Raw genomic sequence first — 144,179 nt, forward strand, 5'->3', positions numbered from 1 at the left:
TGCAACAATGTCAACAATTCTGTGTTTTTCTGTCAGTATGGGGAGCTATGTGTACATTCATGAGGAAGAAGAATGAACTTTAAATGATTTTAGCAAATGGCTGCAATATAACAAAGAGTGAAAAATTTAAGGGGGTCTGAATACTTTCCGTACCCACTGTGTATATATATATATATATATATATATATATATATATATATATATATATATATATATTTTTTTTTTTTTTTAGCAGAGATCCTAGAGAATAAAATGGAGATTGTTGCAATATTTTTTATCACACCGTATTTGCGCAGCTGTGTTCCAAACGCAATTGTTTTGGGAAAAAAATCACTTTTTTGAATTAAAAAATAAAAAAACAGTAAAGTTTGCCCAATTTTTTTCCATAATGTGAAAGATAATGTTACGTCGAGTAAATTGATACCCAACATGTCATGCTTCAAAATTGCGCACGCTCACGGAATGGCGACAAACATTGGTACTTAAAAATCCCATAGGCGACACTTTAAAAATTTCTACAGGTTACCAGCTTAGAGTTACAGAGGAGGTCTAGGGCTCAAATTATTACTCTTGGGGTCCTTTCACACGGGGCGGACCATATTTTCCTCCGCTCAGACACTTTCTTTTTTTACACGGACACGGATGACACTCTGGAGTGTCCGTTCCGTATGTCCGTTTATCATCCCATCCGTTTGCGGATGATAAATGGAGATAATGCATGTCAATGGGATTGCGGATGTCAGCGGATGACACCGCTGAAATCCGTTTTTGCGTCTGTTCCGGTTTTTTAAACAGAACAAAAATAGGGTTCTGTTCCGTTCCAAAAAACGGAATTGATCGGAAAGGACGCAAATCGGATGTCAGCGGATGGTCATCCTCTGACATCCGCAATCCCATTGACATGCATTATGTCTTTTTTTCATCCGAAATCAGATGGGATAAAAAACGGACATACGGACCGCCCGTGTGAAAGGACCCTTGCTCCAACGATCGCGGCGATACCTCACATGTGTGGTTTTAACACCGTTTACATATGTGGGCGGGACTTCCGTATGCGTTCGCTTCTGCGCACGAGCTAACAGGGACAGGGCGCTTTCAATTTTTTTTTTGTCCTATTTATTTTATTTTTTATTTTTTTATTTTTACACTGTTCTAAAAAAAAAAAAAAAATTCTAATTTTTATTCCTATTACAAGGAATGTAAACATCCCTTGTAATAGAAATAGGCATGACAGGTCCTCTTTATTGTGAGATCGGGGGCCAAAAAGACCTCACACCTCACAACTACACTAAAAAAGGCAAAAAAAAAACGCTGAAAAAAAAATCGGCCCTTTAAATCGGTTGCTAGGCAACGACGTTTGCCGTCACTCCGGTCCTCCAAGACCATTGAGTCGAGTGAGGGCCACCTTGCACTCACTCGACTTCCTGTCTCAGAGGATCCGGGACTGGACCGTTTTCCCCGCGGGTCCTTAAAAAGGATTGTATCTTTACATTTAGAGGATTATTATAATTTTTTTTGCATGCATCATTGGCAGCGCCACTTTTTACCTCCCCCTTTTTTACTTTTATTCCTGATCTCCCACTTGTGTGGGATTTCTGAGGTAGGCAGCAGCCCTTCCCCAATTACCATAGCGCGAAATCCCCAATCAACCAAAGCGTGACATGTTAGTTATCTACACCCTGTTCCAATTTATTACGCAAATTATATTTTTCTCATTTACCTAAATAATTGATGTAAATAACAAATAATCACCATAATTCTCATGTTATCAACTATTAACCACTTTACCACCGGATGATTTTCCTGCTTTACGTCCAGGCCACTTTTTGCAACTTGGCACTGCGCGACTTTAACTGACAATTGCGTGGTCATGCAACGCCGTACCCAAACTAAATTTACGTCTTTTTTTCCCCACAAACAGAGCTTTCTTTTGGTGGTATTTGATCACCTCTGCGCTTTTCATTTTTTGCGATATTAATAAAAAAAGGGCGAAAATTTTGCGAAAAAATTGACATTTTCTACTTTTACAGTTAAAAAATATCCAATATATTCCATTTTTGTCATATATTTCGGCCAAAATGTATTTAGCTACATGTCTTTGACAAAAAAATTCTCAATGAGCGAATTTTTATCCGCTTTAAGACTGGAAGATTTTACCCCATTCCTGACCAGGCTATATTTTGCGATTCAGCACTGCGTTACTTTAACGGACAATTGCACGGTCGTGCGACGCTGTACCCAAATTAAATTTATGTCCTTTTTTTCCCCACAAATAGATCTTTCTTTTGGTGGTATTTGATCACCTGTGTAATTTCTAATTTTTGATAAGAAGAGCGACAATTTTGAAAAAAAAAAACAATATTTTTTACATTCTGATATATAACATTCCCAAAAAAAATTAAAAATCAAATTTTTTTAACATTTTAGGCCAATTTGTTTTCTGCTACATATTTTTGGTAAAAAAAAATCACAATAAGCGTATTTTGATTGGTTTGCGCAGAAGTTATTGTGTTTACTAACTACGGGAAAGATTTATGTCATTTTTATTGTTTATTTTTTTTTTACTAGTAATGGCAGCGATCTGCGATTTTTTTTTTGCAGGACTGTGACATTGTGGCGGACAGATCGGACCCCTAACTGACATTTTTTACACTTTTGGGGGTACCAGTGACATTACTACAGTAATCAGTGCTATAAATATGCACTGTTACTGTAATAATGACACTGGCAGGGAAGGGGTTAACACTGTTGGTGATCAAGGGGTTAAATGTGTGCCTCATGCTTACTGACGTGTGTGGGGGGAGGGGGTTCTGGGGGGGGCAGAGATCGCAGGTTCAGCTATGCTAAATCCTGTGATCTGTCCCTGCCTGTCACAGAGAAGATCCGCCTGCTTTGTTTACACAAGCAGGCGGATTTCCTCACTCGATCCCCGACGATCGGGGAAGAGCGGCGCTGATCACCGCTTCTCCTCCCCCTGGCCCGACTCCCGCTGTGTCTGGATACAGCGGGAGCGAGCCTCCGGGTGGCGCACGCGCGCCGCCGAGAAACGGGAGAGTCTGGTGACGTCGCCAGACGATAATGAGCCACTTTGCCGCAGTACCAGCTCAGTGAGCGGTCGGCAAGTGGTTAAGAGTACAATTCAAATTTTATTGAACAAACCTCCTAATGATAACAGTATTTTTTTTTTAAACATAAAAAAACTTACAATGCGCTGTTGCAAATTATTACACACAGTAAGTTTCAAAACACTTTATAGGTTGTAAAGAACCAAAAACTGTCATTTGTTGTGTTTGCAGCATATTTACTGAAATCAAAAGCTACTTCAAATCAAACTTATAACAACATTTTAACTTTTTAAACATTTTAACAGGTCACGTTACATTGTAACATAGGACACCTTATTTGATAGCAGCTTCATAAGTCTTGCATCCATTGAACTCGTGAGTTTTTGGACAGTTTCTGCTTGAATTTGTTTGCAAGAAGTCAGAATAGCCTCCCAGAGCTGCTGTTTGGATGTAAACTGCCTCCCACCCTCATAGATCTTAAAGAGGAAGTAAACTCTCCTCTGACACTTGTACCTATAGGTGATCCTATGATAAGGCTTACCTATAGGTACTGTAAATATCTCCTAAACATGCACTGTTTAGGAGATATTTACCTTAAATGCAGCCAGTGACGTCACTGGCGCATGCGCTCTGAAGGAACGGCCGCTCGTGCCGTTCCTTCAGAGCCCCGTGCCGTGACCGTCGGCTCCCGCGCGCGTTCGCGGGAGTGACGTCACCGTGGCTCCGGGCAATCAGATGGCCGGATGCCGCGATACCGGAAGACGGGCGACTGGACATGTCGCCCGTCATAGAGGTGAGCGGACGGCACGGCGAGGCTCGTTCTAAGGTAAGTATTTCATAATGAGCTAGTATGCGATGCATACTAGCTCATTATGTGTTTCTCTTGCAGGGTGAAAAAAAAAATGTGGGTTTACAACCTCTTTAAGCTTGAGGATGCTCCAAAGGTTCTCAAAAGGATTGAGGTCCGGGGAGGATGGAGGCCTCACCATGACTTTCTCTCCTTTTATCCCCATAGCAGCCATTGATGCAGAGGCATGAGATGGTGCAATTTCATGCATGAAGATGATTTTATTAGGGAAAGCATAGTTCTTCCTTCTGTACCAGGAAAAGTGGTTAGTCAGAAACTCCACATACTTTGCAGAGGTCATCTTTACACCTTCGGGGTCGCTAAAGGGGCAGACCAGCTCTCTTCCCATGACTCCACCACTGCCTTGCTCACATCGCAGCCTTGTTGGAACAGGGTGGCCGTCCACCAACCATCCACTACTCCATCCATCTGGGCCATCCAGGGTTGCATGGCACTGATCAGTGAACAGGACTGTTTGAAAATGAGTCTCCATGTATTTTTCTGCCCAATGCAGCCTTTTCTGCTTGTGAGCATTGGTTAGTGGTGGCCGAATAGAAGGTTTATGCACAGTTGCAAGACTCTGGAGGACTCTACACCTTGATATTCGTGGGACTCCAGAGGCACCAGCAACTTCAAATATCTGTTTGCTGCTATGTGATGGTATTTTAGCAGCTGCTCTCTTCATCCGATGCATGGATCTGGCAGAAATCTTCCTCAATGTGCCGTTATCTGCACCAACCCGTCTGTGCTCTGAATCAGCCACAAATCTCTTAATAGTGCAATGATTATGCTTAAGTTTTCGTGAAATATCGAATGTTTTCATACCTCGTCAAAGGCATTGAACTATTTCACTCTTTTCGGCAGCAGAGAGATCCTTTTTCTTCCCCATATTGTATGAAAATGGTGCTCTGCTTAATAATGTGGAACACCTTCCTTTAGTAGTTTTTCCTTAAATTGGGCTCACCTGGCAATCTAATTATCACAGGTGTCCGAGATTGTGTTCAGTGATCAAAAGAGCCCTGAGACACAATGCCATCCATGAGACACAATGCCTTCCATGAGACACAATGCCATCCATGAGACACAATGCCGTCCATGAGACACAATGCCATCCATGAGACACAATGCCATCCATAAGACACAATGTCATCCATGAGACACAATGCCGTCCATGAGACACAATGCCATCCATGAGACACAATGCCATCCATAAGACACAATGTCATCCATGAGACACAATGCCGTCCATGAGACACAATGCCATCCATGAGACACAATGCCGTCCATGAGACACAATGCCGTCCATGAGACACAATGCCGTCCATGAGACACAATGCCGTCCATGAGACACAATGCCGTCCATGAGACACAATGCCGTCCATGAGACACAATGCCGTCCATGAGACACAGTGCCGTCCATGAGACACAATGCCATCCATGAGACACAATAACATCCATGAGACACAATCAGGGCAGGCCCTACCATTGGTCCCGCTGGGTCCATTGGACCCAGGCAGCTCTTGGAGAGGGGCAAAAAAATGGACTCCCAGGATTTTTTTTCCCAGCAGTTTTGTGTGTCATCAGTTTGTGGCATTTCCCCATCTCATACTGCCGCTCATAGTGCAAACTGATGAGTATGAGGAGGCTTAGTGTCTCCTCCAGGAAACGTCCCTCATGTGACCGTCGTGTGCGCAATGACATCAGAAATCAGCGCACTCCATCTCACGCAGGACAGGCTGGATCTTCAAGAGTGGTGGGCGAGGCAGATACAGGAGAGACATGAGGACTGAGGACAGAAAGTGGGTGTTTGGTGGACCGGTCCGGTGGTGAGTTATGGAAGAAGATAACAGTATATATAATATTTTCTTCTACATTTTATATTTATATTAAAAAATGAATGTGGGGGCCTTTTGTTGGGTGTGATTTTTTTTTTGGGGGGAGGAGCAGCATTTTATTCTTAGACCCAGGCAGCACGATGTCTTTGGCCAGCCCTGGACACAATGCCATCCATGAGACACAATGCCATGCATGAGACACAATGCCATCCATGAGACACAATGCCATCCATGAGACACAATGCCATGCATGAGACACAATGCCATCCATGAGACACAATGCCATCCATGAGACAATACCATCCATGAGTTAAACTGAAAAACAAAATATTTAATCTTTGTGACACTTAAATAAATGTGCTGGAACTGGAGAGAGTCAATGGAGGATCTCGGCTATGAGGAAAGACTACAAGCACTGAACCTATTCTCTCTGGAGAAGAGACGATTGAGGGGGGATATGATATCAATGTACAAATACTGTACTGGTGACCCTAGCATAAGGAACAAACTATTCAGAGAAAGGGAATACAATAAGACACGTGGCCACTCACTAAAACTAGAGGAAAGGCGGTTTAACCTTAAAAAACGTAGAGGGTTCTTCACTGTAAGAGCGGTAAGGATGTGGAATTCTCTTCCACAAGCAGTCGTATCAGCAGGGAGCATCGATAGTTTCAAAAAACTATTAGATGGGAACCTTAAAGACCACAACATACAGGGGTATACAATGTACAACATACAGGGGTATACAATGTACAACATACAGGGGTATACAATGTACAGCATACAGGGGTATACAATGTACAACATACAGGGGTATACAATGTACAACATACAGGGGTATATAATGTACAACATACAGGGGGTATACAATGTACAACATACAGGGGTATACAATGTATGGTTAACAGCAAACACACACACGTCTTAGGTTGAACTGGATGGACTGATGTCTTTTTTCGACCTCACAAACTATGTAACTATGTAAATATAATAATTTGGTACAGGGTGTATTTAGTATTCTGGATCTTTTCAGTATATCAGAGAAATTACTGGAGTGTACATAATGAACGACCCATGGACACGCTTATTTCATAAAACAGATAAATCACATAAGCAGTATAAAAACACACTCGTTCCAAACCTGATAAATGCAGCAAAGGGGGCAATTCCGAAGAAACGGTTAGAGGCAGGAAGTCCTACCCTGAGAGATTGGTTCAATAGAATCAAATATATACATAATATGGAATATTTAGGTAGTAGAGATGTGGATCATCATATATATATAATGTCTGGGGGTTCTAAGTAATTTTCTAGCAAAAAATACAGATTTTTACCACTTACCCGCAAACCGATGTACCTGTACGTCGGCTTCAAGAAGTGGTTGTAGCGGGATGATATGCAGCTGTAGGCATCACCATTTCTAGAGCCGGCGGTCGGCTTTCTGGTGATAACAACCGATACAGCTCAACAGCAGCTCGGCTGTTATCCCAGCGAGTGGAAAGGGACGCCCCCCTTCCGCGGCCTTCCGCGGCTCTGCCCGGTCTCCTGCCCCATCGGGAGACCCGAGCAACCAGCCGACATGTTTTTTTTTTTAAAAAAATTACAATAATCAAAACAGACAAACTTGGCGTTTTGAATGCTTTTAAGTGCAGAGGAGGGGTTTGCTGAGAGGCAGCAATGAAAGTGATCAAAAAATATGTTAAGGGACAGTGTAAAAATAAAAAAATAAATAGGAAAAAAAAAAACATTTTTTAAAGTGCCGTGTCCCTCCGTGCTCGCACAGAAGCGAGCGCAAACGTAAGTCGCACCCGCACATGTAAACGGTGTGCACATGTGAGGTATTGCTGCGAGTGTTAGAGTGAGAGCAATAATTCTAGCAGGAGATCTCCTCTGTAACTCTAAACTGGTAACCATAAAAATGTTTAAAGCGTCGCCTATGGATATTTTTAAGTACTGTAGTTTGTCGCCATTCCACGAGTGCGTGCAATGTACCTAACATGTTAGGTATCTATTTACTCGGCATAACAGCATCTTTCACAATATACAAAAACAGGGCTCCACAAACCCCGGGTGCCAGGTCGCATTTGCGACTAGAATTAGTGACCTGGTGCCTGGGGTGCCCTGCAGGAGGTGTCCTGTCCCTTTTGCGCCCCCACCTTCTCCCCGAGTGCACGGACTTCCGCGCAGTCCGAAAATTGAGGCCCCGGTTTTTCGGCCTTCTTCTGTGAGATGAGAGAGGCTTGCAATGGGGAACTGGCACCCTCTTGTGGTGGCCAGGAGCAATGACTGTTTCCACTGCCTGTTCTCAATGCATTCCCATCTCCTTCCCAAGAGGAGATGAGAGGGAAGTTTTTGCAGGCTTCATCTCCCTGTCCAGTTACCTTTGCTTAAAGGTAAGTGGACAGGGACTGTGGTTATTATTATTAATTTATTTTTTAAATTTAAAAAAATAAATAATAATATATTTTTTTTAATTATTAAAAAAAAATAAATAAAACATTTTTCTTTTTCAATTATTATTTAAAAAAAATTGATATATATAAATAAAATCTTTTTTTTTTCCTCATCGCCATGCCACAGCCACAGCCGAAGGCCCCTTTCACACGGGCTGTCTGATCAGATCCGCCTGTCAGTTTTTCAGGCAGACCAGGTCGGACCCTTCATTCTCCTCTATGGAGCAGTAATCTGCCGCCATCTGATCCTGTCTGCCAAAAACAGACGGATGGTGGTTCTATTTTCTATCCATCCCGTGGATCGGATCAGATGGCATCGGATGGAAAGAGACAGTCTGTTTCCATCCAATTGCGCTATAGAGGAGAGTGGGGTTCTATTCGTATTTATGTGTAAATTTAGTATCCGTTTTATTAAATAAAGCTTGGCTGTTAGTTTTAAAAAAAAAAAAAAAACCTGGCTCCTAACTTTTTTAGCTGGCTCCTAGATTTCAGGCAAATTTGTCAAGCCCTGTACAAAAAAATTGGGCTAACTTTACTGTTTTGTTTCTTTAAATTCAGTGAAATATATTTTTCCCAAAAAATTGCATTTGAAAGACCGCTACGCAAATACAGTGTGACATAAAATAATGCAATGACTGCCATTTTATTCTCCAGAGTCTCTGCTAAAAAATAAATATATAATGTTGGGGGCTTCAAGTAATTTTCTAGCAAAAAATATTGATTTTAACTTGTATGCAACAAATGTTAACTTGAAGAGAGCAAATTCTCCGAGCATGAGGGCTGCTCTCCAGGACTGGGAGGGAATATTGGCATCGATGAACACAGAACAGAAATGGGAATTCCTTTAAAAGACTTTATGTGAACTCACTGCAAAGTATATTCCCATGGGCTATTAGTTTAAAATGCTAAAAATAAAACCTATGTGGCTCATGGCCAAAGTTTAAAAACCTATAAATTATATGAAAATTGCTTTTAAAAAAATAAAAAAATAAAGGAACACATTTATTGTTTAAATGTTACAAAGACTATAACAGAGTATGTAAAAAGGAAATCAAGGACGCAAAAAATCGAATGACAGATTGCAAAAGATAGCAGAACAAACCCTATAAAAGTCTTCAAACATATTATTACTGTAATAAAAAGGTCAGGTCTGAGCATGTAGGCCCTTTACAAAACAATCTGGAGTGGGTGACTGGGGACAAAAAAAAGGCAAATTTATTAACGACGTCTGGACCGGAAGGATTTGCCCCCTTAATGACCAGGCCATTTTTTTGCGATTCGGCAGTGGGTTACAACGGACAATTGCGCAGTCGTGCGACACTGTATTCAAATAAAATTGATGTCCTTTTTTTCCCACAAATAGAGCGTTCTTTTGGTAGTAGTTGTTCACCTTTGCGGTTTTCTATTTTTCATGATGTAGCACCACCCCCGCAGGAGCTGCTGATTAGATTATTGGGTCTACGTCCTGCCTAACAACCCACAGAATTGGCTCGAACCCTCCCTAGGCACAACTGACCCAGAATAGGACTGGAATACCAAATGGCTACACAGATTGGAATATAACACTTCAATAAATAATAATGACCTGTTACCTCTCTCCAGCTGCAGTCCTTCTGGGTAATACAAGGTGACCACACACAAGCTTGCTTTTAAACAGGAAAGTTATTTACTGTGAATCAAATAAACAGTTTCGATACAGTAAAATATGACTTTGTAAAAGGATATACTAATTAATTAATCAAAGATAAGATAAATACTGTGATATCACTCCTCAAGGGCACATTAATTGTTTCAGGAAATGTCTCAGAGCCTATAGGACCGCCATCTTAATCACTATTATACTTTTGGAGATAAGGCTCAGCATTCAGTTAGACACAGTATCAGAATGTCAGACCTATCTGAGTCCGCTGTTTCTTCTCTATATCTTCGCTAGCAACGTTGGTGCACTCGCAATTTGTAATCCACATTGAGGATGGGTGATCAATAGAGAGAATGGCAGCAAACAGTTAGTAATCACCGCGGGGTGTCTGTGCAGGATTGCCGGTAAAACTTCTGTGAGAGATGTACTGGGCCACCTGGTATATTGCCTTCTACTACTCTAAGGCTAATCCTGACTAAAGTTACTTCTTTGATAGATAGAGTCAGTTTTTGGGCAGGTGCCCTCTCACCAACAGGACTGTCTCCCAGGAAGCCTCCGCTGCTGTCTCAGTCTCCGGCCTCTGTCACCAGCCGCGCTAGGTATTTGGGGTGGATGAGTCTGGTCTCTGTAGAACATCGATGGGACCTCCAGGAGGGATCCTCTACTGGAGATGAAACACTGCAACTTAGTCACTTAAGGCCCAGGAGTTTCGGCCTAGCATACAGCATCAGCCCACAGCACTGGCATCCTGCTTGTCTCACTGTGTCTTTCCCAAGAGAGTGAGCCTGGCTCCTCCCTTCCTTTATAAAGCTTCCCCCAGAAGGCTGTGCGGTGCAGCAGTGCACCCTGGTATTCTCAAAGCACTATGGGCGATGAAGACTGCTCAACTTCCTGAAAGGAAAATAACATCAAAAGACATTCCATAGCCGCTGCAATGTGTCCTTTTGGCCACTAGATGGAGCCGAGTTCCTCTCAAATGTCAAGCAGCAGTCTTTTAGAACTTGTATAATGGAAGACCCCGCTACACACTCCCCCCACTTGAGAAACTTTGGTCCCCAAAGAGGACAACAGCATGTACTCCAGTGCATATGTTGGCAGTACACAAAAAAAAACATTAACATATGCATAACAGGGAATCATCTTCCTTTTCATAAGCAGAGTTCAAACTTAACAACTGCATATTACAACACAGGTTCGACATAGGAACCTCCCACCAATTGTCAGGGGAGGGAAGGTAATTCTGTTCACAGACCCCTGACACTTGAGTGGCTTGTACAGATGTGCCTGGGGGTGAGCTAGGGTTGTCCTCCACCAAATCTGCGGTGGAAGAACTAGGCTGATCAAGAGTTCGTTTGGAAGTAAAGATAGCCTCTTCTGAGCATTCACCCAATTGGTCATAGGTCAGTCTTTTGGGCGGGTGAATGACTCTTCTTTCCCTCTGTTCTATGGGATGCACGATCTCAGAGGTACTAGGACCAGCCACTTCTGGGGATTCTTCAATGTCCTCCTCCTCATGTTCCAACACACAGGAATCTGATGCTTCAAGAGCGGTCAGTTCTCCTTCAGAGGAAGGTGCAACCTCCTCCTCAGGATCTTCATCATCAACTACTTCTTCTGGAAGCATGTGGAAAGGTATGAATTCGGGGGCTTCCGCCCGAAGGGTTCCTCTGTCAGCCAATTCGGATGAAGACAGGGAGGCAGGTGTGGGTTCTGGTAACTGAGACGACCACATCCAGTCAGGTACCTCCTCTTCATCTTCCAGATCTTCAGATGGAGAATTTCCCTCCCTCACATCTGGGAGTGTCGACTGAGATCTGGTGACTGGTCTGGACAGGCGAGAAGTCGAAGGGGTCTCTGGCGAATCTACGACAGGAGGCATGCGAACTGCTTCAGAGAGAGGCAGTAAATGGTTCCTATGCCAAGTCTTCAATGGACCCACACTTCCTTCAGGCCGAATTTGATACACAGGGAGGTTTGGTAGTTGCTTGCAGATAACATAAGGTTGGGACTTCCAGCGGTCTGCCAACTTGTGTTTTCCCGGGACACCCAAGTTCCTCAACAATACCCTGTCCCCTGGTTGCAAATCTTGGATCCGAACTTTTAAGTCGAAATTCCTTTTATTCCTCAGTCCACGTTGATCAGATGTGGCCTGAGCTTTATCATAGGCCGATTTCAGACTCTTCCGCAGTCGGTCCACATATCCCTTGTGCGATGCTGAAGAGGTGTGATCGGGCGAGATGCCAAAGGCCAAATCCACTGGCAATCGAGCCTCTCGTCCAAACATTAGACGATAAGGGGAATATCCAGTAGCATCACTGACAGTACTGTTGTAGGCATGCACAATGGCAGCTACATGTTTGCCCCAATGCTGTTTCTTCTCTGAGCTTAAAGTCCCCAACATGTCCAAAAGAGTCCTGTTAAATCTTTCCGGCTGGGCATCCCCTTGTGGATGGTAGGGAGTAGTTCTAGTCTTTTGGATGCCTAACAGATCTAACAGTCTCTTGATCAGTCTGCTTTCAAAGTCTCTTCCCTGATCTGAATGGAGGCGTTGTGGTAACCCATAGTGTACAAAGAACTTTTCTACAAGAACTTTGGCTACTGTAGAGGCCTTCTGATCCCTTGTTGGGAATGCTTGGGCGTATCTGGTAAAATGGTCTGTTACCACAAGGACATTCCCTTGGCCACTCAGATCAGGCTCTAGGCAAAGGAAATCAATGCACACCAGTTCCATGGGTCCCTGGCTTTGCAGATGGCCCATTGGGGCTGCTTGACGTGGCAGAGTCTTCCTTTGTATACATCGGACACAAGAATGACAGTATCCTTCAACTTCGGCCCTCATACAGGGCCAGTAGAACCTGTCTCTGACAAGCTGAAAAGTTCTTTCAGGTCCCAGATGGCCATGATTATCATGAAGAGCAGCCAGAACTCTCTCCCTGTATTTAGCTGGTAAGAACAGTTGCCACTTCTCCTCCAGATCTTCAGATGGGCCTCTTCGGTAGGCCACCCCTTCTCGGATCTGTAACCGGGTCCACTCTCTATGCAACAGACGGGCCCCCTGAGGAGAGTCGGTGAGAAGCAACTCAGGGCGCTGGATCTCCAAGGCTTCCAAAAGAAGTTTTCCCAGAGGGTCTTCCAGCTGCTCCTTCCTCAAGTCCCTTTTGGACAGCCGGGGTAAATCTTCCCCTTCAACCTGGGTCACCCTGCAATAGTATTTGGGTACTCCGACAGCCGAAACCCCAATCTCTTCGGCTCTTGATCCTCCTCTGGATCGAAGTTCAGTTCCCTGATATAGGGCACGCACCCCTTCTGGAGCCAAATGGGTCCATTCTTCATCAGGTTCGTGTGGTGCATGCAACCTTCTGGATAGGGCATCTGCATCCCTGTTCCCGATTCCTGGCCGATACTTCAGGCTGAAGTTGAAGCTAGAGAGGGCAGCCAACCATCTGTGTCCTGTTGCATCCAGCTTAGCTGTAGTCAACAGATAGGTAAGGGGATTATTATCCGTCTTGACAATGAATTCAGCTCCGTACAGGTAATCTTTCAGTTTGTCGACCACTGCCCACTTTAAGGCCAGGAATTCAAGTTTGTGGGTAGGATAATTCCTTTCAGCAGGTAGTAGACTCCTGCTCACGTAGGCTACGGGTCGCAGGTGGCCCCCATGTTCCTGGTAGAGTACCCCACCCAGCCCATCTCGGCTGGCATCGACATGTAGTTCATATGGTTTCGTGGGGTCTGCGTAGGCCAACACAGGGGCAGTGGTTAGATTCTTTTTCAACTGAATGAAAGCCCCTTCACATTCTGGGGTCCACTGATCCTGGATGGACTCCTTGGCCTTCCGGGGTCCCATGGTGGACTTCATTGGCTTGACCAGTTCAGGAACGTCATCTTCTTCGTTCTTTAGTAACTCATTGAGGGGTCGGGCAATCTTGGCGAACCCCTCTACAAACCTCCTGTAATAGGAGCAAAAACCCAGGAACGACCGAAGTTCGGTCACATTTGTAGGTCTCGGCCAGGAGGCGACAGCATCCAGCTTGTCCGGGTCGGTGGCCACCCCTTCTTCAGACACGATGTGGCCCAGGTAATGGACCGAGGACTGATAGAATTGGCACTTCTCAGGAGAAAGTTTCAGGCCTTCTTCATGTAGCCTCTTCAGGACCTTTTCCAACCTCTCCTCGTGTTCTTCCAAAGTTCTGCCAAACACGATAACATCATCCAAGTATACCAGTACCTCTATCAAATTCATATCTCCAACGGTCCTTTCCATCAGCCTTTGGAAGGTAGCAGGGGCCCCTGACAATCCCTGAGGCATGCGATTGAACTCAAAGAACCCCACAGGGGTGATGAAGGCTGTCTTCTCCCGATCTTCAGGGTGCATGGGGATCTGATAATACCCACTCTTTAAGTCCATCACACTGAACCACTTCGCCCCTGACAGGCTCTGTAGGGCGTCTTCGATTCGAGGAGTGGTATACTGGTCTGGGATGGTTCTTCTGTTCAGTGTTCGGTAGTCGATACAAAGCCTCAGAGATCCGTTTTTCTTCCGGACTACCACTATCGGAGAAGCATATGGGCTCCTGGATTCTCGAATAACCCCAGTCTTCTTGAGTTCCGCCAGCTGCTGACGTAGATCTTCTAAGTCACCTAAGGGAACTCGCCGGACTCTTTCTCGGAAAGGTTTGTCCTCACTCAGGCGGATCTTATGAGTGGCACTCCTGGCGCATCCCACGTCGAACTCAGCCCTAGAAAATATTCCTCGCCATCCAGCAAGTTGTGCCTTGGCCCTCTTCACCCATTCTGGTGGGAGGGCAGCGTTTCCAGAGCAGAGCTCTTCTATAACATCTTCACCCCTTCCCTTCTCTTTAAGATCAGATGGGACAACTGGGGTAGCCGGGTTAACTTGGCCCAACAGCACTCTGGCCGGTACCTTCACCGGTGTAGTAGAGGTGTTTCTGACACTCACTAAAACCCTTCCATGGTTTTTCTGTAACACCTTCAAAGGGATCACTTCAGGGATTACTTCTATCCCTCTCTCCTCTTCCTGTGGACCTGATTCAAAGATGATAAAAGGGCCCGGCTGTTTCCATGTGAGTTTAACGGAAGCTTTCAGACAAGCCACCTCTCCTGGCTGCAAGACCTTTTCCGTTCTGTCCAACTTCCAGAGTCTTCCAACTCCTTCTGCAGGAGTCTCTTGCTCCAATACTAATCGTTGATAGGCCTGCCGTAGCATGGGGTGAATCCTTGGCGCTGGAGCATCCTGTCCCTGGACCAGTTGTGTCAGGAGGCGCCTTACTAGGTCAGTGTTGGTCCCTACGATGAGAGAGCTTTTGTTGGCCCCTGGCGGACGAGGACAGACCACCGCTAGGGTGTCGAAGGTTTCAGCTTCACCAGCCACTGATGGGTCAAAGGTCAACTTGATTGGCAGATACCCGTCATAGGGAAAACTTTGAGTCCCGATACCCCATATCTCCAGATCTTCCAACTTCTGCAGAGGTAGATGGGTAAGGTGTTTATCATAGAAGTCTCTATACAGAAGAGTCACTTGGGCCCCAGTGTCAAGGAGGGCTCTTGTGTAAATTCCTTCTACCTGGACAGAGACTACAGGGGAAGGCCCGACCAAGTTAGTTGGGAATTCTCTTGAAGTGGCCTTGTTGTCTGATTCAGTTCTCTGCACCCAGGCTCTTTTCTTTTTTTTTCTTCTGGACTTCAGTCCCCTCTGGGCCCGGTGTGCATTGATTTTCCTTCTCTCAGTAGCCTGGAGTATAGAACTAGGGGCGTTGTACCTGGATCTGACTCCCTGACTCAGATTCCCTGAATCATTGAGTCTCTTGGATTCCCTTGAAACTGGCGGGCACCCGGTCGACTCCTTCACGGGTGCCCTCTGAAGTTTTTCCGCTGGCTTGCGAGGTTCTGAGGCGACATTTCCTGGGCTGGGACATACTCCTCTAACATGTCCTACTCCCCCACAGTTGAAACAAGTTAGCGATCTCCTAGGTCTCGGTTCCGGGTCTACTCTAAGGTTAGAAGGTTTATCCGGCTTCTCTGACACGTTCCCATCAGGTAGAGTAGATGCCTGACTAGTCAGGATGGACACCATTTCTATCAACTGGGACACCTGGGTCTTTAGGAGTTCAACTTGCGAGTCACTTTCTTTTGCACTTATCACTCTGACACGAGCAGTTGAGTCAAACTGCCGACTCTTCCTTTTGTTGTCTAACATGACCTCTTCTTCTCTGACCATTCGGATCAGGTCAGGGTATTCCAGAATGCCACCATCTTGGCGAGTTCGCAACAGTATGGCAATGGGATCTAAGGGTTGAGCCCCTCTCAGCACCTGCCGTGCACGAGTCTCATCTACCTTCCGGGGGTCTATCCCTTTCTTTATCAAGATCTGGTGGATGATCTTATCTAGGCGTCTAATAAATTCGGACAACTTCTCTTCCTCTTCTTGGTAACAGTGGTCTAACTGGTAAAGAAGTTCAGCCACGTTCTCCGTCCGACCAAATACATCTTGTAGAATGTCTAGATAATCCTGTGCAGTACAGTTCTTTTTGCTTAGCTTGAGATTACGTACGGCCTCTAGTGCAGGTCCCTTTAAACTTTCTGTGATTCTCTGTTTCTTGTGCTGTTCTGGTACCTCCCACTCTTCCAAAGCCTGAGTGGCGGTATCTAACCACTCTTCAAACCCATCTTCTGTCGAAGGCACAGGCTGTTTCCCAGAGAATGTCCTGAGCTTCCTATATTCAGTCATCAGATAGTTTGGGGAGTCCTTACTACATTTTGCTACGATTTCCCCGAGAACAGCACACAGTTCTGAGCTAAAGGTAGACAAAGGTGGTGACTCTGGACTCCCTTCTTGGACACCTTTTTCTTTGCTGGATCCCCCAGGAGTGGTGGATGAGGGACCTTCAGTAAGGACTTCTGGATGTATTAAGAAAAGTTCTGTTTGGTCAGTAGTCTTTACACTGGTTCCCTTAAAGTAATCAGGGACCCCCTTCCTCCACTCACACAATGCATACGTGTGTGGAACGGTGGTGTCTGTCTTTATGTCAGTCACCCAGAATTTCCTGTCTGTGGACAGTGCCCTTAAAACTGGGAGGAGTTTTTCCTCAGTCCAGACCTCTCCCTTGATTTCAACCACCAGGCCATTTTCCACTACGACATTCTCTTCCCTGCACCACTCGGCTGCAGCGGTAGGATCCATTTCTGCGTTGAGGGGGATTCTGTGGCTGAGAGGGTTGTGTTGCAGGACTGTAGATGATCCCGGACGAGCCCCCACGTGTAGCACCACCCCCGCAGGAGCTGCTGATTAGATTATTGGGTCTACGTCCTGCCTAACAACCCACAGAATTGGCTCGAACCCTCCCTAGGCACAACTGACCCAGAATAGGACTGGAATACCAAATGGCTACACAGATTGGAATATAACACTTCAATAAATAATAATGACCTGTTACCTCTCTCCAGCTGCAGTCCTTCTGGGTAATACAAGGTGACCACACACAAGCTTGCTTTTAAACAGGAAAGTTATTTACTGTGAATCAAATAAACAGTTTCGATACAGTAAAATATGACTTTGTAAAAGGATATACTAATTAATTAATCAAAGATAAGATAAATACTGTGATATCACTCCTCAAGGGCACATTAATTGTTTCAGGAAATGTCTCAGAGCCTATAGGACCGCCATCTTAATCACTATTATACTTTTGGAGATAAGGCTCAGCATTCAGTTAGACACAGTATCAGAATGTCAGACCTATCTGAGTCCGCTGTTTCTTCTCTATATCTTCGCTAGCAACGTTGGTGCACTCGCAATTTGTAATCCACATTGAGGATGGGTGATCAATAGAGAGAATGGCAGCAAACAGTTAGTAATCACCGCGGGGTGTCTGTGCAGGATTGCCGGTAAAACTTCTGTGAGAGATGTACTGGGCCACCTGGTATATTGCCTTCTACTACTCTAAGGCTAATCCTGACTAAAGTTACTTCTTTGATAGATAGAGTCAGTTTTTGGGCAGGTGCCCTCTCACCAACAGGACTGTCTCCCAGGAAGCCTCCGCTGCTGTCTCAGTCTCCGGCCTCTGTCACCAGCCGCGCTAGGTATTTGGGGTGGATGAGTCTGGTCTCTGTAGAACATCGATGGGACCTCCAGGAGGGATCCTCTACTGGAGATGAAACACTGCAACTTAGTCACTTAAGGCCCAGGAGTTTCGGCCTAGCATACAGCATCAGCCCACAGCACTGGCATCCTGCTTGTCTCACTGTGTCTTTCCCAAGAGAGTGAGCCTGGCTCCTCCCTTCCTTTATAAAGCTTCCCCCAGAAGGCTGTGCGGTGCAGCAGTGCACCCTGGTATTCTCAAAGCACTATGGGCGATGAAGACTGCTCAACTTCCTGAAAGGAAAATAACATCAAAAGACATTCCATAGCCGCTGCAATGTGTCCTTTTGGCCACTAGATGGAGCCGAGTTCCTCTCAAATGTCAAGCAGCAGTCTTTTAGAACTTGTATAATGGAAGACCCCGCTACAATGATATAAACAAAAAAAGGCAGATGATTTTGAACGTGGTATACTTGGACAGAGGGGTGGCTGTGGACGTGATATACTTGGACAGAGGGGTGGCTGTGGATGTGGTATACTTGGACAGAGGGGTGGCTGTGAACGTGGTATACTTGGACAGAGGGGTGGCTGTGAACGTGGTATACTTGGACAGAGGGGTGGCTGTGGATGTGGTATACTTGGACAGAGAGGTGGCTGTGGACGTGGTATACTTGGACAGAGAGGTGGCTGTGGACGTGATATACTTGGACAGAGGGGTGGCTGTGGATGTGGTATACTAGGACAGAGGGGTGGCTGTGGACGTGGTATACTTGGACAGAGGGGTGGCTGTGGACGTGGTATACTTGGACAGAGGGGTGGCTGTGGATGTGGTATACTAGGACAGAGGGGTGGCTGTAGACGTGGTATACTTGGACAGAGGGGTGGCTGTGGATGTGGTATACTTGGACAGAGGGGTGGCTGTGGACGTGATATACTTGGACAGAGGGGTGGCTGTGGATGTGGTATACTTGGACAGAGGGGTGGCTGTGGATGTGGTATACTTGAACAGAGGGGTGGCTGTGGACGTGGTATACTTGGACAGAGGGGTGGCTGTGGATGTGGTATACTAGGACAGAGGGGTGGCTGTGGACGTGGTATACTTGGACAGAGGGGTGGCTGTGGATGTGGTATACTAGGACAGAGGGGTGGCTGTGGACGTGGTATACTTGGACAGAGGTGTGGCTGTGGATGTGGTATACTTGGACAGAGGGGTGGCTGTGGACGTGATATACTTAGACAGAGGGGTGGCTGTGGACGTGGTATACTTGGACAGAGGTGTGGCTGTGGATGTGGTATACTTGGACAGAGGGGTGGCTGTGGACGTGATATACTTGGACAGAGGGGTGGCTGTGGACGTGGTATACTTGGACAGAGGGGTGGCTGTGGAATGGTATACTTGGACAGAGGGGTGGCTGTGGACGTGATATACTTGGACAGAGGGGTGGCTGTGGACATGGTATACTTTGACAGAGGGGTGACTGTGGACGTGGTATACTTGGACAGAGGGGTGGCTGTGAACGTGGTATACTTGGACAGAGAGGTGGTTGTAGACGTTGTATACTTGGACAAAAGGGTGGCTGTGGATGTGGTATACTAGGACAAAGGGGTGGCTGTGGACGTGGTATTCTTGGACAGAGGGGTGGCTATGGACGTGGTATACTTGGACAGAGGGGTGGCTGTTGACGTGATAAACTTGGACAGAGGGGTGGCTGTGGACGTGGTATACTTGGACAGAGGGGTGGTTGTGGACGTGATATACTTGGATAGAAGGGTGGCTGTGGACGTGGTATACTTGGACAGAGGGGTGGCTGTAGACGTTGTATACTTGGACAAAAGGGTGGCTGTGGATGTGGTATACTAGGACAAAGGGGTGGCTGTGGACGTGGTATTCTTGGACAGAGGGGTGGCTATGGACGTGGTATACTTGGACAGAGGGGTGGCTGTTGACGTGATAAACTTGGACAGAGGGGTGGCTGTGGACGTGGTATACTTGGACAGAGGGGTGGTTGTGGACGTGATATACTTGGATAGAAGGGTGGCTGTGGACGTGGTATACTTGGACAGAGGGGTGGCTGTAGATGTGGTATACTTGGACAGAGGGGTGACTGTGAACGTGATATACTTGGACAGAGGGATGGCTGTGGACGTGGTATACTTGGACAGAGAGGTGGCTGTGGATGTGGTATACTTGGAAAGAGGGGTGGCTGTGGAACGTGGTATACTTGGACAGAGAGGTGGCTGTGGACGTTGTATACTTGGACAGAGGGATGGCTGTGGACGTGGTATACTTGGACAGAGAGGTGGCTGTGGATGTGGTATACTTGGAAAGAGGGGTGACTGTGGACATGGTATACTTGGACAGAGAGGTGGCTGTGGACGTGGTATACTTGGAAAGAGGGAGGGCTGTGGACGTGGTAAACTTGGAAAGAGGGAGGGCTGTGGACGTGGTAAACTTGGACAGAGGGGTGGCTGTGGACATGGTATACTTGGACAGAGGGGTGGCTGTATAAATACATAAGGGGGATATGATCACCATGTATAAATACATAGGGAGGGAAATTATTACTATGTATAAAATACATATAGTGTGCCCCCTCCCCTTTCAATGCAGAGAGACCAGTGTGCCCCCTTTCAATGCAGAGTGACCAGCGTGCCCCCTTTCAATGCACAGTGACCAGCGTGCCCCCTTTCAATGCACAGAGACCAGCGTGCCCCCTTTCAATGCACAGAGACCAGCGTGCCCCCTTTCAATGCACAGTGACCAGCGTACATGCCCTTTTCAATGCAGAGACCAGCGTACATGCCCCCTTCAATGCAGAGACCAGCGTACATGCCCCCTTCAATGCAGTGACCAGCGTACATGCCCCCTTCAATGCAGAGACCAGCGTACATGCCCCCTTCAATGCAGTGACCAGCGTACATGCCCCCATCAATGCAGAGATCAGTGAGCATGCCCCCATTAATGCAGTGACCAGCATACATTCCCCCAATGCAGAGTTTAGCGTGCGTGCCCCCTTCAATGCAGTGACCAGCATACATTCCCCCAATGCAGAGATTAGCGTGCGTTCCCCCATCAATGCAGTGACCAGCATACATTTCCCCAATGCAGAGATTAGCGTGCGTGCCCCCTTCAATGCAGTGACCAGCATACATTCCCCCAATGCAGAGATCAGCGTGCATGCCCCCTTCAATGCAGTGACCAGCATACATTCCCCCAATGCAGAGATCAGCGTGCGTGCCCCCTTACTTACCTGGAGCGGCGGCGGGCGGCTTCGCCTCGGTCCCGGCGGTGCGTCTCCTCCAGTCCTCCCGCTCCCGCCTCCTCCTCGGCCAATGGCATGGGGTTTGCCTTGCGGCCAATCAGGAAGCGCATATCGGACGCACTTCCTGATTGGCCAGGAGGAGGATCGGTATGACAATAGCGAATTTTCATTCGCTATTGTCACACAATGGGTGAGCTTGGGGCGCACTGCTCTACGCCTCGGCTCCACCCTTTGCATCACCCTATTAGAGCCTCTGGCTCTAATCAGGTGATTTAAAAAAAAAAACCATTAAGCTCCATGCGTCGAGCGCTCCTGCATGCAGATTAGGGGTCCGGACGCATGGATGGGGGGGCGGCGCCCCTGCGCCCTCAATACACCGGCCGCCACTGCTCCAACAGCAGTTTCACTTATGCCTGCAAGCCGTCAGTCCACACTAGTGGATGCTCTAGAATTTCCCCCTGATGAAGACACGTGACCCTGTGTCGATATGCCAAGGGCAGGGGCAAGGACAGTGACGGCACCCGGCGGCTAGTTAGAACCAGCTCCCAGGAGTGTGGACCGAAGGCTTGCAGGCATGAATGAAACCGCTATTGGAGGATATTTTGCATGTTTCGTCTGGTGCACTGGAAGCACCAGCAAAATGTGAGTACCCATATTATTGTTTTTAATACAGATATGCTTTTATGGGTATAAGCACTATTGAATTCATTCTTCAAATGAATAGGTAAAGTTGATCCAGGGAATATCCAATTGCCTTTCGGGGGATCAGGAAGGAATTATTTTCCCCCTGTTGGAACAAATTGGATCCTGCTTTGCTGGTTTTTTTTGCCTTCCTCTAGATCAACTGTGAGTATAGGATTGTTACATTTTCTATTTTATTTATTTATTTATTATTGATTGAACTAGATGGACTTGTGTCTTTTTTTCAACCAGACGAACTATGTAACTATATGTAACAGGGAATAGTGTAACTGGGTGTTAGGTCCATTTTAGATCAAGGCTTCCTGTAGTTATCAACACTGCCCTGGAGGACCTGGGAGTAGTATACTGAAGCTAGAGGTGCAGCTGCAGTGACCTTTTCTAAGATAAGTCCTGCGAGCTACCTCCCTGTCTCTGATTTTTATATAGTGCTGTAAACACTTCACTTCTCAGAAAGTGCACAGTGCCAAAATCATATATAATTAGTGTTGCGCAACACTAATTATATATGATTTTAGCTGCAGTGACCTTGTCTCTTGAAGCACAAGTCAGAGTACTAGTGACCATGGAAATGATAGCCTGTGCTTAAAAGGAGAAGATAGCTTAAGGGTGATGTGCTGTGTGCTGCTTTCACATAAAGACTTCTACGGTTCGTCCGCTATATCATGTGATTGACAAAATAATGTCACATGACCCCTGATAGCTATGTGATGTGACTTGTCATGGCCATTTTCTGAAGAAACATCATAAAAGTGATGAAACTTAATTATTTGTTTATCATTCTTTTCTTTTATATACAGTATAAAGGGTAATGGCCAGGGATGTCGTGGAAAGACAAGAAGTTGGGCCCAATATGAATGCAATATAGGACCACAAGCAGGTCAATTGCTGTTCTATCTAAGAAAAAGTTGGGCAGGGACTTGTACGCTTTGGCACCAACACACAGCCAATCACAGTCCCCCTTTACAGACACCCTGAACAGTCTACCCAGCCCCATACACAATAAACTGTGATGCTCTGTGTGTTCTAACACCTTTCTATCAGAACCAGCATGAACTGGATGGACTAATGTCTTTTTTCAGCCTTACCGACTATGTAATTAGGAACATTTTCAGCAATCTGAGCTCCAGTAGTTCTTCTGTTGGATGGGACTACAAAGGCCAACCCCCCCCCCCACCTCCATAAATAAGCCTTACCTCCCCACCTCCAGTAATAACCCTTCCCTCCCCAAACTCCATCAATGAGCCTTCTCCCCGACCCCCATTAATGAGCCTTCCCTCCCCACCTCCATCAATAAACCTTCTCCCCCACCTTCATCAATAAGCCTTCCCTCCCCACCTCCATCAATAAACCTTCTCCCCCACCTTCATCAATAAGCCTTCCCTCCCCACCTCCATCAATGAGCCTTCCCTCCCCACCTCCATCAATAGACCTTCTCCCCCACCTTCATCAATGAGCCTTCACTCCCCACCTCCATCAATGAGCCTGCTCTCCTCACATCCATCAATGTACCTTCCATCCCCACCTCCTTCAATAAACCTTCCCTCCACCACCTCGATCAATGAGCCTTCTCCGCCACCTCGATCAATGAGCCTTCTCCGCCAACTCGATCAATGAGCCTTCTCCGCCACCTCCATCAATGAGCCTTCCCTCCCCACCTCCATCAATTAGCTTTCCCTCCCCACATCCATCAATGAGCCTTCCCTCCCTACTTCCGTCAATGAGCCTTCCCTCCCCCACCTCCGTCAATGAGCCTTCCCTCCCCCACCTCCATCAATGAGCCTTCCCTCCTCACCTCCATCAATGAGCCTTCTCCCCCACCTCCATCAATGAGCCTTCCCTCCCCACATCCATCAATGTGCCTTACTGCCCTACCTCCATCAATGCGCCTTCCCTCCCCCACCTCCATCACTGAGTCTTCCCTCCCCCACATCCGTCAATGAGCCTTCCATCCCCCACATCCGTCAATGAGCCTTCCCTGCCCACCTCCATCAATGAGCCTTCCCTCCCCACATCCATCAATGTGCCTTCCCTCCCCCACCTCCGTCAATGAACCTTCCCTCCCCAACCCCTGTCAATGAGCCTTCCCTTCCCCATCTCTATCTCCATCTGTGTGTTCTGACACCTTTCTATCAGAACCAGCATGAGCTGGATGGACTAATGTCTTTTTTCAACCTTACCAACTATGGAACTATGGATGTTTTCACAGTCTGAGCTCCAGTAGTTCTTCTGTTGGATGTGACTACACAGGCCAAACCCTAACCCCTCACCCCCACCTCCATGAATAAGCCTTCCCTCCCCACCTCCATCAATAACCCTTCCCTCCCCAGCCTCCATCAATGAGCCTTCTCCCCCACCCCCCATCAATGAGCCTTCTCCCCCACCCCCATCAATGAGCCTTCCCTCCCCACCTCTATCAATTAGCCTTCCCTCCCCACCTCCATCAATTAGCCTTCCCCCTCTATTTCCATCAATGAGCCTTCCCTCCCCACCTCCATCAATGAGCCTCCCCTCCCCACCTCCATCAATAACCCTTCCCTCCCCACCTCCATCAATAACCCTTCCCTCCCCAGCCTCCATCAATGAGCCTTCCCTCCCCACCTCCATCAATTAGCCTTCCCCCTCTACTTCCATCAATGAGCCTTCCCTCCCCACCTCCATCAATGAGCCTCCCCTCCCCACCTCCATCAATAACCCTTCCCTCCCCACCTCCATCAATAACCCTTCCCTCCCCAGCCTCCATCAATGAGCCTTCTCCCCCACCCCCATCAATGAGCCTTCTCCCCCACCCCCATCAATGAGCCTTCCCTCCCCACCTCCATCAATGAGTCTTCCCTCCCCACCTCCATCAATGAGCCTTCCCTCCCCACCTCCATCAATGAGCCTTCCCTCCCCAACCTCCATCAATGAGCATTCTCCCCCACCCCCATCAATGAGCCTTCCTTCCCCACCTCCACCAATAAAACATCCTTCCCCACCTCCATCAATGAGCCTTCCCTATCCACATCTATCAATGAGTTTTGGTTGCCCATGACCCTGTCAACAGTTTGCCGATTTTCTTTCCTTGGACCACTTTTGGTCGGTCCTGACCACTGCAGACCAGGAACATCCCACAAGAGCTGCAGTTTTAGAGTTGCTCTGACTCAGTCATCCAGCAATTATAATTCAGCCCTTGTCAAAGTCACCTAAATGCTTACAGTGTCAATTTTTGTCTGTGTTCAACACATCAACTTCAGGGACAACATGTTCACTTGCTGCCTTATACGTCCCACCCACTTCCAGATGTTCAAGATGATCAATGTTATTCACTTTACCTGTCAGTGTTCAGAATATAATGGCTAAGAGGTCTATTTTAAAGTGGTTGTAAACCTCAGACATGAAATCTGAACAAAGCATATCCTATCCTATACCCTCTATAACAGGGGTCTTCAAACTAAGGCCCTCCAGTTGTTCAGGAACTACAATTCCCATCATGCCTAGTCATGTCTGTGAATGTCCGAGTTTTATAAAGCCTCATGGGATGTGTAGTTCGGCAACAGCTGGAGGGCCTTAGTTTGAAGATCCCTGCTCTATAACGTGTACATGTTCAACCAGTTCTGGACCGGAAGGATTTGCCCCCTTAATGACCAGACCATTTTTTTGCGATTCAGCACTGCTTTATTTTAACGGACAATTGTGCGGTCGTGCGACGCTGTACCTAAATAAAATTGATGTCCTTTTTTTCTCACAAATAGAGCTTTCTTTTGGTGGTATTTGATCACCTGTGCGATTTTTATTTTTTGCGCTATAAACAAAAAAAGAGCGGCAATTCTGAAAATAAAAACAATATTTTCACATTCTGCTATAAAACATTCCCCCAAAAAAATAAAAAAATAAAAATCATAATTTTTTTAACAGTTTAGGCCAATTTGTTTTCTGCTACATATTTTTGGTAAAAAAAAAAAAATTGCAATAAGCGCAAGTTTTCACGTCTACAAACTAGGGGAAAGATTTATGTCATTTTTTTTTCAATTCATGCCTCATTCAAAGTCCCACTGCCCCAATTTCTCCTTTAAACACAATTTTAGGGATGGAGGCTTTCTTTTTCTTACCTTGTGACAGATCATCAATTTATTTATGTCATTTTTATTGTTTTTTACTAGTAACTGCGGCAATCTGCACTTTTTAGCGGGACTGCGACATTGCGGCGGACAGATCGGACCCTTAACTGATATTTTTTACACTTTTGGGGGGACCAGTGACATTACTGCAGTAATCAGTGCTAAAAATATGCACTGTTACTGTACTAATGACACTGGCAGGGAAGGGGTTAACCGTATGGGTGATCAAGGGGTTAAATGTAAGCCTAGGGGAGTGTTTCTAACTGTGGGGGTTGGGGCTTGTGAAATGATCATAGAGACCTGTGAACTGTGTGTTTACAACATCTGACCGTTCTTCTCTCTCAGCGGGGAACGATTGTTGGTGTCAGGCGGCAATCGGAGCCGCATGCCCCGTGCATCGGGGTCCCCGCTGCCGAGTGGGGGGCTGAGCGTGCTGTCGGTGTCGCGCTCGCCCCCTAGCTGCAGGCACGCGACCGACGTAGAGCTACGTTGGTTCGTGCAGGAGGGTCAGCCTGCCACAGTAAATCTGCAGCGGGCGGTCCTTAAGTGGTTAAATTAAGAACACTAAGTATCACTTTTTTTTCTGCTGCTTCCTTCCTCTAGTATCAGCATAAATCACTTCTGACATGTTTTCCTGACACCAAGAGAAAAATGGTGACAGGGGAGGGAGCTTCAGCACACAACCTGTGATTGAAAACCTCAGCTATGTTCCTGTGTGTTGTGTGGAGGGGGGGGGGGGGTGTCTATTCTTTCCCATCAGCTCTCAGAGCTCTCCTTGCTGTGCTCTGCAGAATGTAACTTCAGCTCTCCGCCCCCTTTGTTCTGAACTCTCAGACAAGCTGCGAAATTCAGCACTTTGAACAAATGTAGAGAAGAGAAGGCTGAAGATAAACAGGTACAACTTATGTAGGAGGATTTATTTAATCTCTGTGTATCTCCTGAGGCCAGTCACTTTACTGGGTATACAAAAGGGTTTACAACCACATTAAATAAATCTATATTTGCTACTTATTATAGAGATAATAAGAATACATTATTATACAGCAGGGCTTTTTTTCTCAGAGAATAGGGGCAGGAATTCCCTCTTTTGGACTTACCCCTTGTCTCCGCCCCTACCTACCTCCGTGAACCATTCCTTGGTTCCACCCACTACCCACCTCCCAGTACCATCCCTTTTAGAAAATACAGAACAAAGTAACATTTGTGGTACTAAGTAATTTGTATGGAATTTGTTAATGATAACAAAAAAGCAGTAAAATAGATCCCATGCAGCCAACAACAATAGATCCCCCAGCAACAATAGATCCAGCCAGAAACAATGGACCCTCAGCAGCAACAGATCTCCCAGCAGCCAGCATCAATAGACTGCTGCCTAAACAGTAGATCCCTCCCAGCAACAACTGACCCCTCAGCAACATAAGACCCACCCCAGCAACAATAGACCCCCCTGCAAAACGAGATCTCTTCCAGAGACAATAGATCCCCCAGCAGCCACATTAGATATTCCCAGCAGCATTAAATCCTCTTGCAGGAATAGATCCCCTCCAGCAACAATAGGTTCCTCAGCAGCCAGCCAGCATCAATAGACAGTGTAGCACAACTCAGCACTCCTTGCCATTACATACATTCAGGGCTGGAGGTGCCGGAACTACGTTCCCCCGCGTTCCCGCTGAAAAAAAGCCCTGTTATACAGTATATGGGATATAGTGCTACACATGTAACATCAAACGGACACAGTGCTGCTGTCGTGGAATGAGTCATCGTCTTTTGTACCAGAAAGAAGATTCAGCCCCGCCTATTTCCCAGAGCAGGCCCCACCCACCCCCTTTCCTCAGTCTCAGCACAAGCTTGTAGCAGCTGTCAGATAAAGTTTGCAGGGGAAGTTGCAGATTGTTGTATGAGGAACCCGTGATGTCCCTGATAATTAGATGAAGGGATCATAGGGACCGTTATACAGAAAGACTCTGCAATCATTGACTATGGATGGACAATGGCACCTGATTTTGCATGGAGGGGCTCCATTGTGATGGCTAAGGCTGGGCTCTATAGCTGTCATTGACCATTACTGCTTTTACAGACTATGCCTGGACTTTGCTTTTGTCACTGACCATGGCTGGACCTTGCTGCTGCCAGAATCCCGGATCCCCATCCTACTGCTGTAAGCCTGAGCGTTGCCGGGTGCCCATTACCCTCATCTTGCTCATCCTTTACTTCTGTTACCTGCTGCTTGGGGCCACAGTCTTCTGGGCCCTGGAGAGCGAGGCTGAGCATGACCTGACCATCAACTTCCAGCAGGAGAAGTGGGAGCTGCTGAGGAACCACACCTGTATGGACAACAAGACCCTGGAGATGTTCATTTCGGTGAGAGATAACGCACTTTGACTCCATATGTAATAATGATGTGGGCACTTACTGATATCCTGCAACTTGGTTATGCAGATTTTTAAAATATGATTCTTTGATATGATGGCGGGGGGGACGGGACGACTGTATCCAGTCTAGTCAACTGAATGGATAAACTTTGAATTCATCTTGGAACCCCCCTGTATGTGTATCTGTGACCCCTTTCTTACCAATCTGTTTAGCTTAAAGTGAACTTTCTGATACTGCGGACTTGAATTTACTATTGTGGTATTGGGATGATTGTACTCATGTGGTTGGTGCTTTTCCAATGAGTGGCACCAGTCCAAACGGTATTTTAGGGCATGACAGCCCACTTTTACTAAAAAAAACAGAAAGCTCACATAGACATCAGTTGGCCACACAGGGGTTTCCACCATCAACAGACAAAAGCAGAGCCACCTGGCTTCTTTGTTAGCAGCACCTCTGCTCTTCTTGCCAGTCCCGCTGACTGTGTTGCCCAGCCCTCTTGATGCACTTGGCTTTCTTAGCTTTTAGTCGCAATGCCCTGCTGCACAGCCCACTTCTGACCTCTGGATAGGCATTCTCCTGGCACCCCGATAGGAGCCCACCTGACTCCTGGAACGAGAACTCCTGTCTGGCCATCTCTGACCTTCTGTCTTCTGGCTGGGGGCTCCTCTGACCCCTAAATGAAACATTTGTCTCTTGGCTCCTGGTTGGGGCACCTTTGACCCCTAGGTGAGACCTCCTTTCTCTTGCCTCCTGACTTGGACTCCTCTGACACCTGGGTTAGATTTCCTGTCTGTTGGCTCCTGGCTGGGGCACCTCTGACCCCTAGGCGAGACCCCTTGGCTCCTGGCTGGGGCTCCACTGACTGCTGGGTAAAACCTCTTCTCTCTTGACTCCTGGTTGGGGCACCTCTGTCCCCTAGGCAAAAGCCCCTGTCTCATGGCTCCTGGCAGGGGCTCCACTGACTCCTAGGTGAGACCTCCTGTCTCTTGACTCCTGATTGGGGCACCCCTGTCCCCAAGGTGAGACCTCCTTTCTCTTGCCTCCTGGCTTGGACTCCTCTGACACCTGGGTTAGACCTCCTGTCTGTTGGCTCCTGGCTAGGGCACTTCTGACCCCTAGGCGAGACCCCTTGACTCCTGGCTGGGGCTCCACTGACCGCTGGGTAAAACCTCTTATCTCTTGACTCCTGATTGGGGCACCCCTGTCCCCAAGGTGAGACCTCCTTTCTCTTGCCTCCTGGCTTGGACTCCTCTGACACCTGGGTTAGACCTCCTGTCTGTTGGCTCCTGGCTAGGGCACTTCTGACCCCTAGGCGAGACCCCTTGACTCCTGGCTGGGGCTCCACTGACCGCTGGGTAAAACCTCTTATCTCTTGACTCCTGCTGGTTGGGGCACCTCTGCCCTTGGCGAGAGCCCCTGTCTAATGGCTCCTGGCAGGAGCTCCACTGACCCCTAGGTGAGACCTCCTGTCTCTTGGCTCCTGGTTGGAACTCCTTTCACCCCTAGGTTAGACTTCTTGGCTCCTGGCTAGGGCTCCTCTGACCCGTAGGTGAGACCTCCTGGCTGGGTCTCCTCTGATCCCTAGGTGAGACCTTTTAAATCCTGGTTGGGACTCCTCTGATGCCTGGGTGAGACCTTCTGTGTCTCAAACTGGGAGCTCTGAGCTATCCTCTAGGCTTGAATATATAACAGCCCTGCACACCTGTTTACTCACACAGGCTGAAGGCACCTGGTAAAATCCAGACACTGAATTAAGGGTTGCATTCCACCCAATATGTTTTGGAACCTTCAAGCTCCAGGTCCTGATCCAGATGATCAAGCGACTTTTATCTGAAAAGGCAGTTGAACAGAAATTGATTGGTAGATTGACTTTTTTGTTCAACCAAAGTGGCCACACATTGATCGAAATTCAGCCAGTCCCTACTGAACCAGACAAATTTTGATCCATGTATCCAGCTTTACTTGACAGATTCCAGAAAAATTACTTTGCAGTACATAATAAAACCTGGTTTAGGGGTGACTCAGGGGAGAATCAAGTGGTTCAAGGGGGGGGGGGTTTGAGGGGTGGCTTGGAAGAGGCAGGGAGTACCTGCACCTATTTTTTGCAAAACAAAACCCTGGATATTGGATAGGCTGACCTGTAATGACGAGAATTCTCGCAATGCTCGCATGATAAATTCCTGCAGATTTCCTTTACGGAATCTTGGCTCCTCCCCCCTGCCGAGTGCCCCCAGAGCAAACAGCTTGCAATGGGGCGCCCAAGCAGGCTCCCTCCCGAGCTGCGACTTTGCGTGCCCATTCACACACAGATCCTTGGCTTGGATCTGCCTGTTCTGTCTCCTCATTGGCTCACTGGCTGTGATTGACAGAAGCGGGATACAATGGCTCCCGCTGCTGTCTCAGCCAATTTGGAAGGAGAGTTCCCGAAGAGCTGAGGCTCTCATGCACATCGCTGGATCGAGATGGGGCTCTAGGAACTATTAGGGGGCTCAGGGGGCACTGAACAGAGAAGTTTTTTTTACCTTTATGCATAGAATGCATGAAGGTAAAAAACCTTGAACCTTTAGAACCACCTTAAATAATGGCTGAGCAATCATGACGGTAAAAATAGCAATTTTCCATAGCGGTATTTATTTTTAGTGTTTAATCCCTTCATCTTTAGTTGTCTTATCACCAGTGTCAACAAAACGCAGAGTGAATTAATCCAATGTTTGTACTATGAGCCATATTCTATTGTGCTAGAAGACAGAGAAACGGGATAGGTATTGTATAGCGGCTCGCTATACACCCCTATCTATTGACTACTGGACAAACACAACTCACATGAACAAGTTAGTTTAGTATGGAGAAGCAACAAAAGTCTAAGGGCTCTTTCAGACGGCCGCTCCGCTGCTTTTGTCCGCTGCAGGACTTTTTTTTTTTTTTTTTCACAGAGCGGATGACATTTGTGTCATCCGCTCCGTATGCCCGCATATCATCCCATCCGTTTGCGGATGATATGCGGACATAATGTATGTCTATGGCATTGCGGATGTCAGCGGATGACACCGCTTAAAATCCGATTTTCCTTCCTTTCCGTTTTTTACACGGATGAAAAAATAGGGTTCTGTTCCGTTCCAAAAAATGGAACAGAACTGAAAGAAGGAAAATCGGATGTCAGCGGATGGTATTCCGCTAACATCTGCAGTGCCATTGACTTACATTATGTCCGCAAATCATCCGCAAAAAAATAGGATGATTTTGCGGACAAGCGGAGCGGCCGTGTGAAAGAGCCCTAAAAAGTATGGAAAATCAAAGCAGCAGATAAGAAAGGGAACTGAAATTTGGTTGGCTGGTAATTGTGTTTTGCTTATTGGGTAAGCTCATAGGGTCCTCCTCCACTTTCATTCATGGGTACTGTTAGTGGAATCTCTCTCACTCTCCAGGAATGGGGCCTTACAAGGTTTTTCTTATGACCATGAGGTCCTCCTCCTGTTTCATTGTTGGGTACCGTTAGTGGTATCTCTCTCACTCTTTAGGAATGGGGCCTTACAAGGTTTTGCTTATTGGGTAAACTCAATGACCATGAAGCCCTACCCCAATTTTATTCCTGAGTACCATTAGTGGTATCTCTCTCACTATCCAGGAATGGGATCTTACACAGTTTTGCTTATTGGGTAAACTCAATGACCATGAGGCCCTACCCCAGTTTTATTAGTGGTATCCCTCTCACTCTCCAGGAATGGGGCCTTCAAGATTTTGCTTTTGGCCATTAAGTCCTTTTCCCATTTTATTCCAGGCTACCATTAGTGGTATCTCTCTCACTCTCCAGGAATGGGGCCCTCAAGATTTTGCTTTTGGCCATTAAGTCCTCCCCCCATTTTATTCCCAGATACCACTAGTGGTATCTCTCTCACTCATCAGGAATGTGGCCTTACAAGGTTTTTCTTATGACCATGAGGTCCTCCTCCTGTTTCATTGTTGGGTACTGTTAGTGGTATCTCTCTCACTCTTTAGGAATGGGGCCTTACAAGGTTTTGCTTATTGGGTAAGCTCAATGACCATGAGGCCCTACCCCAATTTTATTCCTGAGTACCGTTAGTGGAATCTCTCTCACTCTCCAGGAATGGGGCCTTACAAGATTTTGCTTTTGGCCATTAAGTCCTCCCCCCATTTTATTCCCAGGTACCGCTAGTGGTATCTCTCTCACTCATCAGGAATGGGGCCTTCAAGATTTTGCTTTTGGCCATTAAGTCCTCGCCCCATTTTATTCCCGGGTACCGGTAGTGGTATCTCTCTCACTCTCTAGGAATGAGGCCTTCAAGATTTTGCTTTTGGCCATTAAGTCCTCCCCCCATTTTATTCCCGGGTACCGCTAGGGGTATCTCTCTCACTCTTCAGGAATGGGGCCTTACAAGATTTTGCTTTTGGCCATTAAGTCCTCCCCCCCATTTTATTCCCGGGTACTGCTAGTGGTATCTCTCTCACTCTCCAGGAATGGGGCCTTACAAGGTTTTGCTTATTGGGTAAACTCAATGACCATGAGGCCCTGCCCCAGTTTTATTCTTGAGTACCATTAGTGGTATCTCTCTCACTCTCCAGGAATGGGGCCTTCAAGATTTTGCTTTTGGCCATTAAGTCCTCCCCCCATTTTATTCCCGGGGAACCATTAGTGGTATTTCTCTCACTCTCCAGGAATGGGGCCCTCAAAATTTTGCTTTTGGCCATTAAGTCCTCCCCCCATTTTATTCCCGGGTACCGCTAGTGGTATCTCTCTCACTCTCCAGAAATGGGGCCTTACAAGGTTTTGCTTATTGGGTAAGCTCAATGACCACGAGGCCCTGCCCCGGTTTTATTCCCAAGTACCATTGGTGGTATCTCTCTCACACTCCCTAGGAATGAGGCCTTTAAGATTTTGCTTTTGGCCATTAAGTCCTCCCCTCATTTTATTCCCGGGTACCGCTAGTGGTATCTCTCTCACTCTTCAGAAATGGCGCCTTACAAGGTTTTGCTTATTGGGTAAGCTCAATGGCCATGAGAACCTCCTGCTATAGGAAGTTCAGCATATTTTTGAGAAACCTTCTAAGGCTCCATTCCTAAAGAGTGAGAGATCCATATTAAGTCTGTAGTTGCAGACCAAGAAAACGTTGACATAACGTTTCATTCCTGGGTACCACTAACCGGCCTCTTGCCCTAATTTCTTCGTTCATGTGAGTCCCCACTTCCAGAGCGAGCAAATAAAGTGTGCAGTTCAACACTACATGTACATTACCATGCCACAACACTTCACCCCACATTTTCCCAGCTCACCCAGGTAATTAATATGGGTTGCAATAGCCTTTGCCAAATACAGATGGAGAAACTAAATGTATCTACAATTTTGGAACCTCTATATAACAGGGGTGTAAAACTCAATTTAATTGCGGGATGCATCAGCATTATTGTACCTGTAAGACTAAATGTTCAGAGCACCCCACCCCCTTACATCAGATGTCAAAAGCCCACCCACCATCAGAAGTGAAGAGTCCAGCACCCTCCCTTACATTACAGTACACCCCCCCATACCATGTACTGCTTCGGAAAGAAGCTGGGCCTAACCTGGAAAGAAGAAAGTGCAGTGTCTGGAGGAGGACCAGAGGAGGGCTGAAGTCAACTGCCGAGGTCGCTGAATACTGAGACCAGGAAAGGCAGAGACAGGGGGATTATGTGGCAGCACAGAGTGGTGCATGATCTGTAGGAGAAGTTCTGTCCTCTTCTCTGCTGCCGACTGCTAAGGCGGTAAAAGGGGGGAGGGGCAGAGACAAGCCTCTCCGCAGCTGCATAGAGAAGTGCAGGATCTGGAGAAGGCGTTCTGTCCTCCTCTGCTGCCGACTGCTGAGACAAGGTGGGGATGGAGACAAGGGGGGTTCCACAGCTGTAGGAGAGATGTGAGGGCCACATGAAATGGCCTGTGGGGCCTGATTTAGCCCTCAGGCCTTGTGTTTGACACATGTGCTCTATAACATTGCTATGAAGACAGGATTACCTTGGGGGATGGAGGTTGGAGTTATACTATGGGGCCTCATCATACCCTGTCTGTCAGTGTAACATTGTGAACAAGTCTTTAGGAGAAGAAAGCACAGGGAGGACTTATCTTGCAGAGGTTTCTCACTGCCGCTGTGGAGGTCGGAACGTGGGGTGTGTTCCCCTGTGTATACCTAATCTTGTGGGGTGTTGCAGACTTACAGTGAGGGAAAAAAGTATTTGATCCCCTGCTGGTTTTGTACATTTGCCACTGGCAAAGAAATGATCAGTCTAAATTTTAATGGTCGGTTTATTTTAACAGTGAGAGACAGAATAACAAAAAATCCAGAAAAACGCATTTCAAAAAAGTCATAAACTGATTTGCATTTTATTGAGTGAAATAAGTATTTGACCCCTTCACAGAACATGACTTAGTAGTTGGTGGCAAAACTCTTGTTGGCAATCACAAAAGTCAGACATTTCTTGTAGTTGGCCACCAGGTTTGCACACATCTCAGGAGGGATTTTGTCCCTCTCCTCTTTGCAGATCCTCTCCAAGTCATTACGTTTTCGAGGCTGACGTTTGGTAACTCGAACCTTTAGATCTCTTCATATATTTTCAATGGGATTAAGGTCTGGAAACTGGCTAGGCCACTCCAGGACCTTAATGTGCTTCTTCTTGAGCCACTCCTTTGTTGCCTTGGCCGTGTGTTTTGGGTCATTGTCATGCTGGAATACCCATCCATGATCCATTTTAAATGCCCTGGATGAAGGAAGGAGGTTTTCACCCAAGATTTGACGGTACATGGCCCATCCATTGTCCCTTTGATGCAGTGAAGTTGTCCTGTCCTCTTAGCAGGAAAAAAAGTTTCCACCTCCATGTTTGACAGTGGGGATGGTGTTCTTTGGGTCATAGGCAGCATTAATCCTCCTCCTGCAAACACGGTGAGCTGAGTTGATGCCAAAAATGCCAGTTCTCCTCTGAATCATTAAGAAGTTTATTAGCAAACTTCAGATGAGCCTGTACATGGGCTTTCTTGAGCAGAGAGACCTTGCGTGTGCTGCAGGATTTCAGTCCTTCACGGCGTAGTGTTACCAATTTTTTGGTGACTATGGTCCCAGCTGCCTTGAGATCATTGACAATATTCTGCTATGTAGTTCTAGGCTGATTCCTCACCGTTCTCAACATTATTATTGAGCCCCAGACCGAGGGAGATTGACAGTTATTTTGTGTTTCTTCCTTTTGCAAATAATTGCACCAACTGTTGTCACCTCGCACCAAGCTGCTTGGCGATGGTATTGTAGCCCATTCCAGCCTTGTGTAGGTCTACAATCTTGTCCCTGACATCCTTGGACAGCTCTTTGGTCTTGGCCATGGTGGAGAGTTTGGAATCTGATTGATTGATTCATTTATTGCTTCTGTGGACTTCCCTATGATTGAGCAACATAACTAATTTTTAAACAAACCAGTTCACCTAAAAAGATCCCCGCAAAACACATTGAAATTAAGCATTTTTTGACGTCCCACTCTTTTGAAACATTGAAGTTTTCTGTGTATTCCTACAAGTTTATTTTTTATAAAATTATGTAGGTTTTATGCGGAGGTGTCAGGTGTTACAATTAAACTGTACAAAGTCCAAGCATACAACACTGAAGAAATGACACTTTGCTACAATGTAAAGTAGTGAGTGTACAGCTTGTATAACAGTGTAAATTTGCTGTCCCCTCAAAATAACTCAACACACAGCCATTAATGTCTAAACCGCTGGCAACAAAAGTGAGTACACCCCTAAGTTAAAAAATGTCCAATCTGTGCCCAAAGTTTCAATATTTTGTGTGGCCACCATTATTTTCCAGCACTGCCTGAACCCTCTTGGGCATGGAGTTCACCAGAGCTTCACAGGTTGCCACTGGAGTCCTCTTCCTCTCCTCCATAACGACATCAGAGCCTTGCGATCCTCCTCCTTTCGTTTGAGGATGTCCCACAGATACTCAATAGGGTTCAGGTCTGGAGACATGCTTGGCCAGTCCATCACCTTTACCTTCAACTTCTTTAGCAAGGCAGTGGTCGTCTTGGAGATGTGTTTGGGGTCGTTATCATGTTGGAATATTTCCCTGCGGCCCAGTCTCTGAAGGGAGGGGATCATGCTCTGCTTCAGTATGTCACAGTACATGTTGGCATTCATGGTTCCCTCAATGAACTGTAGCTCCCCAGTGCTGGCAGCACTCATGCAGCCCCAGACCATGACACTCCCACCACCATGCTTGACTGTAGGGAAGACACACTTGTCTTTGTACTCCTCACCTGGTTGCCCCCACACACGCTTGACACCATCTGAACCAAATAAGTTTATCTTGGTCTCATCAGACCACAGGAGATGGTTCCAGTAATCCATGTCCTTAGTCTGCTTGTCTTCAGCAAACTGTTTTTGGCTTTCTTGTGCATCATCTTTAGAAGAGACTTCCTTCTGGCATGGCAGCCATGCAGACCAATTTGATGCAGTGTGCGGCGTATGGTCTGAGCACTGAGAGGCTGACCCCCTACCCCTTCAACCTCTGCAGCAATGCTGGCAGCACTCATACATCTATTTCCCAAAGACAACCTCTGGATATGACGCTAAGTGCACTCAACTTGTTTGGTCAACCATGACGAGGCCTGTTCTGAGTGGAACCTGTCCTGTTAAACCGCTGTATGAAGCTCAGTTTCAGGGTCTTGGCAATCTTCTTATAGCCTAGGCCAGTGATGGGGAACCTTGGCACCCCAGATGTTTTGGAACTACATTTCCCATAATGCTCAACTACACTGCAGAGTGTATGAGCATCATGTGAAATGTAGTTCCAAAACATCTGGGGTGCCAAGGTTTGCCATCACTGGCCTAGGCCATCTTTATGTAAAGCAACAATTATTTTTTTCAGATCCTCAGAGATCTTCGTTGCCATGAGGTGCCATATTGAACTTCTAGTGACCAGTATGAGAGAATGAGAGCGATAACACCAAATTTAACACACCTGCTCCCCATTCACACCTGAGACCTTGTAACACTAAGGAGTCACATGACATGGGAGGGTAAATGGCTAATTGGGCCCAATTCAGACATTTTCACTTAGAGGTGTACTCACTTTTGTTGCCAGTGGTTTAGACATTAATGGCTGTGTGTTGAGTTATTTTGAGGGGACAGTAAATTTACACTGTTATACAAGCTGTACACTCACTACTTTACATTGTAGCAAAGTGTCATTTCTTCAGTGTTGTCACATGAAAAGATAGAATAAAATATTAACTATAATGTGACGGGTGTACTCACTTTTGTGAGATACTGTACTTAATTTTAATCTGAATTTAATTTAATAATTAAACATGTAATATTTTAATATTGGAGTCATTGTGCTCATTCCTGAGGTTACCAGCAGCCTTAAAGTCCTGTACTTTTCTACCTTCTATTTTACAGGGAGGTCCTCATCAGTCTTCTGCTTCACCTTTATTGTTTAGTCCAGGAGTCTCCAAACTTTCTAAACAACGGGGGCCAGTTTACTGTCCTTCGGACTTTAGGGGGGCCGGACTGTGACCATTGGGAGTGGAAATTGTCCTGGTGTCAGTGGGAGTAAACAGTGTCCCATCTTTTGTGTCAGTGGGAGGCATAGCTCCCCATCATTGGTGTCAGTGGAAAGTATAGTGCTCCATCATTGATGTCAGTCAAAAGAATAGTGTCTCATCATTGGTGTCAGTGGGAGGAATAGTGCTCCATCATTGGTGTCAGTGGGAGGAATAGTGCTCCATCATTGGTGTCAGTGGGAGGAATAGTGCTCCATCATTGGTGTCAGTCGGAAGAATAGTATCTCATCAGTGGTGTCAGTGGAAGGAATAGTGTCCCATCATAGGTGTCAGTGGGAGGAATAGGGTCCCATTGTTGGTGTCAGTCAGAGGAATAGTGCCCCATCATTGGTGTCAGTGGGAGTAATAGGGTCCCATTGTTTGTGTCTGTAGAAGGCTTGGTGCCCAATTGTTGGTGTATCAGTGGGAGGAATAGTGCCCCATCATTGGTGTCAGTGGGAGGAATAATGCCCCATCATTGGTGTCAGTGGGAGGAATGGTGTCCCATCATTGGTGTCAGTGGGAGGAATAGTGGCCCATCATTGGTGTCAGTGGGAGGAATAGTGCCCCAGTGTTGGTGTCAGTAGGAGGATTGGTGCCCAATCGTTGGTATCAGTGGGAGGAATAGTGCCCCATTTTTGGTGTCAGTGGGAGGAATAGTGCCCTATCATTGGTATCAGTGGGAGGAATAGTGCCCCATTGTTGGTGTCAGTGGGAGGAATGGTGTCCCATCATTGGTGTCAGTGGGAGGAATAGTGTCCCATCATTGGTATCAGTGGGAGGAATAGTGTCCCATCATTGGTGTCAGTGGGAGGAATAGTGTCCCATCATTGGTGTCAGTGGGAGGAATAGTGTCCCATCATTGGTGTCAGTGGGAGGAATTATACCCCAGTGAAGGGATAGTGCCATGTATCAGTGGGTGGAAAAGGGCCCCAAGGGCCCGATAAAGGCAAGCAAAGGGCTGCAGTTTGGAGACCAGTGCTCTAGTCAGTAGGTTGGTGGAGATGTCCTTTTACTAAACTGTACTGCTTAACTCCATTGAAGGCCAAGGAGGTCTGGTGGGGCCGTCTGGGTCAAAGAACTGACTGAACAGAATTACGTATTTTCGACTTGACTTCGACTTTCGACGTGAGTTCGACTTTAACCACTTGCCGACTGCCTAATGACGATTTACGTTGGCAGTCAGCCCCTCATGACAAAGCTATGTAGAGCTACGTCGCTAGCCTGTGAGGCTCTAGGGAGCGAGCGCGCGTCGCAGGAGGACCCACGTGCGCATATGAGCGGTGGACCCGATGTCCGCCGGTCACTCGCGATCGTCTGTTACACCGGGAGAAAGGCAGGCTGCTAATGTAAACAAAGCCACCTGTCTTTCTCCCCTGTGTAACAGCAGAGATCATATGGTCCTGCTATGTAGGACCGTAGATCTCTGCTGTTACATGAAAAGCCCCATCCAATCACAGTTAGAAGCACGCCCCTAGGGACACACTTAACCCCTCCTTCTCCATTAAAGTTAACCCCTTCCCTGCCAGTGTAATTTTACAGTAACAGTGCATATGTATAGCACTGATTACTGTAGTAATGTCACTGGTAACCCCAAAAGTGTCAAAAATGTCAGTCAAGGGTCCGATCTGTCCACCGCAATGTCGCAGTCCCGCAAAAAAAAATCGCAGATCGCCGCCATTACTCGTTAAAAAAAAACAATAAAAATGCCAAAAATCTTTCCCTTAGTTAGTAAACACAATAACTTTTGCGCAAACCAATCAAAATACGCTTTTTGCGATTTTTTTTTACCAAACATATGTAGCGTAAAACAAATTGGCCTAAAATGTTAAAAAATTTAGATTTTTACATTTTTTTTGGGGGGAATTTCATATAAAAAAATGTGAAAAATATTCTTATTTTTGCAAAATTGTCGCTCTTTTTTTGTTTATAGCGCATGATCAAAAAATCGCACAGGTGATCAAATACCACCAAAAGAAATCTCTGTTTGTGGGGAAATAAGGACGTTAATTTCATTTGGGTATAGCGTTGCACGACCGCGCAATTGTCCGTTAAAGTCACACAGTGCCGAATCGCAAAATGGGCCCTGGTCAGGAAGGGGGTAAAATCTTCCGGGGCTTAAGTGGTTAAACATTTTGAAAGTGAAAAGTTTATCTCAATTACAAGACAAACATTTTTGTTTTCCTTGTCTGTAAATGAACTCGGGGGTAATGAGTGTAAGGTACGTTTCATATCTCTCTATCTTTTGCTTGGAACTATAATTGTGGAACCCAATTACTTTGATATAAAACCATAAAAGATCATTCCTGCACAACAGAATAAACAGATGAAAAGAAATTCGGGTGTAGGAGTTAATATTGGAATCAAGCTCAATTTCCTGCGTAACCTTACAAGATAAGGAACTGATTACACCGCCTAATGCAAAGCCATGGCGTGTTTGTTGAGACGATTTGGGCAGGTGGGGACTGACCGAGGAAGGAGATGAATATATTTATTCTCTGGGTGTAATTCTGTTATTTGAACTAAAGATAATCCTTAACTAAATATTTGTATTCTTAATAGAGATCGGTTGTTTAAAATTCATCTTACAGGTATAGCAGCTTTTCTCAACTTTTTTACCTTAGAAAAACTCTTAAAGCGTAACTCCACTTTTGTTGAGAAAAAAACATTCCCCTCTGGGTGATCTCTGCACATTGCAGGGATTGTAACAAACTTTGTTGCAGATTCCTACCTTTTGTTATTCTGAAGAAATCATTGTTTGTTCCTCTCTGCTGAGTGGGTCTATGGGAGTGAGCAATACCCACCAGCAGTAATAGCCAGCAGTACCCACCAGCAGTACTCACCAGCAGTACCAGCCAGCAGTACCAGCCTGCAGTACCAGCCAGCAGTACCCGTCAGCAGAGTTAGCATTTAAAAATAATATTCACATCGCAGGGACCCCTGCTAAAACAAATTCATCAAAGATCAGAGGGGAAAATTCCCCCTCTTACCGTAGTGGTTACAGCGTCCCCTTCCAGACACTTAAATTACTTAAATACTGGGCACTTTCACCCCCTTCCTGCCCAGGCCAATTTTCAGCTTTCAGCGCTGTCACACTTTGAATGACAATTGCGCGGTCATGCAACCCTGTACCCATATGACATTTTTATCATTTTTTTGAGACAGATAAAACTTTGTTTTGGTGGTATTTAACTTGTTATGGACCGCCCCATGCAGCTATACTGTGGCAAGGCGGCCGTCCTGCACAAAATCACGACGATCATCCTGAGGAGAGGCAGAATGGTGGTCAGCCTATATAAACAAGGCAGATCGCCATTCTGTGGGAGGGGAAGATGGAGATCTTGTGTTTCTGCTAAGCAGGAACATGGATCTCTGTCTTCCCCAGTCAAAGAACCTCCCCACACAGTTATAAAGCACTCCCTAGCAGTGGCGTCACTAGGGGGGGGCAGAGGGGACCATGGCCCCCCAACATTATGTTGTGCCCCCCCAACAGAATCCTGCTCTGTGGTGATGGGTCAGTAAGCCCAGGCTGCGGGATCCAGACCCACCATCACTGAGCATCACTGTAAAGAACAGAGCCGCACTAGAGGAAGCGGAGCCGATGCTTCCTGTATAGTTCCGGCTCTTGTCACAGGCGGAGTGATACCAAATGTACTCCTGCTGTGACAGGAGGTCACAGGAGAGATACAGGAAGCATCAGCTCTGCTCTCTACTGCAGCCGCATGCTTCCTTCAGGGCCGAACTCTGTTAATGTGTCTCAGAGGAATCAGCTGTCCCAACGAGCAGTACCAGCCAGCAGTACCAGCCAGCAGTACTTACCAGCAGTACCCGCCAGCAGTACCCGCCAGCAGTACCCACCAGCAGTACCAGCCAGCAGTACCAGCCAGCAATACCAGCTAGCAGTACCAGCCAGCAGTACCCATCAGTAGTACCCACCAGCAGTACCAGCCAGCAGTACCAGCCTTCAGTACCTGCCAGCAGTACCCACCGGCAGTACCAGCCTGCAGTACCAGCCTGCAGTACCAACCAGCAGTACCAAACAGCAGTACCAGCCCTGGAGGACAGCCAGCAGCAGCCACCAGCCATACCTGCCTGGAGGACAGCAGCAGCCAGCGATACATGCAGGATTCCTGAGGAAGAAGTGAAGATTGAGGTCAGTTGAGGTGCAGGTAAACTGCAGTGCATCTGTGTGAAAGCAGCCTTAGGCCCCTTTTACAAGATCAGTCCAGTCGGGTCCGCCTATCAGTTTTTCAGGTGGACCCAATTGGACCCTCCATTCACCTCTATAGAGTGGCAGATGTAAACTAACTTGTGCCCGTTTACACCCGCCTATTTCCAATCTGATCCACTTAAAAAAACAGAAGGGGATCCATCCCCTTCTGTCTGGGCGGATCGGAGGGCCCAAAAAGTAGAGCGGGCTGTAGCCATGGACCTGTCATCTGCCTACTCCCCTCATTGTGGCCCACGACCTGTTACCAAGCTGCTAAATTGGCCCTTGCTCCTCAAAAGGTTGGGCACCCCTGCTGTAGGGGCATGAGTCCCGGATGGAGAGGCGCGCTGTACTGTATCAGGAGCATCAGGAGACCCGCAGAGAGATCATAAAGATCTCACATGAAGTTGATAAAAGTGTTAAGACCGCCTCCACTGTTGAGGCTAGCCTTAACACTTTCATCACTGTGGTTGGCAGGTCTCACTATTCTTTCCTACATCCTCCGTGCTGAGAGCATGGCATCAATATTAGCCTTTATTACTGTGTAAACTGGCACCAATACTAGGCTTTATTACTGCGTAAACTGGCACCAATACTAGGGGCTATTACTGGAAGAACTGGCACCAATACTAGGGGTTATTACTGCATAAACTGGCACCAATACTAGGGGCTATTACTGCATAAACTACCACTAATACTAGGGGTTATTACTGTGTAAACTGGCACCAATACTAGGGGTTTTTACTGCGTAAACTGGCACCAATACTAGGGGTTATTACTGCGTAAACTGGCACCAATACTAGGGGCTATTACTGCATAAACTACCACTAATACTAGGGGTTATTACTGTGTAAACTGGCACCAATACTAGGGGTTATTACTGCGTAAACTGGCACCAAGACTAGGGGTTATTTATTACTGCGTAAACTGGCACCAATACTAGGCATTATTACTGTGTAAACTGGCTCCAATACTTGGCTTTATTACTGCATAACCTGGCACCAATACTAGGGGTTTTTACTGCGTAAACTGGCACCAATAATAGGGGTTATTACTGCCTAAACTGGCACCAATACTAGGGGTTATTACTGCATAAACTAGCACCAATACTAGGGGTTATTACTGCGTAAACAGGCACCAATACTAGGGGCTATTACTGCATAAACTAGCACCAATACTAGGGGTTATTACTGCGTAAACTGGCACCAATACTAGGGACTATTACTGCATAAACTGGCACCAATACTAGGGGCTATTACTGCATAAACTGGCACCAATACTAGGGGTTATTACTGCATAAACTGGCACCAATACTAGGGGCTATTACTGCATGAACTGGCACCAATACTAGGGGTTATTACTGCATGAACTGGCACCAATACTAGGGGTTATTACTGCATAAACTGGCACCAATACTAGGGGTTATTACTGCATAAACTGGCACCAATACTAGGGGCTATTACTGCATAAAATGGCACCAATACTAGGGGCTATCACTGCATGAACTGGCACCAATACTAGGGGCTATTACTGCATAAACTGGCACCTATACTAGGGGCTATTACTGCATAAACTGGCACCTATACTAGGGGCTATTACTGCATAAACTGGCACCAATACTAGGGGTTATTACTGCTTAAACTGACACCAATATTGCGCAAACTGTTTGCTGGAATTGCTTTAAACTATAAAGAAAAGCTATTGAGGGTTTTCCTCTTTCTCAGGTCTGAAGCAATACCTGAGGAAGAAATTTGAGCCCCCCCCCCCCCCCAGTTTTGACTGTGGTATCCTATGTGCCCCCCCCCCCCCCCATATATTGTTCCTAGGGTAGCTACTGCTCCCTAGCAACACACTTAAACCTTTGATCACCCCTGATGTTAACCCCTTCCCAGCCAGTGTCATTAGTACAGTGACAGTGCATTTGTTTTAGCACTGATCACTGTATTAGTGTCACTGGTCCCCAAAAAGGTGTCACCCCATCTCAGATTTGTCCGCCGCAATGTCGCAGTCCTGATAAAAATCGCTGATTGTTGTCAATACTAGTAAAAAAATAAATAAATAAATAAATATTAAATAAATGTGTCCCATAGTTTGTAGACACTATAACTTTTGCGCCAACCAATCAATGTATGCTTATTGGGATTTTTTTTTTACCAAAGATATGTAGCAGAATACGTATTGGCCTAAACTGATGAAGAAATAAAGTAAAAAAATCTATTTTTTTTTTAAAATTCTGTCTGTATTTTTTTAGTTTATAGCGCAAAAACATAAAAATCGCACAGGTGATCAAATACCACCAAAAAAAGGGGTTTGTGGGAAAAAAAGGACATCAATTTTATTTGGGAACAGCGTCGAACGACTGCGCAATTGTCCATTAAAATAAAGCAGTGCCGAATCACAAAATATGGCATGGTCATGAAGGGTGGCAAACCTTCCTGGGCTGAAGTGGTTAATCACTACTGGGGTGTTTTATTTTTTGCCAAATAAACAAAAAAAATGTAAAAAAATTTTAAAGAAAAAAAAATATTTTCTTAGGTTCTGTTATAAAATTTAGCAAATCGATAATTTTTATTTTTCACTGATGAGTGCTGATTAGCGCCAATGATAGGCTGCACTGATGGGGACTGATAGGCTATACTGATGTGTGCTGATGAAGCGGCACTGATGAAGCTGCACTGATGGGCTGCACCAATTAGGCAACACTGATGAGGCAACACTGATGGGCACTAATAGGCAGCACTGATGGACACTGATAAGCTGCACAGATTGGCGCTGATGAGGCTGCACTGATGAGCGCTGATGAGACTACACCGATGAGGTGAGACTGATGGGCACTGATAGGCAGCACTAATATTCACTGATGAAGCTGCATTGATGGGTACTGATGAGGCGGCACTAATGGGCACTGATAGGTGTCATTAATGGGCAATGATAAGCTGCACCGATTGGCACTGATGGGCGCTGATGAGACTGCACTGATGAGGCGGCACTGATGAGGCGACTCTGATGGGCACTGATAGGCAGCACTAATGGTCACTGATGAAGCTGCACTGATGGGCACTGATGAGGCGGCACTAATGGGCACTGATAGGGGGCATTGATGGGCAATGATAAGCTGCACAGATTGGCACTGATGGGGCTACACTGATTATTAGTGTAAATGTGCACTATCAGACTTGCCGGCTACCTTTTCTCCTTTCCTCACGCTGTGACAGCACGTGAGAAAAGGCCTGCCAATAACCAGCAAGTCTGTTTACATGTGATCAGCTGTGATTGGACACAGCTAATCACATGGTAAAGGGCAGCTGTGATTGGCCCTCTACCCCAATCTGTGATCAGATTTGTGCAAAAGACACAGCGGTCACAGAGCATGCCTGCTGCGTGCCATAGGGGGCGGGGTTCTGGAGGACGTCTATGGTTGCTCCACAAGGATTATACCGCCGTGCTCTAGTCGTCTTTTGGCTACAGCGTGGTACTGAAGTGGTAAAAAGACTGTTGTTGTAATGCCACTGGCTCTGTCAAGTGGCATTGGTCCCCATACTATGTAGGCATCATCAGATGAAAGGTCAATCAGCCACATCTCAAGGAACCCCTAGAAAACTCTGGAGGAATCTAGGATTCCACTGAACCCTGGTTGGGAATGGCTGGTTTATAGACTTGGACCTGTACTTTGTCTTAGTTCATGACACAGCCACTGAAGAACTTCTGCTTTTACACATGGGACATTGATGGATACCTGTGGATCCTACAGCCAGAGTCTTACACCCAGGGGATTGGATACATCTACTGTGCATATGAATTAGAAAAACATTTTAATGTTGTTGACTGAATTTCACACGTGTGCAAATTACAGTATTGAAATGCAAATTTTCAATTAGGATCTACAAAAACACATGGCAGCATCACAATACATAAAATCATGCGCCTACAGGCAAGGAGTTAGGTCTGAACCCATGTTTAGATTGATTTTGCTTGACTCGAGGTTCAATGAACAGCTGCAGTCTATTTTCTCCACAACAGGTGGCGCTCATCCGTAGAAGAGGAGGAAGTCAAGAGGAGTCCCATTCCTCTTTGATCTTGGTGAGAGAGAGGCAGCATCCAATTGGATGCCAGCATCCCATGTGACTTTGGCGGTCATCTTGGGACCGCCTGAGTCTATTTAAGACCCTGGATCCCGGATTTGGAGAGCATTTTGCGTGTGGACAGAGTAGGGACAGGTCACTCATCTGTCAGAGACCGTGATAGCATTAGGGAGCGGTTCCAGATGAGTAGGGAAAGTGCAGGAACATGACATTCTTCTTGGAAGCCACCCCATTTCGGTACGGACTGGCCAGGCCACATTCTGCCCCTTGAGACAAATGCTGTCGGCACACCTGAGACCCACTGCTACCACCCACTGCTGTACATTCTGTGACTACGCCCAGCCAGGTTGACCTCCCACTGGGCTTGTTGTGCATTACTTCTATTTCCAGACAGTTCTGCAGTTTACTGCAACTGGACTCTGAGGACTCTGAGGAAAAAGCACCTCTTCTCTTCAATCTAGGAAAAAGGGAAGAAGAGAAAGGGGAGAGGAAAGAGATAGGAGAAGGGTAAGAAACTAACATTTTAACATTATGATATTTTGAGGAACGCTCAAAGATCTACAGAACTCTGGATATCGGAACAGGTTATTGGGAGATTAAGGCTCTGATGGCGGCCGAGTCACTCTAGGCAGGGCCGTCTTTAACATGGGGCAAAAGGGGCAGCTGCCCAGGACCTAGTCATTGTTTTGGGGCCCAAAGCAGCTGCAATTTGAGCCCCTTGTCATGGGGAGTCCCGGACCGGTGTCGTTAAGAGCAGGAAGAAAGCAAGCAGCGAGGGCGGCTAGGACTGAGGAGCCCAGGAGAGAGAGGTGTGCAGCAGCAGGAGCAGCATCTCTGACATGGCAGTGCCTCCCAGAGCCTAGATTCCTTCAACCTCCTCTCTGCTCCCAGCTCCGACAGTCCCTCTCACTCTCTCGCCCCCTCTTGCTTTCTCTCTCATCCTCCCCTTTCACCCCTCTCTCTTACCTCCCTTTCTATTTTACCTTCTCTCATACCCCCCTCTCTCTCTCTCTCATCCCCACCCCCCCTCTCTCTCATCCCCACCTCCCCTCTCTCTCTCATCCCCCTTTCTCACCCCTCTCTCTCTCTCACCCCCTCTCCCTCTCTCTTTCATCTCCCTCTCTCTTACCTCCCTTTCTATTTTACCTTCTCTCATACCCCCCCTCTCTCTCTCTCATCCCCACCCCCCCCTCTCTCTCATCCCCACCTCCCCTCTCTCTCTCATCCCCCTTTCTCACCCCTCTCTCTCTCTCACCCCCTCTCCCTCTCTCTTTCATCTCCCTCTCTCTTACCTCCCTCTTTCTCTGCCACTGATATCCCCCCCCCCCCAAGCACTGCCACTGATCCCATCCCCCCAAGCACTGCCACTGATCTTATCTCCCCACCAGCACTGCCACGCATCCCATCCCCCCCAGTACAGTTGTCACTCATCCCATTCCCCCCAGTGCTGCCACTGATCCCACCCCCCCCCCCCAGTGCAGCCACTGATCCAACCCCCCCCCCCAAATCCCCCTCAGCACTGGTCATGATACCATTTACCCCCACTGCTACTGATTATCACCCCCCAGCCCCAGCAACCAATGGGTAAGCAGTAATGATGAGCAGTTACCTCTAGCAACCAATCAGCAAGCAGAAATGATGTGCTGTAACCTCTAGTAAGTAATCAGTGAGCCGTAAAATCAATACAATACTTTTGGTAATAAAGTGTATGTAAAAATATCCATATCTATTCTTCTTTAAAGGATCCATGGGTTTTCAATTACTGTAACTTGCAACTTTGTAGTTTTTTTAATGAAATTTGAATTTCTGGCAAGTGCCATAAAAACGGGCAAATAGAATGGAGAACCCTTCTGTGCACTTGTTGCTTCTACAGTCTCCTCAGTGATGGAGGATCCTGCTGGGAAGGTGACCAGACAAGGTCAGGAAGTGTCAGCTTCTCGGAAAACATCCCATCAACAAGAAGGGAATTCCGGCTCACAAGTGATTGTATTTTATTCTCTTTGGTTGTTGCGTCAGTTGTCTGTTATCAGCGATATGGAAATAGATTTAGTAAGAGGCTTCTTCCCTCAGGAAATCGGGGGATTCCGGAACTCCACATCCAGCAACACACAGAACAAGTTACTCCATTTCGGGTGCATTGAACTTTTACAGCTTGGATGTCCACTCACCGGCCACTTCATTAGTCCCGGTTTGGACCCCCTTTTGCCTTCATTCTTCGGGGCATAGTTACGGTTAAGTTAGTTAAGGTGCAACGTTCTTTGGAGATTTTGCTCCATAGTGACTTGATAGCATCACACAGTTGCTGCAGATTTGTCGGCTGCACATCCTTGATGCCAATCTCCCGTTCCACCACATCCCAAAGGTGCTCTATTGGATGAGATGTGGTGAGTGTGGAGGCCATTGGAGGACAGTGACCTCATTGTCATGGTGAAGAAACCAGTGGTGAGATGATTGGAGCTTTGTGACATGGTGAATTATCCTGCTGGAAGGAGCCATCAGAAGATGGGGACACTGTAGTCATAAAGGGATGGAGATGGTCAGCAACATTACTCAGGTAGGGCGTGGGGTTCAAATGATGCTCAATTGGTACTAAGGGGTCCAAAGTGTGCCAAGAAAATATCCGCCACACCATTACACCCCCCCCCCCAGCCTGAACCATTACCCCCCCCCCTCACACACACACACCATTGCACCACCACCACCACCAGCCTGAACCATTACCCCCCCTCCTCCCCCACACCATTACACCCCCACCAGCCTGAACCATTACCCCCCCCCCTCACACACACACACCATTGCACCACCACCACCACCAGCCTGAACCGTTACCCCCCCCCCCCTCCACACACACATCATTACACCACTAGCCTCAACCGTTACCCCCCCCATCCTCCTTCTCCCCCACACCATTACACCACCACCAGCCTGAACCATTACCCCCCCCCCCCCACACCATTACACCACCACCAGCCTGAACCATTACCCCCCCCACACCATTAGACCACCACCACCAGCCTGAACCATTACCCCCCCTCCTCCCCCACACCATTACACCACCACCAGCCTGAACCATTACCCCCCCTCCTCCCCCACACCATTACACCCCCACCACCACCAGCCTGAACCGTTACCCCCCCCCACATCATTACACCACCAGCCTCAACCGTTACCCCCCCTCCTCCTTCTCCCCCACACCATTACACCACCACCAGCCTAAACCATTACCCCCCATTCTCCTCCTCCCCCACACCATTACACCACCACCACCAGCCTGAACCATTACCCCCCCCCCCCACACCATTACACCACCACCAGCCTAAACCATTACCCCCCATTCTCCTCCTCCCCCACACCATTACACCACCACCACCAGCCTGAACCATTACCCCCCCCCCCCACACCATTACACCACCACCAGCCTAAACCATTACCCCCCATTCTCCTCCTCCCCCACACCATTACACCACCACCACCAGCCTGAACCATTACCCCCCCCCCCACACCATTACACCACCACCAGCCTGAACCATTACCCCCCATTCTCCTCCTCCCCCACACCATTACACCACCACCACCAGCCTGAACCATTACCCCCCCCCCACACCATTACACCACCACCAGCCTGAACCACCCCCCCTCCCCCACACCATTACACCACCACCAGCCTGAACCATTACCCCTCCTCCCCACACCATTACACCACCACCAGCCTAAACCATTACCCCCCAGTCTCCTCCTCCCCCACACCATTACACCACCACCACCAGCCTGAACCATTACCCCCCCCCCCCCCCACACCATTACACCACCACCAGCCTGAACCATTACCCCTCCTCCCCCACACCATTACACCACCACCAGCCTGAACCGTTACCCCCCCCCCCCACACACACACACCATTACACCACCACCACCACCAGCCTGAACCATTACCCCCCTCCTCCCCCACACCATTACACCACCAACACCACCAGCCTGAACCATTACCCCTCCTCCCCCACACCATTACACCACCACCAGCCTGAACCGTTAGCCCCCCACACACACATCATTACACCACCAGCCTCAACCGTTACCCCCCATCCTCCTTCTCCCCCACACCATTACACCACCACCAGCCTGAACCATTACCCCTCCTCCTCCCCCACACCATTACACCACCACCAGCCTCAACCGTTACCCCCCATCCTCCTCCTCCCCCACACCATTACACCACCACCAGCCTCAACCGTTACCCCCCATCCTCCTTCTCCCCCACACCATTACACCACCACCAGCCTAAATCATTACCCACCATTCTCCTCCTCCCCCACCACACCATTACACCACCAGCCTGAACCATTACCCCCCCCCCCCACACCATTACACCACCACCAGCCTGAACCATTACCCCCCCCCCACACCATTAGACCACCACCACCAGCCTGAACCATTACCCCCCCCCCACACCATTAGACCACCACCACCAGCCTGAACCATTACCCCCCCCCCCCCCACACCATTAGACCACCACCACCAGCCTGAGCCGGTGACACAAAACAGGATGGATCCATGCGCCAAATTCTGACCCTTCCATCTGAATGTCCCAGCTAAAATCCAGACTCATCAGACCAGGCAACGTTTTTCCAATCTTCTATTGCCCGATTTTGGTGATCCTGTGCCAATTGTAGCCTCAGTTTCCTGTTCTTAGCTGACAGGAGTGGCACCCGGTGTGGTCTTCTGCTGCTGTAGCCCATCTGCTTTAAGGTTAGATGTGTTGTGCATTCAGAGATGGTATTCTGCATATCTTAGGTGTAACGAGTGGTTATTTGAGTTACTGTTGCCTTTCTATCATCTGGAACCAATCTGCCCAATCTCCTCTGACCTCAACAAGGCATTTTCCTCCACACAACTGGATGTAAAAAAAACGGATAAAAAATGGATGAAAAACTGATGAATACTTCGTCCGTTTTGACGTGACTGAACTGATGAAATGAACGGACCTATGGAGCGGTGGGTGCACCGCCGTCCACCGCGCAGGCGCAGCCGGCCAGCCGCCCCGCCGTGACGTCATGCCGCTCACAGCGGGAGCGCAGAGGGGGCCGGGGCCTGCACAGCGTCAGCGGCCGCCGGCCAATCAGCAGCGAGCGGCCTTAATCAATCCTTTAATCCTTAAAGCGGCACTGCGGGCGGCCGCGGCCGGCAATACTTAAAGCGGCACTGCAAGCGGCCGGCAATACTTAAAGCGGCGCTCTGCGGGCGGCCATATTAAAGCGGCCCCAGGGCCGGCGGCCCACCGGAAATTATCCCGGTATCCCGATAGGCCAGTCCGGCCCTGGATGTCAGAGAAGACATCTCTGCTGATATCCGCTGACATCCGATTCAATCCTGTCCGTCAAATCCAGACGGATGGAAACCCTATTTTCCATCCGTCTGGAAGTTGGGAACGAATAGGATTGGATGAAAACAGACAGGCGGCCCGTTCTCATTCGATCAACGATAGAGGAGAGCAGGGATCTGACAGCTCCATCTTTGCAAAGTAAGCAGAGACGGACCTGTCATCCGCCTGCTCAGCGGGGGATCAGGGGATCGATCCCCGCTGAGCCAATCGGAGTCCACCGAGCGCATCGCTCGTGTGCAAGGACCCAAAAGCTTTTTTTTTTTTTTTTCACTGAACTAAAATACAGCCCAATAATTGTAATGTGCCTATACATACAGGCGCATAAATGGGCGCTGTGCATTTTTCAGTAAAAACAATGTAGAAAAATTAGCATTTTTGGTCAGTAATTTGCACCTCATCCGTGCAAATACGCGCGATTGCGCACAGGGCCATAAGCTTCGAGTCACCGCCGGATGTATCTATCTGTAATTGTAAGTGTTTTGCTGCTTTGTTTCTTTAAATGGCCTTATTTTAGTACACTATGAGAGTTTCCCTTCACCCCCCTGTATGGAAACACGGAGATAATTGATCCTTAGGCTGGCCATACACGATAATATTTTCTTACAATTTTCTGAACAATTTTCTTGAAATTTACCTTCAAGTATGTAGTACGAAGGACTGCCTAATTAGATACAAGTGAATGTGTTGTTTAGCTTTGACCTCACATTATGTGGTTTGTGGTAGATCTACCAGAAAATTGTACAACAAAAGTTGAACATGTATGGCCAGCCTTATGGCGCTTGCAATTATCAGGGATATGGCGCACCTTTTTGGAGTCATACGTGCTGAGGACATCTAGTGGTGGAAAACTAGTATGAACAATCTAAGGATTTACTACCACCACGTGCCTATTTCAAGTGTAACTGAGGTGAGCGGCTAGAGAGCACACTGGTGCCAGCTGTCCATACTGGTGAAGGGACACATGACTGTATTTATTAACCACTTAAGCCCCGGAAGATTTTACCCCCTTCCTGACCAGGGCCTATCTTGCGATTCGGCACTGCGTGAATTTAACGGACAATTGCGCGGTCATATGACGCTGTACCCAAACGAAATTTACGTCCTTTTTTTCCCACTAACAGAGCTTTCTTTTGGTGGTATTTGATCACCTGTGCGATTTTTTGATCATGCGCTATAAACAAAGAAAGAGCGTCAATTTTGCAAAAATAGCAATATTTTTCACATTTTTTTATATGAAATTCCCCCCAAAAAAATGTAAAAATCAAAATTTTTTTAACATTTTCGGGCAATTTGTTTTATGCTACCTATGTTTGGTAAAAAAAAATCGCAAAAAACGTATTTTGATTGGTTTGCGCAAAAGTTATCGCGTTTACTAACTAAGGGAAAGATTTTTGTCATTTTTGTTGGTTTTTTTTTAACGCGTAATGGCGGCGATCTGCAATTTTTTTTTGCGGGACTGCGACATTGCGGCGGACAGATTAGACCCTTGACTGACATTTTTGACACTTTTTGGGTTACCAGTGACATTTCTACAGTAATCAGTGCTATAAATATGCTCTGTTACTGTAAAATTACACTGGCAGTGAAGGGGTTAATTTTTTTTTTTAGAGGGAGGGGCTATGTGTGTCCCTAGGGGCGTGATTCTAACTGTGATTGGCTGTGGCTTGAGATGTTTGAACAGTGATCAACGGTTCTACATAGTAGAACCGTATGATCATCATTCATACACAGGGGAGAATGACAGGCGGCTTTGTTTACACTAGCCGCCTGCCGTTCTCCCTCTCCACCGACGATTGTGTGTGACCGGCGGACGGTCGGGTCCGCCGGTCACACGCGCGGAGGGGTCCATGACCGCGCGGGGGCGCGCCTCCGGCGGCGCGCGCTCGCTCCTGAGACCCTCACAGGCTAGTGATGTAGATCTACGTCGCTCTGCCTGTGAGGGGCTGACCGCCGCAGTAAATATACTGTGAGCAGTCGGCAAGATGTTAAGGACTATTTTTTTTCAATGGATTTTTTTGTTTTATTGAAGATTACACACTTTTTTCTTTTTTGCACCTGTGCACTTTTTCTACATAAAGTGACACACCATCAGTTCCAAGGAATAGATATACGTTTGATTTTAATTATTTTGTTTTGCACATCGTATTTCCATTTTTACTTTGCACGATTGCACAATGTACTTTAACTACTTGCCGACCGCCCGCCGCAGATACAGTATACTGCAGCAAGCTGGCTCGGCTGCGCGAATCGCCGTACCTGTATGGCGGTTCGTACGAGCAATCCTGGGGGCGCGCCCGTGCCGCGGGAGGCGCGCTCGCGACCCCCATTACGCAGCGGGGAAGCTGATCCACGGGGCCCCCGCGATCGCCCCCCCCCCCCCCCCCCCCGTGGAGAGAGAACTACGGTCTGCTGTTGTAAACACAGCAGACTGTTCTCTCTGGAATGAACACAGAGCGCCTGTGATCCTCCTATTTAGGATCAGAGGTCTCTGTGTTGATTCCACAAACCCAGTTAGAAAGCACCCCCGAGGGACACATTTAACCTTTTGATCGCCCCTGGTGTTAACCCCTTCCCTGCCAGTGTCATTATTACAGTAACAGAACATATTTTTAGCACTGATTACTGTAGTAATGTCACTGGTCCCCCCCCAAAAGTGTCAAAAATGTCAGTTAGGGGTCCGATCTGTCCGCCGCAATGTGGCAGTCCCGCTAAAAATCGCAGATCGCCGCCATTACTAGTAAAAACAATAAAAAAAATAAAAAGTCCATAAATATCCTATAGTTTGTAAACGCGATAACTTTTGCGCAAACCAATTAATATACGCTTATTGGTATTTTTTTTTTTTTTTAACCAAAAATATGTAGCAGAATACAAATCGGCCTAAAAGGATGAAAAAATTAAATTTTTGTCATTTTTTTTTTATTGACAATGTTATATAGCAGAATGTGAAAAATATTGTTTTTTTTTTTCCAGAATTGTCGCTCTTTTCTTGATTATAGCGCAAAAAATAAAAATCACACAGGTGATCAAATACCACCAAAAGAAAGCTCTATTTGTGGGGAAAAAAGGACATCAATTTTATTTGGGTACAGCGTCGCACGACCGCGTAATTGTCAGGGAAAACAACGCAGTGCCGAATTGCAAAAAATGGTCTGGTCATTAAGGGGGTAAAACCTTCCAGGGCTGAAGTGGTTAATGGTAAGGGGACAGGAGGTGTGGGGCGGCTGGTTGGAATGGCCTCAGTTCTATTCACACCCTCACAAAAGATGGAGTTTTTTATTTTATTTATAATTATTCATTTTTTTTTTTTTAATTAACCACTTTACCACTGGAGGATTTTCCTGCTTTACGTCCAGGCCACTTTTTGCAACTTGGCACTGCGGGAATTTAACTGACAATTGCGCGGTCATGCAACGCCATGCCCAAACGAAATTTACGTCCTTTTTTCCCCACAAACAGAGCTTTCTTTTGGTGGTATTTGATCACCTCTGCGCTTTTCATTTTTTGCGATATTAATAAAAAAAAGCGAAAATTTTGCGAAAAAATTGACATTTTCTACTTTGACAGTTAAAAAATATCCAATATATTCAATTTTTGTCAATTGCGCAATCGTGCAACGCTGTACCCAAATTAAATGTATGTCCTTTTTTTCCCCACAAATAGAGCTTTCTTTGGGGGGTATTTGATCACCTGTGCGATTTTTAATTTTTGTAAAAAAAAACGACAATTTAAAAAAAAAAAAAAAAACAATATTTTTCACATTCTGCTATATGACATTCCCCAAAAAAAATTTAAACATCAAAATTTTTTAACATTTTAGGCCAATTTGTTTTCTGCTACATATATTTGGTAAAAGAAAAAATCACAATAAGCGTATTTTGATTGGTTTGCGCAAAAGTTATCGCGTTTACTAACTACGGGAAAGATTTGTCATTTTTATTGTTTATTTTTTTTTACTAGTAATGGCGGCGATCTGCGATTTTTTGCGGGACTGCGACATTGCGGCGGACAGATCGGACCCCTAACTGACATTTTTGACACTTTTGGGGGTACCAGTGACATTACTACAGTAATCAGTGCTATATATATGCACTGTGACTGTACTAATGACACTGGCAGGGAAGGGGTTAACTTTATTGGTGATCAAGGGGTTAAATGTATGCCTCATGCTTACTGATGTGTGTGGGGGAGGGGGTTGTGTGACACAGACACAGATCACAGGTTGAGCTATGCTGAATCCTGTGATCTGTCCCTGTCTGTCACATAGGAGATCCGCCCGCTTTGTTTACACAAGCGGGCGGATCTCCTCACTAGATCCCCGACGATCGGGGAAGAGCAGCGGTGATCACCGCCTCTCCTCCCCTGGCCCGACTCCCGCTGTGTCTGAATACAGCGGGAGCGCGCCTCTGGCGGCACGTGCACGCCGCCGAGAGGGGGCGGGATCCAGCAACGTAGGTCTACATCGCTGGACGATAACGAGACACTTTGCCGCAGAAGCAGCTCAGTGAGCGGTCGGCAAGTGGTTAAAATACATTTTTTATTATTTTTCATCATCTCCCTGCCATGCCACACAGCTGAAGGCCGCTTTCACATGGCTGTCTGATCAGGTCTGCCTGTCAGTTTTTCAGTTGCCTCTATGGAGCGGCAACCCGCCGCCGCCTGATCCTGTCCGCAAAAAAAAACAGATGGATGGTGGTTCTATTTTGCATCCATCGGATCTGATCGGATCGGATGGAAATGGACAGACGGTCTGTTTCCATCCGATTGCCCTGGAGGAGAGCGGATTCTAGTCGTCTTTATGTGTAAATTTAAGATCGGTTATTTTTGTAATTGAAAATAAAGCTTTATTGTTAGTTTAAAAAAAAAATAAAAATTGACTCCTAACTTTTTTTTAGCTGGCTCCTAGATTCCAAGCAAATTTGTCAAGCCCTCGTCTAAGCTGCCCGGGACTCCCCTCCTCATTGGCTGAGACAGCAGTGCAGCGCACTTGGCTCCCGCTGATGTCAACCAAAGTCAGTCAGCCAATCAGAAGAAAGAGGGGGCGGGACCGGGTCCCTGCTCTGTGTCTGAATGGACACAGGGAGCTGTGACTCGGCTCGGGTGCCCCCATAGCCAGCTGCTTGCTGTGGGGGCACTGAACAGGAGGGAGGGGCCAGGAGCACAGAAGAGGGACCTGAGAAGAGGAGGATCCAGGCGGCTCTGTGCTAAACCAACTGCACAGAGGAGGGAAGTATAACATGTTTGTAAAAAAAAAAAAACCTGAGACTTTACAATCACTTCAAGTCCCAGCTGTCAAATGTGGGCGAAGGGAGTGGAAACAGCAGGAAAGGGGCAGGGAGTGCTACGTACGACCTGTTTTCTTCAGTGAAGTCGTTTTGGGCATTTGTAGCCTCTCCAAAGTTCACAACTACTATTTATCCCCTTACCAGCTCACCTAGAAGGGATGGCAAGCTATATCCATATGCCATCTGATAGCATTGGAGCTGCTGTTAGTACTGTTGTTAGTACAGCTGGGGGATATACGCTTGCTGCAGTGAACTTAAATCCTATGTCTATATCAGTTCACCCCCCTCAATCTATCATTTACAGCAATATAGGGCCAATATACACTGGGGACTTTTATTCGTCTCAATAGGATTGCAGAAACAGCTTGAAGTAGCTTCATGTAGATTAGAAGGGGTGAGTCACAAAAGGTTCAGAATGGGGTCAGAAGGAAATTAGAATGAGGTAAGGAGGGGGTGAGAGGAGGATTAGTGGGGGGGGGGTCAAAGGGGGATCATTAGGGGGTCAGATAGGGAGTGAGAAGGGGACCAGAGGGGGATCAGTAGGTGGTTAGAAGGGAAGATCAATAGGGGGTTATAAATGGATCAGTGGGGGGTGGGGGCGAACAAGGTAATAAAGGGATCAAACAGTAAGAGGACCGAGGAGGAACAGTAGGGGGTCAGGGGAAGATCAATAGGGGGTCAGAAAGGAGTTAAAAGGGGGTCAGATGAAGATCAGTAGGGGGGTCTAAGGATGATCAGTAGGGGTGTCAGAAAGGGAAAAGAAAGGAGTCAGAGGGGGATCAATAAGGGGTCAGAGGAGGCTCTGTAGGGAGTCGGAAGGAAATTAGTGGGGGATCAGAAATGGGTCCAATGAAGATCAGTAGGGGTCAGAAGGTAAATCAGTAGGGGTACAGAAGGAGGTCAGAAGGGGAAAAGAATTGACTCAGAGGGGGATCAGTAAAGGGGTCTGTAATGGAACCGCAACCCACACTGTACTTGTGGATTTCCGTCAATATACGGCTTCCTCCCAGTCATGAACATAGATATCAGATTTTCTCAGCTACCCCCTACAAAGCTAGCCGACAACTTAGCTTGTACTGGAATCTCTGTTTATTTAACAGTCACACAGAATTTATATACAGCATGGATCCCCCCCCCTCCTGATCAGATTACCACACACAGGTCAGGGATTGCCTGATTACATTATCCTATGCAGATGAAATTGTATACAGAAATATAATTAACCTGAACTGATTATCTAGCCATCTGGACAGAAACAATGTGAGGTCATTAACATTTAACAATGGAACAGACAGACTTAACACAATCCACACCACACCTCAATAGGCAGACAATAGGAAAAGACTGCCAATGACAGTCTGTCCATCTCCTACATTGAAGTACATGGAATACACATCTAAAGCATTGCTTTGAATATTTAGGAGTCAGACTTCATGGCAACAGGCTATGAGAGATGTATAGTAACTAAGTAGAACTACTTCACTACTGTACTTAAGTACGGAAAGGCGGTATCTGTACTTTCCTGGAGTAGAATTTTTTTCTCCTACTTCCACTTTTACTTCACTACATTTTTTCGATGATTTCAATACTTCTACTCTGATATTTTTTTTTTTTTGTGCTGCATAGTTACTCGTTACAATTATAGAAATTACCACTGCCAGAACAGTAGATGACAGGTTTCATGAAGCTCAAAACATGTGTATTATCAGCGCATAGGAAAATAAATGTTACTGTATGTATAAATAAAAGCTGCATTTGAAATAATAAAAAACAATATGATGTTCAAACTTTTGACTTCTTTCTTTAATAACTACATAACACAGTACTTGTACTTTTACTTTCAGTACTTGAGTAGCAATATTTTTAAAAAAACTACTTGCAATACTTAAGTACAAAAAATGTTGAATACTTTAGTACTTCTACTCAAGTCACTTTTTGATCGAGCACTTCCACTTCTACTCAAGTCACTTTTTGATCGAGCACTTGTACTTTTACTCAAGTATGGGTTTCGAGTACTTTATACAACTCTGCAGGCTATAGGTCTCACAGTGTAAAGTGGGATTAAATCTTCATATTTCCTGGGAGATATTGTTGATAAATATTACTCTCCCATTTGAAGTTAACCAAATAATTTTCTCAGTGTCCATTAAGTATCTGTCTTTCACTCCCAGTGATGGTGAGTACCGTCATAGGGTCAGATGAGACTCTGTAGGGAGTCAGAGGGGGATTAGTAGGGGGGTCAAAAGGGGGTAAGATGAAGATCAGCAGGGAGTCAGAGGTGGATCAGTACATAGGTTAGAAGGGGGTTTGGAGGGTGTCAGAGGAGGATCAGTGACTGGGGGGGGGGGTGTGAAAGAGGGATTAGTAGGGGGTCAAAGGGGGTTCAGTACATAGGTTAGAAGGGGGGTTTGGAGGGTGTCAGAGGAGGATCAGTGACTTTTGAGAGAAGGATTAGTAGGGGGTCAAAGGGGGATCAGTACACAGGTTAGAAGGGGGGTTTGGAGGGTGTCAGAGGAGGATCAGTGACTGGGGGGGGGGGGTGTGAGAGAGGGATTAGTAGGGGGTCAAAGGGGGATCATTACATAGGTTAGAAGGGGGGTTTGGAGGGTGTCAGAGGAGGATCAGTGACTTTTGAGAGAAGGATTAGTAGGGGGTCAAAGGGGGATCAGTACACAGGTTAGAAGGGGGGTTTGGAGGGTGTCAGAGGAGGATCAGTGACTGGGGGGGGGGGGGTGAGAGAAGGATTAGTAGGGGGATCAGTAGGGGGTCAGAAGGAAGTTAAAAGGGGGTCAGAGGAAGATCAATAGAGGGTCAAAGGAGGATCAGTATGGGGGTCCTGAAGGAGGTAAGGGGGGGTTTAAAGTGGATCAGAGGAGGATCAGTAAGGGGGTCAGAAGGGGAAAAGAGGGGAGTGAGAGGGGGTCAGCAGGAGGGCAGGGGTAGATCTGTAGGGAGTCAGAAGCGGATCAAAAGGAGGGTCAGAAGGTCGTCAGAAGGGAGTCAGATTGGATCAAAGGGGGAATAGTAGGGGATCAGTACAGTGGTGTATTTAGGTTTTGTACTGCCCTAGGCCTGACTAAACTTTGGACACCCCTAATTTAAATATGACCCACCCCTTCCTGTAAACGACACACCCTTTCCTGTTTATGACCCGCCCAGTAATCTGTAAACCACAGGCCACAACCACAGTCTATCAGTGCCTATCAGTGCAGCCTCATCAGTTCCCATAAGGTCAGCTTCATCAATGCCCATCAGTGCAGCCTCATTAGTGGCCATCAGTGCAGCCTCATTAGTGGCCATCAGTACAGCCTTATTAGTGGCCATCAGTACAGCCTCATTAGTGCCCATCAGTACAGCCTCATTAGTGGCCATCAGTGCAGCCTTATCAATGCTCATCAGTGCAGCCTTATCAATGCTCATCAGTGCAGCCTTATCAATGCTCATCAGTGCAGCCTCATTACTGCCCATCAGTGCAGCCTCATTACTGCCCATCAGTACAGCCTCATTAGTGGCCATCAGTACAGCCTCATTAGTGGCTATCAGTACAGCCTCATTAGTGGCCATCAGTACAGCCTCATTAGTGGCCATCAGTACAGCCTCATCAGTGGCCACCAGTGCAGCCTCTCAGTGCCCACCAGTGCAGCCTCTCAGTGCCCATTAGTGCATCATATCAGTGCCCATCAGTGCTGCCTTATCAGTGCAGCTTATAAGTCCTGCCTCATCAGTGGCCATCAGTGCAGTCTACTAGTGCAACATAGTGCAGCCCCATCAGGTTTTTTGCTGCCCCCCTGCAAAGTGCTGCCCTAGGCCTGGGCCTTGTTGGCCTAGGCCAAGATACAGCACTGGATCAGTAGAAGGTCAAATGCACCTGTAAAGGAACTAAGAACATCGCATTTGTCAATCTACATAATAAGTTACTTTTCTTAATTTAAAATTTTTGGAGGTTGATTCCAGATCAATAATTACGATAGTGAATCCAGGATGAAGATGACAGGCCCCGCCTACATGAACATGACATCTCCTCTATGGCCTCCCAGTATCTCTTTATCGGCTGCATGTTTATAATAAGGCTGTAGTAATTGTATTATCAAATTATCAAATTTTGTGGCAGTGTGTAAGACAGATCTCTGATCTGATATACCGAACTTTTATTACCGTGACCTAACAATACAACCATTATGTCCCGGGACGGGTTGGTGATACGTTGTTTGCTGGAAGGATTCACACACAAAGGATGAATCATAAAGTGAAGATCTTATCTATCTTTTATCAGCTGCTGTAGCAACCTCATCAGTGTCAGTCTTCCTGTTCCACCGCTCATCTATTATCTGTCCTGATAAAACTTCTAACAATTTGCTTTCTAATATTGTGAGAAAGTCAATCTGATTGGAAAAAAAAAAGTGTACTGTATTTCAACTTTTGCAACCGAATTGGAGTAACACCTACTTTATATTTGTTACATATTCCCATTACCATGGTATAACTTAACCTCTTGCCGACCGCCACACGACTATATACGGCGGCAGTCGCCCGCGAGCCAATAGGGGGCGAGCGCGCGCCGCCGGAGGCGCGATCCTGCCCCCGCTCGTTCTCGGACACTCCAGCGCGAGTGACCGGCGGCTCGTATGTCCGCCAGTCACTCGCGATCTCCTGCTGCAGAGGTAGAAAGGCAGGCGGCTGATGTAAACAAAGCCGCCTGTCATTCTCCCTGGTGTAACTGCAGAGATCATACGATCCTGCTATGTAGGATCGTATGTCTCTGTGGTTACATAAAAAAGCCACACCCCTTTACAGTTAGAAGCACGCCCCTAGGGACACATTTAACCACTGCATCTCCAATAAAAGTTCATCTCCAACTAAAAGTTATCTTGCCGACCGCCGCACGACTATTTACGGCGGCAGTCAGCCCCGCACAGGCAAAGTGACGTAGGACTACGTCGCTCGTTTGCGAGCCTCTAGGGGGCGAGCGCGCGCGCTCCTGCCCCCGCTCGTTCATGAACATTCCAGCGCGAGTGACCGGTGGCACCGATCTCCACCGGTCACTCGCGATTTCCCGCTAGAGAGGGAGAAATGCAGGTGGCTGATGTAAACAAAGCCGCTTGTCATTCTCCCTGATGTAACTGCAGAGATCATATGATCCTGCTATTTAGGATCGTATGTCTCTGTGGTTACATGAAAAGCCACGCCCCTTTACAGTAAGAAGCATGCTTCTAGGGACACATTTAACTCCTGCCTCTCCAATAAAGTTAACCCCTTCCCTGCCAGTGTCATTTTTACAGTAACAGTGCATATGTATAGCACTGATTACTGTAGTAATGTCACTGGTACCCCCAAAAGCATCAAAAATGTCAGTCAAGGGTCCAATCTGTCCGCCGCAATGTCGCAGTCCCGCAAAAAACAAGAATCGCAGATCGCCGGCATTACTCATTAAAAAAAAAAAAAAACACCAAAAATGACAGAAATCTTTCCCTTAGTTAGTAAACGCAATAACTTTTGCACAAACCAATCAAAATACGCTTGTTGCGTTTTTTTTTTACCAAACATATGTAGCAGAAAACAAATTGGCCAAAAATGTTAAAAGATTTTGACTTTTACATTTTTTTGGGGGAATTTCAAAAAAATGTGAAAAATATTGTTATTTTTTCAAAATTTTCGCTCTTTTTTTGTTTATAGCGCAAAAAGTAAAAATCGCACAGGTGATCAAATACCACCAAAAGAAAGCTCTGTTTGTGGGGAAAAAAAGGACGTCAATTTCATTTGGGTACGGCGTCGCACGACAGCGCAATTGCCCGTTAAAGTCACGCAGTGCCGAATCGCAAAAAAGGCCCTGGTCAGGAAGGGGTTAAAATCTTCCGGGGCTTAAGTGGTTAAAAAAAAAAAAAACAGCTGGTTACCTTTTTAGGTGCCCTTCACTTACCACTTGAAGACAAGGCCTTTTTCTGACATTTGTTGTTTACAAGTAAAAATCTGTATTTTTTGCTAGAAAATTACTTGGACCCTAGAGAATTAAATGGCGGCCGTTGCAGTATTTTAATCAATAGTTTTTTTATTAAATTTTCACGAGAGTACAGATGAACATTAGGTAATGAAACAGTGTGTCTGGATAAACATTGTAACAAATCACTGAATTTAAGTAACATAGCATAGCATATGGTTTGCCTGGGTTGCAGTATTTTATGTCACTCTGTACTTGCACAGCGGTCTTTCAAACGCATTTTTTTTTCTTCAAAAAATACACTTTAACCAGTTCCGGACCAGAAGGATTTTCCCCCTTAATGACCAGGGCATTTTTTGCGATATGGCACTGCATTATTTTAACGGAAAATTGCGTGGTCGTGCGATGCTGTACCCAAATACCTTTGCTGTGTTTACCATTGTTCTCTCTCCACGGGGAGCGATCGCGTGTGCCAGCCTTGTGGATCGGCTTCCCCGCTACCTAATGGGGGTGCGAGTGTGCCTCCGGCAGCATGTGTGGGCCCCCAGGAGCGATACTGTGGACCGGCGTACAGGTAAGGCGGTTCGCGCAGCTGAACCAGCCTGCCGCAGTATATCTGCGGCGAGCGGTCAGCAAGCAGTTACAAAGGGGGATTCACTCCAGAAATAAAACAAGTATTCTCCCTCTCTACAAGACTCTGGTCCGGCCACATCTGGAATATGCTGTCCAGTTCTGGGCACCGGTCCTCAGGAAGGATGTGCTGGAACTGGAGAAAGTCCAGAGAAGGGCAACAAAAATAATTAGGGGAATGGAGGACATCAGCTATGAGGAAAGACTACAAGCACTGAACCTATTCTCTCTGGAGAAGAGACGATTGAGGGGGGATATGATATCAATGTACAAATATTGTACTAGCAACCCTAGCATAAGGAACAAACTATTCAGTGAAAGGGAATATAAAAGGACTCGTGGCCATTCGCTAAATATTGAAGAGAAGCGGTTTAACCTTAAAGGGTCCTTTACTGTCAGAGCAGTAAGGATGTGGAATTCTCTTCCACAAGCAGTGGTATCAGTGAGGAGAATCGATAGTTTCAAAAAACTATTAGATGGGCACCTTAAGGAATACAACATACAGGGGTATACAATGTACAACATACAGGGGTATACAATGTACAACATACAGGGGTATACAATGTACAACATACAGGGGTATACACTGTACAACATACAGGGGTATATGATGTACTATTGACATAAACACACACAGACATCATAGGTTGAACTGGAAGGACCGGTGTCTTTTTTCAACCTCACTAATTATACTGTACAAAATGATTAACTCAACACTTGTTTTTGCCCCCATTTTTCATGAGCTGAACTCAAAGATCGACGAAAACCGGGATTCATCCATGCAGAGAACCTCTCCAAAGTGCCAGACGCCATCCAATGTGAGCATTTGCCCACACAAGTCGGTTACGACGAGGAACTGCAGTCAGGTGGAGACCCCGATGAGGACGACGAGCATGCAGATGAGCTTCCCTGAGACGGTTTCTAACAGTTTGTGCAGAAATTCTTTGGTTATGCAAACTGATTGTTGCAGCAGCTGTCCGGGTGGCCGGTCTCAGACCATCTTGGAGATGAAGATGCTGGATGTGGAGGTCCTGGGTTGGGATGGTTACACGTGGTCTGCTGTTGTGAGGCCGGTTGGATGTACTGCCAAACTCTCTGAAACGCCTTTGGAGACGGCTTATGGTAGAGAAATGAACATTCAATTCACGGGCAACAGCTCTGGTGGACATTCCTGCAGTCAGCGTGCCAATTGGACGTTCCCTCAAAACTTGCGTTATCTATGGCATTGTGCTGTGTGATAAAACTGCACATTTTAGAGTGTCCTTTTATTGTGGGCAGCCTAAGGCACACCTGTGCAATAATCATGCTGTCTAAACTATGTAATTCTCCCCACTGACACCAATGATGGGGCACTATTCCTCCCACTGACACCAATGATGGGGCACTATTCCTCCATAGACACCAATGATGGGGCACTATTCCTCCCACTGACACCAATGATGGGACACTATTCCTCCCACTGAAACCAATGATGGGACACTATTCCTCCTCTTACTGACTATAGGTACTATGTAATATTTTGCTCCTACTGCCCGCAGTCCGGCCCTCCTAATGTATGAAGGACAGTAAACTGGCCCTTTGTACAGAAGGTTTGGGGACCCCCACTCTGGAATAATACTGAGTTTGGTGTCACCATCCACCCAAAACTGTAAAACAGCGAATATGGGAGGACAGACCCTTCAATCTATTCTGCATATTTGATTCATAAAGCAAATGTTTTTCTCATAAAGCGTTTGTCCAGCGGGAATCGTCCTCGCCCGGCCATAAAGCCTGCCTGTAATAAAGTGCGGTGATTAGGCGGCTCGGCCGGGATATTTGTGGAAGAGATTGTAAAGGAAATAAATAGACTGCAAATTATTTATACTGGCTGGATAATCAGCGTGGGCGCGTCTCCGCCATCATCTCTAATTAAAACCTGAGAGGTCCTGTCTCCAGCGACTGGCAGGTGACACCGGTGTCATAACAAGCTGCACGCCAACATGGCCGCCTGCGCTTCTGTCACTGTCATCAACAGGCAGAAACCTGTCTGCATGAATTCATTCCTGACATCACAATATACAACTCTATCATTTTCCAGAAAAGCTCCAATTTTTGTCATTACAAAGAAAGTCCCCATTCCCACCAGCGCATTGCAGGACCTGCGCATTACGGGACCTGCGCATTACGGGACCTGCGCATTGCTGGACCTGCACTTTGTGGGACCTGCGCATTACGGGACCTGCACATTACGGGACCTGCACATTACGGGACCTGCGCATTGTGGGACCTGCGCATTGCGGGACCTGCGCATTGTGGAACCTGCGCATTGCGGGACCTGCGCATTGTTGAACCTGCACATTGCGGGACCTGCACATTACGGGACCTGCGCATTGCGGGACCTGTGCATTGCGGGACCTGCGCATCGCGGGACCTGCGCATTGCGGGACCTGCGCATTGCTGGACCTGCGCATTGCTGGACCTGCACATTGTGGGACCTGTGTATTGCGGGAGTTGCGCATTGTGGGAGCTGCGCATTGTGGGAGCTGGGCATTGCGGGAGCTGCGCATTGTGGGACCTGCGCATTGCGGGAGCTGCGCATTGTGGGACCTGCGCATTGTGGGAGCTGCACATTGTGGGACCTGCGTGTTGTGGGACCTGCGTGTTGTGGGACCTGCGCATTGTGGGACCTGCACTTCATGGGACCTGCACATTGTGGGACCTGCACATTGTGGGAGCTGCGCATTGCGGGAGCTGCACATTGTGGGACCTGCGTGTTGTGGGACCTGCGTGTTGTGGGACCTGCGTTTTGTGGGACCTGCGTGTTGTGGGACCTGCGCGTTGTGGGACCTGCACATTGTGGGACCTGCGCATTGTGGGACCTGCGCATTGTGGGACCTGCGTGTTGTGGGACCTGCATGTTATGGGACCTGCGTGTTGTGGGACCTGCGCATTGTGGGACCTGCACTTTATGGGACCTGCACATTGTGGGAGCTGCACATTGTGGGAGCTGCGCATTGCGGGAGCTGCACATTGTGGGACCTGCGTGTTGTGGGACCTGCGTGTTGTGGGACCTGCGTGTTGTGGGACCTGCGTGTTGTGGGACCTGCATGTTGTGGGACCTGCGTTTTGTGGGACCTGCGTGTTGTGGGACCTGCGCATTGTGGGACCTGCACTTTATGGGACCTGCACATTGTGGGAGCTGCACATTGCGGGAGCTGCACATTGTGGGACCTGCGCATTGTGAGAGCTGCGCATTGCGGGAGCTGCACTTTATGGGACCTGCGCATTGGGGGACCTGAGCATTGTGGGACCTGCGCTTCTTCACGTGTTCCCGGAAAATGCACAAAAGCGCATGCAAAACGCACATTGGGCGTTCGGTGATATTTGCTATTAATGTCGATTTTTTTGTCGCAACACTAAAAATGGATCACAACAAGTGGTAAAAAAAAAAAAAAATGCGCAAAGCCTTATGCCTCAAAAAGTGCAGAAGCTTCTTTGGTTGGTTTTTAGTGCATTGGGCAGCCCAATTAGGTGAATGGGTTGCCATATGCAGATCGTATTACCCCCTCCCCCCCCCCAAAAAAAAACCCAGCATGCAGGAATGCCATACTCCCTCTATGATGGATGCAAATGGGCCTAATTCATGAGCTCCAGTCAGTGACTGCCTAGGCTGAGATGATATTATCAGCAGTGGCGGCTGGTGAATACATTTTTTTTGGGGGGGGCGGCAAAACCAACACCCCCCCCCGGCGGGACGGCCGGCTGGCAATCAAATCTACCAACCCTCCCGGGACGGGTGGCTGGCTGGCTGCCCAGCTGGACAGCCAGCATTCTTACCTGCTCCTTCCCCGAGCGGCTGTGAGTCTCCTCCGGCCGTACAACTTCTCCCTCCTCTTGGCCAATGGACAGTAAAATCACTTCTCTTTTCAGCCAATCAGGAAAGGGGGTTTCACGACCCGCTTCCTGATTGGCTGGGAGGAAAATCAGTGTGATAATAGCGAATATTAATTTGCTATTGTCATACAACTGGGTAGGCTCAGGATACAGTGCTCTGCACCCTGAGCCCACCCTTTTTTGAAGCCTATTAGAGCCTCTGGCTCTAATTACGTGCTTCAAAAAAAAAATCCCCTATTGGAAAGCACGGACGCATGGATAGGGAGGCGGCGCCCCTGCGCCCCCAATGGACGGGCCGCCACTGGTTATCCTATCAGCTGCAGGCAGGAGGAATCATTTTCTAGGTCTCCCCTCCCCCAGAGATTATACTGCAACATTGTAATGTTGCCTAGGCTGAGATTATGTCATCAGTCTGCTGCAGGCAGGAGGAAGCATTTCCTCAGTCTCCTCCCCTCCCCCCCCCCAGAGATCAGACTGTAACATTGCCTAGGCTAGGGGTGTCAAACTCCATTTCATCGCGGGCCGCATCACCTTTATGGTTGCCCTCAGAGGCCCGGGTCTACCTGTAGCCCACCACTATCAGAAGTCAAGAGCCCCTCACCGTCCCTTACTTCACAGTGCTTCCCCTTTTTCCATGTACTGCTGCTTGGAAGAAGCTGGAGGCAGAGCTGTAAAGCAGCAACTGCAGGGTCTGGAGGAGGGCTGAAGTCAGCTGCCAGAGTCTGGAGGCGGAGGGGAAGGGTGCTATGGCTGCACAGAGAGGCGCAGGATCTGTAGGAGGAGTTGTGTCCTCTGCTGCCAACTGCTGAGTTGGGGGGGGGGGTGGTGGTCCTCTCTGCAGCTGCAGGGGGAAGCACAGGATCTGGCAGAAGAGTTCTGTCCTCTCTGCTGCTGTCTGCTGAGACAAGGTGGGGGCAGAGATGAGGGAGATGCAGCAGCTGCAGGAGAGGTGCAAGGGCCACATGAAATGGCCTGGAGGGCCTGATTCAGCCTGCAGGCCTTTTGTTGACACCTGTGGCCTAGGCTGAGATGATGTCTCAGTCTGCTGCAGGCAGGAGGCAGCATTTCCCCAGTCTCCCCTCCCCCTGTAACATTGTAATGTTGCCTAGGCTGAGATAGCATCATCAGTCTGCTGCAGGCAGGAGGAAGCATTTCCTCAGTCCCCCCTCCCCCAGTGATCAGACTGCAACATTGTAACTTTATAGCAAGTCACAAGGTTAGAGGCTGCAGCAGGGGGCTGATCTGTGTCAGACATTTGTGAACACAGCAAAGAACTGCATAGGCATCAGAATTTACATGTCGGTGTCATTTCTGATTAGACATCTCAGTCCAGGAAGGAGACAAACAAATATTCAAGCATTTAAAAATGTATTGATTTTTTTTTAATTAATTTTCTTTTTCCTATTGCAGTGAACAACCCTGCTTTTTGTGGCGTCTAGGTTTATTATCTAATAAATGTATTTCGTATTGTTACATTTTAATTAATGTTATCTTGATGCACAATGCTGATTTATTTTAAATCATTTGATACGTTGTTTTAATTTCTTATTATAGAACAATGGCTGTTACATAAGAATATGTACAATTGGTGAAATAAACATGAAGTACTCAATAGGTGCAACAGTGACACCTGCACATGAAAAGTGGGTATAGCACACAACAATGTCCTATGTAACCTCCATTGGTTACTTACAGTATCTCACGAAAGTGCGTACACCCCTCACATTTTTGTAAATATTTTATTCTATCTTTTCATGTGACAACACTGAAGAAATGACACTTTGCTACAATGTAAAGTAGTGAGTGTACAGCTTGTATAACAGTGTAAATTTACTGTCCCCTCAAAATAACTCAACACACAGCCATTAATGTCTAAACTGCTGGCAACAAAAGTCAGTACACCCCTAAGTGACAATATCCAAATTGGGCCCAAGTAGCCATTTTCCCTCCCTGGTGTCATGTGACTCATTAGTGTTACAAGGTCTCAGGTGTGAATGGGGAGCAGGTGTGTTAAATTTGGTGTTATCGCTCTCACTCTCTCATACTGGTCACTGGAAGTTCAACATGGCACCTCATGGCAAAGAACTCTCTGAGGATCTGAAAAAAAGAATTGTTGCTCTACATAAAGATGGCCTAGGCTATAAGAAGATTGCCAAGACCCTGAAACTGAGCTGCAGCATTGTGGCCAAGACCATACAGCGGTTTAACAGAACAGGTTCCCCTCAGAACAGGCCTCGCCATGGTAAACCAAAGAAGTTGAGTGCACGTGCTCAGCATCATATCCAGAGGTTGTCTTTGGGAAATAGACGTATGAGTGCTGCCATCATTGCTGCATACGCTGCACACTGCATCAAATTGGTCTGCATGGCTGTCATCCCAGAAGGAAGACTCTTCTAAGGATGATGCACAAGAAAGAAACAGTTTGCTGAAGACAAGCAGACTAAGAACATGGATTACTGGAACCGTGTCCTGTGGTCTGATGAGACCAAGATACATTTTTTTGGTTCAGATGGTGTCAAAGGTGTGTTGCAGCAACCAGGTGAGGAGTACAAAGACAAGTGTGTCTTCCTACAGTCAAGCATGGTGGTGGGAGACTGAGAGTCATGATCTGGGGCTGCACTGGGGAGCTACAATTGAGGGAACCATGAATGCCAACATGTACTGTGACATACTGAAGCAGAGCATGGTCCCCTCCCTTCAGAGACTGGGCTGCAGAGCAGTATTCCAACATGATAACGACCCCAAACACCTCCAAGATGACCACTGCCTTGCTAAAGAAGCTGAGGGTAAAGGTGATGGACTGGCCAAGCATGTCTCCAGACCTAAACCCTATTGAGCATCTGTGGGACATCCTCAAACGGAAGGTGGAGGAGCGCAAGGTCTCTAACATCCACCAGTTCCGTGATGTCATCATGGAGGAGGGGAAGAGGACTCCAGTGGTAACCTGTGAAGCTCTGGTGAACTCCATGCCCAAGAGGGCTAAGGCAGTGCTGGAAAAGAATGGTGGCCACACAAAATATTGAAACTTTGGGTCCAATTTGGACATTTGCACTTAGGGGTGTACTCACTTTTGTTGCCAGCAGTTTAGACATGAATGGCTGTGTGTTGAGTTATTTTGAGGGGACAGCAATATTACATGTTCAAACATGACTGCACACCAGTGCACAAAGCAAGGTCCAAAAAGACATGGATGAGCGAGTTTGTGGTGGAGGAACTTGACTGGCACATGAAAAGATTTAATGAAAAAATTTACAAAGGTGAGAGGGATGTAATTACTTTTGTGAGATACTGTGTGTGTGTATGTATATATATATATATGTATTTATATAAATATGTATATAGACTGTATATATTGAAATCGGATATGCATTTTTGGCTGTCCCATTCCATATCTATGAAGAAGATGGGTTTTCAGTATCCAGTTTAGTTATGTACTTTATCCAGATGAGGATAGTAACCTGAGTATTCTGTTTTGTAGGGTATCATCAACGCATACAAGAATGGCATCAGTTTATTGGGTAATGATAGCGGTCAGGAGACCTGGGACTTTAGTGGCTCTTTCTTCTTCTCAGTTACGGCCATAACCACCATCGGTAAGTTCCTGTGACCACCACTATCAGAACCTAGGAGTATTTCTACAACAAATTGTATTCTGTTAGTGCATCCAAACTGCATAGTTACATAGTAGGTAAGGTTAAATAAAGACAATAGTTCATCCAGTTCAACCTGTGTAGGTATGTGTGTCAGTGTCGATAATTATTTCCCATATCCCTGTATATTGTGTTCTTTAAGATGCACATCCAAGAATCTTTCAAGAATATCAATACTCTCCGCTGACACCACCAATTGTGGAAGAGAGTTCCACATCCGTATTGCCCTGACAGTGAAAACCCCCCTGTGCAACTTAAGCTTCTCCTCCAATCCCATCGTGTGGCCCTGTGTCCTCTTACACTCCCTGAGACTGAACAGTTTTTTCCTAAATAAAATACATATCACCATAGTGAATTAACAAATAAATAAATACATTTTCATTTAAATGATAGAAAATACATAAAAATTGTGAAGTCCATGTATAGATCCCACACGTGAATAACGTCCTCAGTGAGTATTGGAAAGGTTCCTCTCCACCAGCATGCAGACGCACTATACACTCACCAGACTTAATTGACCCCTATTATAGGGAGTCAAATTATGCATATGAGAAAATCCAAGATGTCATACATGAAGTCACAGGAATGAATTCAAACCGCTGCTGTTATATATATATATATAGCATATTCAAAGTTCCCATGTTTCCATATAGAGAGGGAGAGGAAAGAGCACTCTCATGGTGCAGGATTTCAAATCTTTTAAAAAAAGAATGTTGTATTGCACTTACATCAAAGAAGACAGGGATCAGCATGTATTGTAGAGGAATCACCGGTTTGCGCTCCGCCTGACTGGAAATGAGGCATGAGGATGTCAGACATAGACTGATGAAGTGTTGAGTAGTCTTCTTTGATGTAAGTACAATACAACATTCTTTTTTTAAAAAAAGATTTGAAATCCTGCACCATGTGAGTGTTCTTTCCTCTCCCTCTCTATATGGAAACACGGGAACTTTGAATATGCTATATATATATATTTATATATATACATATATATATATATATATATATATATATATATATATATATATATATATATATATAACAGCAGCGGTTTGGGTTCATTCCAGTGACTTCATGTTTTGATTTTGAGATCCATCATTTCCGGTCAGCTGGAAGACAGGTGGAACACAAACTGGCGATTCCTATACAATTTCCTCTCCCTCTCTATATGGCAACACTAGAGCTTTGAATACGCTATTTATATTTGCAGTATCTCACAAAAGTTAGTACACCCCTCACATTTTTGTAAATATTTTATTCTATCTTTTCATGTGACAACACTGAAGAAATGACACTTTGCTACAATGTAAAGTAGTGAGTGTACAGCTTGTATAACAGTGTAAATTTGCTGTCCCCTCAAAATAACTCAACACACAGCCATTAATGTCTAAACCGCTGGCAACAAAAGTGAGTACACCCCTAAGTGACAATGTCCACATTGGGCCCAAAGTGTCAATATTTTGTGTGGCCACCATTATTTATTTTCCAGCACTGCCTTAACCCTCTTGGGCATGGAGTTCACCAGAGCTTCACAGGTTACCACTGGAGTCCTCTTCCCCTCCTCCATGATGACATCACAGAGCTGGTGGATGTTAGAGATCTTGCGCTCCTCCACCTTCCGTTTGAGGATGCCCCACATATGTTCAATAGGGTTTAGGTCTGGAGACATGCTTGGCCAGTCCATCACCTTTACCCTCAGCTTCTTTAGCAAGGCAGTGGTCATCTTGGAGGTGTGTTTGGGGTCGTTATCATGTTGGAATACTGCCCTGCAGCCCAGTCTCTGAAGGGAGGGGATCATGCTCTGCTTCAGTATTTCACAGTACATGTTGACATTCATGGTTCCCTCAATGAACTGTAGCTCCCCAGTGCTGGCAGCACTCATGCAGCTCCAGACCATGACACTCCCACCACCATGCTTGACTGTAGGCAAGACACACTTGTCTTTGTACTCCTGATCTGGTTTCCACCACACACGCTTGACACCATCTGAACCAAATAAGTTTATCTTGGTCTCATCAGAGCACAGGAGATGGTTCCAGTAATCCATGTCCTTAGTCTGCTTGTCTTCAGCAAACTGTTTGCAGGTTTTCTTGTGCATCATCTTTAGAAGAATCTTCCTTCTGGGACGACAGCCATGCAGACCAGTTTGATGCAGTGTGCGGCGTATGGTCTGAGCACTGACAGGCTGACCCCCCCCCCCCCCACCCCTTCAATCTCTGCAGCAATGCTGGCAGCACTCAGATGTCTATTTCCCAAAGACAACCTCTGGATATGACGCTGAGCATGTGAACTCAACTTCTTTGGTTGACCATGGTGAGGGCTGTTCTGAGTGGAACCTGTCCTGTTAAACTGCTGCATGGTCTTGGCCACCATGCTGCAGCTCAGTTTCAGGGTCTTGGCAATCTTCTTATAGCCTAGGCCATCTTTATGTAGAGCAACAATTCTTTCTTTATTTCAGATCCTCAGAGAGTTCTTCACCATGAGGTGCCATGTTGAACTTCCTGTGACCAGTATGAGAGAGTGAGAGCGATAACACCAAATCTAACACACCTGCTCACACCTGAGACCTTGTAACACCAACGAGTCACATGACACCGGGGAGGGAAAATGGCTACTTGGGCCCAATTTATACATTTTCACTTAGGGGTGTACTCACTTTTGTTGCCAGCGGTTTAGACATTAATGGCTGTGTGTTGAGTTATTTTGAGGGGACAGCAAATTTACACTGTTATACAAGCTGTACACTCACTACATTGTAGCAAAGTGTCAAAAATGTCAGTAAGGTCTGATCTGTCCGCCGCAATGTTGCAGTCCCGCAAAAAAAAAAATCGCAGATCACCGCCATTACTAGTTTAAAAAAAACTGACAAATCTTTCCCGTAGTTAGTAAACGCTATAACTTTTGCGCAAACCAATCCAAAAACGTGATTTTTTTTTTTTACCAAAAATATGTAGCAAAAAACAAATTGGCCTAAAATGTTAAAAAATGTTGATTTTTACATTTTTTTTGTGGGGGAATGTCATATAGCAGAATGTAAAAAATATTGTTTTTTTTTTTCAAAATGTTCAATTTTGGTTTATAGCGCAAAAAATAAAAAATCGCACAGGTGATCAAATACCACCAAAAGAAAGCTCTATTTGTGGGGAAAAAAGGACATCAATTTTATTTGGGTACAGCGTTGCACGACCACGCAATGGTCCGTTAAAATCACGCAGTGCCGAATCGCAAAATAGGGCCTGGTCACTAAAGCGGAGTTCCGGCCTCAAAAACGTCAAAATCGATTTTGGGCCATCCGCTTGCTGAGGGTCACCTGAAAAACTATTTTTTTTTCTATACTTACCTTGTTATAGAAGAAAATATACTCACCTTCCTTCTACCTCCTCCCTCTGCGGCCGCGGCACGCGCCGTCTCTTCCTCCTTGCATTGATTCCTGGGAGCTGAACGTCATCGCTCCCAGGAATCAATGGGCCTGCACCGGCCCCGCTGGTCAGTTCCGGGGCAGGCGTGTCATTCCCTGCTAAACAGCTTCTGAGCAATGCCCAGAAGCTGTGCAGGGATGACGCGCCCGCACCGGAACTGACGAGCGGGCCCGCTGCAGGGCATTCTGGGAGAAGAGGACGCAGAAGAGGATCGCGCTGGCTTCAGCTGCCCACATCCGAGATGGCAGCGCTGGAGAATAAATTTTCAAGGTAAGTATTTCTTCTAAAAGGTAAGTGCGACCGGGACAGTTCAGAGGCTATCCATTGTAGAATGTACTAGCCCTGACTGTCCCGGGGGTATTTTTATCTAAATTTCACCTCCGAGGCCAGAACTCCGCTTTAAGCAGTAAAATCTTCCGGTCCAGAAGTGGTTAAGACATGGCTTTATTAAATAGTAGAAAACTTACACTTTCTGTGCAAATTGCAGGGAATTCAGAAGTGATCCCAAATGGTCTTCAACAAGCGCAATACAATGGAATAAACTCAATCCAACCCGAGTATGTTTCGTCCACATGGACATCCCCTGGGGCCTTCATATTTGTCCCAGTACAGTTTTCCTTACTGTTCTAAAAAAGCAGGCAAGCTGACATTGCTTCTCCTCTTCTGAAAATGCTAGATCCCTGGCTTCCATGCCAATCCATTGCCTTCAGTATTTTGTGACCCAGAACAAGAAGGTAGCGCAGGAACTTTACATTAACTTTTCTGCTCAGTAGCTGTAATTATAATAATGTGCAGTAGGTGGCAGCATTTACCTTCCGAAAACCACAAATGTTGCTGAAAAGCTGAAACATAGCGGGACGGAGCGCAGAGCTCTATAGTTCATAGTTCCTACAATCGGGTGATGCCATTCGCTTAGACCGGGGGCTCCAAAATTTTCAGTACAATATTCATACAAATAGTTCATAAGTTGGAAAAAAAAAAATCAGTTTTATTAACCACTTGCCGACCGGTCACGTTGACCGTACTGCGGCAAAGTGGTTCGTTATCGTCCAGCGACGTAGTACTACGTCACTGGACTCCTCCCCCTGTAGGCGGAGCTCGCGCGTCGCCGGAGGCGCGCTCCCGCTGTTTTCAGTCACAGCGGGAGTCGGGCCAGGGGAGGAACGGCGGCGATCGCCGCTGCTCTTCCCCGATTGTCGGGGAATCTAGTTTGGAGATCCGCCCGCTTGTGTAAACAGAGTGGGCGGATCTCCTCAGTGACAGGGAGTGACAGATTGCAGGGTTCAGCATAGCTGGACATGTGATCTGTGTCTGTATCACACAACCCCCTCCCCCCACACACGTCAGTAAGCACCAGGCATACATTAACCCCTCCCTCTCCAATAAAATTAACCCCTTCCCTGCCAGTGTCTTTTTTACAGTAACAGTGCATATATATAGCACTGATTACTGCAGTAATGTCACTGGTACCCCCAAAAGTGTCAAAAATGTCAGTCAAGGGTCCGATCTGTCCGCCGCAATGTCGCAGTCCCGCAAAAAAAATCGCAGATCGCCGCCATTACTCGTTAAAAAAAAAAACCACCAAAAATGACAAAAATCTTTCCCTTAGTTGGTAAACGCAATAACTTTTGCGCAAACCAATCAAAATACGCTTATTGTGATTTTTTTTACCAAACATAGGTAGCAGAAAACAAATTGGCCAAAAATTTAAAAAAAAATTTTGATTTTTACATTTTTTGGGGGGAATTTCATATAAAAAAAATGTGAAAAATATTGCTATTTTTTCAAAATAAACGCTCTATTTTTGTTTATAGCGCAAAAAGTAAAAAAAATCGCACAGGTGATCAAATACCACCAAAAGAAAGCTCTGTTTGTGGGAAAAAAAGGACGTAAATTTTGTTTGGGTACGGCGTCGCACGACCGTGCAATTGTCAGTTAAAGTCGCACAGCGCCGAATCGCAAAAAGTGGCCCAGACGTAAGACAGCAAAATCCTCCGGTGGTAAAGTGGTTTTAATGAATGAGCCCAACCATACAATAGGATCCACATCAGAGTCCCCTCTTCAGTGATGGAACTACGAGGGACGCAAAGGTCGCACTGGCGACTGGGCCCTGGTGCTCCTTCACTGTGGGGTGGGGGCCCAAGACAGCAGGAAGGGGGCTACTGCAGAACATGTGAAAGGCTATTTTCACACTGCAGTAACAATTTGCTTGCGATTTCCTTGCAATTTGCATGCAACTTTACGATTTAGAATTGCAGACTATGGCACTGAAATCACACCAAAGTTGCAGGAACTTTTATTTTGGTCTCTGCGACTTGAAATTTGAATTTGGATGCATTGTTTTTCAACATTGACCCAATGGTGAGGGACAGGGCAGCCATCAGAAATGTTGGGGCCCCTTACACAGCCCCTCCGGGCCTGAGAAACCAAATTTCCAGGGCCCGCCCTCTGGCTGTCCCACCGAATCTGCCCACTGGCCGTCCCACTGAGTCCTTCAGTGCACCCACTTTTATTTTACCACTCTTGCAACTTAATATATGAAAATTAATCCAATCCAGCAAAGAGACATCCAAATCAAGCAAAGGAACGTCCTAATCCAGCAAAGAGACGTCCCAATCCAGCAAAGAGAGATCCCCATATATTCAGCAAAGAGACGTCCTAATCCAGCAAAGAGACATCCTAATCCAGCAAATAGAAATCCTAATCCAGCAAAGAGACATCCCAATCCAGCAAAGAGACATCCCCATATATTCAGCAAAGAGAAATCCTAATCCAGCAAAGAGACGTCCTAATCCAGCAAAGAGACATCCTAATCCAGCAAATAGAAATCCTAATCCAGCAAAGAGACATCCCCATATATTCAGCAAATGTAAATCCTAATCCAGCAAACAAAAATTCTAATCCAGCAAAGAGACATCCCCATATATTCAGCAAATAGAAATTCTAATCCAGAAAAGATACAGCCTAATCCAGCAAATAGAATTCCTAATCCAGCAAAGAGACATTCCAATCCAGCAAAGAGGCATCCCCATAAATTCAGCAAATAAAAATCCTAATCCAGCAAAGAGACAGCTCAATTTAGCAAAGAGACATCCTAATTCAGCAAAGAGACTTCCAAATCTAGCAAAGAGACAGCCCAATCCAGCAAAGATAAATCCTAAACCAGCAAAGAGACAGCCCAATCCAGCAAAGATACATCCTAATCCAGCAAGGAGACATCCTCATATATTCAGCAAAGAGACTGCCCAATCCAGCAAAGATAAATCCTAAACCAGCAAAGAGACAGCCCAATCCAGCAAAGATACATCCTAATCCAGCAAGGAGACATCCTCATATATTCAGCAAAGAGACTGCCTAATACAGCAAAGAGAAATCCTAATCCAGCAAAGAGACATCCCCATATATTCAGTAAAGAGACAGCCCAATCCAGCAAAGAGAAATCCTAATCCAGCAAAGAGACATCCTAATCCAGCAAAGAGATGGCCTTGTATATTCTGCAAAGAGACAGCCCAATCCAGCAAAGAGACATCCCTTCGGCTGCATGTGCTTACTTTGTGGCCGCCCTGCTTTAGCAATTGCTAGTTACTACAGCAGAAACAACTTGATCTCATTGGTTGGGCCTGGGCGGCCGGGCCCCTCAGAATGCCCTGGCCCCCTACATGTATATGGGCTGCCCCCCCCCTCCTCCCTCGATGGCAGCCTTGGTGAGGGGCACGAATGGTGTGCAGTTGCTGTATGTGATGCTTTTTTGCATTGGAAAATGTTCCCCATGACAGTTCCCAGCTCTCCGCACATTTTTTGACAGTAGTTCGCCTATTAGCCCTTAAAATGGCCAGAAGTTACCAATACAATTCACTCCCCCCCCGACCCATATAGACATCTATGAAAATTGGTGCAAAATTTGGGCTTTCCCAAGATTCAAGCAGGATTTACTGAACCCAGGCAGATTCTCTCATCCCAAATTATAGGTAAGAAAAAAAAAGTCCCGTCAGGACACTTTCCATACTAAGATTACAAATATGACTGAAAAATGACACAATGTATACTCCAGCATATAGAGTATCGCCTGCGTTTTGCTGCCATCTAGTGCTTCCATTTAGGAATAACAATTTCACTTTGATGGACTCGTTTATAATCTCCATTCTCTGAAAGTTTTAGTATTGCCTGTTTCAGCTAAATACAAATTTTAGTTTGTTTTGCATTCGTAGCAAAATTTGTTTAGTTTCGTTTTATTTATTCGTTTTTGAATGGATTCCAATGGATTAGAAATATACAAATAAAATTCAAACTGAAAATATCAAATCAATCTGAATTAATTGTAAACAATGGCTGGTACTATTTTTTTAGGAATTAGAATTTCAGAAAACTGCTATATTCTTTCTATTTTATTCTATTCTATTCTTTTATTTTCTGTTCTACTCTATTCTATTTTATCCTGTTTTATTCTATTCTTTTTTGTCTATTGTTTTATTCTATTCTATTTTTTCAGTAATTTGAATATCAGAAGACGGCTATATTCTTTCTTCTTTATTGTATTCTTTACTATTTTATTCTATCCTTTTTTATTCTATTCTATTTTTTCTATTCTATTCTTTTCCCCAGACCCAGACTATGAAAAACTCTCATTACCGGCTATATAACAGAGTGTTCATACTCACAAAGCCACTTAAGCATTTGTTTTGTGTAGAGTAAAATATATTTGGTTGATCCTGCCTTCAGCTGTCCCTCCCATCTTCTCTGTGTCCCCACTGCAGGCTGATATTGTGCAGACCAGATGGTGTCCTCTTCTGAGCATGCTCATACTTCAGTTTATTTCTAAGCTTTTAATTTGTTCTTTGTCTATTTGTGCAACCCACATGACTATAGAGGAGTGGTCTCCAAACTGCGGCCCTTTGCCTGCCTTTTTCTGCCCCTTGGAGCACTGACACCAATGGTGGGGCACTATTCCTCCCACTGACACCAATGATGGGGCACTATTCCTTCTGCTGACACCAATGGTGGGGCACTATTCCCCCCACTGACACCAATGATGGGGCACTATTCCTCCCACTGACACCAATGATGGGACACTATTTCTCCCACTGACACCAATGATGGGGCACTATTCCTTCCACTGATACCAATGATGGGGCACTATTCCTCCCACTGACACCAATGATGGGACACTATTTCTCCCACTGACACCAATGATGGGGCACTATTCCTACCACTGACACCAATGATGGGGCACTATTCCTCCCACTGACACCAATGATGGGGCACAATTCTTCCCACTGATATCAATGATGGGACACTATTCCTCGCACTGACACCAATGATGGGACACTATTCCTCCCACTGACACCAATGATGGGGCACTATTCCTCCCACTGATACCAATGATGGGGCACTATTCCTCCCACTGACACCAATGATGGGACACTATTGATCTTTTATTGAAAAGAATCAAGCAACATATTTTATACAAAAGTAAAAAACAGAACTATAGTACAATATTCCAACAGAAAACAAAGGAATACACATCCATGTGCAGAATATATACAATATATACATAATCCACTTCCAACATTTTTAGAAAACTATTTACATAAAGCAGCAGAGAGGGCCTAAGAGGCACAACCCATCACCTATCTATGCAGCCATTTATCAAAAAACTGAGCATTAAGAAAAAATCTAGGGTGATAAGAGACAGAAAGCCAAACCCGGGAAAGAGACTCCTGGCAGTCAGGGAGGCCTGAAACCCCTCCACGCCTTCAGCCAAGCCCTCTGACCCCACTTGTCTCTCTCAAGCGCCCGAATCTTCCCCACCTCATGCAGAATGTCACACACCACCACCTGAACAGGAAGGATTTTACGCCGAAGGGTGACCTGACACCGTGCGTTCCATGTGTAATAACGGACTACTAAGCTAACTAAAAAAAGTGTATCCAAACAAAAGCCCCCACCAGTATTGAATGCTCCATACACCCACTCAGCATAACCCAGCCTGGAGAGGAAAGGAACACAGAGGGCCCGCCCCACCTGTTTGTATACCTCTATGTTAAAAGGGCAACGAAGCAGAAAATGGTCCATAGTCTCCTCCTCACCTGTACATTCCTCCCGAGGACAACCACGATCCATCCCACTGCGGAATTTCAAATTGCCCCGAACATAGAGCCTCCCGTGGAAGCACAACCAGGTCAGATCCCTGAATTTAAGGGGGACTCTAGCCAAATTAATCAGTCTTAACCCTTCCCTCAAAATTGGGCCTGGGCAATCCCTTAAGGCCAGTGGGTCATGAAAGACTTCGCTCAAGACTCGGCTCATAAGGACTTTCCTCGGAGCGGATCTGAGATCTTCAGCCGACAGTCGCCACTGCCGCAGTAACTTCAGACACGGAGCGACATAGGCTGGGAGCTGACCACGATGACCCCTGAGATTCTTCACTTGGCCACCTTCTTCCCAAAGTCGCAGAAAAGGCCTAAACCAAGATCTAAACATGCCTGCCCATCCAGGAGGTTCCACTGCAAGCATACTACCAATGTTAAACTTGATAAATAGCAGTGAAAAGAAAAGAACGGGGTTGACCATACCCAAGCCACCCTCCCTCCTGGATAGATAGGTGACATTCCTCTTGATGGGGTTCAGTCTGTTCCCCCACAGCATCTGGAAGAACACACTATAGATCCTAGCATAGAGAGACACTGGCAAGATGCAGACAGGGCTGACATACAAGAAGATCGGTATCAGGTAAGTCTTAATCAGATCAACCCTTTCCCTCAGAGATAACTTCCATCTCTTCCAGCTGACCATCTTAGTATTGGCAACTTCCAGCCTGCCTTCCCAGTTTTTGAGGCCATAATCGCCAGGTCCAAATTCAATGCCTAATATCTTAATTTTTTCCTGGGGCACTGGAAAGGTGTCCGGGAGATCAAACCCCTCACCTTCCTTTCCCATCCAAAAAACTTCACTTTTTTCCTGATTGATCTTGGAGCCTGATGCTTCAGAGTACCGTGATGTCAGAGAGACCACCTCCTCCGCTTCATCTGTCCCAGTGACAATCACTGACACATCATCCGCATAGGCAACAACCCTCAAAGGCGGCTCACCCGGGATTCCCACTGGTACCCCACACAACATGCTGCTCTCTAGCCTCCTGATGAAGGGGTCGATTGCAAACACATAGAGCAGGGGACTCAGGGGACAACCCTGGCGCACCCCAGAACCAACCTCAAAGGACTGTCCAACCCAACCATTAACAAGAGGGAAGCTTTCTGCCCCCTTATACAAGACTTTTAACCAATCGACAAAACCACCCGGCAGACCGTACTTACTAAAGAGCAACCACAGGTACTCATGGTTGACACGATCGAAAGCCTTTGCCTGATCCAATGCCAGTAAATACTTTCCCCAGCCTGCAGCCCTGCACTGCTCCAAGGCCTCCCGGACAGCTAAAACCACTGTGAAGGTGCTCCTACCCTGGATCGAACAGTGCTGATGGCGAGAAAGCAAAGACTCTGCTACTGCCGATAGGCGCCAGAAAAGTATCTTCGCCAGCACCTTTCTATCGACATTGAGAAGGCTGATGGGGCGCCAATTCTCAATCATCGAAGGATCTTTACCTTTTGAAAGAAGAATCACAGCTGAGTGTCTCATGGAAGGGGGAAGCACCCCCTCAGCAAGACAACTGTTAAAAATCTCTACCAAATGTGGGGCCAGAATAGACTTAAAGGCTTTGTAAAACTCAGCCGTCAGACCATCCGGTCCAGGTGACTTCTTGATGGCAAGCTGTTCAATTGCCCTCGTCACCTCTTCAACTGTGATCTCTTCTGTCAAATTCATCAAAGGGACATCTCCACCATTTAGACCTGGAGTAGAGTCCAAAAAGCTTTCCATCTTGTCTCGGTCAAGTTCTTTCCTCCCAAGAAGTTCAGCATAAAAAGACCTCACGACCTCCAGGATCCCTGACCTGGACTTTGTCAAGGAACCTGTACTATCCTTAAGGCCAACGACCATCTTAACAGCTACACCCTGTTTGCAGTTCTGGTAAGGGTCAGGCGAGTGGTATTTCCCATAGTCCCGCTCCAGAACCAAAGAGGTATGCCGATCATATTGACACTTCCTGAGGAGGATTTTCACTTCAGAGATTGCCCCAGGATCTCCTCCTCTCGAGACAAGAATATCCAGCTTCCTCCGCAAACGTTGGTAGGTCATGTATCTATTAAACTGTTTTTTATTGGCTAGGCCCCTGAAGAATCCAGCAATCCTCTTTTTGGTCAGCTCCCACCACTCAGCCTTGCTGCTACAAAAGTCCAGGATGGTCACCTGTGCCTGAAAGAATTCCTCAAAGGATTGTCTAACATGTTCTTCCTCAAGGAGAGTCGAATTTAATCTCCAGATGCCTTTGCCCCTCTGAGGGAAGTCTGAAGCATTCAAGACCACAGATAGCATACAGTGATCAGAGAACTCCACTGCCTGCACCACTGGGGGTGAGAAAGCAGAGGCCTCCTTCAAAAAAAACCTATCTATCCTACTCTGACTATTACCACGATGAAAGGTGAACCCTGTGCCATCCGGAAGGTGCTTAATGTGCACATCCACAAGACCAGCATCCCTAACCATACTATTTAAAAAAACGCTATCATATCCCAGCCTGTCATTGAAGTCCTTTCTGTCCTTGGGCCTAGTCACAGTATTAAAGTCACCTCCAAAAACCACTTGCCGGGATGTAAAAAGAAATGGCTTGATCCTTGTAAAAAGGCATTTCCTGTCCCACTTTGTGTGCGGCCCATAAATATTAATTAGGCGCAGGTCCTGCCCTCCCACAAGGACGTCTAAGACCATACATCTCCCAATCTCCACCTCAATAACCCGCCGGACAGTTACCATGCCGGTTTTAAACAACACCGCCACCCCGCCGTAAGGCTCGGCCGCAAGAGACCAGTAAGATGGACCATACCTCCACTCTCTCTTGGCCATATGAATATCTGCCAAAGGAGGTGAGCCTAGTCTCTTGCAAAAATAAAATTTCAGCATCTAATTGGCTGAACAAAAAGAAGGCCATAGAACGAGCTCTTACCGACTTAATACTGGCGACATTTATTGTAACCACTTTTAACGGAGGGGGAACCGCCATTTGGGTTATTGGGTGGATTGCTTCTTAGCTCCCCTCTGCTGCTCATCACCAGAAGCCTCTCTTTTTCTTGAGGCCTCCTCCAACTCCATTTCTGAGTCTGAAATTTGTTCAGAGGAAGCTCCAGATGAGGAAATATCCCAAGCGGAAGCCCTAGAACGGTTGGGGACAGACACTGGGGCTTCCTGTCCCTGTTCCGTCCTCACCGCCTGTCTCTTCCGCCTCACAACCCTCCTTCTCTCCTCCAGGTACTGCAGGTCAGACTCCGAGATGTTTTCATCTCTTGTTTTTTTCTTCAAAGTCTTCGCAGAAGACTTCTTTACAGAAGAAGCAGCAGCACCCTTTTTGGCACATGCCACCGCTCCAGGTGGGGGGGGACCTTCCCTTAAGTCAGACCTAGGAGACTCATGGGGCAAGACTGACTCGGGGGGCACAGACTTAGAAGGTTCTGACACAAGAGGAGCGGGTACAGTAGGCTGGGGAGACACAGAGACAGCCACAGAAGGAATACCTACAGACACAGGAGGGTTGGCCACAGAAACTGGGGAGGGATCCTGAACAGGACCTGGGGGGGTCAGTCACCGCAGAGGAGGATGGTACACCAGGGGCCTCATCCTCCATCCCGTCCAGCCTCAACAGCTCATCTTCTACCTCCTTCTCCATATTGTGCCAGGCCTCCGGACATCGGCTGTAGGGGTGGCCAAGGCGCAGGCACAGGTTGCACCTTATCGCCTGGGTGCAGTCCCTGGCCACATGACCCTGTCCCCGACATACCGAACATATTAAGGCTGAACAGGAGGAGCTAAAATGCCCCTTTTCTCCACAGCGGTGACACAGCTTTGGCTGACCAAGATAAAAAACAGTCATCCTATTCCTCCCTATGAAAGCCGAGGAGGGCAGGTGACGGACAACATTCCCATCCCTGGCCAACCTGACCGTTACTGACCAACCCCCAGTCCAGATGCCACGTTCATCAAGGATTTTATTTGGCGTTGTCAAAACCTCACCATAGTTCCTTAACCAGACCTCCAAGTCCCGAGCAGGAACACTCTCGTTAGTGAGGATGATGGTTATTTTTTTAACCGTTGATCTTTGTGAAACAGCAACTGGTGCCAGATCTTCCCATTCGGGTCTTGACCTGCACCGAGCCTCATATCGTTCCCAGAACAGGTCAAGACCCTCTGGCCTGGTGAAGCTGATTGTGTACTCCCGGCTCCCAGCTACATGTATTAGGGCATAAAGTTCATTCGCCCCAAAGCCCATTTCCAAAATCATATCCACCACCACACGCCGTGCTGGAGAGACTGCACCACCTTCCCATTTAAGAATGACTACATTACGCCTTGGACCCCCAGCAGAAGCCAGAGACCCAAGACCGGAACCAGGGGTGCTCAAAGTGGCAGTCTGTGGTGTAAATCTCTGCCTCTGCCTCATTGGCTGCAGCCCTGGCTTAATAATATTACCAGGTGCAGAGCGTACCACCTGAGCAAAAGAGGGCTTATCAGGGCCAAGACCCCACACTGATGTACGTTTAGCTGGTACATTACTATTACTATCCTTATTATTAATTGCTTGTACTGAGCCAGCAGGATTGTCTATTGCACACATATTGGCAGCATTATCCATAACACCTGAAATAGAAGAATCGTTAAAATCACCATTCATTATCACAGTGTCTGCTGTAGTACCACAGGTGGCCTGATGCTGCAGTATAGAGTCCTGAACAACAGCTGTGACTGGACAAACAGCCTTGGGCTCAGCAAAAGGGGGGTTAATGGGTTGTTCAGGCTCTTGTAGTTCCTTTGCTGCAATGTCATTTTTTAAACGCAGTTTTTCCTGCAAGGAAACATCAGCAGCTGAAATATTGCTGGATATGGAATTACCAGCCTGGGTGTCATTGGGCAAAACATCAGCATTAGCCAAGGTGTTAAATGGCACAAAAATAGTTTTATCAGTCACTTGGGACTTGCTAGGTTTTACCTTATCAGGCACATTGTCAGGAAAGTTCTCCTCACCAAACACCAGCTGATCCCCCGTAATGGAGACTCCACTGCCTGGATCACTGTCAGCATGCCTCCTGAGCCCTGAGAAGGCAATGGGCTGCTCACCTCACCTTGGGGGGGCAGGGGGTCAGAACTGGGGGTCTCCTCCACCTCCATCTTTGCCATCCTTGCAAATCTCCGGTCATTGCAAAACTTTTCCTTAAAGGGCCCCTCTTTACCTTCCATCATGGCCACAATGGTTTCCTGGTGTTGAACCCGGACCTTAGCCAACTGGATTTCCGAATCCATAGATCCACGGTTGCGGCTGTGCAAACCTTCCCGTTGCTTTCGCAGACGTTTCAACTCCGCTCTGAGCTTGTAGAGCTGGTCTCTCTCCCTATTCAAGACCTTGATCCCGGCCACCACTCGCTCCCGAATGGACTCGGTATCCTCATCCTCACCAGGGGCAGAGAGATCCCCAGCCATGGCTTGTCCAGGAGCAGGCATGTCATCCGTCAGCCCAAGGGATGGTTCAGAGCTTCCAGCAGGAGAGGCCCTGCTGGCCTGCATGGCCTCCCCAGATAGGGGCCAGCAGGGCTGGGAGAGATTTTACCAGACTCCCCTCTCAAACAGATCACCTGGAGCAGCTTCAGACACACAGCCAGAGATCCTTCCTGCAGCCACACCCGAAGCTGAATGATGGGACACTATTCCTCCCACTGACACCAATGATGGGACACTATTCCTCCCACTGACACCAGTGATGGAGCACTATTCCTCCCACTGACACCAATAATGGGGCCCTATTCCTCCCACTGACACCAATGATGGGGCATTATTCCTCCCACTGACACCAATGATGGGACACTATTCCTCCCACTGACACCAATGATAGGGCACTATTCCTCCCACTGACACCAATGATGGGGCACTATTCCTCCCACTGACTCCAATGATGGGGCACTATTCCTCCCACTGACTCCAATGATGGGGCACTATTCCTCCCACTAAAACCATTGATGGTGCACTATTCCTCTGTTTAGAAAGTTTGGAGACCCCTTTTAACCAGTTCTGGGCCATAAGGATTTGCCCCCCTAATGTCCAGGCCATTTTTTGCAATTCGGCACTGCGTTACTTTAACGGACAATTGCGCGGTCGTGCAACGCTGTACACAAATAAAATTGATGTCCTTTTTTCCCACAAATAGAGCTTTCTTTTGGTGGTATTTGATCACCTGTGCGTTTTTTTTTTTTTTTTTTTTTGCGCTATAAACAAAAAAAGTGACAATTCTGAAACTAAAAACAATATTTTTTACTTTCTGCTATCTAACATTTCCAATAAAAAAAAAATTTAAAATCAATTTTTTTTCATAATTTTAGGCCAATTTGTATTCTGCTATATATTTTTGGTTGTATTTTGATTGTTTTGTGCAAAAGTTATCGGGTCTACAAACTAGGGGAAAGATTTATGTCATTTTTATTTTTACTAGTAATGGCAGCGACCTGCAATTTTTAATGGGACGGCGACATTGCGGCGGACAGATCGGACCCCTGACTGACATTTTTTACACTTTTGGGGGGACCAGTGACATTACTACAGTAATCAGTGCTAAAAATATGCACTGTTACTGTAAAAATGACACTGGCAGGGAAGGGGTTAACCCAGGGGCGATCAAAGGGTTAAATGGGTACCTAGAGGGTGTTTTCTAACTGTAGGGGGGTGGGCTTGTGAAATCAACACAGGGACCTGTGTTCCTTAATAGGAGGATCACAGGAACCCTGTGATGATTCCTGAGAGAACAACGGTCTGCGCACGCCCCCCAGGATCGCTCCCGTGGACCGCCGTACAGGTACAGAGATTCGTGGGAACCAGCCAACCTGCCGCCGTATAACTGGTCAGCAAGTGGTTAATGCACAAAAAAAAAAACACATTTGATGTTTAAAAAAGATTTATAGGGATCTACAGTATAATCTAATTTGAATTGCACTTTTTTTAAGTCATGTGACCGACACAGCACCAATCAGGGCTGTACAGACTCACACAGTAGAGAGCATACATCAGCAGAGTAAAAGAAGCCCCTCCCCAGAGGATCTTTCCCTGCAGATGCCAAAGAACAGGAAGAGATTTAAGCCCCGTACACACGTACCGAATGTCGGCCGAACGATCGGCCGTCTTTTGTCCGGTGCTGTCCTGTCGGCTGAAAACTGCAAAAGACTGCACACAAATTTTGTCGGCCAACAACAGCCGACTGCAGAAGTGATGTCATGTGATGGTTAACTTTCCGTGTGTTTTTTCTTTTCTGAGCATGCCCAGTCTTGCTAATCGGCTGTTTGTCGGCCAAATTCTGTACTGACTGGCGAACAATCGGCCGTTCTGGTGTTGGCCAACAAAAATTTTAAAGTCTGCACGACAGATTCTGTTCGGCCGAAAATGCGCTGTCGGCTGTCGGAAGCATCATACTAACAAGCCTACAATCGGCCGATCGGTCGTCGGCCGAATATTTACGGCCGACAATCGCTACGTGTGTACGGGGCTTAAGTGACCGCACATCCGCTCTGCAGGAATAAGGGATTTAGAGGATTTACAAAAAAAAAAAAAATCCCATTGTCCCAGTGGTATTATATACAGTGAGGGAAAAAAGTATTTGACCCCCTACTGATTTTGTAGGTTTGCTCACTGATAAAGAAATGATCAGTCTATAATTTTAATGGTCGCTTTATTTTAACAATGAGAGACCGAATAACAACAAAAATATCCAGAAAAACGCATTTCAAAAAAGTTATAAATTGATTTGCATTTTAATGAGTGAAATAAGTGTTTGACCCCTTCACAGAACATGACTTAGTACTTGGTGACAATCAGAGAGGTCAGATGTTTCTTGTAGTTGGCCACCAGGTTTGCACACATCTCAGGAGGGGAGTTTGTCCCACTCCTCCTTGCAGATCCTCTCCAAGGTTTCGAGGCTGACGTTTGGTAGCTCGAACCTTCAGCTCCTTCCACATATTTTCTATGGGATTAAGGTCTGGAGATTGGCTAGGCCACTCCAGGATCTTAATGTGCTTCTTCTTCTTCAGCCACTCCTTTGTTGCCTTGGCTGTGTTTTGGGTCATTGTCATGCTGGAATACCCATCCACGAACCAATGTCAATGCCCTGGCTGAGGGAAGGAGGTTCTCACCCATGATTTGACGGGACATGGTTCCATCCATCGTCCCATTGATGCGGTTAAGTTGTCCTCTTAGTAGAAAAACACCGCCAAAGCATAATGTTTCCACCTCCATGTTTGAGGGTTGAAATGGTGTTCTTGCGGTCATGGGCAGCATTCCTCCTCCAAACACGGCGAGTTGAGTTGATGCCAAAGAGCTAGATTTTAGTCTCATCTGCCCACAACACTTTCACTCAGTTCTCCTCTGAATCATTCAGATGTTCATTAGCAAACTTCAGACTGGCCTGTAGATGTGTTTTCTTGAGCAGGGGGACCTCGTGGGCGCTGCAGGAATCAGTCCTTCACAGCGTAGTGTTACCAATTGTTTTCTTGGTGACTATGGTCCCAGCTGCCTTGAGGTCACTGACAAGATTCTCCCGTGTAGTTCTGGGCTGATTCCTCACCGTTCTCATGATCATTGAAACTCCACGAGGTGAGATCTTGCATGGAGCCCCAGACTGAGGGAGATTGACAGTTATTTTGTGTTTCTTCCATTTGCGAATAATCGCACCAACTGTTGTCACCCTCTCATCAAGCTGTTGACGATGGTCTTTTAGCCCATTCCAGCCTTGTGTAGGTCTACAATCTTCTCCCTGACATCCTTGGACAGCTCTTTGGTCTTGGCCATGGTGGAGAGATTGGAATCTGATTGATTGGATGCTTCTATGGACAGATGTCTTTTATACAGGTAACAAGCTGAGATTAGGAGAACTCGCTTTTAGAGAGTGCTCCTAATCTCAGCTCTTTCCCTGTATAGAAAACACCTGTTAGCCAGAAATCTTCCTGATTGATAGGGGATCAAATACTTATTTCACTCATTAAAATGCAAATTAGTTTAAAACTTTTTTGAAATGTGTTTTTCTGGATATTTTTGTTGTTATTCTGTCTCTCACTTTTATCCGCTTGCCGACCACCGCACGACTATTTACTGCAGCAGTCAGCCCCCTACAGGCAAACCGACGTAGGCCTACGAGCCTCTAGGGGGCGCGCTCCTACCTCCGCTCGTTCACTAACATCCTTGCGCAAGTGACCGGCGGATCCAAAGTCCGCCGGTCACTCGCGATCTCCCGCTGGAGAGGGAGAAAGGCAGATGGCTGATGTAAACGAAGCCGCCTGTCATTCTCCCTGATGTAACTGCAGTGACCATACGATCCTGCTATGTAGGATCGTATGTCTCTGTGGTTACCTCACTAGCCACACCCCCCCACAGTTAGAATCACGCCCCTAGGGATACATTTAACCCACAGATCACCTTATTGGTGATCTGTGGGTTAAATGTATCCCTAGGGGCGTGATTCTAACTGTGGGGGGGCGTGGCTAGTGAAGTTATCCCCTTCCCTGCCAGTGTCATTTTTACAGTAACAGTGCATATTTATAGCACTGATTACTGTAGAAATGTCACTGGTACCCCCAAAAGTGTCAAAAATGTCAGTCAAGGGTCCGATCTGTCCGCCGCAATGTCGCAGTCCTGCAAAAAAAAAAATTGCAGATCGCCGCCATTACTAGTAAAAAAAAACAAAACAATAAAAACAACATAAATCTTTCCCGTAGTTTGTAGACAGAATAACTTTTGCGCAAACCAATCAAAATACACTTATTGAGATTTTTTTTTACCAAACATATGTAGCAGAAAACAAATTGGCCTAAAATGTTGAAAAATTTTGATTTTTACATTTTTTGGGGGGGGAATTTCATATAAAAAAATGTGAAAAATATTGTTATTTTTTCAAAATTTTTGCTACTTTTTTGTTTATAGCGCAAAAAGTAAAAATCGCACAGGTGATCAAATACCAACAAATGAAAGCTCTGTTTGTGGGGAAAAAAGGACGTCAATTTCATTTGGGTAAAGCGTTGCATGATCACGCAATTGTCTGTTAAAGTCACGCAGTGCAGAATCGCAAAATAGGCCCTGGTCTTTGAGCAGGAAAATCCTCCGGGGCTTAAGTGGTTAAAATAAACCTTCCATTAAAATTATAGACCGATCATCTCTTTGTCAGTGGGTAAACATTCAAAACCAGCAGGGGGTCAAATACTTTTTTCTCTCACTGTATATGATTTGTGTAAATGAATTAACACTTCTCTGTTTAGTATCACATTAGGAGCTCTTTGAATAAAACAAAAAAAACAAAACAGGCATATAAAAAAGGCAAAAAAAAGTCATAAAATAAGAAGGTATTTAGGCATTTCCTTGGACATAAAGACTGACTAAAGGAAGCCAGAGTTTCGAAGAACATCTACAACAATTCAAAATTTTACCCAAATCTGTCACTTTCTGTCCTATATAGGTCACATAGAGCAGTAAAAGCTTTCTTTACTCCATAACTAAAATAGAACAGATTTATTTAGAGTTGGGTGGTAATAAAATCCCGAGACTCCATGCCGAGACATCGCTTACATTAATTGGATGTGATGTGATCAGATCTGTGGCCTGCACTGGGGATCCTATCTGAGGGTAGACGTTTTGAAGGACTTCTCAAAGACTTTTCTGTTCTCTTTGTAAAGCTTTACTTGGTGGACGGTCTAACATTGTGTTTTCTTTTTCCTCCACTTGGAAGGTTACGGGAATCTGAGCCCCAACACGGTCGGAGGGCGCATCTTCTGTGTCTTCTTTGCTCTAATTGGCATTCCGCTAAATATGATCCTGCTGAACCGTATCGGCCAGAAGATGCTCTATTTGGTCCAGAGATATGCCGACTTCCTAGGGACAAAGATCCAACGCAAGGTGGGAGAGTCTGGTGCCGTATTCATACTAGGTGGCTTTTCCAGCAAATTGTAATTCTCAGATTGTCCTGGATAGGGTCATATGTGTTGTCCAAAAGAAACGTCAAAGTAAGAAGTTCCAGGCGCTCCCTGTGTTCCTCTTATGCGGGAGGGTGAATGCAATTGCTCTCCAATATGTCACAATCAGTGTCTCCTTGCTGCCGGCCAAAAGGCATGGGATAAGGTGCTTGGAAAGTATGCAACATTCATTGGCAGTGCACAGGAAAACACTTCCAAAGATCCAATGAGGAGGATTTACGGTAGTCGGTAAATGGAAACTTAGTTTATTTGATTAAAATCAGGAACGTATAAGCACATACCATACCGGGTCCCGATTGAGGCAGGGGCACTGTCCGAGATGGAGAAGCCAGATGGAGAATATCAAATGTTACAAATACCGCGGTTGCCAGAGATTGTGACTGTGCGCTGCCAATGAATGTTGCATATATGTTGTCCAACCATTCAACGCAATTCATGAACCCCGGCAACCATGATCAATGAATTACATGATTTTTAGAGCAGAGGAGGATACTAGACATGTGCGGTGCGTTTCGTCAAGAATCGAAATTCAGATGTAATTTTCGCTATTCGGAGATTAGGATGTATCCCTATCGCAATAATAGCGCATTTCAACGTATACAAAATAAATTATAATGAAACAATGAAATTAATTAGTCTCATTTGGATGTTTGAAGCATGCGCGGGGGTCTCTGGGTGACGTCATGGGGGTGTAGCCACATGGTGACCCCGCCGCCAATGTTTACTTAACAGTAGGGGAAAAGCAGCTGCCATTAAGTGAGTATCTCTTGATGGGACCGGCTGTGTTCGGCAGGCGGCAGGATTTTTTTCCCTGTGCTGCATGCACAGGGGGTCTCTGGGTGACGTCATGGGGGTGTAGCCACATGGTGACCCCGCCGCCAATGTTTACTTAACAGTAGGGGAAAAGCAGCTGCCATTAAGTGAGTATCTCTTGATGGGACCGGCTGTGTTCGGCAGGCGGCAGGATTTTTTTCCCTGGGCTGCATGCACGGGGGGTCTCTGGGTGATGTCATGGGGTGTGGTCACATGGTGACCCCGCCCCAATGTTTACTTAACAGTAGGGGAAAAGCAGCTGTCATTCAGTGATTATCTCTTGACGGGACCGGCTGTGTTCGGCAGGTGGCAGGATTTTTTTTTCCTGGGCTGCATGCACAGGGGTCTCTGGGTGATGTCATGGGGTGTGGTCACATGGTGACCCCGCCCCAATGTTTACTTAACAGTAGGGGAAAAGCAGCTGTCATTCAGTGAGTATCTCTTGACGGGACTGGCTGTGTTTGGCAGGTGGCAGGATTTTTTTTTTCCTGAGCTGCATGCCATGCACGGGGGTCTCTGGGTGACATCATGGGGGTGTGGTCACATGGTGACCCCGCCCCAATGTTTACTTAACAGTAGGGGAAAAGCAGCTGTCATTCAGTGATTATCTCTTGACGGGACCGGCTGTGTTCGGCAGGTGGCAGGATTTTTTTTTCCTGGGCTGCATGCACAAGGGTCTCTGGGTGATGTCACGGGGGTGTGGTCACAATGTGACCCTGTCCCCATGTTTACTTAACAGTAGGGGAAAAGCAGCTGCCATTAAGTGAGTATCTCTTGACGGGACCGGCTGTGTTCGGCAGGTGGCAGGATTTTTTTTTCCTGGGCTGCATGCACAAGGGTCTCTGGGTGATGTCACGGGGGTGTGGTCACAATGTGACCCTGTCCCCATGTTTACAGGTGGCAGGATTTTTTTCCCCTGGGCTTCCGAACTGCATGCTCGGATAAGGATCTGGTATGGATTTTTGTGCAGAGTTCACCTTAAAATCCATACCAGACCTAAGGGCAAGGTATGGATTTTAGGGGGGTACCCTATGCATTTTTTTTTTTCGCATGGGGTACCCCTATAATTCATACCAGACCCAAAGGACCTTGTTTGAATTGAGGGTGGGGGGGGGTGCTTTTCCTTCCAGGGAGTCCCTGGAATCCCCGCTGACAGCAGAAAGTTACTAGTTACATAGTTAATCAGGTTGAAAAAAGACACAAGTCCATCTGGCTCAACCAATAAAAAACAAAAACCAGTAAAGAAAATCCAACCATACAATCCCATATACACAATCCTATACCCGCAGTTGATCCAGAGGAAGGCGAAAATGTAACTTCAATTTGTTCAATTAAGCTTTGACAAAAATAAAACCTGAAAGCTGATTGGTTTCTATGCAGAACTGCACCAGATTTTGCACTCTCCAGTTTTAGTAAATCAACCCCATTGTTAAAGCGGAGTTCCACCCATTTTGGTGTTTAATAAAAGTCAGCAGCTACAAAAAGTGTACCTGCTGACTTTTAATAAACACACACTCACCTGTCCCACGATCCAGCGATGCGGCCGGGGGGAGCCTCGGCTCTTTCTCTCTTCTCCCTGCGACGCCAGCCTTTCTAGTGTGGGCACCCGGCTGTGACAGCTTCACAGCCAGGTGCGCATTGCGCATGCGTGAGTCGCGCTGTGCATCCTGAGTGAACGGGTAATCTTCTGGGACCTGTGACGTGTCCTAGAAGTTGGGGAGGAGGGAGAGGAGAACTTCCGCTCGAGCCGCCTAGTCGGTCCGAGCAGTAGTTGGAGCGGGTACCTGTCAAATCTAGGTACCTGCTCCCCCCCAAAAAGAAAAAAAATGACAGGCATGTCAGGAGGCCTTAAAGCGGAAGTTCCACTTTTGAGTGGAACTCCGCTTTAAGGACGCGGCGGCCTCTGCTTTTAGGAAATATTTAATGTTTGGGGCCTCTAAGCAATTTTTTTTCCAAAAAAAATGCTGAATTTCACATGTATGTGAAAAAAGGAAAAAAATGGACCCAGACACAACGTGGTTACATAGTTACATACATAGTTACATAGTTTAGCCGCTTAGCGACCACCCCACGCAGATATACTGCGGCAGGACGGCCGCTCTGTGCCAGGTCACGAACCTAGTACATGATCTAACACTTCCGGGTCTGGGGTGTGCGTGCGCTGCCAGCGACCCACTACCGCTGTGATTAGACACAGCGGGAGCCAATCAGTGGGTCCAGGGGATGTGATATCCACCAAGACCCGTTGATTGTTCAAGAGAAAGGCAGAACGGCGGTCTGCCTATGTAAACAAGGCAGACCACTGTTCTGTGAGAGGGGAATGCGCTGATCCTGTGCTCCTGCTAGGCAGGAACACGGATCTCTGTCTTTCCCCAGTCAAAGCACCCCCCCATACAGTTAGTAATCACTCCCAGGGCACACATTTAACCCTTTGATCAACCCTGATGTTAACCCCTTCCCATTAGTATAGTAACAGTGCATTTTTTTTTCACTGATCACTGTAGTAGTGTCACTGGTCCTCAAAAAGTGTCACAGGGTGTCTCCACCGCAATATCGCAGTCACACTATAAGTCGCTGATCGCCGCCATTACTACTATAAAAAAAAATCTACTATAGTTTGTAGTCGTGATAACTTTTGCGCAAACCAACCAATATACACAAACTGGGATTTTTTAATCAAAAACTTGTAGCAGAATACAAATTGACCTAAATTGAAGAAATTAGATTTTTAAAATATTTTATTGGATATGTTTTAAAGGAAAAAGTACAAAATATTGTTTGGTTTTTTTTTTTTTTTTTGTATATAGCTCAAAAAATAAAAACTGCAGAAGTGATCAGATACCTCCAAAAGAAAGCTCTATTTGTGGGGAAAAAAAGGACATCAATTTTATTTGGGTACAGCGTCGCACGACTGCGCAATTGTCCGTTAAAGTAACTCAGTGCCGTATCGCAAAAAAAAAATGGCCTGGTCATAAAGGGCGGTAAACCTGCTGGAGCTGAAGTGGTTAACCACTTTACCACTAGAGCATTTTTCTGTCTTACGTCTGGGCCACTTTTTGCGATTCGGCGCTGTGCGACTTTAACTGACAATTGCGCGGTCGTGCGACGCCGTGCCCAAACGAAATTTACGTCCTTTTTTACCACAAACAGAGCTTTCTTTTGGTGGTGTTTGATCACCTGTGCGATTTTCACTTTTTGCACTATAAACAAAAATAGGGTAAATTTTGAAAAAACAACAATATTTTTCACATTTTTTTATATGAAATTCCCCCCAAAAAAATGTAAAAATCAAAATTTTTTTTAAATTTTTGGCCAATTTGTTTTCTGCTACCTATGTTTGGTAAAAAAATTCACAATAAGCGTATTTTGATTGGTTTGCGCAAAAGTTATTGCGTTTACTAACTAAAGGAAAGATTTCTGTCATTTTTGGTGTTTTTTTTTTAACGAGTAATGGCGGCGATCTGCGATTTATTTTGTGGGACTGCGACATTGCGGCGGACAGATCGGACCCTTGACTGACATTTTTGACACTTTTGGGGGTACCAGTGACATTACTGCAGTAATCAGTGCTATATATATGCACTGTTACTGTACAAATGACACTGGCAGGGAAGGGGTTAATTTTATTGGAGAGGGAGGGGTTAATGTATGCCTGGTGCTTACTGACGTGTGGGGGGGGGGGGAGGTGACTGTGTGAGCCAGGGACAGATCGGATGTCCAGCTATGCTGAACACTGCAATCTGACCCTGCCTGTCACTTGGGAGATCCGCCCGCTTGTGTTTACACACAGAGGGCGGATCTCCACACTAGATCCCCGACGATCGGGGCAGAGCAGCCGCTGCTCCTCCCCTGGCCCGACTCCCGCTGTGACTGAATACAGCGGGAGCGAGCCTCCGGCGGCGCGCGAGCGCCGCCCACAAGGGGGAGTGTCTGACGACGTAGGTCTACGTCGTCAGACGATAACGAGCCACTTTGCCGCAGTAGTACTACGGTACTCAGTGGCAAAGTGGTTAAAGAAGCTCTGAATGAAGGGGCAGCTGAGGTGAAAGTTGGGTTAAGTGGGGTACACACTAGTAGAAAATCTGCCGAAAATTCCCATCCGAGGTAAAATCGTACGATTTTCAGCTAGTGTCTACACAACTTTCAGCAGCCGATGCCGACATTTTAAAAAAAAAACGGAGGGACAAACACCAAAATTTTTATCGTCTGTCCCCCAACGACCAATTTTCGTTTAATGTGTATGCAGTACACCCGTGAAAAATCTGATACGAAAGACCGCGCATGATCTGAAGTTGCTGACGACCCGAAAATCTAGGAACAAATGTCCCAAAAAAAAATCGGACGAGAAATTTCGTGAACATTTATGCACTGTCAACTGACCGCTGAGCATGAGAGAGAAAAATCGGTGGATATTGTGTGATATATAAGTGTGTACGAGCCTTAAAGTTAGTAAAAAGTCAGGAGGTATAAGAAGAGATGCAAAATTCATTATATCAATTGATAACGTGAAAGATTTTTTGGGGGTGCCACAAGGGGGGACTTTTCAATTGGGGTGCTTAAGTATTCCTTGATATATAAAGTAAGACTAGAGAAAATTTATTTTTAGTAAAAAAACATGAAAAAAATTTTTTATTCTGAAACAACAGTAAAAAGTATACTGTAATTGAAAGGATTACAATATACTGTACAAAACTGAATTGTATTAAAAACATATACAGTAAACAGCCATACAGTATCATACAAATATATATATACTCTCCTAACACAAGGGTAGATGGTATATATGCTTTATACCCAGTTGCATCCACAATGGATGGTCTTTGTGCAGGAGGCGTAGTGGCCCACAGCCATTAACCCAACATGTTTCGCGGCACTGCCGCCGCTTCTTCAGGGGTATCTTTGAGGGTATCACATAGATATATTTGTCATGAAAATTCCCATTTAAGTCGTTATTTTCATGACAAATATATCTATGTGATACCCTCAAAGATACCCCTGAAGAAGCGGCGGCAGTGCCGCGAAACATGTTGGGTTAATGGCTGTGGGCCACTACGCCTCCTGCACAAAGACCATCCATTGTGGATGCAACTGGGTATAAAGCATATATACCATCTACCCTTGTGTTAGGAGAGTATATATATATTTGTATGATACTGTATGGCTGTTTACTGTATATGTTTTTAATACAATTCAGTTTTGTACAGTATATTGTAATCCTTTCAATTACAGTATACTTTTTACTGTTGTTTCAGAATAAAAAATTTTTTTCATGTTTTTTTACTAAAAATAAATTTTCTCTAGTCTTACTTTATATATCAAGGAATACTTAAGCACCCCAATTGAAAAGTCCCCCCTTGTGGCACCCCCAAAAAATCTTTCACGTTATAATATTTACTAGGGACGTGGTGCTTTGTATCTGTTATAAATTTGTAGAGATAGCCTCTTTTCTATATATCAATTGATAAGAAAAAGTAACTTAACGTCTCTGTCTCAGCAGTGTTCATTTCATCGACTAAAAAAATGACTAATCCAATTGCAGATGACTAAAATATGACTAAAACTAAAATGGCATTTTAGTCAAAAGACTATGACCAAAAAACTAAATCAAAATTCAATGTCAAAATTAACACTGTGGGGTTGATTTACTAAAACTGGTGCACACAGAATCTGGTGCAGCTGTAGTAACCAATCAGCTTCCAGGTTTTATTGTCAAAGCTTCATTGAACAAGCTGAAGTTAGAAGCTGATTGGCTACCATGCACAGCTGCACCAGATTCAGAGTGCTCCAGTTTTAGTAAATCAACCCCACAGTCTCAGCCAAATAATATTTTTTTTAAGCTTTGTTCTAATCTTTAGAGCCCATTCACACCATAACACAGTGAGCTGCAGTGCATTCATTTATCTGCATTGTGGTGCATTGAATTAGGCAGCCAATTCAAAATGAATGGGTTCTCAACACACCTACAAATAACAGGTCCTGTGCAATGTTTTAGGTGAAAAGATGAAGGACAGAGCATATGAGTGTGTGTGTGCTGCAGCGCACTGAAGATGTGTGTTGGGGCCCAATTAACTTTGCCACACCACAACAGGCACCTACAGAGCATTGCCATGTGTTATAGTGGGTTTTATGGTGTGAATGGGCCCTAAAGTTCCTAACCCAGCACTGAGTCATCCACCTTAACACCAATATCTCTGGTTGTGTCTTACAGAAAATGGTGAAGCTCTTCTCCAGCTCTTGTGCGTTGATTGCAGGCCTTCTCCTCTTCTTCCTGCTGCCCCCTATTCTCTTCCAGTCGGTGGAAGGCTGGACATACGAGGAGGGGTTCTACTACTCCTTCATCACACTCAGCACCATTGGCTTTGGAGATTATGTCATTGGTAAGTACAGAAAACGAGATGTTTGTGTTTATGAGCCAACATCATGCTAATGGTGTGGCAGCTGTGGCCATGGTTTTGGTGACAGTTGGGATATGGGAGAAATGTTTAGTCCTTGAAGCAGAACTTAAGTCTGATATGCTCACCTCTCCTCCAGTGATGTAACACCCACAAACTTTCTTGCCAACACCCTTGGCTGGTCTGCTTCTGGGTTCCACATCTTCGGCTATCTTAAACGGCCATCCTGGGATCTGTATGGGAGTTAAATCATCCTAACAACGAGGCAAGCTGAGACTGTACACTGAGCTGTGCATGCCTAGCTCAGTGTACATTCTAAAGAAGTTTGCCAACAGGAAGGTTAGAAGCATTTATTGTAGCAGAGATATAATATGTTTCAACATCATCCCTTTATGGGTCTCTGGGAGTCTCCAGTTGGTGCACACATTGCTATATAGAAACCTCATGACAGAGTCTCTCAGCGTTTCCTTCTCTCAGATACCCCGGGGGGACAAGCTCCCTGTATTTGTTTCCTCAGAAGAGAATTCACTTCTTGGTCACGTGGGCCTATTTGCGTCACAGCTCCAGAGAACAGGTCTTCTCTCTCTGACCTCCACTGCAGAACTCCAGACCACCTTTGCATTTCAGCATGTTTTAGCAGGCAAACCATACATCTGCATGCATTTCTTTGCAACCGATCATACCCATGCAAGATACTGGCAGAGATGCTGGTTCTATGAGCAGGCACACGCTCCCCTCTGTGCTGAGATGTGCCCTGACACTGTGGATCCAGCAGTTTCCCAACTTAACAAAGTCTTAACCATCTCTGTAGAGCATTGGTCTCCAGTCTGCGGCCCGGAGGCTGAATGCGGCCCTTAGGGAATTACTCCCCCCATTGTCTGCAACAGTAGGACATAGTTCCTGACACCAACAATGGGGCACTAGTCCACTCACTGACACCAATGATGGGGCATTAGTCTTCTTACTGACACCAATGATGGGGCACTATTCCTCCTATTGGTACCAATGATGGGGTACTATTCCACCCATTATTACCAATGATGGGGTTCTATCCCTAGCATTGATAACAATGATGGGGTACTATTTCTCTCACTGACACCAATGATGGGGCACTATTCCTCCTATTGATACCAATGATGGGACACTATTCCTCCCACTGACATTGATAATGGGGCACTACTTCTGCTATTGATTCCAATGATGGGATACTATTATTCCCCCCAATACCAATGATGGGGGTTTGTTTACTCCTACTGATGCCAGGACCAGTGGCGGCTGGTGCTCAAAATTTTTTGGGGGGGGGGTCGCAAACAGAAAAATGTAATAGGCGTTGCTTTGCGGCAAAAAACACTGTAAAAAATTGCGTGACTTTGAGGTCGCAAAAGTGTGAAAGGGGCCTTCAGTAAATAAGGTATAGTGTGCCCCCTTTCAATGCAGAATAACCAGCATGCCCCCTTTCAATACAGAGAGACCAGCATGCCCCTTTCAATGCAGAGAGACCAGCGTGCCCCCTTTCAATGCAGAGAGACCAGCGTGCCCCTTTCAATGCAGAGAGACCAGCGTGCCCCCTTTCAATGCAGAGAGACCAGCGTGCCCCCTTTCAATGCAGATAGACCAGCGTGCCCCCTTTCAATGCAGTGAGCAGCATACATGCCCCCTTCAATGCAGTGACCAGCATACATGCCCCCTTTTAATGCAGTGACCAGCGTACATGCCCCCTTTCAATGCAGTGACCAGCATACATGCCCCCTTTCAATGCAGTGACCAGCGTACATGCCCCCTTCAATGCAGAGATCAGCGTGCGTGCCCCCTTCAATGCAGTGACCAGCATACATGCCCCCTTCAATGCAGAGATCAGCGTGCGTGCCCCCTTCAATGCAGTGACCAGCATACATGCCCCCAATGCAGAGATCAGCGTGCGTGCCCCCTTCAATGCAGTGACCAGCATACATTCCCCCAATGCAGAGATCAGCATGCGTGCCCCCTTACTTACCTGGAGCAGCAGCGGCGGCGGGCGGCTTCTCATCAGTGTCCCGGCATCGTCTCCTTCAGTCCTCCCGCCTCCTCCTCGGCCAGTGGCATGGGGTTTGCCTTGCGGCCAATCGAGAAGTGCGTATCGGACGCACTTCCTGATTGGCCAGGAGGAGGATCGTGTGACAATAGCGAATTTTCATTCGCTATTGTCACACAATGGGTGGGCTCGGGGCGCACTTCTCTGAGCCCCGGCTCCACCCTTTGCATCACACTATTAGAGCCTCTGGCTCTAATCAGGTGATTTAAAAAAAAAAAACATTAAGCTCCATGTGTCTGGCGCCCCTGCATGCAGATTAGGGGGCCGGACGCATGGATTGCGCCCTCAGTACACCGGCCGCCACTGGCCAGGACATTTTCTTCTCCCACTGGCCATAGCCCGGCCCCCCTAAAGTCTAAAGAACAGTAAACTGGCTCTTTGTTTAGAAAGCTTGGAGACCCCTGCTGTAGAGACTGCACCTGTGTTTAAGGACCCTATTGACAAATATTTGAAGGCCTTTTCAAAGACCATGTTCTCTCAGGTAGGTCCTGCCTTGCAACCTGCTCTGGCAGCAACTTTGATCTTCCAAACTTTAGTTTACTGGACTGGGCTAAAGCCATTAAAAAGGATTTAGCTGCCATGTAATCTCAATCTTTAATTAGGGAGTGTCTGGAGCTCATTCCTGCAGCCTTGAACTACTGTTTGGATGGATTGTTAGAGTCTCCCATCTCATTTGTATATTGAACGCTTACCCCCACAATGGCTGGTGATTTTGTCCCAGGTTAATTTCCCACTAATGTAGCTGCAGACAGGCAGACAGCAACATTCACTTCTCCAAGAACCATGCTGTCTTAGGCTAAAAACTATTTATGCACTCTCCCAGCCACCCTCTGGGCACCCTTCCTCAGGGTATGGCAGGAATCACATAAATATTTAGGCCGCTCATTTGACTTTCCCACCTGCCATATTCTGGAAGTCTCCAGAAGACAGGGGGAAGCAACCAAAACTTAAGCCTGCTAGTCCAGAGCAACCCAAAGTAATTACAAGCTGCTCTACTGATTACAGGACAGCTAGAAGAACTAAATTTACCTAACCTAGCTAGCAACCTATCTGGGAGGGTGCTACATACAGTATATGCCACCTGTCCGTGAACATGAGGAGAACTCTGGCTAATGGGCTGGGCAACAGAACCAACATGTAAACAAAGCACCTGCTTCACATGCTCTTTGAGGGAAAGCATCTCTTCAGAGTTAGCCTACACACCCTCGACAAGGATGCCAATGCTAGCAAAAGTAACCATCAATCCCAAGAGAATACGCCTAAGGTTTAGCCTAGGAATCTGTAATTCAAACAATGCTGAAAGTGAGATAGTCCATTTCCCACAAGGTCTATGTTTGCATATGGAAGGAAGACTTTGATGCAAGAAAGGAAATTGTGGGATGAATCCTGGTCTTTCTGGCTGGTCCATACCCAAGTGGGAAGGCTTCCAGGAAGGATGGTGTGTCCCTGCCTTTTCCCTACTCATCTGGAACCTCTCCCTGCTTCTAAGCATTGTCCCTGACAGATGAGTGACATTACCCACATGCAAAGTGCACTCCAAGCCCGGGAGCCAGGGTCTTAAATAGACTCTGCCTGACCCAAGATGGTTGCCAGAGTCACATTGTCCGCCAGCTTCCTAATTATAGCATCTACCGGAGTGTAAAGGCTGCTATTGTTCTGTGAAAACAGTAAGTGATCGAAATCTCTAATTATTTCTGGTGTACAGTCACTGGAAATAACGTCGTTGGAGTTCTCGGCAAGTTGGAGTTTTCGGCAGAACACCGGCTCCAGTTTATCTCCTTCTATTGCTTGGATGTAGTCCATGCTGTATCTGTTTACCTTGCAGCTACTGCTTTCATTAGAAAGACTGTCTCTCTACTTCTCATTGCTGATGGTTCCCATAAAAGGCCATTTCTGGTCTTGCCACTTCTCAGTGGCTCAGAAAGATCATCATTTTCTTCCTATGGTCCTTCAGATAAGGTTCCTCCCTTTCCTGTCAAGGTGCACTCTACTACATCCATGATTGCTTGAGCATTTTGACATCAGGCTACTGTCTCATGTATTTGCACCTGGTCTTCTGGTAAAGCTCTCCAAGTTCTACCAAGTGGATGTTTGAGTCTTTGTCTAAAACCAGTTTTGGATGTAATGTCCTTATTTTTTGTTAGCTAATCTTTTGCATTTATTGAGGGATACAGGTCTCACCCCTCGGTGTCTATGATTATGCTCTTAGAACTGCTTTTCCACCAAACTGTATGGGAGTAGGAGGAGTTCTATCAGATTGGTCACTGATTTTTTATTTGCCAGTGTCCAAATCCTCCTGTAAGTGGCAGAATAACCCAACAGTCATTGAATTCCCTTGTCCCTCAATGTGCTTTGAGAAATGGATTTTCACCTTCAGCATATAAACATGTTGTAGGAAGGTGACCCCGGGTCACTGTGTGTGTTAGCAATCTACGCCTGGTTTTGGTTAAGACAGGCCTGCTGATTGCACACCTGTGGGCTGGGTTCATATTATTCCAAGTTTAGGCACACAGTAAAATTGAAAAGCAAGGGGGATTATAGAAGGTGTGTGGGAACCAGCCGTGCCCTAGTTTGATATACTTGCCCACCGGTCTGCTAATAAACCAAATAAACCTGTCTAACAACTTGGGTTAAAAACAGGGGTTTAGTTAACACACATTTGCAAACGCATGTATAAGCTGCAAGGCCAACAACAAAGCACCCTGTGTATCTTGCAGTCCTAACACTTCCTAACACTACTCAACCTGAGTGTCTGAGTGTCTCTACAATGGAAGCACATGAATGCTGATGGATGGATGGGAAACAGATGGGCTTGGAGATCGGCCAATCCTCCCCCAACATGCTCCAATCCATGACTGATAATGAAAAAAGAATGGCTATGTAATAGCCATAGGGTGCAAACTAAAAGGGATCAGCTGGGAAACACACACCCCCATCCCTTTAGTAAAAAGGGGGACTTTGAGTGAGACACCCGCCTGTAAAGCAAGCGTCTCCATCCTTGACAAGGTACAAAAAATGGGCAGTTTTGGGACTTTAGATGAGACACTGGCGAGCACTGCTCAGCATCTCCATCCCTATAGACAATAAAATTGAAAAGCAAGGGGGATTATAGAAGGTGTGTGGGAACCAGCCGGTCCCTAGTTTACTTACCCACCAGTCTGCTAATAAACAAAATATACCTGTCTAACAACTTGGGTTAAAAACAGGGGTTTAGTTAACACACATTTGCAAACGCATGTATAAGCTGCAAGGCCAACAACAAGGCACCCTGTGTATCTTGCAGTCCTAACACTTCCTAACACTACTCAACCTGAGTGTCTGAGTGTCTCCACAAAGGAAGTACATGAATGCTGATGGATGGGAAACAGTTTAGCACTCAGAGCTCCCAGTTGGAGACAGCTGCACCCAGGCAGACACGAGGTCTGGCCCAAGAGAGTCAGGAGGACTCCAACTGGCAGACACAAGGTCTGTGTGGGAGTCAGGAGGGCTCCCACCATTCCTGAGAGAGAGATAGAGAGGCCGCAGTTGGCTGCCAGAGCTTCCAGGTCTGCAGGAGGGCTCCATGTAGGAGTCAGTGCAGCACAAGGTTGCTATCCGTGTGCACCCTGTTGGGTGAGTGAAGTCTGTGGGAGACAGGCAAAGGCCTGGAGTTTGAGGCCACAGCAGCAGTGCTGCAAGTACAAGCCAGGAGGGCTGCAAGATCAAGCCAGGAAGGCTGAATAATCGTTTATTTTTGCTGAGGATTGAAATGCTGAAACCCCCGCGAGGGAAACCCTGTTATTTTTCTGCTTGATGACCTTTCCTTTAATAAACATGGGCGAGGAAAGCCATAAATGGAAAGAAAAAGCGAGTGGTGGCGTCCTTTAAACGCTCTACACTTGATACGAATCTCACAATGTATAAATGAAAGGTCCAAATACTTTTGCTGTTTCCCATCCAGCGACGTAACGGCACGTCGCTGGATAGGATAGGTGATATCTCGGTCATTGCTGCAGCGAAGACCATGGTATCAGTTTTTCAGCCGGTGATTGGCTAAACAGATTACTTTTACAAGTGACGTAGGGGGGTGCCTTTACTGGGCTCTCCCAAGCAATAGGGGAGCCCGGTAAGGATGTAACTGGTGGTGTAAGAATATTTAATAATAAATATCTTGCGCTCGTACAGTACTTATGTCAGAATATTTATACTGCTCTGAATATAGCAGTGTATTTATTTATGGTTAATAAGCAAAGATCTGTGAAAAAGGAGAGTCTTCACCTATTGCCATAAATCAATGTCGTGAATTCTTTTTAATTGATTAATTTCTTTTTAAAAGCATATACCAATCTTAGTGAGTACAGTCTACAGCGTGGAATATATATAAAAATATTTATTCTCAAGACATGCAAACACGATATATGATCAAACAAGAAGTGACACAAAAAGATAACTCTGCATAAAATATACTAACTTCAAATAATTAATGCAATGTGATGTTTAGCTCAATAATGAAAGTGAAACTAAAACAAAGTGAAACAAAGTGAAACTAAAACAAAGTGAAAGTGAAACCAAAGTAAAAGCAAGATTACCATTTCTTCCCAGGTATAGTATAAGCCATAAATTAATGTTCTATATAAACAGACTACAATGGTCTGCGAATCACAGGGCCCAAAGTCATTCCACTGCAGAAGGAATGAGAATAAGCCATGCAAAACGGAAGACTTAAAATTGCAAATAATGCACTTAATCTGATATTAATAAAAATGTATAAAAACAAAAATCAGCTTTTTAGAGAAAAATATACCATGGCTTATACGGCTGGGATTGTAATCTCATTACCCTTAAATATGCAATATAAAACATATAAGGAAGGAATAAACAATTGTTGAATAAAATCAAATAACATAGCAAGGCATAATTACCACACTTAAGATGGCCGCTAGAGTCCTAAGATGGATGCCTTTCTTAAGATGGTGGATTCCCTTCAAGTTTCAGATGAATGATGTGGATCAGGGAGTATGTCTGCATGAGTCTATTGAAAAATGTAATAGCGTGTGTGGTGTAAGTGTGAGGTGTGTTGTCAGTAGTGTAAAGTGATGTCCTCTCTCTCATCTGGGTTGGTCTTTTATATGGTAAGAACAAAGAGCTATAAAAATTACCATAAGTAAAACCCAGAGGGATGAAACATTATCCCTATTGGTTGGGATATTCTATACCTAAACTAGTGAGGTCAGAGACACACCCCTTTTGATAATTAACCCCATACTTGGTCTAATAAAATTAAGGATGATTCCTCTATATGTAAGATTAATCATATAACACAACATAAAACTTTCTCCAGACTACCAGTACATACATAAATGTCCACCTGTATCTCCATAATTCACCTGGGCAAGTAATGCCATTCCAATAATTATATTATTTAACACAATATAATATTTTTATATTGGAATATCTAAAATTATCTCAAGACTGCACCTGGTATTTCGCCTTCAGAGGGCAGTATCGTACCGTTCATTAGATTCTGTATGTAACATAATTTCCACCATGTTATCTGATGACCTACTGACCTGTCGGCTAGTGAGAAGCCATTACTTATTTGACCATGTCTTAGGGCTGTCAGACATAGACTAGTTTGGTATATTTACGACACCTTGAGCACTAAACTAGCCAAAAGCAATTCTTATATAAACACTCCTACCACATGCCTTAACATGAAGTAATTTGTTTTTAAGACGCACAAGTCCTTACACATCATAGAAAAGTATACTTATATATATATATTATATATCTAATATTATATAAGTATCAAGTTCACACTTCTATATTAATAAGAATACAATGTATTAGCGTTAATATACATCTTACATATGATGATGTTTTCTATAAAAACTTATGTGGTTCATCTTAAATGTCTGCTAGAATATACTGGGGTATTGTCAATTGTTATATACTTATAGACAGACTGAGATATCCCCCCTTAACATAGCGTCAGACTGACTAAGTTTTATCTGATCGAGATGTCAAAAGAAATCTTATTTATGACAAAAGAAAATAGAAATGTCTGCTGAAAGTATAGGACCCTATTGTTGAAATTCTATGCTCTCTTGTAAGCTTGTACGAGACATTTTGTTTAACAAGTATATATGAACTTTGTTTCACCTTAAAAACAAGATGGACGCCATCCTGTTCAGAATCTCTTATATGCATAATATGAAATATACATGGCTTTTAAAATCATTTTTCTTTTTACCTATTATTATTTTAATCAACCCCCAATAACCCCGACATATCCCCCCCTTTCTTCCCAGTAGACAAGTGAGCAACTTAGGCCTATCTGGAAAGAAAGCTTTTTAAGGAGTAGCAAAAGAGAAAAAAAAAAATGTCTTGTTCTCTTTTTTTTTAAGAGAATAGTTCATATTGGGAATTGTTCATAACTTTTAAGTAAAGCGGTAAAAATGAAATTGAGAAAAAAAAATCAGTTCAAAATGTCAGTTCGTAGCGACTTTGCTGGTGTTAGCTATGTCACAAACTGTTCCTATTTAGTCTCTTTGAATTCTGATCTCCTGGTAAAGAAACGCAAATGTTCCTTGAAATCTGCATCTCCAGCTTGCAAAGTGTTAATGGAGACAGAAATTAACTGCTGCAATGGCATTAGCAACTACCATTCAAAGCGCAGTAAAACAATGTTGGCAATCGGGAATCAGAGAAATCTGTTTGGACGTTCAACCTTGGATGTTGGTTGGATAATGAATGGTTTCAGCATGGTCTAGAGTGTCATACACCCAGACTGAGGTTTGCTCATATGTGCAATGCACCATTCTCACATCTCCTTCAACTGAAAACAGGAGGTAGTGCGATTTCTCTCAATGGATTTCCTTGGATCAAATGCACAAAGATCTGTAGAAACAAATCTTCCTCTCCGTCAACAAGAATCTGGGGCGTCTCGCAGCTTGATTCCTGAAGAGGGATCCGATTCAATGAGGGGTTCCATCCAGAACTGGACTCTAAGGAGAGATGACCCATCCAATCGCTGTGTCTTTGGCAAACATCATCGTCTGTACCAATCAACGACCTGGCATGGAAAGTTAATCTCTTCCTATTGGATGAAACATATAGTATGAATATACATTCTTATCAATTGACATTTCAATGCGATGTTGGTACCCTAAGCTTTCTCAGAGTTCTCCTTTAATCCACCGTGTGATCAGTCCTTTATATGACCACCAGGGAAGGTGAGACTATATATGCGACCTTTCCTAGGGCGACTGACTTCTGGGGCTTATTAACATGGGGATGTATTTATCGCCATGGATACTACACAGTGGACAATAATACAATGATACAATACTTTGTTTAAAATTTACCTACTACTTGGGAGAAAAAAATATATATAGATATATCTCCCCCTATGGGGCATCAATGCAATTTATTGTAGGCAACAAACTACCTTGCATTGAGGATTCCTTCTTGGTTACCGTATACAACCTTTAACCTCTTGACTTCATTATGTCATTAGGGTTTGATCCTCCTTGGTATCACCGTCATTGGCGATTTTTCAAAATGTGCCCGCTTTGAGCGACCTGTTTGAGTCAGAGGGATGAAGTGACCACTGAAAAATAGGAGGGTAGTTAGTATCTCACAACCAAGATCCCCCCCTGACAGGGATTTCAGGATCCTCAATGCTGTGACCTGGGATAAAAGGGTGTTAGAACCTCTGCATCCTATGCCTCTATTCAGTGTATCCCTATGATTCCTGCCACTTGGGCATTTAAGGATTTTATGGCTTTTGGCTGGCCATAGAATTTGTTCCTAAAGAGGAATTGTGTTAGTTCTGGGCTACAGTGCCCTGAGTGAACCAAGTGATCAGCTGATCAATTTGGCATCTATTCTGCTGAAAACTTTTACAGAATTAGATTATTGGCTCCGCCTCCTGCGGTGCCTATGTCTCTCGGGTTCAGACAGATGGGACAGATCCCCATCAGAACCAGTTACTCGGTTCTGGTGTGAGGTCTGGGCCTTAATGTCACTCTAACTTCCCGAGGATTTTGGGGAACCCTAGGATGGGGCAAATCCCTATTTATTTGTGGGCGTCCCCCCCCCTTGTTAATGGGATGTCCGGTGTCCTCCTTAAGGTATCCGGTGTCCCCTTTTGGGGCCTAGGTGGCATATCTTGCTCCTTTGCCAAACATATTATTATTATGTACATGGGCAATGCATCAAAGCACAGGGATTTAAATTTCAGATGGTTGTACTCAGACCTTCATTGAAGGGTGTTAGGCACTTTTGAGTACAGCAGAAAAAAAAAAATTCAATGGGGCTTTGGTGCTGTGTACATTTTAAATTGTAGATAACAGCTCTAGCAGCAGTGAGGTTTTTGTATGGGCTTACTTTTAAATGACATCCTGCAGGCACAACACAGAAAGTTGTTTTCATAGGCCTCAGGGTAATCAATAATGTTTAAGGACCCTTTTTCATGACAAAAATCAGGACAGTACTCTTTTTAAAACTTTTTAAAAAAAAAAAAAAAAACTGGAGGTGCATGGTGTCTTTTTAGGGGTGCTAGTCTTTTTGCAGTGACCTGATATGACTCATACCTATTTATGCATGGCTGCCCAATTTCTGCCCTCCTATTTTTAGAAGATGGCTGGGGTAGGACATGGACTCTTTGCCTGACTCCCCTCCCTTGTCTGGGTCATAACCAGCAGACTGGGAGTCATATCTGGGTCTATGAATAATTACATCATATTTAATAATGCAGGACTAATAAAGCATTCCCCTTTTACATGGACACCATGACCTTTATGGAACTCTCTTATTTATTTACTTATGAGTTCCTGTCATGAATTTGAACTGTTACATTTTTATTATTATTTTTTTTCAAACTTTTCCACTGCTGGTTACTCGGCAACTTTTTGCTAGAAAAACATTTTTCCTTGCTTAAAACTTCCTAATTATTGCATTAATCATTTACATTTCACTTTCAAATGGTTACTTTCATTACAGCTTTCTTGATAAGACTTCTGCCACAGTTCTACTTTATTTTGCAGCTTCATGCTACATTCTCTTAACTAATGTGTCCCAATAGAGGTTACTTTCACCTGCTCAAGGAGGTTCCTTATCTCATTCTCTCATTTATTTGGAGTGGAGATTGAAACTTTACTAAACTCCTTTTTGCTGAGCCTTGTGGTGCAGTTCCTCATAAAGATACAGTAAGATTGTCCAAGACCAAAAAATATGTAATTACACTTCCTGACGTATTTTGGTGTTAGATAAGCTTATTGGTGAGTTCATACATACAGGTTGTCCTCTACCCATGTCAGATGCCCTTTATTGGCCCGACTTCTGAGGATTTTGATATATGACTCTAACCAGCATTTACATTTTCCACCATTTCAGACTCAGAGAGGTGTTTCCACACATTTATGATCTGTGCCAAATCTACTGGGGTTGTGGCATTACCACTAGGGACTGACACCTTGCCAGAGTTGGCAGCATGAACATTACCTGCTGTGGACATTTTAAGGCATTTCTATTACATTCATAATTAATAAAAAAAAATTCCAAAAAAAAATTTTTTTTTTTTTAGTTATTGATTATGTCACCTGATCAATATTTATGATTGGCATATGTAAGAAATCAATAATTATCTCGCTGGGGCCTCCATTATATGTAAGAATATTTAATAATAAATATCTTGCGCTCGTACAGTACTTATGTCAGAATATTTATACTGCTCTGAATATAGCAGTGTATTTATTTATGGTTAATAAGCAAAGATCTGTGAAAAAGGAGAGTCTTCACCTATTGCCATAAATCAATGTCGTGAATTCTTTTTAATTGATTAATTTCTTTTTAAAAGCATATACCAATCTTAGTGAGTACAGTCTACAGCGTGGAATATATATAAAAATATTTATTCTCAAGACATGCAAACACGATATATGATCAAACAAGAAGTGACACAAAAAGATAACTCTGCATAAAATATACTAACTTCAAATAATTAATGCAATGTGATGTTTAGCTCAATAATGAAAGTGAAACTAAAACAAAGTGAAACAAAGTGAAACTAAAACAAAGTGAAAGTGAAACCAAAGTAAAAGCAAGATTACCATTTCTTCCCAGGTATAGTATAAGCCATAAATTAATGTTCTATATAAACAGACTACAATGGTCTGCGAATCACAGGGCCCAAAGTCATTCCACTGCAGAAGGAATGAGAATAAGCCATGCAAAACGGAAGACTTAAAATTGCAAATAATGCACTTAATCTGATATTAATAAAAATGTATAAAAACAAAAATCAGCTTTTTAGAGAAAAATATACCATGGCTTATACGGCTGGGATTGTAATCTCATTACCCTTAAATATGCAATATAAAACATATAAGGAAGGAATAAACAATTGTTGAATAAAATCAAATAACATAGCAAGGCATAATTACCACACTTAAGATGGCCGCTAGAGTCCTAAGATGGATGCCTTTCTTAAGATGGTGGATTCCCTTCAAGTTTCAGATGAATGATGTGGATCAGGGAGTATGTCTGCATGAGTCTATTGAAAAATGTAATAGCGTGTGTGGTGTAAGTGTGAGGTGTGTTGTCAGTAGTGTAAAGTGATGTCCTCTCTCTCATCTGGGTTGGTCTTTTATATGGTAAGAACAAAGAGCTATAAAAATTACCATAAGTAAAACCCAGAGGGATGAAACATTATCCCTATTGGTTGGGATATTCTATACCTAAACTAGTGAGGTCAGAGACACACCCCTTTTGATAATTAACCCCATACTTGGTCTAATAAAATTAAGGATGATTCCTCTATATGTAAGATTAATCATATAACACAACATAAAACTTTCTCCAGACTACCAGTACATACATAAATGTCCACCTGTATCTCCATAATTCACCTGGGCAAGTAATGCCATTCCAATAATTATATTATTTAACACAATATAATATTTTTATATTGGAATATCTAAAATTATCTCAAGACTGCACCTGGTATTTCGCCTTCAGAGGGCAGTATCGTACCGTTCATTAGATTCTGTATGTAACATAATTTCCACCATGTTATCTGATGACCTACTGACCTGTCGGCTAGTGAGAAGCCATTACTTATTTGACCATGTCTTAGGGCTGTCAGACATAGACTAGTTTGGTATATTTACGACACCTTGAGCACTAAACTAGCCAAAAGCAATTCTTATATAAACACTCCTACCACATGCCTTAACATGAAGTAATTTGTTTTTAAGACGCACAAGTCCTTACACATCATAGAAAAGTATACTTATATATATATATTATATATCTAATATTATATAAGTATCAAGTTCACACTTCTATATTAATAAGAATACAATGTATTAGCGTTAATATACATCTTACATATGATGATGTTTTCTATAAAAACTTATGTGGTTCATCTTAAATGTCTGCTAGAATATACTGGGGTATTGTCAATTGTTATATACTTATAGACAGACTGAGATATCCCCCCTTAACATAGCGTCAGACTGACTAAGTTTTATCTGATCGAGATGTCAAAAGAAATCTTATTTATGACAAAAGAAAATAGAAATGTCTGCTGAAAGTATAGGACCCTATTGTTGAAATTCTATGCTCTCTTGTAAGCTTGTACGAGACATTTTGTTTAACAAGTATATATGAACTTTGTTTCACCTTAAAAACAAGATGGACGCCATCCTGTTCAGAATCTCTTATATGCATAATATGAAATATACATGGCTTTTAAAATCATTTTTCTTTTTACCTATTATTATTTTAATCAACCCCCAATAACCCCGACAGTGGCATCAGGGTCCAGCCACACAATGAGAGAAACTAAAGCTGTCCCTCCCACTGTGTGACATCAGAAACCAGAAGTGATGAGGATGTCATCACTTCCAGTTTCAGCTTTGTGTTTATTGGCCAGTGAAGCAGCCAATCAGACCGATCTGTATCTTATTGGCTGCATTAGAGGCCAGAGGAGAGATCTGGGGTCTAATACTGAAGACTCCAGGTTTCTCTATGAAGAGGACCTGTCACGGGCCTTGTTATCACAAGGGGTGTTGTTCATCCCTTGTGACAGCAATAAAGTTGTAAAAAGAATATTAACCACTTGCTGACCGCCCGCCGCAGTTTTACTCCGGCAGGCTGGCTCGACTGCACGAAACGACGTAGGGGTGTGTTGGTCGCGCGAGTGGTGCTGGGGGGCGAGCGTGCGCGCTCTCGCCCCCCACTAGGCACCAGGGATGCCGATCCACGGGACCGGTGGCCGCGATTGCCGTCGGGCACCCGCAATCGCTCTCTGCTGAGAGAGAAGGACAGGCAGCTGTTGTAAACACATCTGACCGTTCTTCTCCCTGAAATGATCACAAAGCGCCTGTGATCCTTCTATATAGAATGACAGGTCTCTATGATCATTTCACAAGCCCCCCACAGTTAGAAAGCACCCCCTAGGCTCACAAATAACCCTTTGATCACCCCTAGGTTAACCCTCCTTCCCTGCCAGCGTCATTATTACAGTAACAGTGCATATTTTTAGCACTGATTACTGTAGTAATGTCACTGGTCCCCTCAAAAGTGTCAAAAAGTATCAGTTAGGGGTCCGATCTGTCCGCCGCAATGTTGCAGTCCCGCTAAAAATCGCTGATCGCCACCATTACTAGTAAAAAAAAAAACAATAAAAATGACATAAATCTTTCCCGTAGTTAGTAAACGCAATAACTTTTGCGCAAACCAATCAAAATACACCTATTGCATTTTTTTTTACCAAAAATATATAGCAGAAAACAAATTGGCCTAAAATGATGAAAAATTTAGATTTTTAATTTATTTTTTTTTTTTTTTTTGGGGGAATGTTATATAGCAGAAAGTGAAAAATATATACATATTTTTTTTTTCAGAATTGTCCCTCTTTTTTTGTTTATAGCGCAAAAAATAAAAACCGCACAGGTGATCAAATACCACCAAAAGAAAGCTCTATTTGTGGGGGGAAAAAGGACATCAATTTTTATTTGGGTACAGCGTCACACGACTGCGCAATTGTCAGTTAAATTAACAAAGTGCCGAATCACAAAAAATGGCCTGGTCATTAAGGGGGCAAATCCTTCCCGTCCAGAACTGGTAAAAGAGACAATGGAAAAAATGTTTATTCAAATGAAATAAACAATAAAATTAGAAAAAAATTGTATAATTGCCCCCATCCGCCTGTGCTCGCGCAGAAATGCAAATGCACCCACTAGTCCTGCACACATACAGTGGGTACGGAAAGTATTCAGACCCCCTTAAATTTTTCACTCTTTGTTATATTGCAGCCATTTGCTAAAATCATTTAAGTTCATTCTTCTTCCTCATGAATGTACACATAGCACCCCATACTGACAGAAAAACACAGAATTGTTGACATTGTTGCAGATTTATTAAAAAAGAAAAACTGAAATATCACATGGTCCTAAGTATTCAGACCCTTTGCTGTGACACTCATATATTTAACTCAGGTGCTTTCCATTTCTTCTGATCATCCTTGAGATGGTTCTACACCTTCATTTGAGTCCAGCTGTGTTTGATTATACTGATTGGACTTGATTAGGAAAGCCACACACCTGTCTATATAAGACCTTCCAGATCACAATGCATGTCAGAGCAAATGAGAATCATGAGGTCAAAGGAACTGCCTGAAGAGCTCAGAGACAGAATTGTGGCAAGGCACAGATCTGGCCAAGGTTACAAAAAGATTTCTGCTGCACTTAAGGTTCCTAAGAGCACAGTGGCCTCCATAATCCTCAAATGGAAGACGTTTGGGATGACCGGAACCCTTCCTAGAGCTGGCCGTCCGGCCAAACTGAGCTATCGGGGGAGAAGAGCCTTGGTGTGAGAGGTAAAGAAGAACCCAAAGATCACTGTGGCTGAGCTCCAGAGATGCAGTCAGGAGATGGGAGAAAGTTGTAGAAAGTCAACCATCACTGCAGCCCTCCACCAGTCGGGGCTTTATGGCAGAGTGGCCCGACGGAAGCCTCTCCTCAGTGTAAGACACATGAAAGCCCGCATGGAGTTGGCTAAAAAACACCTGAAGGACTCCAAGATGGTGAGAAATAAGATTCTCTGGTCTGATGAGACCAAAATAGAACTTTTTGGCCTTAATTCTAAGCGGTATGTGTGGAGAAAACCAGGCACTGCTCATCACCTGTCCAATACAGTCCCAACAGTGAAGCATGGTGGTGGCAGCATCATGCTGTGGGGGTGTTTTTCAGCTGCAGGGACAGGACGCCTGGTTGCAATCGAGGGAAAGATGAATACGGCCAAGTACAGGGATATCCTGGACAAAAACCTTCCCCAGAGTGCTCTGGACCTCAGACTGGGCTGAAGGTTTACATTCCAACAAGACAATGACCCTAAGCACACAGCTAAAATAACGAGGGAGTGGCTTCACAACAACTCCGTGACTGTTCTTGAATGGCCCAGCCAGAGCCCTGACTTAAACCCAATTGAGCATCTCTGGAGAGACCTAAAAATGTCTGTCCACCAACGTTTACCATCCAACCTGACAGAAGTGGAGAGGATCTGCAAGGAGGAATGGCAGAGGATCCCCAAATCCAGGTGTGAAAGACTTGTTGCATCTTTCCCAAAAAGACTCCTGGCTGTATTAGATCAAAAGGGGGCTTCTACTAAATACTGAGCAAAGGGTCTGAATACTTAGGACCATGTGATATTTCAGTTTTTCTTTTTTAATAAATCTGCAACAATGTCAACAATTCTGTGTTTTTCTGTCAGTATGGGGTGCTATGTGTACATTCATGAGGAAGAAGAATGAACTTAAATGATTTTAGCAAATGGCTGCAATATAACAAAGAGTGAAAAATTTAAGGGGGTCTGAATACTTTTCGTACCCACTGTATGTAAACAGCGTTTGCGCCACACATGTGAGGTATCGCCGCAAACGTCAGAGCAAGAGAAATAATTCTAAAACTAGACCTCCTGTGTAACCCTAAACTGGTAACCTGTAAAGGCATTTCAAATGTCGCCTATGGGAATTTTAAGGAACCGAAATTTGGCGCCGGATAACGGGCGGACGTAATATTAAAGTGTGACATGTTTGGTATCTATTTACTCGGTGTAACATCATCTTTTATATTTTACAAAATTATTGGGTATTATATTGTCTTTTTGTGCATTAAAATTTAATAAAGTGTATTTTTTCCAAAAAATATGAGTTTGCGCAAATATATTTTGACATAAAAATATGCAACACCCACCATTTTATTCTCTAGGGCAGCCTTTCTCAACCTTTTCAACACAGAGGAAACCTTGAAATAAATTTCTGGTCTCGGGGGAACCCCCGCTAAGAATTAAAAATCTACAACTCATGATACATTAGTGTGACAGTCAGTGGGAAGAACGCTCCTTACTCTTCTCATCATTGGGAAGAATTACCCCCCTTACAGATAGCTAAAAGGAACAATGGTGTTCTTATGGGAACTTATCTGAGGGGCAGAATTTGCCCATTGCTCAAGGAACCCCTAGCAACCTCAGGAGGAACCCTATGGTTCCATTCCAACCTCAGGAGGAACCCTATGGTTTTTTCAGCAGGGCCTCTGCTTAAAAAATATACATTGTTTGGGGGTTCTAAGTCATTTTCTAGCAAAATGTGTTTTTTACATGTAGGAGAGGAATATCAGAATAGTCCAGGACTGGGAGTGGTTAAGAGGTTACCGACCTCTCACAATGGCCATCCATCATGGCAGCGTTGCATATTGGAGGGGGGGGGGGGTACCTAGATGATTAAAGAAAATGCAACACATAGGGGCAGTTGGTCATGTTTGTGTAACGCTCCTGCGTTTTATGTATGATGTGGATTTTCAGCTGCAGAAATATTCCACTTCAGTAGTCATGTAGAGAAACGCTGAGACACCATTCCCAACTCTCAATGACTCATCATGTGTGGATGATCTCAATTCAGCAAGTAAATACACACACTCAATAAGATGTTTCCTAGAGTGACTTATGTATATAGTAACACAGTGATGATAGGCTGAAGAGACAGGTTGGGTAGAGATGGTAGATGACAGACACTTGAAAGGAAATGTTCTTGAAAGTAAGATAGTAGCAGATGGGATGCAGATAGGTTTAGCAATCATGTATGGTAGCAGATGACAGAGTAGCAGGTGGACATACAAGAGAGATCAACCCAGTGCAAGAACAGGTGGTAGTAGGCTCAAGAGCTAGCAATCTTAGATAATGCAGATGTAGTAATAGTCCTTAGTATGCAGAGCTAGATAGTGTAAGCTTTAGTATAAAGGTTATAGAGGTTTCCCCTGTGGGGTACTTATCACTAATAGCAATGTAGCAGAGGATAGGTTCGGCAAGAGCGGATGATCCGGTAGCGGGATACAGGGATCAGCGCAGCGTGGTTCCGACAGCGAGGTATGCTTGCAAGCATGAGAGCTTCAAGACAGGTTAGGATCAAGGCACAAAGCAGTTTGAACGAACACATGTGAGTGAGAGCCGGCGATCTAAATAGCCATCCAGTCCGGCGCTCAGTGATGACAGCATCAGTCTTAAAGGTGTATGCGCACCTTACCAAAAGAGAATGGTGGGGCGCATACACTTATGAAAGAGTAATTAGGGTACCCAAAGGTACCAGAACATTACAGTTTGACACTCAGGCCAAAAGATCCCAGTTCTCCTCAGTAGGATCCTATTAAAGGAAGGACAGAGATAATGCCTCGTAGCCGACTGCATTGCTCATCTGTAAAAATGTACTTTTTTCTTTTTTTAGGAAGAGACCGCAACAAGCAATACCCCAACTGGTACAAGAATGTGGTGTCACTGTGGATCCTGTTTGGCTTGGCATGGTTGGCTCTAATCATCAACCTATGTATTAATCTCCTAGAGAACTATAGAAAACTCAGCCAGTGTTGCAAAGTAAAGCAAGCCTATCCAATGGATCAGGAACTGATAGAGATCACCCAAAACGGACACGTTCCTTCAAGACTGGAAGAGGCCGAGGACTCACAGTCGTCCACCGCAAGTGACACCAAACCCGAATTACCTGACTGACAGCAGGAGGCGGTTATTGACCTTGATGTCAAATGTGAACAAAATGATGCTTGTACTCAGAACGCTCCCAATGGTGCGCCAAATCACAGAGGCCAGAGTGAGGGATATCAATCCTAGGATATGTGGCTCTGGGTCTATCTGTGATGTCCAGAAGGGTTCCCGGCTACACTTCCAAGAACAAAATACACGATGCCATGAAAAATCTAAATACCGAACAGAATTTATACCATTGCTTAACGTTGTTTTGTAAAATAAATTTCTTTAAAAGTTGAAAAAGTATTAAAAAGGGGCCTGTTTATAAAGAGTTGTATTCTTAATAGGAAAGTTGTTTACCTAATGGGAATTGTAGTTACATAGCTGGTAAGGTTGAATAAGGTCACCAGTCCACCCAGTTCAACCTGTGTGGATTTGTGTATGCATTACATATCTACAACTTCCCATATCCCTGTATTTTGTGTTCCCTAAGATGCCCATCTAAAAGCTTTTTAAATTGTCGACACTTCCTACTGACACCACTGATTGTGAAAGGGAGTGGCCATGTGTCTCCTTAAGGGAGTGGCCATGTGTCTCCTTAAGTGACCTGAGACTGATTAGATTTCTCCTTATGCTAAAATCACCATTTAGATATTTGTACATTGCGATCATGTCTCCTGTCAAGCGTCTCTTCTCCAGAGAAATAAGTTTAATGTGTGTAGCCATTCCTCATAACTGAGATCCTCCAGCCTCCATAACAGAGTCCTCTATCCCCTATAACCGAGGTCCTCCATCCCGCATCACTGAGGTACTCCATCCCGCATCACTGAGGTCCTCCATCCCTCATAACTGAGATCCTGCAGCCTCCATAACAGAGTCCTCTATCCCCTATAACCAAGGTCCTCCATCCCGCATCACTGAGGTCCTCCATCCCGCATCACTGAGGTCCTCCATCCCGAATCACTAAGGTCCTCCATCCCGCATCACTGAGGTCCTCCATCCCTCATAACTGAGGTTCTCCATCCCTCATAACCGAGGTCCCCCATCTCTCATAACTGAGGTCCTCCAACCTCCATATCTGAATCCTCCATCCCCTATAATGAGGTGCTCCATCCGCCATAACCAAGGTGCTCCATCCGCCATAACCGAGGTCCTCCACCACCCATAAGCAAAGTCTTCCATCTCCCATAACTGAGGTCCTCCATCCTGTATAAATGAATCCTCCATCCCCCATAACTGAGGTCCTCCTTCCCCTATAACTGAGGACCTCCATCCCTCATAACTGGGGCCCCCATCCTCCATTTCGCATAACTGAGGCCCTCCATCCCACATAACTGAGGTCCTCCATCCCACATAACTGAGGTCCTCCATCCCGCATAACTGAAATCCTAAATCCTGCATAACTGAATCCTCCATCCCTCATAACTGAGGTCCTCCATCCCCAATAAATGAAGTCCTAAATCCTGCATAACTGAATCCTCCATCCCTCATAACTGAGGTCCTCCATCCCCCATAAATGAAGTCCTAAATCCTGCATAACTGAATCCTCCATCCCTCATAACTGAGGTCCTCCATCCTGTCCTGCATAACTGAGTTCTTCAATTCTGCATAACTGAGGTCCTCCATCCTGCATAACTGAATCATTCATCCCCCATAACTAAGGTCCTCTATCCCCCAGAACTGAGGACCTCCATCCCTATTACCTAAAGTCCTCAATCCTCCACCCTCATAACTAATGTCCTCCATCCCACAAAACTGAGGTCCTGCATAACTGAATCCTCTATCCCCCATAACTGAGGTCCTCCATCCTTTCCTGCATAACCAAGTTCCTCCATCCTGTATAACTGAATCCTCTATCCCCCTTACCTGAGGTCCTCTAGCCCCCTTATTAGCTTTGTTGCCCTTGTCTGGCATCTTTCCAGTTCCAGCACATCCCTCCTGAGGACTGGTGTGCTGTACCTGACCGGAGACTGAAATGACAAGTTTGGCCTCTCTTCAATCTCCATCCCATGTCCTGCTGATGATGAAAAAAGAGGGAAGGGAGGAACATGAGTACCTGCAGTTGTTCCTTTTTAAGAACTGGTGCCCAAAACTGAACTGCATATTCCAGATAAGGTCTTACTAATGATTTGTACAGGGGCAAAATTATATCGCTCTCTCTGGAGTCCATATCTCTATTAATCCTGTTCTTAGCTGACAGGAGTGGCACCCAGTGTGGTCTTCTGCTGCTGTAGCCCATCTGCTTCAAGGCTTGATGTGTTGTACATTCAGAGATGGTATTCTGCATACCTTGGGTGTAACGAGTGGTTATTTGAGTCACTGCCTTTCTATCATCTGGAACCAGTCGGCTCATTCTCCTCTGATCTCTGACATCAACAAGACCTTTTCCTCCACACAACTGCCGCTCACTGGATATTTTCTCTTTTTCCCACCATTCTCTGTAATCCCGAGAGGTGGTTGTGTGTGAAAATCCCAGAAATACTCAGACCGGCCCGTCTGCCACCAACAACCATGCCAAATGCTTTAAGTTGCTGTCATGTGATTGGCTGATTAGCAACTTACCAAGCAATTGAACAGATGTACCTAATAAAGTGACAGGTGAGTGTGTATACATACACACACATATATATATATATATATATATATATATATATATATATACATACACACACACATATATATATATATATATATATATATACACATACACACACATATATATATATATATATATACATACACACACACACAAACACTCTTATCAATAAATGTAAATAAACATTTTAAAATGTATTAAAAGATGGACGGTGTCAGTAGTACAGTGGATGGTGTCAGTAGCAGGGGGAACGTGTGCCACATGGGGTGAGTAGAGCGTGCCCAGGCATATTCGGCACACCCTTCTGTGATGCCAGCAGAGAGTGGACCCCTACGAGCACAATAGTAGCAGGATGCAGGGAATTGCTAAAATACCAGTCAGCATGAGTAGAAGCATCCCTAAAAGAGAAGTATGACTTTCTTTTTTTCCCCATATACTTACCTGTGTGTATGCTGCATCAGTCCTCTGGCGCCTCTACACTGAGAACCGAACGCCACCGATCGATCGGTTCTGACAGCTCCTCGAGCAGGGAGCTGCTGCCTGTCAGTCACAGCTCTCTGCTCTGCTCCCTCCTCGCTCACTGGAGCGCTGAGCTTTGGAGGGGGAGGGAGTGGCTGGCTCAGGCTCTCAGCGGCAAGCTGAGAGGCTGAGCCGGGTGTCGGTCTAGGCACCTGGGGGATCCCTACTTCCATTGTCGTGATGATGTGGTGCCTGGACTGACTTCTGCTAAAAATGGGTCACAGGAGTGCAAAACTAATTGCACTCCTGTGATCCAGAGGAGAAGTCCATAGGAGTTTTGGCTATATTACTCCTTTAAATAGCCCGTCTGGCACCAATATGCACTGAGTGCATGCACGCCTGTGCGCATTTCTGTGTGCATGTGCATGTCTGGTCACCAGGGCTGTCTTTAATGCAGGGCCCAGTCATTGTTGCAGCTGCCCCATGAGTCCACACTGCCTGCAAATAGTTGATAAGTGGATTTGCAGGGTCCAATTGATATTAAAGATGGCCCTGCTGGTCACCATTCTGCTGAGAATGCCGTGCACATGCCCATTTCTACGAGCCAAACGTCTGATAGGCTTTCTCTGACAACTGGGGACCAGAACTGGATGGCATACCCAAGATGTGGCCAAACCAGAGTCTAGCAAAGTGGTAGAGTTATAGTTTTATCTCTTGATTAAACTTTTAAATGCATAATAATGGTCTGCAGGCCTTTCTTGCTGCAGCTCGGCATTGCATGCTATTGCTCAGTCTTGTACTAAGACCCCCAGATCCCTTTTCATCTTTGATTTCACCAGAGCCTGGTTCTCCCCATAGTGTGTAACTTGCATTCGTATTTTTAGCCCCCATTTGCATTACTTTTCATTTTCCTACATTGAACCCCATTTTCAGTGTAGTTTCCCACTTCTCAATTTTTTAAGGTCTTGTTGTAAAGTTTCTGTACCCTGTTATGAGGTTATTACCTTGCTTAGCTGAGATTGAACTACGTATTTATATCAACCTCTATGTCATTTATGAACGCGTTTATCAGAGTTGGTCCTTGGACAGTGCTTTGGGGTACCCCACTTGCCACTCCAGACCATTCAGAAGTTACGCTATTTATCACCACCCGTTGGATGTGCTCCTGTAACCAGTTTTCTACCCAGGTACATGCACTAAAGTCAATGCCAACAGACTTCAATTTATAAATTAACCATTTATGGGGTACTGTATCAAATGCTTTGGAGAAATCTAGATAAACCACATCCACAGGCTTTCCTCTATCCAGATTACAGCTCATAAAATGTTAACAGGTTGGTCTGGCAAGAACGATCCTTAAAAAAATCCACTCTGGTTACTACTAATGATACTATTTTCATCAGCAAATTCTTAGATATAGTCCCTTATCATCCCCTACAAAAGTTTACATACTATTGATGTTAGGCTGACTGGCCTGCATTTTTGAATATTGGCACCGTGTTAGCTTTTCACCAATCAGCTGGTACCATCCCGATCAGTAAGCTGTCCTTAAAGCTGAACTATATCTTTTGATTTACTTTATATAGTTTGTTTGGGCCAGCATTGCCCAAACAAACTATGTCCCTCGCTAACATGTGAGGCCGCTGGAAGTGTGGTATAAACTGTTTGTAGTGGTGATCGACCGTTATCGGTTTTTCCAATATTTTGGCCAATGCATATCGGTATCGGCCGATATGCGCCGATATTTTCGTACATTTAAAAACATTTTTTTTTTCCCTTGACAGGTACTCTTGTGGAGGGATCTGGGGGTCTAAAAGACCCCAAACCCCTCCTATGCACTTAAAAGCATTCAAAACGCCAAGTTTGGCTGTTTTGAATGCTGTCAGTTTTTGAATCTGGCGCCAGTACCCGGAAGTGATGTCATGTCATTACATCACTTCCGGGTTTTTGCATGGCGACCCGATCAGAGCCGAATGCGGCTTTGATCGGGTCTTCTCTTCGGTGGCCATGCAGGTTGGTTGGGACGGGAGATTCGGGTGAGCCACGGAAGGCGACGGGAGGGGGGGGACGTCCCCTCCCACTCCTTGTTATGACAGCCGAGCGGCTTCTCAGCCGCATCGGTTGCCATTACAAGACAGCTAACCGTCGGCTAAGGACGCCAGTACCGGGGTGATGCCTCTAGCTGCAGGCATCACTCCGATACAAGCACTTTCCTGAAATATTGGCAATATCGGTAACCTCCGGGGCCGATTCCGATACATCGTGGAAAGTGCATATCGGCCCTCGATATATCGGCTTTGCTGATAATCGGTCGATCCCTAGTATGTAGGTGCGGCTACATACAGCATACTGCACTGTGTTCCAGGTTTGAGCCAAGACTTCCGGTCTTATACCCAGAACACAGTAGAGTCTATCACAGTGGCGTTTAGCCATTCAGAGAAAACAATGTATTCTAGTATCAATGAATAAAAAGCTTCCTCTGATTGACTGAGTCAGAGGTTGTGACATCATCATGCCTCTGTGACTCAGCCAATCAGAGGAAGCTTTGCATTCATTGATAGAATCTATTGCTTTCTCTGAATGGCTGAGCGCCGCTGTGATAGATCACTTTACAATTGCACACAATGGATGGCTTCCATTCATGCCATTCATTGTGTACTATTGTGTTAATCTCTGAGATTGGTCACAGGGATCCAGACATGGGAGTAAGTCACACATGTGCAAGTCACAAGCAAGTCACAAGTCTTAACCTTCAAGTCTCAAGCAAGTCCCAAGTTACTGTGGCGAAAAGCAAGCAAGTCGAGTCGAGTCCCTGCTAGAAGTCAAGCAAGTCAAGTCAAGTCATTTATTTTGGTCAAGTCCCAAATCAAGTCAAAATACTGATCTACCCCAATTTTCACCTTTAAATCAGTTAAAAGTCAGGAAAGGTTTTGTTTTATTTTCAACATTAACAAAACTGCTTAGTGCTTTTTTCTTGGCATATTAACCACTTTACCTCCGCTCACATGGAGGTTACTGTGGCAAAGTGCCGCGATCCCGTCCAGCGACGTAGACCTAAGTCGCTGGACTCCGCCCCTTGTGGGCGGCGCTCGCGCGCCGCCGGAGGCTCGCTCCCTCTGTGTTCATTCACAGTGGGAGTCGGGCCAGGGGAGGAGCAGCGGCGATTGCCGCTGCTCTTACCCGATCGTCGGGGAATCGAGTCTGGAGATCCGCCCGCTGTGTGTAAACACAGCGGGTGGATCTCCATAGTGACAGGGACTGACAGATCGGAGTGTTCAGCATAGCTGGACATCCGATCTGTCCTTCTGTCACACAGTCACCTCCCCCCCCACACGTCAGTAAGCACCAGGCATACATTAACCCCTCCCTCTCCAATAAAATTAACCCCTTCCCTGCCAGTGTCATTTTTACAGTAACAGTGCATATATATAGCACTGATTACTGTAGAAATGTCACTGGTACCCCCAAAAGTGTCAAAAATGTCAGTCAAGGGTCCGATCTGTCCGCCGCAATGTCGCAGTCCCGCAAAAAATCAAAAAGATCACCGCCATTACGCGTTAAAAAAAAACCCACCAAAAATGACAGAAATCTTTCCCTTAGATAGTAAACGCAATAACTTTTGCGCAAACCAATCAAAATACGCTTATTGCGATTTTTTTTACTAAACATAGGTAGCATAAAACAAATTGGCCAAAAATTTAAAAAAAATTTGATTTTTACATTTTTTTGGGGGGGAATTTCATATAAAAAAATTTGAAAAATATTGTTATTTTTTCAAAATAAACGCTCTTTTTTTGTTTATAGCGCAAAAAGTAAAAATCGCACAGGTGATCAAATACCACCAAAAGAAAGCTCTGTTTATGGGAAAAAAAGGATGTAAATTTCGTTTGGGTACGGCATCGCACGACCGCGCAATTGTCAGTTAAAGTCGCACAGCGCCGAATCGCAAAAAGTGGCCTGGACGGAAGACAGCAAAATCCTCCGGTGGTAAAGTGGTTAAAGAAACACTTTGAATGCCCAATCCTTCGCCCGGTCATGTTTCAAGACCACAGTCACTAAAAACATGGTAAGTATTTCCATTGTTAAACAGCCAATGTCCTAAAAATCAGAACACACTGACTGTGGTGTCGGAAACATAACAGGCACATTCATTTTGCTTTAACACATCTTGAGAAAATGCAAATATTCAATAACTTAAAAAAGTAAAGTAATTTCGAGTCATATGTCTCAAGTCAAAGTCAAGTCTCAAGTCATGAATACCAAGTCAAAGTCAAGTCGAGTCTTTTCTTAATTTTAGTCAAGCAAGTCTCAAGTCCTCAAACTGGTGACTTAAGTCTGACTTAAGTCAAGTCATGTGACTCAAGTCCCCCACCTCTGCAGGGATCACATGGTACAGACAGGGCCAATCACAGCTTATCACAATAGTAAACACTGAATGAATAGATTTCATTTAGAAAAAAATGGTTGCTTAAACAGTGGATTTCACTGTTATAAGCAATCATAGTGTGCAAAAGTACACAGTAACACCATATTGCTCTGGTCACAGTATGTAAAAAAAAAAAAAAATATAAAAAAAGAAAAAATGTAATAAAAAAAACAAAAAAATATGTTTATAAAAATTAAAAAATATATATATATCATTATATTTTTTTTTTACGTACTGGCACCAGTCAGTATCCATGATCACCACCGCATCAGTTACTTTATGATGCTGTACTGCACTGGTGACAGTATATTAAAAAAAATATATATATATTTTTAAACGTAAAAACTACAACTTCAAAAAACTCACCATGCCTTTTACTAAATACCTTGTACTGTCTACTTTCCAAAAATGGGCCATTTGGAGGTATTTGTACTGTCATTTTTGGGCCTCAAGAGAGGAGAAAGGCAGTCAGTACATTAGGATTGATCAATTTTCATATATATAGGTGCATCTCATAAAATTGGATCACAGTCAGTGATGATTTGGGGAGCCGTGTCATCTGCTGGTGTTGGTCCACTGCGTTTTATCAAGTCCAAAGTCAGCGCAGCCCTCTAGCAGGAAATTCCAGAGCTCTTCATGCTTCCCTCTGCTGACCAGCTTTATGGAGATGCTGATTTCATTTTCCAGCAGGACTTGGCACCGCCCACACTGCCAAAACGACCAATACCTGGTTTAATTATCATGGTATCACTGTGCTTGATTGGCCAGCAAACTCCCTGACCTAAACCCCATAGAGAATCTGTGGGGTATTGTCAGGAGGAAGATGAGAGACACCAAACCCAACAATGCAGATGAGCTGAAGGCCGCTATCAAAGCAACCTGGGCTTCCATAACACCTCAGCAGTGCCACAGGCTGATCGCCTCCTTGCCACGCCGCATTGATGCAGTAATTCATGCAAAAGGAGCCCCAACCAAGTATTGAGTGCATCCTATACTGTACATGGACAGACTTTTCACTAAGCCAACATTTCTGTATTAAAAATCCTTTTTTTTTATTGGTCTTATATAATATTCTAATTTTCTGAGATACTGAATTTTGGGGTGTCACCGGCTGTAAGCCAAAATCATCAAAATTAAAAGAAAGAAATGCTGGAAATCTATCACTCTGCGTGTAACACTTCTATATAAAATATATGAGTTTCACTTTTTGAATTTAACCTCTTGCCGACTGCCGCACGACTATTTACGTCGGCGGTCAGCCCCTCACAGGCAAAGCAGCGTAGGGCTACATCGCTAGCCTGTGAGGCTCCAGGGGGCGAGCGCGCGCCGTTGGAGGCGCGCTCCCGCCCCCGCTTGCTCCCTAACATCCCCGCGCGTGTGACCGGTGGACCCGATGTCCGCCGGTCACTCGCGATCGTCTGGTACAGAGGGAGAAAGGCAGGCGGCTGATGTAAACAAAGCCGCCTGTCAGTCTCCCCTGTGTAAGTGCAGAGATCATACGATCCTGCTATATAGGATCGTATATCTCTGTAGTTACACAAACAGCCACATCCAATCACAGTTAGAAGCACTCCCCTAGGGACACACTTAACCCCTCCTTCTCCAATAAAGTTAACCCCTTCCCTGCCAGTGTAATTATTACAGTAACAGTGCATATTTTTAGCACTGATTACTGTAGTAATGTCACTGGTCCCCCCAAAAGTGTCAAAAATGTCAGTCAGGGGTCCGATCTGTCTGCCGCAATGTCGCAGTCCCGCAAAAAAAAAATCGCAGATCGCCGCCATTACTCTTTAAAAAAAAAACAATAAAAATGACAAAAATCTTTCCCTTTGTTAGTAAACGCAATAACTTTTGCGCAAACCAAACAAAATACGCTTATTGCAATTTTTTTTTACCAAAAATATGTAGCATAAAACAGATTGGCCTACAATGTTAAAAAAATTTGGATTTTTAAATTTTTTGGGGGGAATTTCATATAAAAAAATGTGAAAAATATTGTTATTTTTGCAAAATTGTCGCTCTTTTTTTGTTTATAGCGCATGATAAAAAAATCGCACAGGTGATCAAATACCATCAAAAGAAAGCTCTGTTTGTGGGAAAAAAAAGGACGTCAATTTCATTTGGGTAAAGCGTCGCACAACCGCGCAATTGTCCGTTAAAGTCACGCAGTGCCGAATTGCAAAATAGGGCCTGGTCAGGAAGGGGGGTAAAATCTTCCGGGGCTTAAGTGGTTAATTACTGAAATAAAATCACTTTTTGATGATATTCTAATTTTATGAGATGCGTCTGTATATCCCATAGTGTGTGGACTTTCTTACAGACTAAAAAATTTTGATTTTTACATTTTTTTTTTGGGGAATGTTATATAGCAGAATGTGAACAATATTGTTTTTTTTTCCAAATTGTCGCTCTTTTGTTGTTTATAGAGCAAAAAATAAAAATCGCAAAGGTGATCAAATACCACCAAAAGGAAGATCTCGTGTAAGAAAAAAGGGACATCGATTTTATTTGCGTACAGCGTCACATGACCGCGCAATTGTCCGTTAAAATAATGCAGTGCTGAATTGCAAAAAATTGCCTTGTCATTAAGAGGGAAAATCCTTCCGGTCCAGAAGTGGTTAAAGCTCTTTCCAGATGACTTGATGAACTAAAGTCAGTGGGGCAGGCAAATACACCCCCCCCCCCCCCAGAGTGACAGACGGATGGACGGCCGGACAGCCAGCATTCTTACCTCCTCCGGCCATGCGTCTCCTCCCTCTTCCTGGCATTTCTTTTTAGCCAATCAGGAAAGGGGTCTCGCTAACCCGCTTCCTGATTGGCTGGGAGGAGGATCCATGTGGTAATAGCGAATATTCATTCACTATTGTCATACAACTGCGTGGGCTCAGGGTGCAGTACTCTGCGCCTCGAGCCCACCCTTTTTTGAAGCCTATTAGAGCCTCTGGCTCTAATCACGTGCTTAAAAAAAAACCCATTGGAATCCATGCGTCCGGCGCCCTGCGTGTAGATTAGGGGGCCGGATGCATGGATGGGGGGGGCGGCACCCCCAATGGACGGGGCCGCCACTGACTTAACTTGTCTTCAGGACACTCTCCTATTATCCCCTTTCTTGATCATTGACACCTGTCTGCTGACTATCCTACTCCGGGGTGGCTCCCCTCAGGTCAGGCCCCTTGACACAATCCCCTGTATTCACAATACTGTTTTCCAGGGTCTCCAGTGTCTTCCCCACTCAGTTAGCATTCCTTGACCTCTGGGTTCAGCTCCGTTCCTCTGGCCCTTAGGACGACCTCCGGATGCCATGTGCCACTGCTACAGAGGAAGAGGCAGCCGTCCCCCTTCCCCCTGGGACTCTGCTCACCAGCCAAAGACCCCACAGCACACGTACTCCTGGCTTTTATAAAGTATCCCAGAATGCACTGAGACAGCCTGTCTCTGACAATCACCAGGACTGTATCAAAGCCGATGTATCCATTGGTAAGGTTTCCTCCCACTGTCCAACATGCCTCCTTATTGGACCAGTGTGAAACACTCTCTAGACTCAATGAATCGCATACCGAGCACACTGAGCAGACCAGAGGTGTAACTAGAACCTTCAGGGCCCCGGTGCAAGTAACCATGAAGGGCCCCCCGGACCCCTGGCCGGGGCCCTCCCCTTCAAGCCTGGGGCTCTTCCCACTGATCCTGGGGCCCTTTACTTTCATTTCGGGGCCCTTTATTACGGTCCCACAACGGGACCCTTTCACAAGTTCAGCAGTGGGCCCCCTTCCTGCCATCTTGGGTCCTCCCCATGGTGGTGGAATGCCAGGGCACGGTCGCAAGTGTGACCTTTGCGATCCTGGAAGTTCACCCACTGGTGTCAGTAGTTTTTATTTTTTGGTATTTTAATTGTATTATTTTTTATCATTTTATTTTATTACAATGTGACTGACTATAACTCTGTATAAGAAGCTGGTAAATTACATATTTACCGACCCCTTCCTGGCAGCTACAGGAGGAAAACGGAGGACAGTGATTTTTCTACATGCTGCCCCCGCCGCCCCTCCTATCCAGGTGTACAGGGGAGCCGCACAGGCCAGGAGCATGGGGCCCGGTTGCAATTGCAACCCCTGCAACCCCTGTAGTTACGCCCCTGGAGCAGACCTCAGTCACAGGATCCTGCTCTCTGCTAGACAGAAAGCAATATAGATTTCCCTGCTGCTACTCTGATAGGCAGACAGAGCCAAAAACTATACTCTCTCACTAGAACCTACCCAGGAGGGTGCTACAGAAGTTAATTTGCTGCCCCTCTCTAAGTGCGTCCCATGGTAGGGCCGGCCCTGGGAGTGAAAGTGCCCGGTATTGAAGTGGTTAAGCAGCTATACTGTACAGCTCCAAACAAAAGATCATTGTACAAAATGAGAATTAACAGAAAGCCGTTGGCATTAAATGGTTCCTGAATTAATTTTTTCTTTCTATATGTGAACTCGTATATCATCCTAATGGAAAATTCCATTCCTCTGTTGTTATGAAGTGATGCATGGCAGGTCCAGCTATATCCTCTCAGCATCTCTTTGCACAATAACTAATATAATAACAGATAATCCTCAGAGGAAGCTCCAATACGATCGTCTTTACCTCTCATTGCACACAATGGACTTCGTTCAGTTCCCCGGTGTTGCTGTGGGGTGGGAAATTATTCAGCTCGGAGGAGAGAAAGTCAAGGAAAACATTCCAAAGTCCTCTCACGTAGAAGGGAAAGTTACAGAATATATTGCAAAACAAAGCAATGCTACAAAGAGGTTAAACTGCATCCCAGGGAAAATATTAACCCCCCCCCATCCTCCCACCCCTGCCCAACACCTCCTGCAGGTTTTCATTTCCATACATTGTGAATAAAAATACTCACCTAAGACCACCAACCAGGTCCCTCACCTGCTGTTAGAAATCCGAAAAAAAAAAAAAAAAAAAGTGTGTGGGGGGATAACCCACAATCAGGGGCTGACTGGCAACATTTAGCCCAGGGGGCAAGTACAAACCAGAGGCCCATGGTGCAGCCACCTCCTGTGTCCACGCCTACTCCTGTGTGCAACAGTAGGTGGAGCTCGCGGGCGCAAAGCGCCAGCCAGCGCCACCAGCTGTGTCCAACACTAGGTGTCACTGGCGGGCACCATCAGATGTGACCTTTGACCTCTGAGAGCACACCTCCTGACCTATGGGGTGGGTCCATGACCCTTTTCCTGAGTCCAAACCCTTTCCTGTATCTGTAACGGCAATAAGGCAGAACTAACGTTGACCATGACCCTGATCCTAACCCAGACCCCCTAACCCCCTAACCATAACCCCTGACACTAACCCTAACCCCCTAACCCTAACTCTAACCCTCACTCTCCCACTCTCTCTCTTCCCGGCCTTCTCCTGACCCCCATTCCAGGCTGAAGCTCCGCTCCAGGTACTCTCTACTCACCGGCCGAATCTGGTTTCCCAACCTGGTCAGCAGGGGCGGTTAGGAGGAGCTGGGACAGCTCGGTTGGGGCTGGCTGGAGGTGGAGAGTCTCCAGTGGGGGATGGAACCGGCCTCTGCTCAGACACAACATACATCATCCATGCTGGGGAGGGGGGGGGGGGGGCTGTGCTCTGTCCTTGTCTTTATCTCGCACTCAGTAGGTCAGCGGTGGGGACTTTTCACTTCTCTTCACCGGGAATCCTTTAGGCGCGCCTGTTGCAGAAGCGGTGCAGTCTTTTTATGGGGCATCAGAGTGGCCTGGGGGGCAGTTGCCCCCCTGCCCCCTGGCCCAGTCCTCCCCTGCCCCCAATAATAGGACTTTTAAGGCATTCACTGATTGATCTCATAAGAAAACGTACAATCCTTAATAGTATAAATAAATACAAAATTGATTGATATAAAAGTACATAAAAACCATCACAAAAGTGAATAAGCACAATAGTGCAACAACATACTCCTGAGCCAAAAGAACCCGTAAGTGGTCCAACATGCAGCAGTTTCTGTGTCTAAAGACCATCAAGATGGCCGACTTCCTATGCCCGGATCAGAAGGGTTCTAATGCACAAATCTACCAAAGGATCACTAAGTGTTTCGCCGTGCAGCTTCTTAACCTTGTGGACAGCCTTCCCATTAAGGGGTTCAAGCTGTTATAGCTGCAAAGGGTGGGCCAACTTAATCTTGAACCCTACAGACTAAGAGTGGGATGCCATCAGTGGCGGCTGGTGCCCCATTTTCTTTTGGGGGGAGGGGGGGCGGCAAACAAACCCCCCCGCCCACTCGCCAGCCCTGCACTTACCCCAGGTTGCGGGCGGCTTCCCAAGTTTCTCCTCCTGGCCAATCCAATCTTAGAACCTGCTTCCTGTTCTGATTGGCCGGGAGGAGAAGCAGTAAGATAACAGCGAATGTTCATTCGCTAATGTCACAAGTGGATGGGCTCTGCTCCCCGAGCCCAACCTTTTTGAAGCCAATTAGACCCTCTGGCTCTAATCATGTACTTCAAAAAAAAAAAAACCCTTGTAGCACTCCATGCGTCCAGTGTCCCGCATGGAGATTAGGGGGGCGGCACCCCTGCACCCCTTATGGACTGGCCGCCTTCTTTATATACTCTTCTTATTCATGGAACTAATTAGGCATTTACCTCTTTCAATACAAAAGCAAGTACTGTATCTCTTATCTTCTAATATCCTGAATCTAAGATTGATGGCTGCACAGTCTAAGTTCCTTCTCTATATAGCTTTGATGATGTGTTTGTGATATGGGGTGGCGACATTGATACCATTTTTTTATTAATGCGTATCTTAACTACAGTATTTGGTGCCTGGCTTAGAATTTAGGATCAATTATAGTTATGAAAAAATGACTTTTTTTTAGATATATGTTTGCACATGAATGAGGACAGAGTGATCTTTATGTAAAACCAACCGATCGTAATCACTTATTGTATCATAAAAGTTTACATTCCCCCTGGGGTATTCAAATCTATCCCTAAGAGTCAATTAACTCGGGTTAAAAAGGATTATTAGTGTGTTAGCAGTGGCGGCTGGTGCTCAAAATTTTGGGGGGGGGGGGGGGCACAAAAAGAAAAATGTAAAAAGGTATTGCTTCGCGGCAACGAACGCAGTAAAAAATTGCGTGACTTTGAGGTCATGGTACAGGCATGGCACTGGTGACGGTATAGGCATGGCACAGGTGATGGTATAGGCATCTCACAGGTCATGGTACAGGGGTTGGTATAGGCATGGCACAGGTCATGGTAAGGGAATGGCACAGGTCATGGCACAGGTGATGGTACAGGCATGGCACAGATGATGGTATAGGCATGGCACAGATCATGGTACAGGCATGTCATAGGTCATGGTACAGGAGATGGTATAGGCATGGCACAGGTCATGGTAAGGGCATGGCACAGGTCATGGCACAGATGATGGTACAGGCATGGCACAGGTGATGGTATAGGCATGGCACAGGTGATGGTATAGGCATGGCACAGGTGATGGTATAGGCATGGCACAGGTGATGGTACAGGCATAGCACAGGTCATGGTAAGGGCATGGCACAAGTCATGGCACAGGTGATGGTATAGGCATGGCACAGATGATGGTATAGGCATGTCACAGGTCATGGTACAGGAGATGGTATAGGCATGGCACAGGTCATGGCACAGGTGATGGTACAGGCATGGCACAGGTCATGGTACAAGCATGTCACAAGTCATGGTACAGGAGATGGTATAGGCATGGCACAGGTCATGGTAAGGGCATGGCACAGGTCATGGCACAGATAATGGTACAGTCATGGCACGGCACAGATGATGGTATAGGTATGGCACAGGTGATGGTATAGGCATGTCACAGGTCATAGTACGGGCATGTCACAGGTCATGGTACAGGAGATGGTATAGGCATGGCAAAGATGATGGTATAGGCATGGCACAGGTGATGGTATAGGCATGGCACAGGTCACGGTAAGGGCATGGCGCAGGTCATGGCACAGGTGATGGTACAGGCATGTCACAGGTCATGGTACAGAAACTGGGAAATGGTCTGATGTTGTCTATTACATCCACTTCCATCCCTAAATCAAGCAAAAAAGAGAAATGGCCCAGATGGGACTTTAAATGAAGTGGATGCATGAGTCACTGATGCATAAAAGTAGATTTTAATGAGTAAAAAACATGCAAGCAAAAACATGCATTGACCAACAGATGGAGTACAAAATATGGCATGGCAAGATTTCAACAGCAATATTGATATAAAAAAAACATATAACATGGGGTAAGCATGGTACACACAAAATTGTCTTAAATATAATGTACAACATAGTAGAAAACTCGATGCGTTTCGTGGGTCTGTAGCCCACTCATCAGGAGTATGTACAGGTAAACCTGTCAAAGGAATAAAAGACTTGTATGTAATGTCAAAAACCAATAGATGTTGGAGATAAATCAGCAAGACATTCTCCTGTACCATGCCCGAAGCACTGCATCTCCGGTGCCATGCCTATACCTACTGTGCCATGCCTATACCTACTGTGCCATTTCTGTACCTACTGTGCCATGCCTATACCATCCCCTGTGCCTTGCCTATACCATCACCTGTGCCATGCCTATATCATCTCCTGTACCATGACCTGTGCCATGCCTGTACCATGACCTGTGCCATGCCTATACCTTTACCTGTGCCATACCTGTACCATGACCTGTGCCCTGCCTGTACCATCACCTGTGCCATCCCTATACCATCAACTGTGCCATTCCTGTACCATCTCCTGTGCCATGACCTGTGCCATGCCTATACCATGATCTGTGCCATGCCTGTACCATGACCTGTGCCATGCCTGTACCATGACCTGTGCCATCTCCTGTACCATGCCTGAACCATCTCCTGCACCATGCCCGCAGCCCCTGTTTTGGGTCTCGTGTTGGTCCAGTTGGGTCCAGTAGCTGCTGCATTTCCCACACCAGGCTTATATTCGAGTCAATAAGTTTTCCCACTTTTTTGTGGTAAAATTAGGGACCACGGCTTATATTCGGGTCGGCTTATACTCGAGTATATACGATAATCAAAAAAGTGAAAAACGATACAATGGATAACAGTGGCGGCTGGTGCTCAAAATTTTTTGGGGGGGCGCAAACAGAAACATGTAATAGGCATTGCTTTGCGGCAAAAAACGCTGTAAAAAATTACGTGACTTTGAGGTCACAAAAGTGTGAAAGGGGCCTTCAGTAATCAAGGTATAGTGTGCCCCCTTCAATGCAGAGTGACCATCGTGCCCCCTTTCAATGCAGAGTGACCAGCGTGCCCCCTTTCAATGCAGAGTGACTAGCGTGCCCCCCTTTCAATGCAGAGTGACCAGCGTGCCCCCTTTCAATGCAGAGTTAACAGCGTGCAGTGCCCCCTTTCAATGCAGAATGACCAGCGTGCCGTGCCCCCTTTCAATGAAGAGTGACCAGCGTGCCCCCCTTTCAATGCAGAGTGACCAGCGTGCCCCCCTTTCAATGCAGAGTTAACAGCGTGCAGTGCCCCCTTTCAATGCAGAATGACAAGCGTGCCGTGCCCCCTTTCAATGCAGAGTGACCAGCGTGCCGTGCCTTCTTTCAGTGCAGAGTGACCAGCGTGCCGTGCCCCCTTTCAATGCAGAGTGACCAGCATGCCGTGCCCCCTTTCAATGCAGAGTGACCAGCATGCCGTGCCCCCTTTCAGTGCAGAGTGACCAGCACGCCCCCCTTTCAATGCAGAGTGACCAGCGTGCCCCTTTTCAATGCAGAGTGACCAGCGTGCCCCTTTTCAATGCAGAGTGACCAGCGTGCCCCCTTTCAATGCAGAATGACCAGCGTGCCCCCCTTTCAATGCAGAGTTACCAGCGTGCCCCCTTTCAATGCAGAGTGACCATCGTGCCCCCTTTCAATGCAGAGTGACCATCATGCCCCCTTTCAATGCAGAGAGACCATAGTGTGCTCCCTTTCAATTCAGAGTGACCACAGCGTGCCCCCTTTCAATGCAGAGTGACCACAGCGTGCCCCCTTTCAATGCAGAGTGACCACAGCATGCCCCCTTTCAATGCATTGAAAAGGGGCATGGCACGCTGGTCACTCTGCATTGAAAGGGGGCACGGCATGCTGGTCACTCGGCATTGAAAGGGGGCACGGCACGCTGGTCACTCTGCATTGAAAGGGGGCACTGCACGCTGTTAACTCTGCATTGAAAGGGGGTGACCAGCGTGCCCCCCTTTCAATGCAGAGTGACCAGCATTCCCCTTTTCAATGCAGAGTGACCACAGCGTGCCCCCTTTCAATGCAGAGTGACCACAGCGTGCCCCCTTTCAATGCAGAGTGACCAGCATGCCCCCTTTCAATGCAGAATGACCACAGCGTGCCCCCTTTCAATGCAGAGTGACCACAGCTTGCCCCCTTTCAATGCAGAGTGACCACAGCGTGTCCCCTTCAAAGCAGAGAGACCAGTGCACTTACCTGCAGTGGTGGCTTCTCCTCAGTCCCCCGCGTCTCCTCGAATCCTCCCGCCTCCTCCTCGCTCAATGGCATGAGTTAGCCTTTCGGCCAATCAGGAAGCGGGTCTCGGACCCGCTTCCTGCTTGGCCAGGAGGAGGATCCGAGTGACAATAGCTAATTTTCATTCGCTATTGCCACACAAATGGGTGGGCTAGGGCGCAGTGCTCTGCGCCCCGGGTCCACCCTGTTCTGAAGCCTATTAGAGTATCTGGCTCTAATCAGGTGATTCAGAAAAAAAAAACCCCATTGAAATCCATGCGTCCGGCGCCCCGCATGTAGATTGGGGGGGGCGGCGCCCCTGCACCCCCAATGCACCTGCCGCCACTGATGGATAAAAAGAATAGAAGGGATATAGGTAGGACATTACCATTTGTTACACAATTTCACTCTCATTTTATATGAATACACAATATTGTAAAAAAAAATAAAAATCATTGGTCCATCCTTAAGGAGAACTACCCCCAAATTTGTGAGTTTCAAAATTTCCCCATACCATCAAATCGGAAGGGGAGAACTTTATATAGCAGCAAACTGGTTAATTCTGACCAATATAGACGTAGTATTAATATTTCTAGAACTTTTTTGGGTGCGCCTAACAATGGATCACATCCTTGTCTGAACTGTACCCAATGTAATTCTATGATAAAAGGAACATTTTTGAATCACCCACATCGGGGTATGAATATAGAAATTGAGGGGTATCACACGTGTCAGTTCGTTATTTACATCATCAAATGTCCATTTCTATATTTGTATATATTACCTATTTGTGTTTAATAAATTTGAGTACAGCAATCCTGCACTTTTATATATACAGTATATATATATATACTGTATATATATATATATACATTTATGAATATATATTTATATATATACAGTGCATCCGGAAAGTATTCACAGCGCTTCACTTTTTCCACATTTTGTTATGTTACAGCCTTAATCCAAAATGGATTAAATCCATTATTTTCCTCATAATTCTACAAACAATCCCCCATAATGACAATGTGAAAGAAGTTTGTTTGAAATCTTTGCAAATTAATTAAAATTAAAAATGAAAAAAATCACATGTACATAAGTATTACAGCCTTTGCAATGACACTCAAAATTGAGCTCAGGTGCATCCTGTTTCCACTGATCATCCTTGAGATGTTTATACAACTTTATTGGAGTCCACCTGTGGTATATTCAGTCGATTGGATGTGATTTGGAAAGGCACACATCTGTCTATTTAAGGTTCCACAGTTACCAGTGCATGTCAGAGCACAAACCAAGCCATGAATTCTAAGGAATTGTGTGTAGACCTCCAAGACAGGATTGTATGGAGGCACAGATCTGGGGAAGGGTACAGAAACATTTCTGCAGCATGGAAGGTCCCATAGTGCACTGTCGCCTCCATCATCTGTAAATGGAAGAAGTTTGGAACCACCAGGATTCTTTCTAGAATGAGCCACCTGGCCAAACTGAGTGATCGGGGGAGAAGGTCCTTAGGCAGGAAGGTGACCAAGAACCCGATGGTCACTCTGGCAGAGCTCCAGCATTTCTCTGTGGAGAGAGGATACCTTTCAGAAGAACAACCATCTCTGCAGCACTCCACCAATCAGGCCTGTATGGTAGAGTGGCCAGACGGAAGCCACTCCTCATTAAAAGACACATGACAGCCTGCCTGGAGTTTTCCGAAAGGCACCTGAAGGACTCCCAGACCATGAGAAACAAAATTCTCTGGTCTGATGAAACAAAGATTGAACTCTTTGACCTGAATGGCAAGCGTCATGTCTGGAGAAACGTAGGCACCGCTCATCACCTGTCCAATACCATCCCTACTGTGAAGCATGGTGGTGGCAGCATCATGCTGTGGGGATGTTTTTCAGCGGCAGGAACTGGGAGACTAGTCAGGATTGAGGGAGAATTGAATAAAACAATGTGCAGAGACATCCTTGATGAGAACCTCCTCCAGAGCGCTCTGGACCTCAGACTGGGGCGAAGGTTCATCTTCCAACAGGACAACGACCCTAAGCACACAGCCAAGATAACAAAGAAGTGGCTATGGGACAACTCTGTGATCATCCTTAAATGTCCCAGCCAGAGCCCAGACTTGAACCCAATTGAACATCTCTGGAGAGATCTGAAAATGGCTGTGCACCGACACTCCCCATCCAACCTGATGGAGCTTGAGAGGTCCTGCAAAGAAGAATGGAAGAAACTGCCCAGAAATAGGAGTGCCAAGCTTGTAGCATCATACTCAGAAATACTGGAGGCTGTAATTGGAGCCAAAGGGGTTTCAACAAAGTATTGAGCAAAGGGTGTGATACTTATCTACATGGGATTTTTTTTCATGTTTTATTTTTAATAAATTTGCAAAGATTTTAAACAAACTTCTTTCATGTTGTCATTATGGGGGATTGTTTGTAGAATTCTGAAGAAAATAATGAATTTAATCCATTTTGGAACAAGGCTGTAAAATAACAAAATATGGAAAGAATGATAAGCTGTGAATAGTTTCCGGATGCACAGTATATATATTTAATGGTTATTCTATTTTATTTGCAAATAAATGGCCAATGTACTGCAGCCTCAGTCCCATTGAATGTGACGCTGGGCCTGTAATGCTTTAATTGCAGCAGTAGGGCGGGTGGTGCCAACAGGATCTTTAGTGACTCTTCTCCTACTGGGCACCGATACAGAATATGTTGGCATTGCTGAATGAAATTAATGCTAATAACAGCAATCTGGGGCTGAATGACATGCAGAGCTCTCGCTCGGAGCATTGGAAAAAGACAAGATATCTGGAAGGACTGGATCTGAGATGAGCGGGGGAAGGGGGTGTTGTAGGAAAATTCCTGCACTGAATGATCCCCATCAGACAGCCAATATCAATATCTGTGAAGCTACATCAACTCTGCCAACACTTAGCCTAATCCCAGCATAGACACAACAGAGGACTGAGCAGAGGTGATGTAATAACCCTTCTAAGGATCTGTACCTAAGAGGGTGAATGAGGTTATAAATACTACGCCGTGTAAACAGAAGGGCCCATTGTCACCCCTAATGAGCTCATGGAATATTCCACTATTCCCTTCTAGACCGAAAACACCTGTCTTCGAAATTAGTGGTGGGCAAAAGGTCACAAATATCCAAATCTTTATATGTGGGATTTCTAAGGAATAATATATGAGGAGCCTAATCTAATGAGGGGGGTTCTCTAAGAAAGTGGGGGGGGGGGCGATATAAGGGGATCCTGTTTTAATGGCTGGCCTCCAAGGGGGGTGCTGATCTAATCATTTGTTTCCAAGGGGGAGTCTCTGATCAAAGGAGTCTCTGATCTAATGGGGGGGGGGGGCTCTAAGGGGGGTGCTACTATAAGTGGACTCTATTATAATGAGGGGTCTGTAAGAGGGGGTGCTGCCATAAGGTGACTGGTATAATAGGGGGGTCTGTAAGGGCAGGGCACTGATATAAAGGGACTCTCATCTAATAGGGGGTCTATAATCTAAAGGGGGGGGGGGCGAGATCAACGGGAACTCTGATCTAATGGAGGAGGGTCTCTAAGGGGAGGGTGCTAATATAAGGGGTCTCTTATCTAATGGGGGTACAGTATGTAAGAGGGGTTGCTGATATAAGGGGACTCTTATATAATGGAGGGGTCTCTAAGTGGGGGGCACTGACATAAAAGGACTCATCTAATGGGGGGTCTCTAATTAAGTAGGGTGCTGATATAAAGTGACTCTGATATTATGGGGGTCTCTAAGGTGACTTTGATCTAAGAAGGGATCTTTAAAAAGGGCACTGATATAAGATGGCTCTGCTCTGATGTAAAGGGGGATCTCTAAGGGGGGTGCTGATATAAGAAACTCTCATCTAATGAGGGGTCCCTAATCTAAGGGGGGCATTGATATAAGAGGACTCTGGTTTGATGGGAATCCGTAAGTAATTAAATAATTTGAAAACTTGTGATTAACTCCATATGATTGGAAATGTTATTTAATCACATATGGATGTATAGTGTATACTACAAAGCATGTTTTTGCCTCTGTCTGCCTATCAGAGGAGCAGCAGGCCAATCTATATTGCTTTCTGCCTACCAGAGAGCAGGATCTGTGAGTTAGGTCTGCTCATGGTGCTCAGTGTGTGATTCATTGGGTCTAGAGAGTGTTTCACGTTGGTCCAATAGGCAGACATGTTGGACAGTGGGAAGAAACCTGACCAATGGGTACATAGGGGCTTTGATACAGTCCTGGTGATTGGTAGAGACAGGCTGTCTCGTGCATTCTGGGATACTGTATAAAAGCCAGGAGCACATGTGCTGCGGGGTCTTTGGCTGGTGAGCAGAGTCCCGGAGGGAGGGTGGCGGCTCCCTCCTCCTCTGTAGCAGTGGCACGTGGCATCAGGAGGTCGCCCTAAAGGGCCAGAGGAACGGAGCTGAACCCAGAGGTCCAGGAAAGCTGACTGAGGGGGTGACACTGGGGACCCTAGAAAAACAGTATCATGATTTCAGGGGATCATGTTAAGGGGCCTGACTTGAGGGGGGCCACCCTGGAGTAGGATAGTCAGAGGACGGGTGTCAGTGGTCGAGAAAGAGGGTGCTAGGAAAGTGTCCTGAAGAGAATTTAGTTCATCAAGTCATCTGGATAGAGACTTAACCCCAAGTTCACCCAAGTGGCAGGGTGAATCAATGGACTGGCTGTATTAAGAATTAGAAGTCCTCTATCTTGTGAATAGTTAATTTGGAGTACCCACTATTCCCTTCTCCCATCCCTATTTACAATAAAACACCAAAAACAACTACATACCCCTGGCCTGATCATTGACTGAGCCAAGAAGTAAAGTGTTAAATTGTGAATGCCATTATTGCTAACATTAAACCCAGGGGGACCTGAAAGTGTAATATCCAGCAGTCCTCAAGGGGGCAGTGCTACAATAAATAGTAATAATATATGAATAAATAAATCTAAAATAAATACACAAATAACTAGAAATCACCATAAATAAAAAAAAAAAAAAAAAACCCATAATATGTAATAATAAATAAATAACAATTAACCCCTAACCTTGAAAAATATGTTAACTAATTTATTATTGTTAATAATAATAATAATAATAAAATAATAATAATAATAATAACAATAATAGTAATAATAATAATTATCTAATAAACACCCAAACCCGAACAAAGAAATTATTAATAATATTATTGTATGTTTTATTGGGGTTTGGGTGTTTATTATTTTATTATTATTATTATTTTTATAATTATTATTATTTATTTTATGTTAGGTTTAGGGTGTTTAGTTATTTACTTTTTTATTATTATTACTATTATTATTTTTTTTTTAAGGGTTAGTAATAATAATAATAAAAAATAATAATAGCAATAATAGTAATATTAATAATAATAATATTAATTATTATTATCTAATAAACACCCAAACCCAAACAAAGAAATTATTATTAATATTATTGTATGTTTTGTTATGGTTTGGGTGTTTATTATTTTATTATTATTATTATTATTATTAATATTATTATTTATTTTGTGTTAGGGTTAGGGTGTTTAGTTATTTATTTTTTTATTATTATTACTATTATTATTTTTTTTAAGGGTTAGTAATAATAATAATAATAACAATAATAGTAATATGAATAATAATAATAATAATTATCTAATAAACACCCAACAAAGAAATTATTATTAATATTATTGTATGTTTTGTTGGGGTTTGGGTATTTATTTATTATTATTATTATTATTATTTATTTTATGTTAGGGTTAGGGTGTTTATTTATTTTTTTATTATTATTACTATTATTATTATTATTATTTATTTTTTTAAGGGTTAGGGGTTAATTATTTATTTTCTATTACACAGTATTCATTTATTGCATTTATTTATGAATATTTTAGTTTAATTTTGTATTTATTTTACATTTATTTATTCAATTATTATTATTGTTATTATTATTATTATTATTATTATTTGTAGTAGTAGTAACACCCCAACCCTTAACACCCTTACCCTAACAGAAAAATAAATAAACAAATAAATAACCCAAACCGAACCTTATTTCTTATACCCTAACAATAAATAAATGAATAATAATAATAAAAAAATAAATAAAAGCTGATGGAAAAGCTAAAAAAAAAAAAAAATCTGAAAAACCTAGCAACAAATGACGCAACAGATAACAGTTTTCTCTATTGGCTAATAAAAAAACACCAAAGTTAAAAAAGTGCTGTAAAAACGCCCCAAAAAAAAAACATCTGAAAAACACTCTAAGACGCTGCGCTCAGGTGTGAATGCCGCGCTGCGCTCAGGTGTGAATGCCGCGCTGCGCTCAGGTAAGAATGCCGCGCTGCGCTCAGGTGTGAATGCCGCGCTGCGCTCAGGTGTGAATGCCACGCTGCGCTCAGGTAAGAATGCCGCGCTGCGCTCAGGTGTGAATGCCACGCTGCGCTCAGGTAAGAATGCCGCGCTGCGCTCAGGTGTGAATGCTGCGTTAGGAAGATTCGTCCTCCATGCTGGTGAGCTCTTGTCTCCTCTTGCACCGCCCTGCGCCCGCAGGTCTGTATGGATTGGGTTCAAAAACTGTACAGCTGATGAGTCCAAAAAGTCAGAATCAAAATCAGGGTGCTTTTTTTTTTTTTTGCTGTTCGATGTCCCTGGTGGTGTCCTTCGTCACGTCTTCCATTATGTCAGAAGCAGCCACGTGGTCGTTGGCCGTCTCTCACCGGCGGTGCTTCTCGAGGACTTTGTGCACCAATCAGGAGCTGGCGTTGGTCACCGGCCCCCTCATTGACCGAGTTCCCAGCTCGGCAAACACAGCTGATTGATAAGAGAGTGTCAGGATGTCCGGCCAAACGGCGGACGCATGAGGCAATAGGAGTAACGCAATTCTCGGGGGCACTTTGAGGTCAATGGGAGCTCAGCATCCTTTCTATCACTGATCCAGTCTATTATATTAATGGCTCTGACAGCAGGGGGCGCACCACACCCTCGTGGAAATATCGTAAAACGCGTCAGTAGTTTTATTATCAGGAGTTTAGAGGGAATTATTGCCAGGGCTGAGGATAAGAGCTCCGCCATCAATCGCCTTTATGTAATTATTAGTCCATAACGCTCACTTCAAATGATGGCTGCCCGTGCGGGGGCTCGATGAAACTTATTTAGCAATAAAACATTGAAACGGCCCATTGTGCGCCATTCGGCGGAATTTAGATTTAGAAATACAAGCGGAAGACGTAATTATCATTCATAACAACATTGGCGCTTATTGCCGCGGTGTGATGGACTCGCAAGCCGGACGGGAACGGTCATTGCGAGCCGCCGCTGGAGGTTTGAATTATCTGCACTGTATGACGGCGGAGCAGGTCGTATCTTACAGCCGTATTAAACCCCAATCATTAGATGAGGCGGCTGCATTCGTTTTCTTTTTTTAGGTTTTTTCCCTTCTGTTTTCACCTGGTGATCTGACCAGTAACACACCTCCTCTGGATGAAGGAGCAAAGCAGACAGCAGGATTGGCAGTCTGGGGGAAGGGTTAGATGGACTAGTAGATTTAACCACTTCAATACCCGGGAACTTTCACCCCCTTCCTGCCCAGGCCAATTTTCAGCTTTCAGCGCTCTCACATGGGTACAGTGTAGCATGACAATTGTGCGGTCATGCTACACTGTACCCAAATGAAATTTTGATACGTTTTTTTTTTTCACACAAATAGAGCTTTCTTTTGGTGGCATTTAACCACTACTGTTTTTTTTATTTTTTGCTAAATTAACAAAAAAAATGTGAAAAAAAAAAAAAAAACGTTTTTTATAGTCTGTTAAATTTTTTTGCAAACAGGTCATTTTTCTCATTCACTGATGGTCATTGATGGGGCTGCACTGATGGGTACTGATGAGTCTGCATTGAGGAGCACTAATGAGGCAGCAATGATGAGGCTGCACTGATGGGCACTGATGAGCACTGATAGGCTGCACTGATGGGCACGGATGAGGCTGCACTGATGGGCACTGATGAGGCTGCACTGATGGGCACTGATGGGTACTGATGAGTCTGCACTGAGGAGCACTAATGAGGCAGCAATGATGAGGCTGCACTGATGGGCACTGATAGGTGGCACTGATGAGGCTGCATTGATGGGCACTGTTAGACTGCATTGATGGGCACTGATGAGGCAGCACTGATGAGGCTACACTAATGGGCACTAATAGGTGGCACTGATCAGGAGGTATTGGTGGGCACTGATAGGTGGCACTGATAGGCACTAATAGGTGGCACTGAAGGGCACTGATGGGCGGCACTAATAAGCACTGATAGGTGGCACTGATGGGCACTGATAAGTGACACTGATGATGAGGCACTGATTGGCAGCACTGATGGGCAGCACTGACGGGCACTGATATAGGG

The 144,179-nt window shown here is 45.4% G+C and overlaps 1 protein-coding gene across 1 annotated transcript; it reads left to right on the top strand.

Annotated features, from left to right (window-relative positions):
- Positions 1–27,950: 27,950 nt before the first annotated feature.
- KCNK17 (potassium two pore domain channel subfamily K member 17) lies at positions 27,951–118,094 on the top strand. The gene is made up of 5 exons (XM_082249313.1): positions 27,951–28,360; positions 70,819–70,933; positions 91,262–91,428; positions 98,527–98,695; positions 117,547–118,094. Exons 1-5 carry the CDS (start codon positions 28,109–28,111, stop codon positions 117,825–117,827), a joined length of 984 nt encoding a protein of 327 aa, XP_082105439.1. The 5' UTR covers positions 27,951–28,108; the 3' UTR covers positions 117,828–118,094.
- The last annotated feature ends 26,085 nt before the right edge of the window (positions 118,095–144,179 follow it).

The sequence above is a fragment of the Pelophylax lessonae genome (genome assembly GCF_965119305.1).
Source record: "Pelophylax lessonae genome assembly, chromosome: 3".
NCBI lineage: Eukaryota > Metazoa > Chordata > Amphibia > Anura > Ranidae > Pelophylax > Pelophylax lessonae.

Bases quoted from the DNA above. Each gene is read 5' to 3' on its own strand.
- KCNK17 (XM_082249313.1), top strand. From the start codon at position 28,109: ATGGCTGGACCTTGCTGCTGCCAGAATCCCGGATCCCCATCCTACTGC. The intron at 28,361-70,818 runs GTGAGAGATAAC...TCTGTTTTGTAG, and splicing joins CCCTGGAGATGTTCATTTCG to GGTATCATCAACGCATACAA. The intron at 91,429-98,526 runs GTGGGAGAGTCT...TGTGTCTTACAG, and splicing joins GGACAAAGATCCAACGCAAG to AAAATGGTGAAGCTCTTCTC.